The sequence below is a fragment of the Castanea sativa genome, chromosome 10 (assembly GCF_040712315.1).
Source record: "Castanea sativa cultivar Marrone di Chiusa Pesio chromosome 10, ASM4071231v1".
Classification (NCBI taxonomy): domain Eukaryota; kingdom Viridiplantae; phylum Streptophyta; class Magnoliopsida; order Fagales; family Fagaceae; genus Castanea; species Castanea sativa.
In genome coordinates, this window is record NC_134022.1 from 26860304 (window position 1) to 27004482 (window position 144179).

The window sequence follows — 144179 nt, forward strand, 5'->3', positions numbered from 1 at the left end:
TTTTTACCTTTTATGGTGAGTGTGGTGGTCGCAGCCTTCAATTTATAGTAACCTATAAAATTTGGGACCAGTGGGAATAGGTCACATGGCAAGCTTTTTACATTAGATTTGGTTATGTGATAAATTTGATGGTGATTTTATTTGGAAAAATTTATACGGTGTTTGATAGAGTAGTTTAAGATGAGATTTTTGTAGTTTTTTTAAATACGTGTGGGTGAAAATGTGTGTAATGTTATTTAAAATGTAAAAATATGAGTTTGAGTTTGGTGAACAGGCCCTTATGCATTCAAATATCATAATGAGAGGTGGGTTCTAGTAAGTTTAATTGGTAAAATTTTTGATAATTAAATAAGACTATAAGAGATATGGGGCTCTGTGAAACACTAAAATTAACATTCATGAATTTTCCTATTATAATATTATTATACCTTAAATCAAAATAATTTATAAAATAAAATGAGCAAAAAATTATTGCTAAAAATTCACACTTTGTTGTCTTATTTTGTGTGTGTTATTCCTCTACATTGAAAAGTTTCATACCCAAGAAACTTATTAGTAAAAATATCAAAACAATTATAGTAGTAGCGTAATTTGATGGGAAAAATTTTAGGCATAATTCTTTAGGTGTTATATTTAAATTTTCCCAATAAAAATTAACTATGTGGTTGCATTCATAAGTAAATGACATGGTTAGATTTATTTGTTAGTGAAAAACATAATATTGTTCGTATTGGATATGGTCACGTGAATGAATTTAATATATATCGGTCGTTGATTTTTAGGATTCCCAAGAGTCCTCTGATGATTTTTGAGTTTTCAAGTTTTTATATTTTGTTTTGCAAGTAGCCCATGGGATTAATGTACCTATAAGTATGGGTTGTCAAAATCTCTATCTTGGATTTGAAAAACCTAAGATCCAATGATTCTTTCCAATAAAAACGATTCAAATTGGTGTAGAATCTTTTATGGGGTAGGATTTACATGGGATCACGATAACGGATGATAAAATGTAAGATCTTACGATCTTACTCTATAGAATCCTTACAATCCTACCCTGTGAATCAATTTGGATAAGTGTAGGATCATTCATATAGCATACAAGTAACAGAATAGGCATTCATTTCACTTATTATAATTAGTTATAATTATGTATATCTATGGCGAGATTAGGATTATCCAACTTTATCAATTAAACTGTATTGGGTTTTGAAGGGCTTGACATTTTTAGTTATCTTAATATCATTGAAAATTTTGCAAAATCTTTGGAACTTTATCTATACTATTGGTGTTGGAACTCAAGACATGTAAGTTTAAATTTTGAAGGTCATCATTTATTCATGCATTGGTAATTTAGTACTAAGTAATTGTTACATTTTATGAGTAATTTGTGTCACATTTGCTTATTTCTTATGTTTCTTTAACATGTATTATTTGCTAATGTTAATTTTTCATTAAGATTTTTTTTTTCGCAAAAAGTAGAATATTACAATTCTCAATGTAATCTACGAAATCCTCTCAAAAGATTTATGTAGAATCCAGATTCTAAGTAGCTTGCTTAGAGCATCAGCAGTGAGTGTGGTATATGCCAAATGTAAGGTGCATTTGGCATTTAGACTCAAAAACTGCTCAGCAATGAAAATGGCAAATTGGCAAAGGCCAAATTTTTTTTGCCATATAGCTACAGTACCATCGTAAATGTAAAATGGTACTGTAGCTAAATGGGATAAAAAAATATAATTTTTTAATGCTCTCCTCCTGTTTATTTACCCGGGAATTTCTCTCTCCTCTCTCATTCTTTCTCTTTTTTTTTTCTCTCTCTTCCTTCTCTCTTTCTCATTTGCTCTCTACTATCTTCAGACCCAAGACTCTCTCTTATGACCCTCTCTCTTGTCGATGACCCTCTCTCTCTGATAGTGATTCCAACGAGGCATCGGTGCTCCGATCCCTTTACCGATTCACTCAACCGACAAGGCATCGGTGCTCCGATGACCCTCTTCAAACCGACATCCTTCAAGCTTCAACAAAATCGAGCTACGCAGCGGCGGTTGGGTCACGTGGTTTGTGTGGGTCAGGTGGGTTGTGATTTGTGTGGGAGTGGGTTTCTGGCGGCGGTGGGTTTGTGACTGATGTGGGCATGGGTCAGGTGGTGCAGCAGCATCATGGGTTTCTTGTTTTGATTTGGATCGGAGATCAGTGAGTGATTTGGGTTTTTACCGGTGGAGATCGGCGAGTTGTGTGGGTTGTGGGTTTCTGGCGGTGGTGGATTTGTGACTGATTTTGATTTTGATTTTGTGGGTTTCGGTGGTGGGTTATGGGTTTCGGTTTTGATTTTGATTTTTGATTTAGATTTAGAACGATGGTTTTTAGTTTGTGAATGATTTTTGGTTTATGGTTTCTGGGTGGTGTGACTGAGAAGGTGGATGGTGGACGATGGTGGTGTGACTGAGAGAAGGTGGACGGTGGTGGTGGTGTAACTGATAGAAGTTTGACAGTGTAATTGAGAAATATTTTTATATTATTATTTTTATATTATTTTAATGTGTAGTATGGTAAAATAGAAGAATGAATGTTGAGGAATTGTAAAATTGTATTGTATAATTAATAAAGTAACTTTTTGAATGGTAAAATAGGATAGAATTATGATAAATGAATGTAGATGCTCTTACAAGTATATAAATTTTCACAGTCGAATCTCGCTATACAATGAATATACATTTGTGTAAAAAGGTGGGTCCAAATTCCAATGTTTGGGAAATTTATATTTTCTTATAAGTGATTATTATTTTTATACCATGCCAAACTAAAACATAAATTTCAAACCTGCCACAAAGTCACTCACATAGCATTTGCAATCCAATTGAGCCCACCATAACACAAAAACACATGGATGATGGGAAAAAATCGATGAAACTTTAAGTGTCCAGAGATTTTTCCTATAAATTTTTATAATCAAATGCTTACTCTATGTATAAAACATTTTCCTTTTATTTCAATATATGTTCTTTATACCCATCTTTAATTGTTATTGTTAACTTTGGTTTCTTTCGAAATCTTTGTCTTAAATGGTTTAGTATGTGGTCGTGCAAACTTTTTTTTTTTTTTTTGGTAATGCAATTTAATTTTTTTATTTCGATAATGTGTCTAGGATTTATAATGATATAATCACAACTTAGATTTAAATATACTCTCAATAAATTTGTAAAATAATTGTTTATATAATATTCAAGTGGTTTACAAATCATTTAGCACATAACACGAGATTTGAGAATATACATATTTATACGCACAATTATGTAATTTTGTTTTGCATATACAAGAAAAAGTGAAGAGAAAAATAAATTAAAAGAATTGTTCAAATTATTTTATAAATAAATGATGATGACCTTCTCCATTGATCATACTTTTACACAATACACAAAATGAGCTAATGAAAACAAAATCATCCAAAGATACACTGGAAAAAAAAAATTTGACTGACAATACATGATGTTTAAAAATGAAATAAGTCAAATAACTACTATGGTTTTGCATGTGTTATTTGAAATTGGTATACCAGTATGTTAGGAAATTTGACTTGATTCATTGTTCATATATGCATGTATGTATACACATTACTTATTTATTTAAAGAAGCTACATAAAATTTATGGGTAGCATGCTTAACATTTCATTTATAAATCCAAGGATGTTATGAAAGTAATAACAAATTACTTGGGATTTCTAGGAACAAAACAAATATAAGGACATTTCACATTCTCGATAATTATCAAATTTCTTATCAAACTAAATATGAGCATAGTTACATTCCCAGGTATACTTTTGTTTTTGGTAAACGAAAAAAATGGGTAGCTAGGCTACCCAAGTCCTCAAGGTAGGGTGTATAGGTGTGGATGCCCACCAACAATCTTTTATAGAGGTGATTCGAACCCAAGCCTGACAAGCAGAGCCACAAACTCCTTACCGCTGAACCAACCGATGTGTTGGCATATTTATATACATATATGTATATATTTTAAAGTGGAATCAATTATATAGTATTAAATTCCTCAAAGCAAGGATTATCATAGGTTCATAAGAAACGTGGAAAAACTCATAATAAATAAATAATAGAGATAATAAAACACAAACTCTTTTATTATGTCATGTTCTTTATAATAATAATAAAAATTATTTCTGCCATTTTATCCATATATAGTTTTCTCTTCTTATTCAAAAGTTTAATTCCTTATTTGTTTACATTTAGGACAAGTAATAGTTTCAAAACTCAAAAGCAGCTAAAGTACCAATGCCTATAATAAAACAGCAGGGGAGGTAAGTGGGAAAGTAAAAACGTACGCAGACAAAGGTTGAACGTTCTAGGATTGAAATTAGGATGTGATATTGCTAAGGCCATGTAATAAAATATAAGATATTAAGGATTTGTTTGTTTCACAAAGGGTTGGCGTGGTGTTGTGTTGTGATGTTTTGGAAAATACATTGTGCCTGTTGACCCGTATTGTGTTTGATAAATTTGGGGAATGTAGGTGAGAATCATAAGAGTACAATTATTAATTTATTTGTTTCCAACGTTGGCACTTGACATTGGTTGGGTTCATGAATAGTCGATTTTTTTTTTTTGAGAAACCTGAATAGTCGAGTTGAGTACCTGCTCAATATTTATTCATGTATTTTTCTAATTGGATTAGCCTTTGGTTTGCTTGGTTCATATGAATAGAGTTTTGAACCTATCTTGTGTTTGGAGTTGATCCATCATTTTTTTTTAAGTCACCAAAACTGGTTTTAAAGTTCGCCACCAAATGACATGTAATTTTTTGTTCTATAAAATAAATAAAGCAACATGTATTTATTATAATCTGTTAAATTACTAGATGATATCGGGTGGGGTGGATATACAACATTGCTTTTTCAATTTATTATTATTATTATTATTTTGATTACATGTCTTCTTTTTCCTTTTTTCTTTTAGAGAGACTTTTTGATTACACGTCAAATGACTACAATCCATTAAGGTTAAGCAAATATATATATATATATATATATATATTATAGTAAAAATATTATATTGAAGTTTATATCATATACATTTGAGTTGGATTGATTAATATCAGGGACGGAGCCAGGACTTGGAGTTAGGGGGGCGATTTTGCTGCTAGTTGTGTGCGGTGGCTCCGACCCTTGAGTCTATTTTTTTACTACTAAGGATTTTTGTTAAAATTTTTTTAAATGGCCAAGTAGTTTGTTCTGGGTAAAATATATTAATTGGACTTAATTTTTTTAGTTTTATTATATTGGTAATTTTTGTTGTTGAGCTAATTTTTTTGAGTTTTTATATTTTGTTTTAGATTTAATCTATTAATTTTTTATGTCCTTTAAAAGGTGAAAAATACTAAAACTACAAAATTTTTACAAATTGCTAATGTGATAAGTGGTTATTGATATATAAAAAGTTATGCAAGTGTACAAACTAATAAGAATTTGCTACCTTAATAGTTTGTATAAACATTGTAAAAACGTTTTTGGCTATAAGATTACTCTCAAAAGAATTAATGGCATTATTAAGGGGGGAAAAGTGTAATTTTATTGAACAAAATTGTTGAACTTAGTACCTATTAATATAATAATATTTTTATAAAAAAAATTAGGGGGCTCCAATAACAGCTCCGCCCATGATTAATATGTATGCATCCTGTGGGATATATTTGCCCAATACTTATAGAAAGTGAAAATGTCATCTGAGCCAAACAAAAACTAAGAAAAAGGGTTTCAATAGTATACTTTTTTTTTTTTTTTTTAATTTACTTTGCAAGATACCTTCTTCCTTTTATGCTGTAATTCCTTCTTCTTCTTTTTTTTTTATTTTTTATTTTATATGAAATCAAAGTTAGCCTTAGGCCTTGGGAGTTGTTAAGATATTTTGTAGGAGTAAGGTGCAGTTTTGGCACACACCGAGCTAGTGGTTGAATCACCATTAAATATCAATTGATTAAATTCCTTAAAAGATAAAACTTTTTTTTTTTGGTTCTATAATTTGATAGCTACACTACAATGGGTGTAGGGATTTAATTATTGGGTTACAAGACTTTAATAGAAAATCTTTTTTATTTTATTTTTTATATAAGAAATAATTTATACTCTAGCCTAATCTAAGTGTATATGTATGTGAAACTCCCTCCTAGAGACTTAAACTCCGGTCCTTGCCCACACACTCTACAAGCATTTATACCTAATTGTGTTACAAGACTTTTGACTCTTCTATATACCTAATTGTGTTATTCTATTAAAACATAAATATAATGTTATCCAATTCAAATATAATAAATAGGTGGAATACATTGAGTTAATCTATTAAAGTCAAATACGTAATTGTATTGACCAATAAAATACAATGTTATCATTTACAAAGACAATTAAATGCAAGGAGATTTTATGAACTATTTTTATAAATATATTTATTAAAAAATGATAAAGTAATTAATTTTTCTGTCAGCATTTTATATTTCTCATAAAAGTGATGTTAAACTCTTTTAAAATGATTTATTAATAATTGTTCTAAGGACACCAGTTAACATGATTATTAAATGTAATACAATTATACTTTTAAATATAATTGAAAAACCTAATATACTGCTCTTAAATAACCATACTTAAGTTTACTCTTTCCCTAAGACCCACCACCAAATTTGTATAACAATAATCAAATATTGTACATAAACCTTAAATTTTGGCCCGAAAGAAGATGGAACCATACCTATATTGGATTATGACTAATGTCTTATATTATTTGATGCTTGTAGCCTATAGATGAATGTCTCTTTAGAACTAGAAAACAATGACAGAGGTCTATGAAAAATAAAAAAGCCTTCTCTCTCTCCCTCCTTTCACTAGTCACGCCTTGTCCTCTTTGTAGTGCCTTCAAGTCACGTTAGATCTAACTTGAGCTAAAAATAAATAAAAAATCACTTTAGTTCTAAGTTTTTTTTTTTTTTTTTTTTTTAGAGATAATTACAACATGCTGCTAACCCCACAGCTCAAACCCTTTCTCCCCTAAACCCCCACTATTTGCACTGAGGTGCGGCACTCGTATGACTAGAACAACCTTGATACCTCCATCCTTCACCTCTCCATTGCGCATGTATCTAACCCAATATCTGATTCAATTTTATTAGCCCATTAATCCTCACAATTAAAAAGAACAAAATAGTCTCTCTCATTTTCAATGTGGAATTAAATATTTTCACTAACTCCTCATCTTCTATATTCACTCCCACATCTTTACATTTAAGTTGTAATATTTATTCATTTTAATTAATTAATATTAAAATGCTCCAACAAAAAGTATCAAACTCATTTATTTTGAAGCAGTTATTTCGAGGTTGGACTTTAAATTATGTTTAATGAGATTCATTCTCTCCTCTAAGTCTTCAATTTTATTTTAATAATAAAAAAAAAAGGCACTCACTTATCTAAGCATTTGTATTTTGTGTATGCTATTAAAAAAAAATTATCTACATGATAAAATATGTATAACTAAAACAAGTAGAAGGGCTATAACTCTGTTAGTAGAGCACTCTGTTTACCCACACGTCAATGTTTTTCAGAACCAGCGATTCAATTAACTTAGATTCACAAGGTGAAATTTCAAAGTAGCTCATATAATGATAAAGGAAGGCCTATCAAAAAAAAAAAAAAAAAATATATATATATATATATATATATATATTGTGATGAAGGTTGTTGTATACTAAGCGTGCATTTGGAAGAGGCACTGTTCATGGACCAGCCATGAATTGAAAAACGCTATAAGTTTTCAGCAACAGTCTTTTGCCTTTTTAAAATTATTTTGCTACAATGTTTTTAATAATCAATTTTTAATTTTCAGTAAAATAAGCGATATCCAAACAGATTCTAAAGTCCTCTAATTTCACAAGATTGGCTCCATAATTTATTATTTTATGATGTTTAAAACTTTTCTGTTGGGTTGGGATCTTAGAAAAAGCAAAATTGTCAGGTATTCAGTTGTGTCTAGCTTTAAATTAGGGTACTATGGTCCTCTGGAGAATGCACCTGTAATGATGTTTCATTGGAAGTTTCGCTAGGCAATCTACCTACTGTTTGTTAAGGCATAAATACATGGTATATAAATAGTAAAAGTACATCAATGTGAATTAAGTTGCTTTATAGCCTTCCCTATCAAAAAAAAAGAAAAGAAAAAGTTGCTTTTAAGCCAGAAGCGGCTGTGATTGTATAGTTACGGTTCAACATCGCCATTGGTAGACATCGTCACATACAAGAACCCAAACCATCAAAATATCAAAGTATTAATTCTTCAACTCCAACCTTAGGCAAGACAGCCGACCTTGACTAGTCAGTACTATATATTGTTGGAATTTATTTTGCAATGTAAGGAAGCAACTACTAATGTAGTTACAAGGTGAGTTTGGCCGGATAATATGAATGAGAGACCTCAGTTCGAACCCATGGGAAAGAGGTGTAACTTGTTCCCAAAAAAAAAAGAAAAAAAGAAAGTCATTTCTTATATCTATTGTAATTTGTAATTGGCCTCTGAAAATAAGTTGTCATAGTAAGGATGGGTTTGGATTCGGCGTTTACGTTTTGCGTTTGCTCATTTCACGTTTTTAGCTTTTTTTTTTAATTTTTCCCAGCCGCAGTTGTTGATCAAGTCTCTCGTGAACAGTGCACTGTTTACAGACCCACCAATTTCACTTTTCAGCAATTTTTTCATTAAAAATAGGTCTCACGGTACTATTAACACATTTTAAAATTATTTTGTTACAGTATTTTCAATTTTCAATTTTTAACAATAAATTATATCTAAATAGACTCTTAGTTGTTAGTAGTAAAAAATTATTTTAAGTGGCTTTTTCTATTATGTTGTTTATTAGTCTAGAATTCTCATAAATTTTATCCCTTAAAATAGGGGATAACAATCGCTTATGCTGCCACACTTGGCTGCATTAACTACAATTTCACTTTTTGTAGCACTTGCATCAGTCCATACTAAATGACCTTTTTGTCGCCACACTTGCCTGCATGAGCTACAATTTCACTTTTATAGCACTTTCATTGTAGCACTTGCATCAGTTCATGCTAAATGACTTAAATGCACCATTTTTCCAATCAACTTTAAAAATCATCCACATCAATTTCCGTAAAATTATGCATTTTTTGTTCATTTTAGTTATACTAGTAGTGTAAATATATATGGGCATTGAAGCTATGCATATATAATTTTTATTCATTGTTTGCATTTTTCAAGGGTAAAAGAAGAAAGTGGCAGGTGACTGTGATGTGTGAAATTGTGAATAAATAGAAACAATTTAAAAATGATATTTTAATTAAACATACAATAGAATAGATAATCAAACGTGGTATGCTAAAATATGCATAAATTTTTATGAGCTAATGCAAATGCTTTGGATATGAACATTTTCACAGTGGAAAAATATCATTTCAAACTAATTTATGTTAGGTCCCAAATAACTTTATCAATAATATTAACATCCAAAATAACAATCACACACAAGAATGCAAAAGTTACATGAAAAATCCTTTCTCTTTGAGTGAAAAAACCACCGAACAAACTCCGAATTAATTCATTATTATTAAATCAATTACAATAATTATTATGTATATCTCACAGTTAAAGAAAAATCTCTCTTATTTTATTTACTCTTACACACACACTAATCATCTTTTTCAAAGACGGCAACACTTTGCTCTCTCATTTTTATTTTATTCTCCACGCGCAGCTCTCTCTTGGTTGTTTTCTTTTTCTCTAAACAGCTCCCTCTTGGTTGAGGCGGCAGTACTTTACTTTCTCATTACTCTTGCATTCCTCCTAAGCAAAAATATATTTTCTCTATCTTGGTTTCACACTCTATTTTCTCTCTACCCATAGGGAGGAACCTTGGGCGAAAAGACATTAAATTCTTTGTGGCATTGTCTATTTATAAGACTCTTTGGCTATTTTCTTTTGGATTAGGAATACATTACCTCTTTAACAAGGAATAGACTTCCTTCCACACCAAGGAATAGTCTTTCCTCTACAATAAGGAAATCCAAATTAATTTTTCTTTTTTCAACTATGAAACCTAATTGATTTTTCAAGCCACAATTGAAATTTGAGGCAATTTCTCAACAATTTACATACACAATTAATGCGGGAATGTCTACATTTTAACACATAAATGGATGTGAAATAACCAATTAATGTAAAAAAAAAAGAAAAAAAGAAAAGAAAAGGTGAGATGAGAGAATGAAAGCCCATTCTCATATTGCAATTCCAACTTAGGCAATTCCATTTCCATGGCAATTAGCCATCAAACTTGAACAAATTAACTCCCATATAAATGCAAATGAAAACAAGCAGTCCAACTTGACTAACTTCCAGTCTCGGATGGGACTAATTATCGAACTTTGAAAGGAAGTAAGAAACATCATAAGGAAATGTTTTTATTGAACCCATCAATTTTTTCCTAATGTGGTCTATCTAGTGGTCTGCATGCAATTCAATATTCAAACTCTACTTAGTGGACAATGAAAAAGACACTTATCTCTCTCAACCAAAAAAGAAAGAAAGAAAGAAAGGACACTAGGTGTTATATTCGTTTAGTGTTCAGTCCAACTTGTTGGGGATTCAAAGAATATACACAATATAATGCTCCAAAATCTTCTGCAACTACTCAGAAAGTATCATCAAGTTTTTTCATGTCGGTAAAATAAAGATTAAAAATGCCAACTGCAATGGTGTGAGAGTTCTGAGTTAATTATGACCAACTTTTTCTTTTACTGTTATAAATGTTTTTGTGTTGTGAAAAGATGTAGTAGACTCGTCCTTTAAAGCTCAAAGCCGCAAAAAGCTTAGCTATATATATTGAAATTCGGATTAGGTCCTCCTCAGTGTTTACGAAGTAATACTAAACCATAGGTCAAAATGGACTTTTACCCATTTTTTACGAAGTAATACAATTTTTTTAGCAAAATGTCTCATGTTTGAAACTATTTAGGAAAATGTCTTTATTTTGAAACTTGATTTTCTAAAAATTGAGTTTCAAATGTAAAACTCAATTTTTGGAATATCGAGTTATAGTGAACGTGGACTTAATTTTTTTATTTTTTTTCTGGAACTCGAGTTCCATAATTTTTTTAAAAATTTTCAGTTCGCTATAACTCGATTGTCCAAAAATTGAGTTTTAAATTGAAACTCGATTTTTAGAAAGCTCGAGTTTCAAAACAGAAGTGTTTCTCTAAATAGTTTCAAACAAGGGGCATTTTGCTGGATATTAAAAAAAAAAAAAAAAAAAAAAGAAGGGCAAAAGCCCATTTTGGCCTAAACCATATGTATATTATGAGCTTTGGTTTTGGAGAAACTTCAAAGTCACACAAAGTGATACCATAGTTTCCTAAATCTGATTTTCTAATTAAACAGTTCCATTAGCTATACCTACCAAAGCAAATAAACATTGTGGATTAGGGAAATCATATATAGTTTACTTTGTTTTGTATATACTTTTCAAAGTCTTTAAAATAGTAATCACATCACATGCACCTTAGAAAGTGGGGAAGGAATCGCACAGATTTAATTATGCATGGGTTTTGATTAGGTTTAATCATTAGCATGTTTACGTGGATATGAGATTTGAGTTGGCTAAACAATAGTTATAAATTGATGATCAAAGAAGTTTGAAGTTTTGACCAAACGGCGCTATGTATGTTAACCCTGTCAGTAAGTCAATGATTGCTGTAGCATGCTCCGTAAATGGATGCTTGAATATTCAATTCAAACTCAATCCAACTAGATTTATAAATAAATAAATAAATGATCTTTAAATTATTTCAATTAATAGGTGTCAATCAGTATGTTGTAATTTGTAAAGTTATGTTTGAATTAAATTAAAATCATATTAATTTTGTTGCTTTCTCTGTTTCTCTATAATTCTCTAGATAAATTACACTTTTTTACCTTAACTTTTCACTCGATTTACGTTGCCCTCAAAGTTTTAAAAGTGCACTACAAAAAAATGGGGCTATCCCAGCGTTTTCAAAACCGCTGGGATAGCCCCAAAAAGCGCTGGGATAGGGTCAAAATTCCTATCCTGGCGTTTTTTTTCTCAGCGCTTCAAACCGCCGCGCAGTGATAGTCGGTATAGGGTCACTAGACCTATACCAGCGTTTTTCAAAAGCGCCAGGAAAGGCATACGCCCTATCCCAGCGCTTTTGAAAACGCTGATATAGGCCTTTTAAATTATATGCATTCAAGACCTATACCAGCGCTTTTAGGAGCGCTGGAATAGGTACTACCTATGCCAGCGCTTTTGAAAGCGTTGGTATAGGTCATGAATGAATATAATTTAAAAGACCTATACCAGCGCTTTTGAAAGCGCTGGGATAGGCTGTGCCTATTCCAGCGTTCCCAAAAGCGCTGGGATAAGTCTTGAATGACCAAAATTTAAAAGGACCTATGCCAGCGCTTTCAAAAGCGCTGGTATAGGTCATTTTTTTTTAAAAAAAAAAAAATTTAGCACCTGTAGTGTACTTAAAATACATATTTTTCAATACCTATTTTACAGCAACTGTAATGAGCCACAATTCATATTTTTCAATAGAAAATACCATACTACATTAAACCAAGAAACTAAATATATTTAATTACACCATATCAATAATTACATCCCAAATGTCTAGAATATTATACATAAAATAATACATCCCAAATGTCTAGAATGTTATGAGGCGCACCTACACTACGATTTCACCATTGCACATTGAGTTTCAAAAATGTAAGTCACAAAACAAACAACACTCCTAATAGAAAATACTCCACCTTTTCTCTCCATGCAAGCCACCCGCTTGCTCCAAAACAACAACCCACCACGACAGTAATGCAGACACATTATTTTACAATTTAAGGGAATTAAGAAGCAGATCTTACCCTTTAGCAATCCTAGTGTTTGACCACGGAAAGAATAAGGTAAACTTCAAATAAGCTACCACTCTTGCAAAAGCGAACTGACCATTACTCACTACTATGATAGGTGACCATTACATAAAAATGAAATCTTTGGTGATTAAACATCAACAATGGTAGGTGTAGTTTATTATATATCAAAGGTTCAAAAGTGATGAATCATACTTGGGGATGATCAAAACTAATAAACATTTTAGAGATAATTATACTTTGTCCACTTGTAATTTGAGACAATTACACATTACTTATCTATGGTATGAAAACTAGTGCCTTGGATACATGTGGTTCAATCCTCTAACTGCCATTACACATCACCCTTAAAAAAAGGGTAAAAGCAACTAAAAGCTACAACTTGAGCTAAAAGCAACAAAAAGTCAAGAATCAATACCTAAAACAAAATCAAATGGTAATGAAGAGAGGTCTACGTGAGATTGAGAGAGAGACCCTTTTGTTCCTGAAAGAAAACAACAAAATATAAAAACCCCATGAAGCAAAACCCTAAAAACAAAATCCAATTGAACCCAAAATCGAAACCCTAAACCAAAAATCAAAACAAAAAATTTTAAAAACTTACTGTTAGGAGGCCTAGGCTTCATTGGCAGTGGCACAGTGAGGAGGATAAAAAATATGTCATCAATCTTTTGATAGTAGCGTAGATTCTGCAAGGATACTTGCAACATGGGAAAGGAAAGTAAGTTCAAGGACAATAGTTTTAAGTGGGTGTATTTATTATTCCTAGTTCTCTCTATTTTTCTTTTTCTTGGTTGTTTATTCTATATGCAAATTCTTAGTGACTTACCTCAATATGTTTGAAATGGTCTCAATAATATTAGATTTTATGGAGAACTAGAATACCCACAGGAACACACAAGTAGTATACAAAGCCTTAAGAGGCAGAGAATAAGACAGACTGACTTTTTGTCTTTTAGAGATCTCCCAAGTTGATGGGCCTTCATGTATAAGTATTTTACTTATTATGGTCCCCTGGTAAGCCTAACTTTTCGAAAGAAGGAAAGGGCAGTGAATAAGATCTTTTTTTTTTTCTTTTTTACTGACTTCCCTTATAAATCTTACCAAGAGAATCTATAGGGATCTTCATGCAAAAAAATCCCACTTTCAATCAGAATTCTAAACAGCCCAAAAGAGAAAATAACAAGAAAATCAAATGACAAATAAGAAAATGGAAAGAAATATGTGAACAACTCAGGTTAGGTAAGTTGTTGATGCCTTTCTCTAAGTACATTTGAGAATATTGGAACTATCAACTATACTTAAGAAGCAACTTGAACAAATTTGTTGTTACAAATCATGAAAAAATTGTCATGGTTTAGAAAAGAAATCACACATGCTGACATGCATACATACAGATAAACTAGTACATGAACAAAGCTTGCGACGAGAACAAAATAACTTAAAAAGAAAATAATCGGCCCAACTTATAATCCCAAACCATTTTCTCTCTTATAATCGCCAAGCTTCTACATTCTCTCTTAACGAGTTAATCATATATTTTACGATAATGGTCAAAATTACATGAGTGATATTGGCTTGTACTTTAAAACAATCCAATACCAAAAAATGTAAATTAAGCAAGCCGACTAGGTGTACATTCCTCCCTGTGTGTGCATACAAAACATAAGTTTACTAAGCTTAACTTCATATGGGAAAGGAGTAGCTAGAGATTATAAACAAACACAACTCGAAGTACAACAATTTTTTGTTTTTTTTATATAAGGAAAAGTTTTATTAAAATGCAGAAAAAGGAAGATTATCATACAAACAGAATCCGATGCCCCTGGGGACATGCCAACCAAATATCAGTCCAAGACATGCATAACAATTATACCACTCATAGTGTAACTTGTTACATTTGAAATTGTTCTAAGATGCATATTAGCATATTACTATTGCTAAGGATGAACCATATTAGATTTCACCGTCCAGTCCAATTTGATTTCAAGCACAGGGTTTACAATCATATTGGGGATGAAAATGAAAGGGTAATAGAAAAAGATGTAATTTCCTTTTTCTTTTCTTTTCTTTTCTTTTTTGATAAGTTAAAAGAATTGATTTATTTTACAATAATTGTAAACATCTTAGACAATAACAGTACATGTGATAAACTTAGCTACTTCATAGATAAGCATTTGAAGTTTTGAACTGACATTTCTTGCTGTCATTTACTACTTTTAAGTATAAAAACAAAAGAAGTGTCAGTCAATGTTTCTACATGTTTCTTCATCTCATTAACCATCTACAAAATTATTTTATTTTAAGCAAACCAACATTCACCTCTAAACTCAGAAATTACGGACATGCCAACCAGTTGGTCTTGGGGTAATAATTTAGGGACATACAATATCAGAATTAGTAAATTGCAGAGCTTGCGAAGCTAATGCATTAGTAATTCACCTCACATACACGCGCACACACACACACACAAGTACAAATAGCAATCACTGATGAGATAAAATATACACAACCTGCACTACTGCTATGTGATTCACAAATGAATCTCACTACTTGCAAAAAGGAGATACAAATATGTACAAATGATAAAACACAGAGAAAATGAATGAAAGAGCTATTTTTAGTATAGCCAAGCAATTCGAAACATGAACACAAATTAGGGGACCTTAGAAGTCTAACTTCCTATATGGCCACCTATCCAGACCATTTTCAAGACAAAGTTTCTTTAGTTACGAAATTTGTAAACCAAATAATTGGAAATTAGCAACCATATATATCACAATGCGCATTATAAAATTTACAACTGAGCACATCTAATCAATTACAACTTACAACTACACATAATCACATAATTCTAAGAGACCCTCCTGGTAGGAAAATAAAAATAAAAATAGAACCACTATGGCTTTGAATTCTCATATAATACTTTAAGGAAGGCCTCCATTTTAGTTGGAGGTGTAATATAGCTATAAATTTTATGAAAGCTTAGACTTAAACAAGATAAAAAGGTATATAGTTTGAGCATGAACATACACATTCTTATCCCACATTCAAATCCATGTCTCTTGATTCAACCATATGAAAGTCTTATCCAATCCCAAAAAAATATAGACAAACTAATCCCAATCTAACCCAAGAAGAATTTTTAAAGTCATTGTCCTGTTTTTTAAATAATTCAAAAGGTTCGGAAGTTCGAGACCAAGAACTAGAAAAATTTATTATAAGGTCTAAGTGTCAACTTTCATATCTCTTTTTTACTTTTCTTGTTTAATTTCTCGGCAACCAAGCACGAGTTCAATAGAAAATTATTATAAAAAGCGATTGAACACATTGGAAGGAACTGATGAAACCATCAACAAAGATGAAAACCCCATAAAAAATTATCACTTCACTCACACCCATATTTGCCAAAGTCATTTAAAATGCAAAGAATAAATTCCAAAAATCAACTCATATCAACATATGCAACAACAAGACCCATATAGTTGATCTAGCAAACCAACCTTCAAATACCCATTAGCAAACTAATCAACCAAAACTTTTTATCAAAGCAAAAACTCTTTAAATGATATGAAATTTTCGGATTTTAACAAAGCCATTGGTACCCAAATCATCTTAACCCTCTAATCTAACATTATTCACCAAAACCCATCAAGTATTTACTATAATAATCATTGAATAGCAAAACCCAAAGCAAAAACTCTTCAAATGATATGAAATTTTCGGATTTTAACAAAGCCATTGGTACCCAAATCATCTTAACCCTCTAATCTAACATTATTCACCAAAACCCATCAAGTATTTACTATAATAATCATTGAATAGCAAAACCCAAAGCAAAAACTCTTCAAATGATATGAAATTTTCGGATTTTAACAAAGCCATTGGTACCCAAATCATCTTAACCCTCTAATCTAACATTATTCACCAAAACCCATCAAGTATTTACTATAATAATCATTGAATAGCAAAACCCAAAGGATTTCATAAAAGAAATTGAGCAAAAAGCTTAGATTTTTACCTTAAAATCTTGTTGGGAAAAGCCACAAATGAAGGAGTATATGGAGGCTAGAGGGATGATCTAACGGTGGCTGTTCATGAGAGATGAAGAGGGAGTAAGATTTGGGTGAGAGGAAGGGAGAGGCTGCAGCACAAGAAAAACAAGAGAGAGAGAGAGAGAGAGAGAGAGAAAGAGAGACCAACATGAAAATGAGGAAGAAAATGGTGGGTTAGAGGGAAAGGTCTGAAGGAAAGAAGTGGGAGACCAAAAATGAGAGGCCAAAGTGGTGCCAAGCTAAAAAATATAAGAGGGAAGTCTGAAATTTTTTCAGTGGTACGAAGGACCTATTGCAGCGTTTTTTGACCCTATCCCAGCGCTTTTTGAAGTGCTGAAATAGGGTCCCTATTGACTTCAAAAAGCGGCGGGATAAGCCTCTCTCCATTCACATGGAGTGACCCCAATCCCAACGCTTTTTTGAAGCGGAATAGGGTCACTCTATTCCGAGTGCTTCAAAAAGCGCCGGGTTAGACCTATCTCCATTCCCTTATGGAGTGACCCTATCCCAGCGCTTTTTGAAGCGCTGGAATAGGGTCACCCTATTCCAGCGCTTCAAAAAGCGCTGGGATAGGCATTTTCAAATATTAAATTAATTAAAAAAAAAAGATTACCCTAACCTATAGCGGCGGTTATAAAACGCTGCAATAGGGCATCCTATACCAGCGTTTTTAAAAACCGCCGCTATAGGTCTCCTATTGCAGCGATTTATAAAGCTCCGGTTTTGAGCTGCCGTAATAGGGTTTCCTATACCAGCGCTTTTAAAAAGCGCTGGTACAGACTTATCTATTACGGCGTTTTTTAAAAGCGCTGGGAAAAAAATGCTGGGACAGAACGATTTTTTTGTAGTGGTGCATGATTACTATCAAATTTGATATAATTGTTAGTTGTTACAACGTTTACATAAGCATTTGGGTTTTAGTCTCACCAATAGATAGAGTGAGGTATACCTAAGTCCAATGTTTAAAAAACTCTTGAATGTAACTCATGCGTGGAGATGCCTACACAATGTTATATTGTTGTAGGAGATGCTACTCTCTTTTCTTTAACGTTTCCTTTCTACCAAAAGAAAATACATTGGGCTCGATAGGTATTATGCTCCAACTTTGGGTAACACAAATATGAAAGTTTAATTACTAGCCACCATCGACCAATATAACTATTTTCATGGACCTTGTAGTTCAATAAGGAAAGAAAAGAAACAAGAAAGAAGAAACAGTAAACACAAAGTGTTTGAAATTAGCAGCACAAGAAAACACAGTCCGGTTGTGAATCTTCACGCCCAAAAAACTTTAGTGGACGTATCTGATTTTTAAATTTTTTTTTAATTATCTCTTGTTAACGTAGTCTTTATATTTCCCATTTGAACTATTAATCATTAGGGCATTTCATGTTAAATCATGATTAATAAAAAAGAAAGGGCATTTCACGTCGAACAGGGCAACAATAAAAAAAGAACAAGAACAACAAAAGATGAAAGTTGAACGGAAAATGAAATGAATAAAATGACGAACAATGAAGAGGTTTACAGAGGCACAAAAGTACTGCTACAACACATATAAGAGCGACTTAAAGTATGTTCACCTACCAACAACATAATAATAAGAAGAAGGGTTGTCTGTCTACCTCCAAGAAACTTTTGGAACAAAAATATTTACAAAAAGTAAGATAATTTGAAATGATATGTCACATGTGTGGATCTAGTACGAGTTATTTTACGGGCGCAATTAAAATTCACAGCAGTTGAACTGTTAAATCTGTCGATTCACTATAGGTTAAAAAAAAAAGGGCAAAAAAGCCGAATTTGTCGTAATTCAAAACAATAATGTAAAAATATTATAAAATATTATTGTATTCTTGGACTATTTCGGAGGTGTTTAGCAGCTAGTTTAAACATATTTTCTCCCACACCACCCTTTCATCACAGTAAGAGGTTGATTTGAATCATTTGATGAGACTGATTAACGAGATATCACCCTCTCCTAAAGGCTAAAACTAGGCTAAAATCATTAGTCATCAATACACCCTACTCTATTAATTATGATGATAGGCCTACGATCAGAGTGGTATGTCACCGGGCCTGGTAGGCTACTTAGAGCGGACAGTAGCTGGGCCTTTCCTTGAAAAAAGTGATTAGGTTTTTTAATAGGAAACCTAGTGGGCCGGGAATGTGAAGCCCAACCTAATGGCCTACTTTACTTCTTTAAAATCCTAATTAACAAATGGATTGGTGCAAATAAAACAGGTTGTCATTAGCAATTATTGAGATGATATAATGTGGTATTACTAAAAGTGATATTAGTAATGAATTTGTGTAAAATTGATGTTGCTCAATTTACAATTTATCATGTTAACGATTGTGATAAAATTTGTAATTTTTTTTTTTTGGTGTTAGGAAGGACTTTGACAAAAAGAAGAAGAGATATTAGCCTCTTGTTTTTTGCTGTAAAGTCTGTAAATCTTGTGCAATCATAGCATTTTACAAATGGGTACAGTGACCTTTAATCAAAACTTTTAGGTTGTGTTTGAATATTTGAATTTTAATTTGATAGATTTGAGATGTCTTAATTCCAAATCCATAAATATTTAAGTGTATAACGAATTTTTAAAATTCTATGGGTTAAAAAGTTATTTCAAATTTAAGGATTTTACGGTTTAAAATCTTTGGTGGATTTGTCAAATCCAAATTTTTGACCCTTTATAAATTGTCAAAAGTCAAAACAAGGCATTTGGATTTTAATTACCCAAACACAACATTAATTTTATTCCATGAAGTTGTTTTTAATTGTTTTAACTTTAGTCTCTAACTGTATAGGCAATTGTGTATATTTGTTTTGTCTTTGTTTTTAATTATTTTTTTCTTCTAAAAAAAAATGTAGCTGGGGAAGGAGGGTTTTATCAAAAAGTTTCGCATAATAGTCAAATGTGGCAAACGCTATGATTACCAATCAATTACCACATGATTACAAAAGTATATGATATTTTTATTGTGCCTTGCAAAGCAAACAGTGTGGAATTTCGGATATAGAAGATAATTCAAATGTTGGGTTGAGAAGAAGAGCAACAAATAATGGCCATGCATTTGAGATGAGGAATAAGAGGGAGTAGATGGATACACGTTCTGACAAAAAAGATAAACAAAACTGAAAACTCCCAGAAACATACAAAAGTTATAAGAATTCAATCCCATACGTTATCTTTGAAAGTAAAATCAAACAAAGAATTAATTTCAAATAATGGGACAAAACCGATCGAAGAAAACCCTAGCTGGTATTGATTATCAGCAACTTTCAGTCCTTCGATTTTGGAGTAAAATTTGTCTTTTAAAAAAAAATTGTGGGGGTTGTGTTAGTTAACCCACTTTGATAGGAAGATAGAAAATTTTTAAATAAAATTTATAAACTTGGATAGTGACTTTATGCGCTTAACTTATATATTTAAGTTATTTAAGTAATTTCTTCTTCTTCTTTAAAAAAAAAAAAAGTAATTTCTTTAAAGAAAAAAAGTTACTTAGGGTCCGTTTGGAATCCGCTTATTTTACTGAAACTGAAATTTTTTTGCTGAAAGTACTGTAGATAAAGGTAAAAGTTAACTGAAATAATACAGTAAGATCTATGAATAGTATCAAAAAGTACAGCAAAACTCATGAATAGTAGCAAAAATAAGTTGAATAGTAAAATAATTTGGCGAAAATAATCTTTGCCAAATGGACATTTAAGATATTATTCTCACTTTTTTAGATGTAAATTTAATTACAGCAAAAAAAAATCTATTTTATAAAATTATAATCACTAGGATAAAAAAAAATTGAGTGATAGAACCTAATTTATTTAATGCACCATTGCAATTTCATTTAATCGTAAAAATATGAGAAATGCTATGTCTATAACAGATTCTATGTGACAAGTTGTTACAAGTTGTTATTGGTGGAACATAAAAATAATTTCAGTGATAAGTTCAAATTAAAACTAATAACAATTAGCCACCTATAATTTTTTTTTTTGAAGGCATGATTTATTGTTAAAAATACTATAAACATATCACCTCTCTACAAATATCTTATAGCCTCAACTTGCATAAATAAAGTAATAAACAGGTATTCATTACAGTACTCAACAAATCAATAAATTTTGGTTAAGCAACCAATTATTAAAAATTTATAATAATTTATATTTTGATATTTCTAAATAAATTTTGGTTATAAAATTATTTTCTAATCATTAATTACATATTTATTTGATGCTTTTTTGTTTTCACATAACATAAAAGCTACATTATATATATTGTAACAACAAAGAAATTAAATATGTTTTTTTTTTAATATTAAAAAAAGTACAAGGACAATGGTCGTGGATCGTGTAAAGCCACAAAACCAACTTATTAAAATTCTTGTAATCTTGTGACTCTTGTCTTTAGTAGTGTATCGACATGTTGTGCTTGACAGAATAGGGTGAATCTTGTAAAACAAGAAGGCAATGAATTAAGTCAATTAACACAAAGGATAAACACAAACAAGTTAAAGCTTTTAACACAAAAATCCGAACAATTTTTTAAAGCCAGACCTGAAGAAACAGTTTGAATGGAGAAGAAAAGTTCGAGTCTGAAGTGCAGAGAGATAGTGGAATAAATTCCAATGATGTGTTAAAAAAAAAAAAAAAACAAAAAGAAAGAAAAAGGTTTGAGATTGGATATATATATATATATATATATATATATATATATATATATATATATATATATATATATATATATTAATGTTCTTTTGATTTTAGTTTTTCTTTGTTGTGAGGAGACTGGAGAGGGAGAGATAGAGACAGAGAGTGAGTGATTTTTTAGTTTTTGTTGTGGGAGAGAGAGAGAGAGAGAGAGATATTTAAATCTATTGATACTTATTTGGGGCTTAATTAATACTTCTATATACCGATAATGATTGGAATTTTGAAGCCTTAGGCAATTGCTTAAGTGACCAGCCAGCCCTCCAGAACATTGGGATGTTAGACAAATCAAAAGTTACCAATGTTCTTATAAAAAAAAAAAAAAAAAAATGTTACCAATGTTTTTCAATTTCAATACTACTTTCAATTTTTCAAATCTTTACGAGGTAGAACTTTGAGGTTCAATAAAGTTTTTTTTACAGGATTTGTGAGTTAATGAATATTATTTTATTGAACGTAGAGACTAATAAATTTCTTATTTTTTTGTAAGCTCAATTCGATACTCAATATGAGATTGAAAAAAAATTGATGAGATAAAAAAAAATTCGATACTCAATCAAAACAAAAGACTTTAATAATTATTATAAGCTAACTAAAACTCAATATAAACTCTCACTTCATATTTTGTAAACCAACACAATTGATGTATAAAATAATTTGGCAAAAGTGAACTGATGGATAAAAACTTATAAAAATTATGTGTCATAGTATTCTCTAAATAAAGATTCCATCATCGACTACTTGCCTTTATTGTCAAAGATTTTTTCCCCTCATTAAATAGCCTTTATTGTCAATTTTTTCCCTCATTAAATAAGGGATAATTCATATATTCAAACTGTGACTTGTGAGACAAATGAGTTGAGAAGTTGATAAGATAATCTCATTGGTAATCTACAATTGACTTTAGGGAAATTGTGTACAAATTGACTAGTGATTTCATAGCCTAACAATGAAGGTGGAAATATAGGATTTAACTTGCAAATATGTATGAAAAATAAGGAGTATTTCGGCCATAAGAAAGCCCCCAAAAAGGAGGGGAAGAAATAATTTAAAAATGACACCCAATTTGTATTATCATTAGCATATTAACACACTGCATAGTGCAAACAGAGGGAAAAAAGAAAGAAAAAAAAAAAGTACACTATATTTTTATTAAGGTTGAATTCTAAATGTTTGTAGCATTGAAATAGATATTGATGATAAAGCTACTGTCGATATCCTGACAAACCCGAATCAACAGGCAGTTAGTTTCCTAGATTTCTCAAATTTGGATTAATCCTCACTATTGTGAAGTTAATAGGTATGTAGATGCTCTAACAATAATGGGCTCTCACTAAAATTTAGATTTTGTTTTATTTAACCGTTGGCCTGTGGACATAAGAGATGTTTTTGATTTTGATTCTCGTGGTTTGTTCTTAAACATGTGATGCCCTAAGACCTATGTTGCTTTCTAATTTTAATGAATTTCCCTTTTACAAAATTTTATTATTATTATTATTATTATTATTATTATTATTATAGTCAATTGAGCTATCTAACTCTTAGGGTCCGTTTGGATATAGCTGAAAACTGAAAACACTGTAGTAAAATAATTTTTAAATGTGTAAATAGTACCGTGAGACTCACTTTTAATTAAAAAATTGCTAAAAAGTACATGAATAGTGCGTGCACAATTACTACACAATATATGCACAGTGACTACACGGTGATTTGTCCCCTTGAGATGAGACGTGCAGCATGAGAAAAAAAAGAAGAAGGAGGAAAACGCTGAACGCTGGACGCGTTCAGCCCAATCCAAACCAAGCCTTAGACTACGTTTGGATAACGTTTCTTCTTCCTGCATCTGCATTTCGTTTTTTGGATCAACGCCTCTTGCATTGTTCATGGGACATGAACAGTACAAATAGACAAATGAACAATATTTTTATTTACGAACAACAATTGAAAATTATTTTTTTATTATTTTCAGTTTTCAGCAAAATAAACGATATCCAAACACATCCTTAATAATTGAGTATACTTTTAGTAAACTTATTATTATTTTTTTCTCAAATTATACGACAAACTATTATTATTTCATGAGCTTCTTTTCTTGAAACAGTATTCTTATTCATAAAAAGGGAAAAAAAAGAGAGGTAGTATTATTAACTTAAAAATAAAAAGACATTTCCTAAAAAATCTGCTACAGATTCAGTGCCAGAAAAGATAAAATCTAAACACAGAAAGGGCCAAGGGCCACATTGTCATTTCCTCCATCCCATGAAAAACATCGATCAAATTCACACACACCAACCCGTGCGGCTCCGAGACAGACAGAGAGATAGAAGAGTCCTGCTTAAACCTTATCTCTCACTCTTTTATCTCTGTGTACCTCTTCCCAACTTCGTTCTCTGAAGAAAACCCAATCCAAAAAACACATCCCTTACCCCAAAACACAAAACAAAGCCTTCTAAAGCTCATTCCTTTGATACCCTTTTGCTTCTCCTAATCTCTTTTTTTTTGGGTTTTGTTTTGTTTATTGAAGTTGAGAAGCACATTCCAGTTCCATGGACTCCAAGGCCTCTGCCCCAGAAACCACATCACCTTTCTCCAACTCAACATCAGGTTCTTATTTCTCTTCTCCTACTTCTTATTCTGATGGTTCTGGTTTTGATAATTCAATGAATAACTACGGTTTAGAGGCTGAGAGTGATAAGAATAGTAGTGTTGGTGGGGTTAATGGTAGTAATGTTGGGTCTGAAAATGAGGGGTTTGGGAGTGTTGAAGATGGGTTTGAATCAGCTTCTGGAGACCCAGATGGAGGAACCGTAGAGAAAGCCATTGGAAGAGGTGATAATGATGTCCCTTTTGTTGGTTATTCGGAATTTTCGATGTTTGATAAGGTTAGTGTAGCGTCGGTTGCAAAGGCATCGACTGAGGATGATGATGATGATGAAAATGGTGTTGTAGGAAGTGAAAAAGTTGGGGTCTTGGGTGGTGAGGGAGTTGGTGATAAGGGTTTGGAGATTGGTGGGGTTGAGGGTTATGTTGAGAATTTGGGAGTTGGGGGTGGGGTTTTGGAGGAGAAGGAGCTTGTGGTGCAAAAGGGTTGGAGTGAGAATGGGAATTCGGGTGAATTGGGCATTGGAAGTGGTGTTGGTGATGCTCATAAGGGCAGTGTTGAGGTTTTTGTGGGTGGTGGAGAGGATAAGGTGTTTGAGAATAAGAAATTAGATGAGGGTTTGAGCTATGTGGTTGAAGGGGGCTTGAAAACGGATGAGGAGGTGGAAGGGAATGAATTGAAGGGACAGGAGGCTGTGGAAAAGCTGAAAAGTGAGGGTTTTGATGAAAAGGAGTCTGTGGTTGTAACAGATACAGAGGAGGCTGCTGTGGCAGTTGAAGACAGTAAAATTCTGGAGGGTGGAGTTGTAGAACCAGTGGATGAGAAGTTGGTAGGAGTAGATGGTGTGAAGTTTACCAGTGGAGGAGATTTAGTTGTGGAAGCTGTGAATGTCAATTTGTTGGAGTCAGAAGCAGATGTTGCTGGGGATGTGGAAGAAATTAAGTTTGCTGATATTGTAGGGATGGGGGTCCCCGTTGATGGAGGTGTGAGCTTGAATAATGGTTTTGATCAAATTAGAGATGATGCAGAAGAACTGGTTGATTCGAAGTCTGTGGTTATGGATGCTGAGTCTGATCAAAATGTTGAGCCTTTAAAAAAGAATGGTGGTGAAACTGCAGAAGTGAGGAAAGATGAAAGCTCAGACACCCAACCGTTTAATATTGACATGGCAGCAAAGAATAAGCAGAATGATGAGGGACAAAGTGTGGATCTTGTTTATAATGGGAAGCAGTCAGAAGCAGAAAATGAGCTGGAAGATAATTCTGAAGCGGAACAGGAAGGTGAAAATGTGGTCAGTGACAAACTAGATGGAGGGGAAGGAGTTGAAACTCAGGAAGTGTACCATAACCCTGGGTTAGCTCAAAATGAATCAGATGATGTGGCAAAGCCATTGGATAATGGTGTTAATGAAGCACCTCAATCTATGGAATCAAGTTCCATTTTGACCCGAGAAATAAAGCTAGAAGCTGAAGATGAGGAAAAGCAGTATTCAGATGTGGAAGACCAGATCGAAGGTGAAGTTACCGATGGGGAGACTGATGGTATGATCTTTGGAAGTTCTGAAGCTGCCAAACAGTTCTTGGAGGAGTTGGAACGAGGTTCAGGTGCTGTTTCTCACTTCGGTGCAGAGAGTTCTCGTGATCAATCTCAGAGAATTGATGGTCAAATTGTCACAGACTCTGATGAAGAGGTGGACACCGATGAGGAGGGGGATGGGAAGGAGTTATTTGATTCTGCTGCATTAGCTGCTCTATTGAAAGCTGCAGCGGGTGGTGACTCAGATGGTGGTAGTATCACGATAACTTCTCAAGATGGATCCAGGCTTTTTTCAGTTGAGCGTCCTGCTGGTTTGGGATCCTCTATCAGGTCTGTGAAACCTACTCCTCGACAAAACCGTCCTAACCTTTTTACTCCTTCTGATCTCACAACGGGGGCGGACTCTGAGAATAACTTGAGTGATGAGGAGAAAAAGAAACTGGAGAAGATACAGCAGTTAAGGGTAAAATTCTTGAGGCTTGTTCAGAGACTAAGTGTTTCTCCAGAAGAGTCAGTAGCAGCACAGGTTCTGTACAGGATGGCACTTCTTGCAGGGAGGCAAACTGGTCAACTTTTTAGCCTTGAAACGGCAAAAAGGACAGCACACCTGCTTGAAGCTGAGGGGAAAGATGATCTGGACTTTTCCTTGAACATACTGGTTCTTGGGAAATCTGGTGTGGGCAAGAGTGCTACCATAAATTCTATTTTTGGTGAAGAGAAGACCCTGATTGATGCGTTTGGACCTGCCACGACTACTGTGAAAGAAATTGTTGGGATGGTGGATGGAGTTACAATAAGGGTTTTTGATACCCCTGGTCTGAAGTCTTCTGCATTGGAACAAGGTATCAATCGCAGAATCTTATCTTCAGTGAAGAAGTTAACAAAAAAATGCCCCCCAGATATTGTCCTCTATGTGGATCGGTTGGATGCTCAAACTCGGGATCTTAATGATCTGCCGTTATTAAGATCAATCAGTAGTTCTCTTGGCTCTTCAATCTGGAGAAGTGCCATAATCACTCTAACTCATGCTGCCTCTGCTCCTCCAGATGGACCATCAGGTTCCCCTCTGCGTTATGATGCATTTGTTGCCCAACGATCTCATGTTGTTCAGCAAACCATTGGACAAGCTGTTGGTGATCTGCGTCTAATGAATCCCAGTTTAATGATGACTCCCGTCTCTCTTGTTGAGAACCATCCCTCCTGTCGAAAGAATAGAGAAGGTCAAAAGGTACTCCCTAATGGTTTAACTTGGAGACCCCAGTTGTTGCTCCTATGCTACTCCATGAGGATCCTTTCTGAAGTGAGTAATCTGTCAAAACCTCAAGATTTGTTTGACCACCGAAGGCTCTTTGGTTTACGTACCCGTTCGCCCCCACTTCCATACCTTTTGTCATGGTTGTTACAGTCTCGTACACACCCAAAACTGCCTGCTGATAATGGTGGTGACAATGGTGATTCTGATATTGACGTGGATGACTTATCCGATTCTGATCAAGAGGAAGAGGAGGATGAGTATGACCAACTACCACCCTTCAAGCCTCTCAGGAAATCTCAAATTGCTAAGCTCAGCAAAGAGCAGAAAAAGGCATATTTTGAGGAGTATGAGTATCGGGTGAAGCTCCTCCAGAAGAAGCAGTGGAGAGAGGAGTTGAAAAGGATGAGAGAGATCAAGAAGAAAGGTAAAGTTAATGCAGAAGATTATAGTTACATAGGGGAAGATGACCCAGAAAATGGAAGCCCTGCTGCTGTTCCAGTTGCATTACCTGATATGGTTTTGCCACCCACCTTTGATGGTGATAATCCAGCTTACAGATACCGGTTCTTGGAGCCAACTTCTCAATTTGTGACCAGACCTGTATTAGACACCCATGGTTGGGACCATGATTATGGATATGATGGTGTCAATCTTGAACACAGTCTAGCCATTGCTAGTCGGTTTCCAGGTGCTGTTGCTGTCCAAATAACAAAGGATAAGAAGGAGTTCAATATCCATTTGGATTCTGCAATTTCTGCTAAGCATGGGGAGAATGGATCGAGCATGGCAGGCTTTGATATCCAAAATATTGGAAAGCAACTTGCATACATTGTTAGAGGGGAGACAAAATTCAAAAATTTCAAAAAGAACAAGACGACTGCTGGGGTATCTGTGACATTTTTAGGTGAAAATGTTTCCACTGGAATTAAAGTTGAGGATCAGATTGCACTTGGAAAGCGCCTGGTATTGGTAGGCAGCACTGGAACTGTTCGATCTCAGGGTGATTCAGCATATGGAGCAAATTTGGAAGTGCGTCTCAGGGAAGCAGATTTTCCAATTGGCCAGGATCAATCTTCATTGGGTCTATCTCTTGTAAAGTGGAGGGGTGACCTGGCACTAGGGGCCAATTTTCAGTCCCAGATTTCAATTGGAAGGAATTACAAGGTAGCTGTTCGTGCAGGACTGAACAACAAGCTCAGTGGACAGATATCTGTTAGAACAAGCAGCTCAGAGCAACTTCAGCTTGCACTGGTGGCTATTCTTCCTATCGTTAGGTCTATCTATAAGACCATCTGGCCTGGGGCAAGTGAGAATTACTCCATCTACTAGTTATTTGCATTTTTTTGTCACCCCGAAGTTGGTATAGATTAAGCATAATCTGCTTATTGTCTTAATCACTTTCCTGAATAATGCTTATTTTATTCACTCCAGAATCTCTATTTATCAGATACATTTTTCATTGCATAATTGATTGTATTGAATATGAGATGGAACCAAGAGGGAATCTAATATATCATTGTTTATTAGCTTTATTAATTTACTATGTATGATGTTGATACCATGTTCTCTTATTTGCTTATATGTAAAAGTTATCCACTTGCTAGCATTCAAGTCCTTTATAGCTAGGTAGAGAATAAGTAGGCCGAAGGTTCTTTGTCACATTCTGTCCCCCTTGATAAGCTGTAATGGGGTGTAGCTTGTTGAGACAACATATCTGAATATTCATGACTTGTATTGTTTATTCATTTTGATATTTTCTGTGAATCAACCCATTAAAGTAACTCTTCTTTTTCCTTTTTTATTTTTTCTTTAAAATTAAAAATTAAAACCATATCTTCATGGGTTTTTCTTTTTGTGGACTTTGAAACACAACTTGGAACAGACCTGGATCAGTGGATCCATGGACTGATAATTTGTTTTTGGAAGACCGATGGTCACTACAGCTGCCTATCCTGCCCTAGGGTAGTTCCTCTAGTTGCTCTCTCTCTCTCTCTCTCTCTCTCTCTCTCCAACCCACGTGCACGAGACACTTGTGTGTGCAGGCTCACAGACATACACCATACAACTAGAGTTTTTCATCAATTTGTTATATCATTTGTCCTTTAGCGTTCTTCTTTTTCTTGAGATTGCAAGCACCAATTGAAGAGCACAATATATCACTTACACTATGATTGTTTCCCCCATTAAGATTAAATTAAATAAATCAACACATTATTTTTTGATAACCTGTTCTTGTTTGTGGTATCGTCCAACTGGAAGTGTTCAGTATATGAATCTATTTTTTAGGTGAATGAACAAATTTATTATCACAGACAGAAAATTTTGAATGCAAAAGGTTCAAATAATCCAAATACACTAAGCTTCAACCAAGCCAGCTCAAAAACTCATTCCCAACTAAATATCTGGGAGTCAACTTCCTAAGCTACAAAAGATAGGACTAGTGAATGCTAATTAGAACAGAAGAAGAAATATTAACAGACAGCAAATAGGTCTAACAATAAAGAATTACAGAATCTTCCTTTACACTCCAGCCTTTTCTTGATCTGCCATCTAATCACCTTCATAATACCATACTCAGAACAAACTCTGCCTCGATGAATTTTCCATTCCTCTGTTGCCAATCATGGTAATAACAGACCAAGGATCCATTCTGAAGATTACTGATCTTAAACTTAGGCATTTTAACTCATTCCCTCCCAAGCCATGATCTCATCCCATTGAATCCTCTGGTGACAGACTAAACACCAATTCATAATACTTTCCCAGGTCCTTCTTGAGAAAGGAAGCACGGTACTTGTTACATGAACTCTGTCTCGGCTAATAGCAAGGGTGTCTGCGTTTGTCTATTCAAATTGGCTCTACTTGTGTTTGTATGAAAGATTAACAATTGCCACCCTCATCCTTTTTCTCTTGTCTGAGACTTTTGAACGCCATTTTTTGAGAAATAAGATGTGTATATAATCTCCACAGTGATTTCACCAAGATCATGCCACTGTAATAATGAAATCCTCCATGATATTGCCTCAAAATCTTGCCCTCTGTATTCTCACTTTCCCTGAATTTCATTTCCCCGAAAGCAAAAGAAGATAAAGTTTCTTTCATTCCCCAAGAAGATAAGCAGAACAGCAGCTGAACACCCAATGAATTACAACATCACAAGGGCGACCCAACAAAATTTACACAGAATAGGTGTAAGAGTCTTCCTTGTGGCTAGGAGATGCTATATGCTTTGATAAAGATGGAGCATAGAGCTATTGCAATCTAAGGGAAGTAAAGCAGTATGGCTGGAGAAATACCTGAAAACTGAAACTGACTCCAGAAAAATGATGGTCGTCACTTGCCCAACAATGGTTAAGATGAACTTTGATGCTATTGTGAAGGGACATAGATACATGTTGGGTGTAGTTTGCAGGAATGAAGCTGGTTCCTATTTAATTACTCTTTCTTTTTCCCCCCTCCCTGATTTAGCCTTAGGAACTAGCAAATATATTCACCAAACCAAAAGTACAACCGCATACAACAAAATAACTAAAGTTGCAACTTGCAACACAAACAAGCAGCAAAAATGCAACTAACAGCAAACAATAGCTCACTTTATCAACAATCAAAAACAGTATGAGTCTTACCAAAGCTACATAAATTGCTATTTTGAATAAAATTTCTTATGTTTTTACACAGATTATATCTGCAGGATAACTTGAATAATTTTAGCTTCAGCTTCAGCTGCAGTTAAATTCTTTCCATCATAAAGTCTAGCATTTGAATCAATCCAAATGTTATAATTTACCCTTGCAATGCTACCTCACACGAGTCATAAGCCATGACATGCTGAAATCCTTTCCCCTTTACCTTTTTGACTCGCCATTCAAACTTTTCATGTCAATATCCTACTTACCAATTGATCAAACATTCCTGAGGATCACTATGTAGATTGTAGATCCTGTTAAATGACCCCAAAGGTACAAAACATATCCCTGCATACCCTCAATCTGCCAATCTTTGGTAGTAAGCTTGTTTTTCTTCACTACCAACCAGCTCGCAAAAGCATTTTAAGGCAATACTTTAGGAAACCAAACAAGCTTTACACACCAATTAACTCCTGATATCCCTTATCATCCTTCGACTCCAAGTCCTCACAATTAAACTGCTTTACTAGCAGCCCTCCATTCCACACGATCTTCACCACTAATGACAATGAGAACATCAGCCAGCTTTCCTTAAATCATAACTAGAGGCCATCTAACCTAGCCGGACGCCAATTTTATTGGTCATTTAAAATTGCACTCAACAACTTTGCTGAAGTGACAGTTGCAGTATTATGCGCTACTCTAAAGTCCCATATTTCTGAATATCTGGGTGCCAATCATCATGCCGCAAAAAGAAACCTCCGCTCATTTCCCACTTTATGCTTTAGTAAGGGCAAAGCTTCACTTCTAAGCCGCAAAATCATCCAATAGCTCCAAGAACAGTCTCAATTTGTTCACTTTATCTTTGTACAGCTGTGCTTCAAATAATTCTTTAATGCTACAGTTAGTTTAGAAGAACGCTACAAGTCATTTAACCAGCTAAAGTAGAAGTCGTTTGGTTCAATTAGGCTAGTAATTTGTACACACACACAGATGGCTAATCATATGCACAAAACGCAATTTTTTGTTTTTTGTTTTTTTTTTTCGGTTGAAAGGATATTTCATTAAACAAAACTAACCGGCTTCTATAACAGAGGAAACAAACCAGTCATACATAGTTCCAGCCGCATCAAGGCTGAGGAGGAGAGCAACATCAAAAGGGGGTTCAAGAAAAATGGAAAAATTCTGTCTTAGGAGTGCACCCCGTCTAGCGAGGGCATCCGCACACTTATTTCCCTCTCTATAACAATGCTGAATCTTAACTATGGGAATATTTCTTAGGCTATTCCTACAGTCAGCCACCAATACACAGCATTGAACATGTACATGTCTTTATATTTTATATAGTTTTAAATATATGCCTTTCATGCGGAGGAAACCAGCGACGAGACTCCACAACAGAATTTCAAGCATAACAAACACCAGGGTACCTTACTTTTCTGAATGAATCATGGCCTGCACTAACAATTCCGTGCCACCAACCGGCACATCAGATTTGGCCCAGAATTGTCTATCATATAATGTGCCAAGTCAACCAATACATCAATTGTGTTCAACAGTCCCATAAATCTATTAAAAAATAGTACAAAATAACATCAATACATTCTAGCCAAGTCCAAACTAAGTTGCATGGACACATGCTTATTGTAAAGAGAAGCATAATGACTCACAGGTAATACCCTAGTACAAAAGAAAGAGAATTACCAAGTTATTTTCAGGTGAATGCCAATATAAACCTTTCATAGCTGCTGGAAAGAGTTCACAAGCAGCCAAAGCATATACAACGAGTGCGTTCATCCCCATCCATTCTAGTAACATTGTGGGCTTTCTGAAATGTTTGATATCAACCTGCATTTACAGAGGGTTTAATTTTTGTTTTTAAAAGATGATTTAACTAAACAGGCAATGTTTTTGTAATTTCAGTCTCATTATTCCAATTAAACATTATGTATCACATTGCAGAGATGTTAAGACAAGCTAATGTATGTTACGCATAATATAGGTCCTTGTCATAAAACCAAAGAGTAGATTTACTGGTGTTATATATCGTAGTCACCATTTGTTTTTGTGGATTCTGGAGGAAAAGGCTGAAAGCAAGTTTGAAGAACCAGAGAGAATAGCAAGACCTTAATATCTTAAAGGGTTGGAAATATATGGAAGAGGATGGTTTCCCATCATTGGGCATTCCACCTTTTAATAAATTTTCGAGACAGTAGATTTTGCAAATCATCCATGATATCAGCTAAAAAATTGTCCAAAACCTATATGTCTAGTAGCAAACAAATTAATTGTTTTCTTCCACTTCCCTTCTTGGTTGGCTGTGTATCTATTTGTTCATTCTGCTGCATCCGCTGCACAATGAGAAAGCAGAAAAGGTTTTAGTTAGTACTTGTACAACTTCGTTGACCATGATGCTAACAGAGAGGATTAATATAGTTGTAATTTTTACTGAATAGATCAATGCTTTGTGAAAATGGAAAAGAGAGGTTGGTAAACAGTGTAAATCAAGCCCCCCCCCCCAAAAAAAAAGGATATTAACACAATTTTCTTGATATGGTTGTCCTATTTCTGTTGTTGTTTTGTCTTGTTGAATGGATAGTGAAGTTGATTCCATTTATTTCTAGGACTTGTAAGCTTTGCCTTTGTATCTTTACTTTGATTGGTTTACTGTTATTCTAAACTGATCTCATATTTATGCGAGGAATGCCTATTGATCATCAATATATATATTTTTTTGAGAAGGCAATTGATCATAAATATAAAGCAAGCAACTGGTTGTATGCATTCAGAGTACACGTATGGTGCATGCAAGCATGCCTAGAGTATAGAATTGATACTGAGTGTGTGGGAAAGTGTTTCCAAAAGTCCTGTATCTCCTTGTATTTTATAAGTACAACTCCTTTGGAGTCAGTCCCCAAGAGTTGGATGCTAGGTTCTAATTTTTTTTTTAAACTAGCCTATTACAACAATTTTAAAACCGCCGCTATAGATTTTGCCATCGTTAAGACTTATTATGGCGGTTTTAAAACGACCACTATAGGTCTTTACATTGAAAAGACCTATTACAGCAGTCTGAAACTGCTGCAATAGGTCATTAAATTATGAGCTATATTAAAACTTATAGTGACGGTTTTAAAACCACCTTAATAGCTCATTTTTTTTAATTTTAATTTTTTTTTATACCTAGCGGTTTAAAACCGCCGTAATAGGTTATTTTAAAGAAGAAAATGAATTTCTAATGTTAAAACCTATAATGACGGTTTTAAGGTCTTCAATATGAGCAAACTTATAGTGGTAGTTCTAAAATTGCTGTAGTTGGTAATCTAAAATTGTGTTTTTGGGTATTATTACCTTTTTTTGTTATGAAAGGAAAGGATTTGATTCTTTTATCAATGGATTGGTGATAATATGGACTTCTATGGGAATTTGTTTCTAGTCATTTAGTGTAAATTGTGCTGAATCTCAAAACTTTAGTCAACCACAAGTTTCAATAACTTTTTAAATAGTAGAAAGAGTTGTTTTTAAAGTTGGAATAAGTCTTGTGCCACATAAAGTGGCACAACAAATGCAACAACTCGCCCATGTGGCGAGTTGTGGTTGGTGGAGAGGTGGTGGTGGGTCCATGTGGGGATACCCCTCCACCAACCATAACTCGCCACATCGGCGAGTTATGGCATTTGTTGTGCCACTTTATGTGGCACTAGAAGGACTCTTAAAGTTGTAGTCAATAACAAGTTTCAATGAGCATAACTGCTTATATGGTAAAGCCTATTGGTAGCATTGCGGTTCCACATGCACAAATTTTTACAGCTCTAAATTTGGTACTATACACGTATAACCTTTAGATAAGATTCTTACATGACTTGATAATGAATATTTTTTTCCATAATTTGAATATACCAATCAATTGTTGTTTTAAGAGGGAAAATGAGGTGCTTGATATCCTAGTAACTTGATTTCTTTTCGGTTGCAATAGAAACTTTAATATATAATTATAATTTGCAAAAATAATTTTGATGTTTGCACATTCAAATAAGTTGCAATAAAAATTATCATTGCAATAATTTGATAGTAATTCATTTACAATTTATTGTAACGACAAATACGAAATTTCAACAAATATATTATTGCAATAATCTAATATCAATTATTTCATAATTTATTGTAATGACAAAATGAAGTAATTATCTATTACAATGAAAATAACATTACAATAATTTAATTTGACTTATTTTGGTCAATTATTTGCAATTTATTGCAATTAGATTCATGAAATAATAGCCTATACTTACAAGATATTCGAAATAGTAAATTGTTTATTACAACAACATATATATATATATATGGAAAGAGCTAACCCGAGAGGAGGGAGATCTAAGCTTGGGCCTGTAGAGAGCGATCTGAGAGCTGAAGGAGGAGAGGTGGATACTGCTATGGCGGGGAGACTGTTAGAGAGCGGGTTCTTGGAATTTTGATGCCGATGGCATATCTAAAAAATGAAAAATGAAATTTGAAAGTTTGACTGAGACTGCAATTCTAGTGAAGCCTAATCAATTCACTTCTAAATTTTGAATTCTACTTAAACGGGGTTAACAAACGTTAAGATGGGTAGGGGTTATTGAGCTGATGTGGCATAAAAGCCTATGTAAGCATTTTTTAATGAGGTGTCTTGTATTTATTGGTTGGGACTACACAATAATTTCTCATAATATGCTTAGACATGTTGGTAGTCTACATCCTTTAAATTCTTTAAGTGCTTCTTAGAAAAAATTGTTGCAATAACTTAAAATGAAAAGAATCGTTACAATAAATTGATATTAATTATTTTTGCAATATATTGCAACGAAAATTTTGAACTAATAGTTTATTGCAACAAAATTATCATTGCAATAATTTGAAAGTAATTCTTTTACAATTTATTGTAATGACAAATACGAAATTGCAACGAATATATTATTGCAATAACCCAATATCAATTATTTCATAATTTATCGCAATGACAAAATGAAATTGTAGGGATGACAGGCCCAGAAATGTATATTGGGCCATGGGCCCTGTCCGAGTACACTTAATAGTCCGAAGACGGGTAAAAGTTATTGTGGAAATGCACATTAGTGAATGAAGAAAAGGGGTTTGGTCATAAGGTTCCAAGAAGGAGGTTTGAGGACAAATACCACCTCGGCTTAACAGAGCAAAGGTCAGAATGGTGGACTTGCCATCAAGAGTAACGTTATGGGCAGTTCTATTGTTAAGGATAAGCATCAAGAAGGGATAAGGCAATGGGAAAGTAAGAAATATTTAAGGGAAAGCTACTGCCACTGCATTGAATGCTCTATATCTAACTCTCTAGCTGCATTAATGTGGAAGTGATACCTGAACAGTGATGTTCAGCCTTACAGTTGCCTCTAAAAATTTCAGGAAGGTGCTGATGGGACAAGGGTAAAAGCTAGGCATCTAATCAACATGTGGATGGCTGAGATGGAGTGAAGAAGGGTAATATAAGGAGAAAAAATCTCATTGTAGGGGGGATCAGAGAATTTGTAAAGAAAACACTGTAGCATTGAGAACTGTAATTGTATTTAAGTCCAAGAATAATATAATCAAGAACTACTCTCCTCGGACTTAGTCGAGGAAGACTTTCTTTGCATAAAACTTGTTTTTCTTGGCTTTCCTACCATCTTCAATTCCTTGTGAGTATTGTGTAGTTCATTGAAGCCTAGTTTTAGCCTACTCTCTACAAATTCATTGTATTAGGCTACTTGGGCCTTAATCCATTTACCTTCTGGGCCTAGGGTACAAAATCCGCCCCTACAATTGGCGCCTTCTGTGGGAAAGCTTGAGCTATGGTGAGTTCAACGTCCAACTATGGTAGATTCATGGCCAAACTAGGAGGAGTCTGTTGGTTCTCAATGTCAAGATCAGTTTCTCAATCTTGAGCGCAGGAGGGACCGGGAGATTAGTGTGCATACCATGCATACTAGTAGGAGTCAATCTTGAAGTGTGAGTCACCTCTCTTGTGAAGAGAATACTAGAAGTATGCAGCTAGAGATTGACCGCTTGCGAAGGAGGCTGCGCCACGAGCGACGGAGAAGGACTTCTTCAAATTTTGACCTTTCTTCTAATGATGATAGAGATGACAGTTACAGGCCCAAGTCGAGGACTCCCCCTAGTGAGTCTTTCTTGTGTGATAAGGATCACCATCATGGGCATAGAAATAAGAACCCATCTCACAAAGGTCTAGAAAACGACGCTATGAGTAGGGCGTTGAACTAAATTTTTAAATCACCTTTCACACGCAGAATTGAGGGAGGAAAACTCCCTCGGAGGTTTACTCAGCCAACATTTACCATTTACAATGGTCAAACAAACCTTGTGGAGCATGTGAGCCACTTTAACTAGAGAATGACTGTTCACGCCAAGAATGAGGCCTTGATGTGCAAGGTGTTCTCATCCAGTTTGGGGCCTGTGGTGATGAGATGATTTGATGGCCTGGGAGAAGGTTCTATTTATTCTTTTAAAGAGCTTACTTAGGCGTTCGAATCTCGTTTTGTTAGCAGAGTCCCTTGGCCCTTGGACTTTTTGTTGTCCATGACTATGTGAGAGGGAGATACCCTGAAAACATACTCTGATAGATATTGCTAGATGTTCAATGAAATTGATGGGAATTTTGATGATGTGGCCATAAGGACTTTCAAGGTCAACTTTCCTGCTGAGCATGATTTGAGAAAGTCTTTGACAAGGAAGCTTATTAGGAGTGTGCGTCAGCTCATAGATCATATTGACAAGTATAAGCGGGTCGAGGAGGATCAACAACAAGGAAAGGGAAAAGCTAGGGTGATCCCCCAAGATCGGAGGGATTTCAGGTCAGATACGTATAATAACAACTGACCTCGGAAGGATTTTGCTGGGCATTCTGGCTCAACTGCTACTCAAGCGGTTAGCACTATATTCCGAGAACCCGTGCACTAGATTTTAGGGAAAATTAAGAACGAGCCATACTTTAGGTGACCAAATAAGATGGGGGGAGACCCCACGAAACACAACCAGAGCTTTCATTGCCAATACCACCAGGAACAAGGGCACACTACCGAGGATTGCAGGACTTTGTGGAGTCATTTGGAGCAATTGGTTAAGATGGGAAAGTTGAAACAATTCCTGTATCAGCCCAATGGGTAAGGCAGTCAAGCGGGGGCGGGAACGTAGAGAGATGCTCATTCAAGGCCCCTATTGGGCACAATCAGTGTTATTCTTGCTGCCCCAGGGAGAACCAGTTCCTTTCTATCCCAAGAGATGTCCATAGATCGCCCATTTGTCGGGGACTTAACTCTTGATTTGAAGAGGAGCAAAATTGGTGTTCGACCAGCTTTGAGCTTCTCTGATGAAGACAAGGTTGGGACCTCACAACCACATGATGATGCCTTGGTGGTTACCCTTAGAATATGGGGATATGATGTGAAGAGGGTACTAGTTGATCAAGGCAGCGGGGCAGAGTGTTAGGAACCTAGAGGTTCCCAATGGAGATGGGTATGAATTGTAGGGGGATTGATTTGAATTGTAAGGAAATTGACTTAATTCGAGGTAGTCACCCTCCATAGAGAAAGAGAGAGATTAAGAGAGAGAGAGAGAGATGCACTAATGCACCAAGAAGTTGGTTTATTCTTCAATTGATATCTCATATTGGATTACAATCATGTATTTATAGGAGATTAGCTCTAATCTCATTGGCCCACATGGCCTCACCCTATTGGTTCTATTATTCCCCATGTGCATTAATAATTTCAACATGTGCTAAATGTGATTAACATTGGTTCTATTATTCCCCATGTGTATTAATAATTCCAACATGTGCTAAATGTGATTAACATGCTTGGAACTGTAACTAATTAACTAACTAACTAAATCTCAATACAACAATTATTATTCATATGCTTATAACATTCCTAACACAGAGATAATGTACCTTGATTTGTATAAAGGGCTTAGGTTGAGGCCCAAAGACCTGACCTGCTATGATTCCCCTTTGGTGGGTTTTGATGGGAAGACCGTTATCCCAAAAGGCCAGATCAGGCTACCTGTACAGTCAGGATCAAAGGTGGTAAAGGTAGATTTCATTGTAGTGGATGCTTACTCCTTTTACACTGCCATAGTAGCCAGACCCTGGCTTCATGCCATGAGGGCCGTTTCTTCCACCCTACACTTGAAGGTGAAGTATCCGTTTAGGGATCAACTTGAGGAGCTGGTAGGGAGCCAATCTATGGTCAGACAGTGCTTGGTGGCTGCAATTAGACATTAGAATGGAGGTGAGTCCTCGGCCTGTGTTGTGCAGGGTTTGTAGCAATCAAGAGTGCCGGTGTTGTCTACGGACACGGTAATAGAGGGGGCAAAGTGTGAGGAAATAGAAATTTTTTTTATTAGTGATGATGAAGAGAAGTTTTTCCAGGTCGGAGTTCAGTTTCCTCCTTGGGAGAGAGAAGCGTTGATAATTTTTCTTAGAAAAAATATTGATGTGTTTGCATGAAATGCTTACGAGGCTCCTGGAGTGGATCTAAGTTTAATATGCCATCACTTAAACGTTAATCCATTTGTCATCCCCAAAAAGCAACCTCCTCGATGCTTATTTAAGGAACACTCTGATGCTGTCAAGGAGGAAGTGCTCAAGCTTAAGCAGACTGGGGCCATAAAAGAGGTGTTTTATCCCGAGTGGTTGGCTAACACCGTAGTGATGAAGAAGAAAAATGGGAAGTGGAGAGTATGTTTGAACTTTACGAATATAAATAAAGCTTGCCCAAAAGATTATTTCCACATGGCTCGGATAGACCAATTAGTGGATGCAACTGTAGACCATTCTCGAATAAGCTTTTTAGACGCCTTTCAAGGCTATCATCAGATGCCGTTGGCATTACACGATCAGGAAAAGACTGCTTTTGTTACACCCACTGGGAATTACCACTACAGAGTGATGCCCTTTGGATTGAAAAATGCAGGGTCTACTTACCAGAGAATGATGACTAGGATGTTTGAGCCTCAGTTAGGAAAAAACATGGAGATTTATATAGATGACATGGTGGTGAAAAGTAAAGTAAGGTTTGAGCATACAAATGATCTCGGGAGTATTTTTGTGATAATAAGGAAACATAAGTTGCACCTTAATGCTTTTAATTGTTCTTTTGGCATTAGCTCTGGCAAATTTTTGGGTTATATGGTTGCCCATCACAGAATTGAAGTTGACCCTAATCAAATTAGAGCAATTAACAATCTACAGCCCCCTTGGAATCCCAAAGAAGTCCAGAGGTTGATTGGAATGACTGTTGCTATGAAGCGATTCATCTCTCGGTCCGCGGACAGATGTAGACCCTTCTTCTAGTTGTTGCATAAGTGGAAGGGATTTGAATGAACTGAAGAATGCACCTTGGCCTTCCAGTAGTTAAAAGAATATCTTTCTTGGCCACCAATTATGTCCAAACTCGAGGAGGTTCTATTTGTCTACATTGCTGTAGCCTTTCATGCAGTAAGTTTAGTACTGATACGGGTTGATGATGGGGTGTAGAGACCAGTTTATTACGTAATCAAATCATTGCATGAGGTAGAGGTTCGTTCTTTACCATTGGAAAAGGCTATCCTGGCAGTGGTACATGCTACATGGAAGCTCCCTCATTACTTCCAGGTTTACATCGTTGTGGTTCTAGCCCAACTCCCTCTTCAATTACTGCTTCGAAAAGCTAATTACACAAGGAGGATTGTAAAATGGGGAACAATCCTAGGACCTTTTGATATTAAGTACATGCCTCGCACCTTTATAAAGGGCCAGGTCCTTGCAGATTTGGTGGCTGAGTTTGCTGAGCCTTTGTTAGAAGAAAATGGTGAAAGACAGAATATTGATGAAAAATCAGTTGGGATGGTCTCTATACAGGAACCTCTAGCTTGGAAGTTATATGTTGATGGTGCATCAAATCAAAGAGGAACTGGAGTGGGGCTAGTTGTAGTGTCCCTTGAGAAAATCATCATTGAAAAATCCTTAAGGTTAGGCTTCTCGATCATGAACAATGAGGTTGAGTATGATGCCTTGTTGGTGGGAATGGCTATGGTTCAAAAGATGGGAGGAAAAAACATTGGACGTAGATTGGTTGTAGGCCAAGTAAAGGGAGAACTAAAAGCCAGGGATTTGAGAATGTAAGAATACCTGAACCAGGTTAAGCACTTGCAACCAGGTTTTAACTCTTTTTTCCTTATAGCAAATCCCTAGAAGCAGAAATACGAATGCTGATTTTCTTGCCACCCTCGCGACCTCCTCGGCATAGAGTTTGCCTCGAGTTATCTTGGTTGATGATCTATGTAGACCCACTGAGATGAAAGAGGAGAAGGTCCATATTCATCAGATTAGAGTCAGACCTAGTTGGATGGATCCTATTGTGTTGTTTCTTAAGGATGGCATCTTACCTGAGGAGAAAGGGGAAGCTGATAAAGTGAGGAGAAAAGCTCCTTGTTTCTGGTTGTTTGAGGATCAAAAGTTATACAACTGCTCTTTTTCTGGGCTCTATTTGCTATGCGTCCATCCTAAGACAATGGAACCATTCTTAGAAGAGTTACACGAAGAGATTTGTGGAAGTCATATAGGGGGCAAATCACTGTCTCACAGGGCCCTTATTCAAGGGTATTGGTGGCAAGATATGCAAAGGGAAGCACAAGAATACGTGAAGAAGTGTGACCAATGTCAGAGATTTACTCCGAATATTCATCAACTAGGGGGTGTCCTCAATCCTCTATCTAATCCTTGGCCTTTTGCTCAATGGGGCTTGGATATTGTGGGGCCCTTCCCTAGGGCAGTTGGAAATAAGATATGGTTGTTGGTCGACACTGATTACTTTACCAAGTGAGTTGAAGCTGAGCCACTAGCAAATATCAGGGATGTGGATACCAAGAAATTTGTCTGGAAAAATATTGTCACTCAGTTTGGGATCCCACATACACTTATCCCGAACAATGGGCTTCAGTTTGACAGCAAAACTTTCAGGAGGTACTGTTGTGAATTGGTCATTAAGAATAGGTACTTCTCTCCGACTTATTCACAGGGGAATAGACAGGCCGAGACTGTCAATAAGTTCAGAGTAAATGGACTCAAGAAGAGACTATATGATACAAAGAGTAAATGGGTGGAAGAGATGCCATACGTTCTTTGGACATATCAAACTACCCATCGTAGATCAATAGGGGAGACACCATTTTCAATGACTTATGGGGCCGAGGCTGTGATTCCTTTAGAGACTGGATTCACAATGTTGAGGACAAGTTTGTTCACTCTAGATAGCAATGACAACCTACTAGAAAGGAGCCTAGACTTAACTATAGAACGGAGGAAAATCGCTATGGTTCAATTAGCATACTATCAGCAAAAACTCAAACAGGGGTATGACTCAAGTGTGAGGTTAAGACTGTTAGCCCCTGGAGATCTGGTATTAAGGAAGGTTGTGGGTGCTGCAAAAAACCCAGCATAGGGAAAGTTAGGGCCCAATTGGGAAGGGTCATACTGTATCACCTCGGTAACTGGTATATGGGCTTATTTCCTAGAAAATTTAGATGAAAATGCAATACCACGTCATTGGAATGTAAAAAATTTGCGAAGGTATTATTATTAATGAAACGTAACTTTGATGTTATGTGTTGTGTTTATTATTTGTTTAAGTACCAAACAGAACTTTGGTCATACCTAGCTCTTCGGACCACATACATTAGGTAAATTGATATTCCTTATTATTTATTTGAGTATCAACCAGAACCTTGGTCATTCCGGGCTCCTCGGACCACATACCTTGGGTAAATTGATATCCCTTATTATTTGTTTAAGTATCAAACAGAATTTTGGTCATGCTTGGCTTCTCGGACCACATAACTTGGGTAAACTGATATTCCTTATTACCTGTTTCAGTATCAAACAAAACCTTGGTCTTGCCTGGCTCCTTGGACCATATACCTTGGGTAAATTGATATTATTTATTATTCATTTGAATATCAAACAGAACCTTGGTCATGTCTGGCTCCTCGAACCACATACCTTGGGAAAATTGATATACCTTATTATTTGTTTAAATATCAAACAGAATATTGGTCATGCCTGGCTCCCCGGACCACGTACCTTGAGTGAATTGATATTCCTTATTATCTATTTAAGTATTAAACAGAACCATGGTCATGTCTGGTTCTTTGGACCACATACCTTGGGTAAATTAATGCTCTTTAAGCAATCATTTAGATGTTAAACAAAACCTCGGTCATGTTGGGTTCCTTGGGCCATATGCCTTGGGTAAATTAACACTATTCAGTAGCTCCCTAGGTGTTAAACAGAACCATGGGCACGATTGATTCTTCGGACTGTATGCTATGGGTAAACTAACATCTATCACTGTTGTAATATTCTGTCAAATAGATGAGCAAGGAAAACTGCAAGCAACTGCATGGTCTACTATCATCCAAGGTTAAAAGGAAAGGCCTAAAACACCTATTGTCAGGTTAATAACTTAGTCCGAGCATATGAAGGTATGTCTTTTAAGTTAAAATCATATTTTATTGAAGATTGCAGCTTTGGAAAGCTTGGCTTGATCTGTGGTTGATTATGTAAATTGATGCAGTTATACCATCACTTGAACAGATGATTGCTGAAGTCAAGGATATACGCAGATTTTAAGTCAGATGCCGTTATATCCCATTCTTATGTCAATAAAGTGTAAAACAAAGTATAGGTTATGTTAGGATTTGCACAAGTACCACATGTATAATAGAAAATTCCGAACTGTCATTAAGGTAAAGCCTTGAAGAAGGGGCAAAGTAAGTACAACTTTAAAAATAAAAACTACATTTTCATAAAAACAAAGGACCTATACACTTTAACCTAAGCCTTATTTGATCTTCAGGGGAGGGTTGTCATTTCCTAGGGCCTTGGTGGGCTTGGCAGTTTCAGCTACTGTGGAGGCTAGACCTTTGCCTTGGAGTCCTCCTTGGCAGGTATGGGAAGAGTATCTAGAACAATCTCAAGCTTCTGAGAGGCTTCTTCACCCTTAGAAGGGTCCTTGGGTGCAACTAGGGGTTTAGTAGCTTTAAGGACTGCTCCTTTGGTTGTATATTTTTCCTTTTTAGCCACCTTAGCTTATTCTGCTTCCTTTGGAGGGCTGTTGGAAAAGGGGAGGACCTTGGCGGGGCTGTCCTTATCATCATCTGCCCCTTTAGCAACAATGTCAGCCTGGGGATCCGAGGAGCTTGAAGCACAGATCGTTGGAGGATAGTACACATTCTCTGCTCTCTTAAGGGTAGAGGAGACCTCAACCCTGGCCTGATTGAGGGCCTCATTCCACACTTGGAGTCAGTATGTTCTACACACCCCCGAGACCTCAGCCCTGAGTGCTTCCTTGGTCTCTGCGACCCCCACTTCATAGCCATCCTGTTCGGCATGGTCCCTAGCCTTCTCAGCCTCCTCCAACTTCTTCTTCAGGACCACAATCTGCTCCCTGGCTGCAGACAACTGGTCCTCGGTTTGGCGGAGCTATTTGTGTTGACTCTTCGCCTACCTCTTAGCTCCTTCCAGGACAGCCTCGGCGCTCTTTTTGTCTCAGGTTAGCCTTTGTTAGTTTGTTGTTTAACTCTTGAATCCTTTTTTTTTGCTACATTGAAGGCGTCTACAGTAGGGATGCGCCTACTCTCCTCCTCCTTTATCTGCTTGTATGAGCTGTTCACCAGCTTCTTAGCCCTACGTGCAGCTTGGATAGCCTTTCAAGGATAAAATACAATAGTTAGAAAAACCAATTACAAATTTAAGTAAAAGATAGCCATGTGAAAGACTTATCAGGGCAAGGTCCCTCTTAAGACTAAGAAACATCTCGTTTTCTTCATTAACCTAAGGTCGACCATGTCTCCGAGCAAAAGAAGGGTTTGCTCCATAACATTGGCCACATATTCAGCCTTCCTATGTTGGAAGTCCCTTATGGAGGCACTTGTTGGAAGGGGAGCTCCGTCCAGCACTAGAGGGGGGGTTCCAAGTTAGTACCTTGACTTGGTGATCAAGCCCCTTTTCCACCATGGACCGTTCGCTTGAGGATCGGGTATGGGCAGTTTTGGCTGACTTGCCTCCCCTCTGGAGCTCAGCCTCCTTGGAGGGAAGGGCCCTTCCTTCCTCCGCCATCTCTTTTCCCTTTTGGTATCTCTTCCTCTTATTATTAGCAGGATTAGGTTGGGAAGCCTGAGTAGAGGGAAGGGTGGGGGCCTTGGTTTGAATGGCCTTTTCAGGCACATTACCCCCAACATGGGACTTAAGCAGGTCCAATAAACTTGATCTACTTTTATGTTGTATCACCATGGCATCAGGGACGGTGAAATCTTCTTGAGTATGGCCTACTTGAGCTGGAGGAAGATGATTGAGGTCAGCAATAGAAGGTTCTGAAGGCAGAGGTTGGTTAAAAATCTCGAAATCATCCTCGGGATCCTGAGATTTCAACTACTTTTTCTTCTTCTTCTTCCTTAATAGTTTCTTGGGAAGAAGCTGCTTCTTCCTTGGCTGTACGCAGAAAAGGCAGCTCTACCTGTTGTGCACCCTCTGGAACGGGGCTGGTGATGAGGAAACCAGGGACTGCAATATTAATTTGGTGCAAGAGCAGGTCTCTCGCCTTGATCACGCACTTGGGTGCCTAGAAACTAGACGAGAGTGGGTTGTAGTCAAGGATAAGGTGGGTTGCTCTTAATTGCCCTTCGGTGTGGACAAAGATTTCGGCTTTGAGTATCTTCGTCAGGTTAGGCTCGTTGACAAGGTTCAGGTTTGGAATAGTAGCACGTTTATATGAAAATTCACCAAAACCAAAAGTGTTGTTAGGAAATGGTGCAGATAAAGTAATTAAAGAGACCACTTGTAAATAAAAATAAAGGAAATAAACATGGAAACATTAGTAATGAAGGGGTTATTGTTAGAACAATGAACCTAAACCTAAGTACCCCACCTGGTGTACCTTCTCGTGTTGGACAATGAAGTCCATCATGCCATTCCCCTGAGATGATTAAGTAATCCTTGTCCATACCCTTGTTGGGCTTAGGGAGGGAGACACAATATCAACCTAACCTTGGGAACTCTGGTTTTCAGATAATACCCCTGCCCTGTTAGTTTGTGAAGGTTGTAAATCCAGTTGACATCATGATGGGATAGGTTTACATTCATTCTCTCATTAAGGGTGTCTACACTACCTAAAATCCTAAACATGTTGGGGGCGCACTGGGCGGGGGAAAGCCTATGAGCTATTAGGTAATCCATAATTACTCTACCCATAGGGATTCTCATCTCTCCCTTTATAAAAGCAATCATAGGGATTACAACTTCTCCCTCCTGCCTTTGGGCATGCCATTCCCCCTGTTTACAGTACCTAATCGAAACCCCTGGTGGGATTCGATATTGAGCTTTGAAGCTTTCTATACCCTTTGGGGGTGTCTACTAGGTAAGCAAATCTACCCATGTTTAAGAGAAGTTGGAAGTGGAAGGAAGGCGAGAAGAAATTAAGGGAGCCGAGGAGGAAAGGACTTTAGATATAGAAAATAGAAGAGAAAATAAATGAGAATACTGAAAAGACTTATGAAAGAGGAGAAGGTTTCCTCGGACTGGTTCTTGATATATAAGAGTGCAAAAGGTGAAGCGAACGAGGTCTTCAAGCAATATATGTATTAGAGGGAAAGGCAGGCGGGAGAACTCCCACCCAAGTTCCAACAAAATCCTTGGCCGTTGGATCTTCATCGTACCATAGAACGTGGGGGACATGGATCCGTAGAAATTTAATACAGGTGCTTCCTGGATGCCGAAGCGTCAGAAGCGTGCTTTGGGCAGTCGAAAAGACACCTGCATAAACAAAGGTAGCATATGAGAAGAGTAGAATAATTATTGTAATATCGAAATCCTCTTTTTTTTTTCGAGGAGCAAAAGAGGAGAATTTCGAGGGGCTATTGTAGGGATGACAGACCCAGAAATGTATATTGGGCCGTGGACCCTGTCCGAGTACACTTAATAGTCCGAAGACGGGTAAATGTTATCGTGGAAATGCACATTAGTGAATGAAGAAAGTTGTTTGGTCATAAAGTTCCAGGAAGGAGGTCCGAGGACAAATGCCACCTCGACTTAACGGAGCAGAGGTCAGAAGGGTGGACATGCCATCAAGAGCAACGTTCTGGGCAGTTCTTCTAGTAAGGATAAGCATCAAGAAATGATAAGACAATGGGAAAGCAAGAAATATCTAAGGGAAAGTTGCTGCCACCGCATTGAATGCTCTGTATTTAACTCTCTGGCCGCAACAATGTGGAAGTGATACCTAAACGATGTGTATATTGTGTAGCCGAGGAAGACTTCCTTTGCATAAAACTTGTTTTTCTTGGCTTTCCTACCATCTTCAATTCCTTGTGAATATTGTGTAGTTCATTGAAGCCTAGTTTTTAGCCCACTCTTTACAAATTCATTGTATTGGACTTCTTGGGCCTTAATCCATTTACCTTTTTGGCCCAGGGTACAAATCCGCCCCTACAGAAATAATTATCTATTACAATGAAGATAACATTGCAATAATTTAATTTGACTTATTTTGGTCAATTGTTTGCAATTTATTGTAATAAGATTCATGAAGTAATACGCTATACTTACAAAATTATTTGTTGCAAAAATCTATTACCTCAAATTTTATTGCAACATCTTATATGACGGTATCAACTATTGCAATGACTTTAATGTTATTTCAATGATTTTTTTCGTTGCAATAAACATTTATAACTAATATGCTTAGACATGATTTTGTTATTATTTCGTATACCATATATGAATTGCACATTCATGACAAGGGTTCCAATGGTGATACGTTACACATTCATAACTAATATGGTTAGACACGATTTTATGAAATAAAAATCACAAAAAATGATAATTTTTGCATGATTACATGTTAATTATAATTATAAAAAAATGGTTGCAATTAATATCATTCTTTACAGAAAATTAAAAATACATTGTTTGTTATACGTAGTTTTGTACACTATTGAATTCCAAAAAAGTGGATTGCTCTGTGCACATATTTTGATTTGGCTTTACCATGACAAAAAAATATCCTTCACCAGCTGACATTGATAAAGACATATCGGCAAAAATTCCAAACAAAAACACATACTCTATTGCATATGAAGCCATAACTCAATTCATGATGCATGGACCGTGTGGTGTAGCAAATAAAGCTCAGCATTTACAATAAATGACTCTTGCCCTAAAATAATTCCAAAGAATTTTTACAAAAAGGAGACAATTGATGTTAATGGATATCCAAGTTATAGAAGAAGAGATGATGGAAGATTTGTACAAAAAAGAGTTGTCAAGCTAGACAACTGTTATGTTGTTCTTCACAATATCAATCTATTGGTAAAATATCAAGCTTATATAAATGTTGAGTGGTGCAATCAATCTAAAGCAATTAATGTTGGTACAAGAAAACGTAACAAGAAATGATATATCCAAATTGAAACAAATCACTTATCTTGATGAAATCAATAGTTATTTAGATAGGTTCGAAAATTGGATCAAAGGTTCTTATTTCTTGAATAGTTCTATCTCCTACAAAATCAAAGTGGCTATTTGTCCTAAGAGGAAGACAATTTCCTTTAAAGATCTGTTATGCTAACAATCAACAAAAGTCAAGGACAAACTCTAAACAATGTTGGCCTCTACTTGCTAAGTCTAGTGTTCCACCATAGCCAATTGTATGTTACTTTGTCTCAAGTAACAAGCCCCGAAGAATCAAATATTTTAATAAAGAACAATGACAAACAATAAGAAGGATACACTAAGAATATAGTGTACAAAAAAGTACTCAACAATCTCTCAAAGGTAAAAAAACAACTTCTAACATTTTTTTTCTCTTTAATGTTATCGTAAATACAAAATCTGATGAAAAAAATTCGATACATGCATGTAACTACAAGTCTCATAAAGCACAAATGGTATGTTAAAAGATAATAATTTTCTATTGAGATATTATCATTTTATATTTGATGGTTGTTATACCAATACAATTTATTATGTTATTATAATAATTTTTTATTTGGTTATTGTTTTCCTTATAATATATATATATATATATATATATATATATATATATATATATATATATATATATATTATAAGTTTATAATAAAACCGTGTAAGGTATGAGCCTTTAACTAGTATAAGAGTAAGTTTTGAAACCATATTTTTTCCATATTTCTATTTTTTCACTTCCCTAACCAAATACAAATGATAGAAAATAAAATATTTTTTATCCTCTCACTTTTCTATTTTCTTTTATTCCTAGATAATGGTCCACAGCTTTCTACAATGTGCTTTTATTGTATTTCAACTGGGCATGTCCCCTCTCCATCATTCTTGACTTTGTTTCAGTAGTCGAAGAAAGAGATAGGTATGGCACTATGGCAATAAGGCGATAGCCAATTTCTTTTGCTTTATTTTGGTAGTAAAAAACCATAATTATCCTGATCCAAAAGAAAAAAAAACCATATTTATCCATTGGAGGGTAAAAAAAAAAAAAAAACAGTCAAGAAACCTCCCCATACCACTATTCTCTTTTTAGTTGATAGTCTACATCCTTTAGATTCTCTAAGGGTCCGTTTGTTTGGAGGGGTGGAAAAGTGAGAGGATGATAAAGTGGAAGGATAGATAATATTTTATTTTATTTCCTTTTTGTTTGGTTGGGAGTGGAAAAGTGGAAGGATGGAAAAAAATGAGTTTGAATAAATTTACTTATATACAATTGTTAAAGAATGATGCCCAATTAAAAAAAAAAGTGACAAATAACCACAAAACAAAAAAAAGAGCAATCACCCAAATTTATTAAAAAAATAAAAATCATGTCCCAAAATAAAAAATCAAGTCTTTTTAAAAAATATACAACTATCAGCCCTAGAAAATCAAAAGAAAAAAAAGGGGAAGAGGCAAGTTATTGCCCAGAAGGAAGAAAAAATAAAGAAGAGGAACGCCCACTCCCAGCCCTAGAAAAGGAAAAAAAGAAGAAGAGAAGAGGCAACATCGCCCAAAAAAAAGAAAAAAAGAAAAAAGAGGCAACGTTATCGCCAACTGCCAAGATAGAAGAAAATAAATAAATAAAGGCGTGTGCATATTGATAGTTTTGTCAATTAAGAAAAAAATAATCCCTACTCAGTTTTCTCTCTATTTTGGAGAGAAAACATTTTGGTGGGCCCGAAGAGAAAACATCTGAGCCTCACTATTTATTTTCCTTCCTCCTCATCCAACCAAACGCACTTTAAAAAAAATTTCCTCTCTATTTTCTTTCCAAAATTTTCCATCCACTCTATTTCACCTCCAAACAAACACACCATATTTCACCTCCAAACAAACACACCGTAAGTGCTTCTTTTAAAACTTATTAATACAATCAGCCATTTCATTCCCCACCTTTATAACATCTTCATTAGATTACACCCTCCTGGTCGATGTTGGTGTTTTAGTGAGGCGAGTAGCATATTGTGGGCGTTTTAGCTAGGGAGATAATGAGTGTGTGCTAATCAATGTTATGATGTGGCTTATATTCTAGGAGGGAAATATGTCGCAATGCCACATTCGTAATATAATAAGAATTAATCTTTTAGAAAATGTGATATTATAGAGAAAAAAAAATTATTATGTTGGTAACATTTTTTCAATACTTTTACAATAAATTTTATGTTGTAAAAATGTTGTGCATGTAATATTTCTCTTTCTAAAATATTTTTAACGGAATATAAGAAAACATTTTAAAAAAAAAAATTGGAACCAAACGTAGAATTTTTTTCTTCTATAATAAATTTCATGCTGCACATGACCTTTCTCTTTCTAAAGTATTTTGAACCAAATATAAGAAAACAATTTTTTTAAAAAAAATTTGGAACCAAATGTAAAAAATAATTGAAAGAAAAAAAGAAAAAAGAAAACAGAAGAAGACCAAAATCACATATGCCATAGCTACATTCCACAGTTCAGACCAAAATCACATAGCTGATAGCTCAAAGGAATCTGCAAGTCCCCAAAATTACAACAGTTCAGGAAAAAAGGTTTAGCAGACGTAAAAAAGAGTAACTACAATTAATCTACCAGACAATACAAAACCTTATGCAACCCTTTTTCAGAATTTTATGATCATGATGCCATTGATTGACCCAAGACCAATCAACGGAAGTCACTGTGACATGGCAACAGCTTCACCATTGGTTGTAACAGCGGGCCCACTATCAGCCTCTTTAAAAACCTTAGCTATCTTCTCCTTGGGAATCAACGGCAGATATGTTGCCACGGCACACCCCCTCTGTGCCGAATGGCAAACCACCTGGTTGTACTTGTCGGACCAGTAAGAAGCCGTGGGGATAACTATGTGAGCCACTTGAGGGAACAGTGGGAGCCGATTCAACGAGTGCCAGGCCAATACAGCGTAATGCTCAGCCACTGGCTCGTATCTTGTGTATAGTTCCTTAGCTGTTGGCTCGTACTTGGTGTAAACGGTCCTTGAGACGCTCTTCGCTGTGTCAACCACACCGGCTCTCTGCACCTCCGAAGCCACGGCTAGAGCCACCTCTGGCGCCTTGTGAACCACTACCAAGGCCTTGCTCGATGCTTGCTTCACCAGTGACGGTACGTGCTTGTCCAATTCGCCCATGGACTCGTCTACCTGTAAACACATGTCAACATCAAAATATACTAAATTTTTATTAGGTGGATTTTGCAATAAAATATTCTTCACAAGAGCACCTTAGATGCTCGTTAACATTTCCTTTATTTTTAAGCAACAAATTTTATTAAAAAAGTTTATCCAAGTACACGGAAAATGTGCTATAGTGGTAAAATTAAAAGCCCGGGTTATAATGATCACTTAAAACAGGGAAGGAAAAACAAAAAGAAGATAACAAAACTAGACTCTATTCAAGGAGAGTAGGAAAGAAAAAAAACTTTAATCTCAAGAATTAACCTTCAAAGAATCAAGTGTTTTGTTTCTGCCAAATAAAATGGTGCAGCACAAATCTCTAAAATCAAGATAGCTACATAATTTTGAAAGAAAAGTATGTCCTACAAACAGGCTACACATCCGTTTGTTCTTGCAATTTCGGAGGAAACTAACAATTTTGGATGATTACACAACAACAACAACAACAACAACAACAAAAGTTAACAAACAAAGACAAAAAGTGCAAATAAAAAAGTTGGAAGAAAAAAGCAATACAAAATTTGCATTTTCATATTACAGTTCCTTGAATTCTGCAATAAGAGAGCTCGTTTCTAAAAAATATAATGCTGTACGTACAACAATATTTATAATTTTTTCCGCAATTCCTGACCTTACAATTTAATTGAAGCAACATATCATTGTAAAAGCAACGAAAAATTTTATAAACTCGTTCGTTATTAACAATTCCATTTTTAAATAATTGTGAAAAATACTATTAAGTGTAATTGGGCTTATTCTTTTCATACAAAACTACACCTTTTCAAATTAAAAGAAAAGGTTTAACGAAATGCTCAAAGTTTCAATAAAGTTTCTTTTAGCTTCAGCTTTAAGCAACAAGTAATCAATAATAACTAATGGACGTGGCATATTTGCAAAGCTTCTCCTATGTGCTTCCATAGTTTTTTACGCCTCGCTTTTTTTTCTATTCAATACTTTAAAAAATAAACATATATAATATTGAATAGGAATTAAAGCAGGGTGTTAAAATTGTAAATAGTGGTGATTTAGGTACCTTGCGATCGACGAACTTGAGGAGCTCGAAGGGAACGTCATGGAACTTCTCGTAGACGGGTCCGATAACGGTTCTGACGGTGTCTTCTACGGTCTGAACCCCCGGTTTAAGCGGACCGGCGTTCTCTTTCGCGTACTCGTAGAGACTCGAGAAGCATACCACGATGTAGATCGCCGCCACTTGTACGAAATCCAGATACTTCAGCCCCTTCTTATTTTCCTCAACCTTCAAATAATATCCAAATCAAAAATCCACATTACAATATAATATTACTAAAATTTTCAATGTATGTTCTGTTTGGCTGGAAAGAAAATAAAGCAACGAGCCAAGAATGGATCAGTGATGAGTGATCGTACTTGTACCCGTACCGACGTCTCTGATGGCTGTTTGGGTTCTGAAGAGTCTGCCATTTTTGGAAAAGAGCTAATGCGATTTCTTGTAGAAAGTACGAAACCCTAGAATGAGAGAGAGTTTGAAATAGCACAATACAAAATCGGTGAAGACCAAGCGTTGCAACGATTCCCTTTTAATAGGGATCCAAGTCGATCTCCGTGGGGGAATCCAACGGCTACGGTGCGAGGAGATTGCCACGTGGCGTGTTTTAGATGAGGTGAGGTCACATGGGTCAAGTCGTTTGACTCTATGCTTCGACTTGGGAAATCAAAACCGGCCAATCCAATGTGAAGCGCGGAAGGGCGAGAGGACACGTGGACGGTGGGTGATGAGTGACGAGGATGTGTGGGATGTGGACACGTGAAAATGTCAAGTGGCACTGTTATTGATACGGTACGTGTCGAGGATATATATATTCTCTCAATTTGCATGGCACGGAAGGCAATGTGGCACTACAATCGAGGTTTGGTTTTGTGTCTTGAGTCTTGACTCTTGCGTGCAGCCGTGCACCCATCAATTTTTTCTTTTGCATCATCGGGGGATTTTTTTTTTTTTTCTTTTTAAAAATCGGCTGCCTGCACTTTTTGATTTTTCTCTACTCCAAATTTCCAATAGTGCACTTGGACGTTGAAGGCAAACAAGAGAGACAAACTTTTTCAAAGAAAAATTTCACGTGATGACGTGACAACTATAAAAGCTAAAGAGAATAAGGGTGAGTTTGGTTGAGCTTTTTAAAAAAGTGCATAATAAAAAAGTTGAGTTTTGAAAAAGTGCATAATGAAAAAGTGATTTTTCAAAAAGTTGAGTGTTTGGTAAAAGCTGTTAAAAAGTCCTTTTTGAAAAAGCTGAGTGTTTGGCTAAAACTATAAAAGTTGCAGTTTGAGGGACAAATTACCAAAAAAGACAATGTATATATAAGGGAGTTTATTTCATACTTATAATTCAACTACTTCATATACTTACTAAATACTAATAATAATAATAAATTTATATTATTGGCATTATTTTAATAATGTTTGGGCAATTATTCTTTTTTAGTGGCATAATTATTTGTTATTACCATTAATGACTTCTTATTAATATTAATTAAATATAAACAATTTTCATCATCATGAAGCACAAAATGAAAATGTAAAAAGATGATAAAATATACACCAATAATCCAAGTTTAAATTGTGCTATATAAAAATGTAAAAAGATATAAAATACATACCAATAATCCAAATATAAATTGTACTACATGATATTATACAAAAAAAAAAAATACAACTACTAATTATTACCCCCCCCAAATAGAATTTGCAATGGAATCACGAAGAAACACCATTGCAGGATCTGTTAAAGTTCCTGAGTTTTGCTCATAACTGCTACATGCTTCACTATTACGTTCTCTTCTAGAAATTGAATCTTCATTGGCATTTACGAACTCCCTATCATCCCTATCATTTAGTCTAACAAAATTATGAAGAGCCATAGTAGCAGATACAATAAGTATTTGGATATGGAATGGAAAAGATGCCATGTTTCTAATAATTCTCCATTTATTCTTCCACACACCAAAAGTGCGCTCAATCACACATCGAAGAGATGAGTGAGCATGATTAAATTTTTCATGTCTAGTTCTAGGGCCTCCACCTCTCCTTCGAAAGTCTTGAAGATGGTATGATATCCCTTTGTATGGTGCCAAATAGCCTTGCATCATTAGGTATCCAGAATCAACTACATAATATTTCCCTAAACAAAGAAATTCAATTGTATTAAACACATACACAATATGTCATTATAATGAACAATTGATTAACCAATTACAAACCTGGTGGTGGGTGCGGAAAGTTGTTACTTTGTGTACGAATAGTATCAAGAAAAATGTGGGTGTCGTGTGCTGCACCTTCCCATCCAGGCAAAACAAATGTGAATAACATATCAAAGTCACATGCAGCCATCACATTTTGGGTTGGATATCCCTTTCTTCCAAAGTATGGAATGGACTTCTCAGTAGGTACAATCGCTATCACATGTGTGCCATCAATCGCACCGATGCAATCCTAATAAAAACATTAATAGTTTTCAGTTCCACATGCATTGTATTATCTTATAGACAATAACACTTATTCAAATATACAATAGTACACATACTTTGAAATGTGGCCAATAAATTGGATGGTCTTGTATTTTGGTTGGAACTTCACTAAAAGTTGGATTCGAAGGCTTTACATATGCTTCTGCAAAGCGAGCACCTAACAGAGTGATCATCTTCTCAAAATGTCTACTTATGGTTTCACCCGAATGCTGAAATAATTCTTGAACCATTCGGTTACATGTTCCATGACCAAGTATCAGTAAACAGATTGCCACTAACTCTTCTAACCTTATATTCCTTGAATGTTGAAGTCCAAAGTCACGTTGTAAAACTTGACACAAATTATGAAACACCTCCTTTCTCATTCTAAACATATTGTAACACAAAGTCTCATTACCTTCCATACAGCGTCTCAGCCAATCCCACCCCGTTTGTTCAGAATCATGACAAGGAGTCTTATTAATGTACTTATTGAAATATGTCACAACTACTTCACAGGTAACTGTCACAAGCTGGTAAAACTCCTCGTTAGAATTGTCATTACTATCATCACTGTCAGAATCACTATCACTGTCATCATCACTGTCACTACTTTCATCATCATCATCACCATCACCATCATTGTTATCACCATCATTGTTATCACCATCATTATTATTGTCAACATTGTTATAATCACTACCATCATGATCATCACAATAATTTCTGTAATCCCCATCCATTAATAGTTCCATAAAATGGCCACTCTCATGAGTACCATTATAATCATCCATATTGGTTTCAGCTACACAACAAAATAACAAATATTCAATCAAGACAATTCACAACATACCAAGACAATTCACAACATCAAGTACAAAACACTGTAATGAAAATTTCAAATATGTTTGCATTACACATATATTAGTCCAAAGCTAATACTAAATATCACATAACTTAGTTTAAAGTTAATACAACATAGCAAATACAACATAGTTCATACAACATAGCTAACTTAGTTTAAAGCTAATACAACATAGTTAATACCACATCAGGTTAGTCACTTCTGCTGCCTATAAATTATTGCTTGTAGCCACTTCAGCTGTGACTCTGGGTCCTTAAAAGTTAGGAACATCTCCCTACGTGACTTTTTTAGAAAGAGAATGGAAGCTTCAACCACAAACGCAAAATCCACTCCAGGAAGTGCTTTCACAATCGCCATTACATTATCAATTGAACTTGGTGACTCTCGAGAAGTACCTTCAGACCTATTCTGACATACAGTTATTAACTCACTAATACGATTGTCCAACATTGCAGCTCCTCCTATCTTCTTCTTTTTCTTCTGTGAGGGTATTGATTCACTAGCTCGCTTTTGTCCTGAACTATGTGATTGACTAGTATTTCCTTGCTGCAAACTACCAATGTCTAAACTCATGTCACATTGGTTATCCTTAAATTCGGAGCTACCATCTGAATCACCAGCACCCTCTTTTGGCATTGTTGGAGGTAATGTACCTAAAAGAAGGGGTCCATGCAGCTACCCCAGTTGCTGCAACATCCCTAAACATTATCTCAAGTTGTTCTAGATTCTGTGGACCTTTCTCTCGGAATTTTTTAGCTTTGGGTAATTCCTACAAAATGTAATTGTAATTTCACTCATATAAGAATAATATATAAAAAAATAAAAAAAAAACTATCTCCAACTAACTACATATTAATAAAATACTCAACTCACCTTCAACTTCAGGTCCCACCAACAATCAGGAGCGGCAATCGTTCCCTTCACTGCATCCCAACCTAAACCTGTGTCAAGATTCCTCAATTTTTCCCACACTCTCCAATCACCTTTTAATACATCCCACCTACTTTTTTATTGGTCCTTATCATAGTTTTGACCGGTCTCCTCACAAAATTTGGTCACCAAATTGAACCAACCTTCGGGTCTAAAGGCAGCACCTTTTGTTCTATTCCCGGCTTGAATTTGTTCCACACAAAGGTTACAAAAAGTAGTTGTCCACGATGGATTAATATCCCAATCTGCTCTAGCCTTTTTTACCTCAGGGTTGGAAGTGGTATTTTTTCCCATCTATAAAGTTAACCAACCATAAGAAATGCAAAAAATAGAAGATTGTAAAAAATGCAAAAAACACACAATCAATAACATAAAAAATAAGTTTACACATAAATGAGTGAAAATAATTAAATATGTGTCAATTTGCTCAAGTAACTAGTTCATATTTTTTATTATGCAGTGCATTCCTAGAGTATATATGAAGTATTTTTTATTTAGCAGCAGGCTGCTGCTGCTGCTGCTGTTGATGGGTCATGCCCAGCAGCAGCAGCTGATGCTGCATCAGCTGCTGGGCATGACCCATCAGCATCAGCAGCATCAGCTGCTGCTGCTGGGTGATGATGCTGCTGCTGGGCATGCCCAGCTGCTGCTGGGCAGAGGCTAGAACCAAGGCTAATAAGATTCCTCAATTTTTTTTCCCACACAACGTAACTTCACAATGATAATTCCCCTAAATGCAATACAAACCAACAAATCAGAATATGGTTTCATAATATTATAACAAACTCAAATATTATAACAAATCATAATATGCAGCATCACTTCTTCTTGGGCATGACCCATCGGCGGGCGATGCAGCTCTTCTTGGGCATGCCAATTGTAGCTTCTTATTCTTCTTCTTGGGCGTAGGCCGGAACCAAGGCTAATCAGATCTAAAATTTTTTTTCCCACACAACGTAACTTCACAATGATAATTCCCCTAAATGCAATACAAACCAACAAATCATAATATGGTTTCATAATATTATAACAAACTCAAATATTATAACAAATCATAATATGCAGCATCACTGCCGTCGTTATCATGAGGCCAGCTGAAGAAGAATGATGGGGCATGCGTGTGCAGCTGCACACGCATGCCCCAGCTGCTGCTGCTGCTGCTGCTGGGCAGAGGCTGGAACCAAGGCTAATCAGTTCTAAAATTTTTTTTCCCACACAACGTAACTTCACAATGATAATTCCCCTAAATGCAATACAAACCAACAAATCATAATATGGTTTCATAATATTATAACAAACTCAAATATTATAACAAATCATAATATGGTTTCATTTTGGCCAAACAAACAAAGTTAGATCAAATACACCCAATCAACAAACAAATTTCAAAACCCAATCAACTAAAGAACCAAATGGGTCATCATTAAATCTCCAAACCCTCAAAAACTCAAAAAGGTACAAATAAATTAGATCAAATACACCCTGTTTCAGATCTTAAAAAGAAAAGAAAAAAAAATTCGGATCACTGTTGGTACCTGGTGGATTTTGGTAGCAGATCAGTCTTTCTTGGTGCCTTTTTGATCAAATGCGTACCTTCAAGATTCCTATCTCAGATTAGAAAAAAACAATTAAAACAAAAAAAATTAGAGATCAGAGAAAACGAAGAAAGCAGAAGAGGAAGAAGAAGAAGAGGACGAAGAAGAAGAGGAAGAAGAAGAAGAGGACGAAGAAGAAGAGGAAGAAGAAAGTAGAAGAGGAAGAAGAAGAAGAAGTCACAGATGACTTACCACAGGGAGATCGGTAGCAGCACGGAGAAGGCAGAGCAGAGAAGAGATGAGAGGAATTATTACACAGAAATTTCAGCGAAGCAGAGAGATGAGATCAGGGTGATTCGGTAATTTTAGGTCTCAGCTATCCGTTGAGCTGAAAACGTTGATGCGCGTTTGAGATATGGACCTTCAGACCACCATTTCAGAAATCAGCGTTTTTGCCTTTGCCTTAAAACGCAACTTTTATCTAAAATTTGCGTTTAGGCTTCACCAAACGCCCAGCCACTGCCAACTTTATGAAAAAGCTACGTTTTGGGTCCTAAAAGCCCAACCAAACGGGCACTAAGAGATGAGATAAAAGAAATGGGCCTGTTTCAAGTTTGAACCCTCACTGGTCAACAAAAACTTCCACCGTTTAGAGATGGTTTATTTTCTCATTTTAAATTCATATTTTTATATTTTAAATAATATTTTTACATATTTTTTAACCCACACATATTTCAAAAAACCTACAAAATTCTCATCTCAAAACATCACCTTATAGCATTGCTAGACAAACAATGGTTCATTACAAAATAAATTCAGTTTTTTATGTTTCATATAGTTTGGACAAGATGAATTATAAATGTGAGGAACTTGCAAGTTAAAAAATTGGATTGTAATCCGGTTCTTAAACTATGGATTATTTGTATTCAGGTAAAAGTGGGGTCAAGTGTATATACTTCATAAGAGCACTTATAGTGAGGTTGCTAAAATGACTAAATAGTCATTTTAGCAACCCAAACACTAAAAACAGGTCCTACAATAAAGTTGTTATAAGTAAAATTCTTTGCTATATTTTGCCTTCATAGTACAGCGAGCTGTTTTCGATAACAACTTATTGTAGCATGAAGGTAAACACAAAATTTTTTTTTTATTGACCAATGACTCTCTTTTTCCCCTTCAGGCTCTTCTCTCTTCGCTCACTAGTCACTTATGTGCCTTTGTTTGTGCTTGGTGGTTCGATGATTATGGTCCGGTGATTATGGTCAAGAGGCACGGTGTTGGTTCGGCGATTGTGGTCATAAGGCACGGTGGTGATGTGGGTCTGATTTGGTGGGTTTCGTGGGCTGATTTGGTGGGTCTCGGTGGCGATTGTGGTCCAGCGGTTCATAGGTTTGGTTTGGTGGGTGAGTGGGTCGGTGCTAGTGGGTCTTGGTTGTTTGTATCGGAGGTGCCTTGGCGATGGCGGTATGGCTAGATTGGGCCAGGTTTGGTTTGAGTTTGGGCTCGGAGGTGGGCATTGCCGGTTGTAGCAGAGAGAAAGATGGGCAGAACGTGCACAGTGTTGGGGTTTTGTTTTTGTTTTTTGTTGTTTAACTTGATTTCTTACCTGGGTTGTTGGGTAAAGTAGTTAATGATGGTGGGTTTTTTTGCTTGGGTTGCTAGGTAACGATGGTGGGTTTGGTGGTTGGTTGTGTCGTGGGTAACGATGGCGGCTCATGGTGATTGTGGTTGAGCTCCTTCAACTTCAGTCATGGACTTTTAGAGAGAGTGCTTGAAGAGACAGTTTCGATCCGAGTGATAGAAAGACATTTTTGGTGAGATTAAGGACCTGATGGTAGTGGATTGTGGATGTTTGGGATTTATGTAGGCTTGTGGTGGTTGGTTATGGGTTTGTGGAGGCAGTGAGCGTTTGGTTGAGGGTTTGTGGATGTGGTGGGGGACACTGTGATAGAAGGGAGAGAGAGAGAAATGAATTAAAAAAATGAAAATTTTATAGCTAAAGGGAAAAATAGATGTTTTGATGTTTGGGTGTATAATAAAGTAAGTTGTTAAAATAGATAAAGTAGGTTTTTGAGTTGTTAAATGCTAAAAATTTTAAGTTCTTTACTGTGAATGCTCTAAATAGAGTGGAATTCATATGTTAAACATTCAAGTTCATTTTAGAGAGTAAAAAAATTATATATATGCGGTTGTTTTGATTTTGAAAGATCCATATTTGATTGGGAGGAAAAGGAAAAGGTGAAACCCATATGTTCAACTAATTTTGTTGATTAGGACACCACTTTTACTTGTAAGTATTGAATTTTGATCTATTTGTGAAGGTGGTGACAGTAGAGAGAAGAATGTAGCATTAGAATAACATAGGTGGGTTTCTTCTAAACAAAATTCGGCAGCTTTTTTCATACTAAAATATCCTTACGTGTGTTAGTTGAGAGTATGTTTATTTTGTCGTTATGATAGTACTAATGGGTGTATAGGGTTTTGAGACTCTGAGTGCCAAGTTCTTGAGTTAGCTAGTATTTAGAACTTGTTATCTAGGTTGGGATTTTGGATAATTTTTGTTTGTGAACAGGTTCTAGTGTGTTTATCTTTGTAAGTGTTGTTGTTGTTTTTTTAATTTTTTGAGAGGGTTTCAACTTTTGACATTTGCTTATGATGATAGTTATGATGATAGCTTTTATCACTAGACTAATATACTAATTAGTTTTCGGTGTAAGCGGGAATTGAATCCTAAATCTCTTATTCATCAAAGACTTTACTAAGACACTAATCGATTTTTAATAGTGAATTTTTTATTTTTAGCATTATTTGAAAGCGTGGACACACAATGTATTGGATTATGTTAAATTTGTTGTCTTAATCAACCGCTAAAGTTTGATTAATCAGTTCTTGTTGCTAAAGTGTGTGCCTTATGTTGCTCACAATTTCTTATTTTGTTTCACTAAAAAACAAATATTTTGTCTTTTTTATTCTTAACAAATTGGTATAAGATATTTTGTTATTACAAAAACAATTTTTTTTTTGAGAAAGTTATTACAAAAACATAAATGAGAGTTGAATTATATATTTTGTTATTACAACAACATCAATGAGGAGATGGGCTTCTCCACTTGTTAATGACTCAATGATTACTTAAAAAAAAAAAGATGGGCTTCTCATATTCACTACTTCCAAAACATGCTAATCCAATATTGGATCCATGTTGTGCAAGATATAATTCATGTGCCAATGCCAAACACACATGAATATGGGATAAGATTTTTGCTTGAATAATTCTATTTAGACGTAGAATAATATATATGTGATGACATTTAAAAATCAAATAAATATTGATGATGCGAAGAGAATTAGTAGGTTGGATGCTTCGGATTTCAAAGGACTAGCGAACTCCTTGATGGCCTGAAACAGAAAGAACGGTTGATCAAAGGTGACCGGGGTTGCCGGCCAAGAACCCTCCGATGCTAAAATTAGTTTTCTCCCTTAAATTTTGGAGTTCCAACTTTTCAGGAATTGTAAAAACGTACTTTTGTCTGGTCTGAATGAGCGTTTATATAGTGCGCCCTAGAAATGGTTATTAGACTTGTAACTTCTCCTATATTTGAGGAGGTTTGAGGGTTCAGGGATAACTTCCACAACTGTTTAGGAGTTACATTTTTTCATATAACTATCACTGGAAATTATGCATGTGATAAGAAGTTGTAGTACTGAACCTAGATTCTATTCATGTCTTGGAACACTAGCATGTAGGCAAGTTCTTGCTTGGGAATTTTCTTAAGTGTTAGGGGCTCGTCCAGGAGTCTTCCTGACGAGCGTACCTTACTCTCATGGAAGGTCGTTCTTCTATGGACGACCCTCTTACGGACGGTTATCCTTACATAGACGACCTTCCTATGTGGGATGCATCTTCTATTCTGGACGGCTCCTTTGGACGAGATGGAGCGGTTTTGTCGTGATAAACTTTAATTTTTACTTATGCTCCGAAATAAGGACGTGGGGTTCATCTAGGGTCTGTGCAGAGCAACTTGCTCGGAACATGTGGAGGTTGTCCAAGCATCTTCCTGCATGGACGAGCTTATAACGGACGAGCTTTTTACAAAGTTTGCTTTCCCGACGGTCGTCAAGTCGTAGACGATATTGGAGTTGGTGTATTTTATCATACCCCATCAAATATATTGGAAAAAAAGAAGAAGAAGCAAATTTGAGCCTCATTATTCTTCAAGTAAAACATAGAAAGAAGGCGTAAATGCACTTTTAGTCCCTACATTTTGACGTTTTTTCATTTTAGACCCTACATTTTATTTTTACCACTTTTAGTCCCTAAACCAATTTACGTATTTTATTTTCGTCATTTCCTTCAATCAACCGATGGAAATAGCTGAGGTGGCAGCTGGAGATATTAAAATATTATTAAAAATGCCACGTCAACATCTATATTTTTTTTTATATATAAATAATTTGTCAATTTTAACTATAAAAAAAAAAACAGAATTAAAAACAATAAAATCAAATGCCTATGAACACAATAACACAAACCCAGAAAATCAAAGAACACAAATCCAAAAAATCAAACCCAAGAACACGAATCAAATGCCGAGGAAATTAAAAGACCTTCAAAGATTCAAAACACAAAGAACACAAACCCAAACCCAAACCCAACCCTTAATCTTTAGCAAACCCAGAACACCACATGAAAAATCAAACCCTCCATACAAACATCAAACCCAGAAACAAACCCAGAAACCATCACAGCCGCCACAACCCACCATCCCATCCGCCACAACCAAACCCAACTCAGTCTCAACCCCAGCCACCCTGATCTCTACCCACCCCAACCCAACCTCAACCCCAGCCACCCCGACTCAAGTCACCCCAGCCTGTCTCAACCCACCCACCCCAGCCTGACCTAAACCCAAGCTGACCTCTACCCATCCCAGCCGACTCACAATCCACCCACCTCAACCCAACCTCCAACCCAGCCACCCCAAGCTCAACCCCAGCCACCCCTATCGGTCTCAACCCCCACCCCAAACCAACCTCAACCCACCCCACCTTGATCTCAACCCATCCCACCCCGATCTCAACCCACCCAACCCAGACAAACCTCAACCCACCCTAGCCAATCTCAACCCATCCACCCCACCCCGATCTCAACCCATCCAACCCAGACGAACCTCAACCCACCCCAACCGATCTCAACCCATCCACCTCACCCCGATCTCAACCCACCCACCCCAGACCAACCTCAACCCACCCCACCCCACCCCACCCCAATCTCAACCCATCCACCCAACCCCGATCTCAACCCACCACAGCCACCATGAGCCACTGCACCACCAGGTACCACGAGTGAGAAACACAAATATGAGAGAGAGAGAGAGAGAGAGAGAGAGAGAGAGAGAAGAGAATGAGAAAATTTGAGAGAGTGAGACACGGATGAGAGAGAGAGAGAGAAGAAAAACTAATTTAAGAAAATGAGATTGAAGAGAAAACACTAGAGAGAGTTTTTTTATCTTAATTTTAGTGATTTTTTTATTTTATTTCTGTTTTCTATTTAATTAAAATTGATAAATTATTTTAAAAATATATATAGATGCTGACGTGGCATTTTTAATAATATTTTAATGTCTTCGGCTGTCACCTTAGCTATTTCAGTCGGTTGACTGAGAGAAAGGACGAAAATAAAACGCGTAAATTGGTTTAGGGACTAAAAGTGGTAAAAATAAAATGTGAGGACTAAAATAAAAAAATATCAAAATGTAAGAACTAAAAGTGTATTTACGCCTTGGAAGAAACCTCGAAGAAAAGGACTTTGGAAGATAAACGGCAGAATTTTTTTTTTTTTTTTTTTGTTTTGAGAAACGATAAACGGTAGAAATTGATGATGCACTTCGATGGCAAACGAAAAGAAATGAATTAATTGGAAAGGAAAAAATGATAAAAGGAAACGACGTCGTCTCAACGATACGATATCCTCCTCCACTCTTTATATGTCTCTCTCAAGTCTCAGCCTTGTCAGAATCATTTTTAATCAAATCAAATGGAAATGGATGATCACAACAACAAGAACAAGAACAAGAACAAGAAGGCACTTTTCAAAGAAGTGTTCGGCGATTCATCGGACAGTGAAGACAACGAACAACAAACACAACAACCTCAATTGGAATTGGAATTGGAAGAAGAAGGGCATCATCAAAACCCGAGTTGGGAACAAATCAAAGAGATCAAAGGTCTTTGGTTGTGCAGAGACTTCCTCTCTCCTCCACAACAATCTTCCCTCGTCTCCGCTATTCTAAACGGTGCGTGCGTTTCACTTTTGTTATGTACGACGTTTTTGCTCAACTGGGTCTCACCCACATTGACACACTGTGTGTGTTTTGTATTGTTAACGCTTGTGTTTGCACTTTGCACTTGCAGAAGGATGGTTCACTGAACCCTCACACAACCAGGTCCGTACCATATCCATATCTTAATGTTAATGTTAAAAATAATGAGACCATCTAGCAGATCCTATGATAGTTCCTATGTTAATTTGCATTAGCTCCCACCATTTAAATTTTCTTAAATTTCAGGTTGTTATTTTCCTTAACCTTGAATTAGGCTACTGGAAATGCTGTGACAGGTTACAATGTTTCTTTTTAGTATGGTCTAAGGCTCTCGTGGGATTATTATTATTATTATTTTCATTAAAGTTTTAGGATTGCCCAGTTTGTAATTATCGTACAATTTGATATTTCAATTCTTGTAGTTTTTTTTTTTTTGATAAATATATTTCAATTCTTGTAGTTGTAGTGTAGAATGTGTAAAGTATGTCAGGGACCTGACTGAGAAGTACAACTCCGCTTACACTTCATGTCATATGTTGTCTTGCCAAGTTGGTTGATTATTGTTCTTTCACTCTTGAATCAAATGCCTAAGATAGTTACCTGTAGGAGTTTGATCCATTGGACATTTTGGGTGCTAGGAATATTGCAAACTATACGCTGTTTACTCCTCAGGAATGGGTCTGAAAGGCCCTACCTTGGTGAGGTTTCACGTCATTAAAAAAAAAAAAATCACAAACTATATGTGGGTATTCTTTAAGGGTGATCAATTCCTTTTAAGGTTGATGGGGTAGTAGTCTACTCTTTCACTAATCGAGCGAGAGTACTCAACAAATTTAATCTAGAACGCTAGGAATTAGTTTGGTGGTTCTTGATGATCTGTTATAGTTAGAGGTGTTTGATGTATCTACTGTTTGCACCTTGTAATGGTTTCTAGCGTTTGATATTTGAAGGCAGATTGGCTCACTAGCAACAGAGCACACTACTTGGACTTTTTTGAAGAACATGTCATGTCGTGTCGTGATGTTTATGTTATGGTTTTTCTTAAATTTCTTCATGGTATAAATTTTGAGCTTGCCTGGAATTTTCATTATGGATTCATCTTTATTGTGTAGTCTTACCTTTCTTAAATGTTTCTTAATTTACTAAAATTAAATGAAAAACATTGAGATGGATGAAGAGGAGGCAGATCTGTCAATGCAAGGAGTCAAGCTAAAACCCTGCAAGGGAGGAGTTACCTTATGCTTGGTTTTATGTGTTTGGACAAAGTTCATTAATCTTGTTCCTCTCCTAGTCTCCTTTCTTGTAGTTCAAGATCTTATAATCTTTCTTCCATTCGAGGGATTTTTTTGGTCCTTTTGTTTTTCTTCCTTTTATGCGTTGTCTTTCTTGGAAATTTCTTGCATCACTTTACTTTCTCTTGGCATATTTGCTTACTTATCAGAGAAAAAGAAAAGGCAAAAGGAAAAGAAAGAAATAAGATAGATAATGAAGAATATATATATAAAGAGATAGATGATGAAGAATGTTGATTATGGTTTCTAGTTTGGATATTGTAGAATTTTGTTGCAAACTGGGGATCATAATTACAGTCATGAAGACAATTGCATGTCAAACTTGTGCCTTTAGGTTGCTTCAGATAAGCTTATGCATTCCTTTCTCCACAGGCTATGAGGTTTGGAGATCTTCCAGCTTGGTCAAGTGAAATTTCAAACTCTATCCGTGAGCTGGTGCTTTTATGTGATCCTGTGGACTTGGGAACTTATGATGAAGCTAAAGAAGCCTGTCCATTCCCATCAGATTTATTGCGGAGAGAGCCACTCTTTGACCAACTCATTGTAAATGTATACCAACCAGGTGAGGTGCGATGTGACTTCTTCTATGTAGGCCATGCTGTACAGAGTTAGTATTCATGAAGTTGTTGAACTTAGCGAGTTGGTACCTTCAGCTTATCTGTTTATTTTTTTTACTGTGTTCAATTTCACCCTTTGTGCCATGGGATTTTCTAGAATTTGCTTTGATGATTGTATTTGTTATTGGTATTTCTGTTCTGTTTTGTTTTTGTTTTTAAGGGGAGTATAACCAGAATCACACGACGTTGATTTAATGAAGATTTCTGATCTCAAATATATATTAATATATGAATAAAAGTCAGCATTGTTTCAGTAGAACCTTCAAAATGCTTGTTATTAATTCACATATAAAATAATACTTTAGTTCTCTCTCCCCCACTTTTGCTTAGTTTGGAATTTGAATCCCAGCAAGGGTGTAGAAAAAGGTTTTTTTCAAAATTAAAATTAAAATGCAGCCTTAGCATTTGTCATGTTGGTAGTCTGGTGTATTCAGCGTTTTTTTTTTTTTTTTTTTTAAATTATTTTTTTATTATTATTTTTTTGGTATTAGGTAATAAATAATTTAATGAAACCAAAAAAGAAACATGCAAAGATCACCAATGGAGAATGCTGGTTGTATACATTTGGTTTATTCAATTTTGATGCAGCAAAGAGAAAGAAAATGCTGCAATCAAGTTTGGTTGCAGCATACATTTAAAATTCCATGGAATTTTGTAGGTTCCCAACTAAGACATCAATAATATATCTCCATTTCTTATGAATCCCTGCAGATAAGTTTCATCTTAATGCAATTTAGAATTTTGCAGTGTATTACTTGTCTGATCATAATAACACAAGGTTGGAATGGTTATGAAAATGTTGTTAACGATCTCTAATTCAAATGACACATCCTCCTATCGTAAGAGTAAGGCGAAGGGTGAGATAATGGGTGAGATATCCCTTGTGAGTGTGTAATTACTAATTAAAGAAAATGTCTCTGCATCTTTGGGTAGTATAAATTTCTTTCAGTTTATATTTTCTTTTGGTCTTTGTTCATTTTGTAGTTCAAAAGAATGTTTCTTGTTAGTTACTATCTGTTACTAGTGTATGGGACAATACAATCAGTTGGGAACCACAGCTCATAAACACACACACACACACACACTCACTGCAAAATACAAATATAAAATTGAGATGACAACTTCAGCATGTATGTGCAGGGGATCAGTGCACATATTGATCTTATGCGCTTTGAAGATGGAATTGCCATTGTCTCCTTAGAGTCATCATGTGTGATGCATTTCACCCAAGTTGACCGAACAGATTGTGACATCAAAATGGATCCACCCATGACAAAGATCCCTGTTTATCTGACACCAGGATCTCTAGTTCTCATGTCTGAAGAAGCACGTTACTGTTGGAAACATGAAATAAATCGCAAGCCAGGGTTTCAAATATGGGAAGGTCAGGAGCTAAATCAGAAGAGGAGAATCTCAGTAACACTGAGGAAGCTCTGCAAGGTTGAGTAGCATGTTAATCATCACATTAGAGCTGCAAAATACATCTGCTCTATTGTTTTTGAGCAGTTCTCATCGTTCTTGATTATTTGTTCTTGTACTTTAAATGCGGGTTGACTTGAGAATAATATACAATTGAGAATGTTGAAGAGTGTAGTTACAACTGAGATCCTAAATTTGAAATTCTATTCCAAATGTTGTACGTTTATTTTTGCAGTATTTTTTTACAGAACTTCCAGAGCTTCACAATTTTTTCACCGTGATCATTGCAAAACTAAACATGCGAAGATGGCCTTCGGTGGACTAGGAAGTTTGGTGATTCTGAGCATAACGTATTGCGTTTTATCCCATGTCGCTTGTTATGTAGATTATTAGACACAGGAGTATCTTGAGCTTCGGTTTTCTTGATGGTTGGCTTAGCTAGAGATTCTTTTACCTTCATTAAACAATGATAGATTCATAGTAATGTTGCAGCTCCTCACAGTTAAGAGTGCTTGCCACCACCCCACCACCTTTGTCGTTGCATTGTGGTTCTCCCATTTGCAGCGCCCTTGCATGAATATAGACACACACACGCACACCTTCCTATGTCTCAGTCATGTCAACAATGGCTGCTGTTACCATTGGAAGCACATCTCTCTCTTTCATGCCTAATCTGTGTTTTGCAGCTTGTTTTGATGATTTTGTTGGCAGGAGCCATCCTTTGATGTGTGCTGATGAGTTTGAAGGGGAAAGACTACCATAAATTGTTGAGGAGTGGATGCGAAATATTTTGAAGTGTGAAGAGGGTAATAGGTTCCATGCAGGTAAGTTTCAGTGCCACACTAATCTGTATGTGTTGGATGAGTCTACAGCCCCCATAAGAATGACTTATTGCGGACGGGTGATTCCTAAGAAGACTTGTGGAACTTGAGAATGAATAATGAATGAGTTAGACTAGTCCCCCTTACTTGTTTTATTTTTGGGGCTTTAATCTTTGTTTGTTTAGGATTTCCCTTTTTCTTTTGTTTTGGTGGAAGCATGGTAGGTTAATGGCTCATTAACAACATAATTGGTTCAAAATTTTTATGCAATAATGGGAACTTTCTACCCTCATATCATGATATTTGAGTACACAGCTATTTACACTTTACACTGTTATCATAATTTCTGTACAGACAAAAAAAATGACCAAAGAGGAGAGGAAAAACTGATTGAATGCAATTTCATTATAAAATGGGTATCAAGTTGCAGTTACAATGCCTTCCCAATTCAAAATATAATATAATACATCCCCATTTCCCTTGCTATCGTAATTGATGTAAACAAATGCAAAATAGCCATTACGAGGTCGGGTTTGCAGAAGAATTTCATCCATGTTATTCTGTTAGATCTGAATCGGAAATTTCATTTGAGAGATATATACCTGAAAGTCAAGGAGTTTCCCATGTCTCCCAATTCCAATTCTGGTTCTCTCTATGTCAGAAAATTAGTCCTGTGACTCTAAAAAATCTCTATACATGCAGAAAGGAACCAAACCTTTTCATCGTTTGTGGTAAGAACTAACTTTTTTGTTTCTTCTCTCCTGATGAATGAAAATCATAATACATGCTTTGTATGTGTGAAGAAAATATTTTCTTTTGCCTTCTTCCTATCACATTTTAGGCATAACAGTTTTTAAGAGTGGAAATAGGACGATAAAGATGAGCACTGCACCACCAACAATGGCTATGACTGTCCACTTCCGAGAGCTCTTCTGTTGCACCCTGGCCTCCTGAAGCTGCTCAGTGCCTCGTCTCACAAATGAATTAGCATGCGCTACATGACTCTCTATGTCATTGAGTTGATGACCCTGTGCCTCTACCAGAGCAGCCATGTCCAAAAATACCTGATGAAGCTCAATCAAGTTCTTCTCTATCTCCTTCACAGCATCATGTCTTTCTTGAATTTCTGATATGGTATCCAATATTTGACCTCTCCCTTGTTCCTGAATTGCCTTCTGCAGAAAACTTTCACTTTCTCCACTTGATATTAAGTTCTCAATAGTTTCTTCATTTGCCTTCTCTCCTGTGATTGTGAAATACCTTCTTTCCACTGTTTCTTTATACTCAGCTGTCATTCTGTTTCTTAATCCTTGAAAATCATCCATCATGTCCTTGAGTTTCTTTCCCAAGCCACTAACCACTGAGGTCCTTGTTCTATCTGCAGAAGAACCTGGACCACAACCAGGAACGTTCCTGTTAGCTGCATTGGAACGTTCTAAGCCTTCAAGCTTTCCCTTTACAACTTTAACACGTTTGAGGACTTGACCAACATTTGCGTCCATCCGGGCTCGAAGCTCCTTCATTGTTTTAGCATTGTGGACAGTTTTGCATTCTTCATTGGCTTCTTGCAATTGCTTATACAGCTTCTCAACTTGCCTCATGTCTTCCTTGACATTCTCAACATCTCCAAAGAACCTATCAAGGTTGACACTCTCTTTGCCAGCTTCCATGTCATCCAGAAAAACCTGCTGCTTCAGGTCTGTGTATTTCTTGAATGAGCTTGAGAACAAGTCGTTCATCTTGGCTGAGTTTTTTTTTTTTTGGGCTCTTCTTAACAAATTGTATAGTTTTGCAAAATGGGGTTCTATCAAAAAGTTCAGCAATGAATGCAAATGCATGAATAGTGTAACATGGTGGTTTTTGGTTCCTTGCTGCATAGAAGTTTATGATGGTGGTTTTTCATCCTTACAATATGTGCTGCCAAATGAGGAGGAAGAGAGAGAAGGTGACGAATGCAAAAAACTGTCACAAAGAATGAACGTGAGGCGAAGTTTCCTTAGTTTTGGTGGCGTTGGAGGTATTAGAGGCTTGAGTTGATTTGAGATTAGGACCAGCCATTAAAAGCTGGTTTTACCAAAAGTTGCTCACTAATCAACAAGTGGCATTTTGTACTTCAATGGTACTACTTTGCTTGACCAGGTCTTCCTTCATTGTGTCCATGTCACATTTGCTGGATGGTTGGGCTTTATCTTCCTCTTCTTTAGGTTGTATTCCACTGAATGAATTTCCTAATTCCTAGACACTTTGTATTTACTCTCGATCAAAAGAAGTAAATCTTGGTATTATTTACGCACAAAATATATTGAAAGCAGTAACCCTTATCCCACTTAAACTTTAAACTTTTATTTTTTAAAAGGAAAAAAGTTAACAGTTTAAACTTTTATTTTTTAAAATAAAAATATTGTTTAAAAGAAAAAAGTAATGGATACTATAAGAGTATTAGTTTAGAAACTATTTCTTGAAATAAAAAAGTAGCTCATTTTTTTTTATAACTTTTTATTTTATCCATGCAAGTGATCTTAAAACTTTCCCAAAATAGTTTATTAACAGTTTCAAAAAATAGTTAATTAACAAATTAATATCTTATCCTAATAAGGGTTAACAGTCTTTTTTAACCATCATACACTCTTGATGCGATGGTCACTCCATAAGTATAAGTGCTTGTTGAGGTGTGGAGGGCCGGGGTTCGAGTCTTCAGGAGGGAATTTCACACATATATACACTTAGATCAGGTTAGAGTAGAAATTTTATCTTGTGTCAAAAAAAAAAAAAAAAAACCTTTCTTAAAAAGCCGTATGACTAATGACTATCTAATTTATGCATTAACCCAGCCAATGTTACATCATCATTATTCTTTTTTTTTTTTTTTTTTGAGGAAAAATTATCATTTTTCTTTTGTCTATGACTTATTACATAATATTTATCCTAAAAAAGGATAATATTAAAAACTTTAAACCATGTGTTACTCTTTCTTTTTTACTTTAGCTTGTATTTCAAGCTGGACTTCTAAAACGTTTGTCTTGGGATGACCCAAATAGATCAATCCAAGATCAAAACCTGAAGTAATGACACTAATAATTCAAGAAATAGAAGTCACATATTTTATCCTCAATTCCTTAACCTATGACTTAAAAAAAAAAAACACTTTTCAGTCCACAAATCGCTACACAGTTAAGTAAATCATTATTAATCAATTACTTGAACATGATGTATTGAAATGCACACTAACCCTTACCTTATATTTCCTAAAAACTTATATGGCAAATCCAATTTTCACTTGAAGAAAACTAATGTTATATGCTTGCATTACCTTTTTTTAAATTTCCTACTTCAAAATTTTCACTTATTTATTTTTTACACCTTTTATTATTATTTCGGTCGATACCAACATCCTTTTGTTATAATTATTCATTAGATTATATTCCAATGTGTCATGTCGCTGCCAATTACTCTGTCTCATCTGTTTTATTTTGCTGGTGTTTTGATTTGGGCACCTAACACTTTTGTTGGGATGATCCAAATAGATTAATAATCCAAGATCAAAACATGAGTATTGAGATTGAAAATAAAAAAATAAAAATCATTGAATATATGTGTGTGAGTTAACCATGGTCTTGCAAGTACCACACGGGATGTGGCTTGATGGTAGGAGTCCTCGTTTTGCATCTAGAGAGGAGTTGTTCGAGCAATAGTCCTAGCAAGGCCTGTGTGGTACACGTGGTATTATCCATTGCTGTCACATGGCGTGAGGTCGATGAACCCACCCCAGAGACCCCTTTTTTCATTCAGAAAAAAAAAAAAAAAACCATGGTCTTGCAAGCGAAGGGGTGTGATATATATGTGTGTGTGTGTAGCTGTAGGTGCTGAGTTGTGCTGTGGCTTGTGCCAATCTTGCAAGGGTATTTAGCTTAAGTTTTTATAAAAACTTTTTCTCAGTTGGGATCTCATTTAGAGATTTGATGCTAATTTCACCTCCAAATGGATGAAATTACTTTAATCGGCTGGTTGGCTGATTGAATATGTTACGTATATATCATAGGACAAGAACCATAGTTAGCTAAATCCAAAGTTTAACTTAAGAATATCGAAACAACTTTGATCTTTTATTTATTATCCTCCTTTTCAATACACACAAAGTACATATCAACGTAAACCATGAAACCAGTTGTAACCTATTAATATTCAGGAATAAAAAGAGAGAGTAACCTATCATTAAATGTTTACAAACAACCATACACTATACCTAAAAACACAAAAAAGATATATAATAACATCAAAGTATGTACTCTTATTTATACTTTAAAGAGAGAAAAAAAAAAAAAAACTACTGATTTGCTTCAAAGAAAAATAAGTGTAAAATTTACAATAGCCAAAAACGCAGTCCAAGCTAAACAAGGTGCAATTATATCACCAGCAGTCGGATTCACCTCCTTACAGATCCGAAAACATCCAACCAAAGCCCCAAATGTAGCCAAACACAAAGCCAACCCGACCCAACTAGCCCCGGATCCAAGAAGAATCGGATGCCAAACCAAACTCAACCCGAGCTGGGCCAAATAAAGGGCCAAAGCCGTTGGGTTCTGATGAAACCCACCTACAGCCCATACAAGCCAAGCTGATAGACCCAACAAGAAGCTCGAAGCCAAGCTTGTGATATGTATGGCCCACAAGGGTGGGAACCAAGAGGGCTTTGATACCATAACGTAGCTGTGAGTCGTGGTGAGGTAAATGGTTAAAAGGGTAAGAGAAAGCGGGATTGAAACTGTGATGGCTAGGGACCTAAGGCCACGATTGGCCATGGCCATGTTGTTTTCACGTCTGTTTTTAGTGCTCTTGTTGTTGCGAGTGGTGGTGGTGGTGGTGATGTTGGGGTCATCCCTAGAACGATGTTTGAGGGTTTGGGAAGCCATGGAAGCAGTGTTTGTGGTATCAAGGTTATTGTTCTGGGAAGCCATATATGAATGTGTGTGCGTGCGTGCGAGCGTCTGTCTATACAAGGAAGGAAGGTATGCATGTGTCTTGGGAGGAATTGTAGGTGAGGTAATATATATAGATAAGACCGTGTTTTTTTCGATGGAAAATATTACAAGTGAGTGACATGTGGGAGAAGGAGGTGATAAGAAGTGGACAGAAATGTCCCACGTGGGTGTGCATGGCTGAGTGTATGTGTTCAGTTTTGATGCATTGCAGCAAATTAAGAGAGATAAAAATGGTGCATTCAAGTATTGGCGCGTTGCATTGCACTATATGGTATATACATCCAAATTCATTTGCCATTTTGTTATTTGATTTTGAAAGCCCTCCCCTGCAGATTAGAACTACGTGGGACATTTTACAATTGCCTCATAATGATAATATAGTAATCATATGTTAGCATAGCTAGGTGGCAGTGGTCGGATAAGAAAGGACATTAATTAATGGATGAGTTGGATGTATCATTTATATATACGTGTAAAGCATAGGTATTTCTTCAATTACTGACTGGACTTTTAGTTTTAGCTAGGTTTTGTTCAGTGTAGCAAGTGGGTTCACCAGCTTACATGAGAAAAAAAAAGAATAACTTCCACACGTCAATTGATTGGGTATTGGTAATTTGGTATATGATCACACTATGCATGGCAGCTGTCTTTTATATATAGTACTTTTTATTTATTTTTTAATAAATTGTATTATTGCACTTGCATGTTTAAGGATTTGGATATTCTGAAAATTATATATTATGAATATGTGATCATTCAAATGAAATGGATTTTTGAGGATTTTTTTCTTATATATAAAAAAGGGAAAATGGACAAATTTATTTGATTGTTTTCATGTACTACGTCATCAGTAACATAACCATGCAAGGATTTAGGGGTTCCTCTATCCATACACAAATATACATATATTCTTTATGGTTTTGAGATCGTCACCCCTTTATACAATACCAACACTAATTGATTCCAAATGCAGAGCAATATTTATTGTACAATTCTTCAAATCCTTCTAGTTTTTCCTTACTTCATCAAGACCATAATTATATACTGAGAAGTGAGAAGTGAGAATAGATAAATCGGTTAGAAAATAATGTTAGTGCTTTAGGTGTTAATAATATTTATCCCTAGAGATCGACCCTAGTCTAGAATTCAATTGCCACACATGTTTTAACATAACGCAATGGTGATTATTATATGATGAATACAATATGTTGGTAAGGCCTCATTATCTCCTCTTTTGCTCCTAATTCTAATGTTTTTATTTTTCTCTAATACTTAGGCTTCCTTAAAAATTTAGTCAAGCTTGTGCGAATGCTCCCTTAGATTTTATAAATGGATAAAAAGGCGACACCCTAATAATGTACTCTTATGTTTAATCCCAAAAAAAAAAAAACAATTACTTAAAATTTTGTTTGAAAATTGATTTTAGTCATGAGATCAATACATTGATAATTGTCTTTAGAATTTGAACTTAGGGTGCATTTAGATACCATCTATTTTGCTGAAAACTGAAAACTGAAAACACTATAGCAAAATAATTTTTAAATGTGTGAATAGTGCTATGAAACTTATTTTTAATGAAAAAGTTGCTAAAAAAAGAGATTTGTGGGTCCCGTAAACAGTGCACGGGACCCATTGATAGACACATTTTAATGAAAATTTTGCTAGTCAAAGAGGTAGTGGGTCTCGGCAGAACCCACTAACAGACAAACACATTTCCACGTGAAATGCGCTTCTCAATAAAATAAAATAAAAGGAAAAAGCAAACACAACATGCCAAAAACGCAAACGCATACTTTGTATGCATTTGGATCACGTTGGCTTTTGCGTTTTTGCCTCTTTTTTTTTTTTTTTTTTTAAACTAGCGCTTCTTGCACTGTTCATAGGATATGGATAGTGCATTAAGACAAATAAACAGTATTTTCATATGTGACTAATAACCTAGAAACTATTATTTTTATTATTTCCAGTAATAAATTTTTAATTTTTAATAAAATAAGCCGTATTTAAATACATACTTTATTTGATGATAAAATGTTTTCCAAATAAGACCTAGGCCCGGATTTCAAAAGCCCTAAATCAATTAAGATTTTGGGCTTGAAATTGAATCCAAACTCTATACAATTCGAAGCCCTACCAGAAAAAAAAAACGACGCCGTATGACTTTTAACGACATTGTTTGCTCTTTGATTACAACGAACGAACCAGACTCACAACTGAGATCGGTCAAAGGTCAACAACCACCATGGCGCTCCGATCAGTACCACCTCGTGCTGCCAAACCCAAACCCAAACCCAAAACCTCGGGGCTGACCTCCGAACTTTTCAGAGACCCAAAAGTACCCTTCGCTCTCGCTTTGATTTTCGTCGATGCCATCCTCGTCGCTCTCATCATCGCCTATGTCCCTTGTAAATTCCATTTCTTTTGAATAAGTTTGTCTCTGTTTGTTGTTTGGGGCTATGTTTTAAAACGACGGCGTTTTGTTTACAATGTGATCGTTTTGGTTTTCAGATACGAAGATTGACTGGGACGCTTACATGTCTCAGGTATGTATGTGTTTATAAAGAAAACGAAACAAAAAAGTCTTATTCTTTGAATGAAATAAATGAATATTCTATATTAAATTTTCAATTTTTATTCAGTTTGGATTGGTTTAAATGAAGAGCATAAAAAGCAAAATGTTGGGTTGAATTTTCAGTGTTTCCTTTGTCTTTGGATTCTCTAAGATGTCAAATGAGTTTATTGAGTGTTTTTGCTATCTGGGTTGGTGTAATTTTTAGTTTAGATAAATGGGTTGTTGGTACAATTTGGTTTGATAATTGTGAAACAGGTAAGTGGTTTTGTTGGAGGAGAAAGAGATTACAGTAACTTGAAAGGGGACACAGGGCCTTTGGTCTATCCAGCTGGCTTTCTTTATGTTTATTCTGCAATTCAGTATGTTACAGGAGGAGAGGTCTATCCAGCTCAGGTAATTTACTTCACTCTTGTTTCTATTTTTTTTTGGGGGGGTTTCTTATAATATTTGATAAGTAACTGGTATATATGATTGATGGGTTTAGTTAGAAGATTATTTTGATTTAACTTGGTTGGAATTATCTTAGTGGAACAAGTTATTGTTAGTGATTTTGAATTGGGAACAAGTTATTGGTATTTGCTTAATTGAATGAATGTTGACTGCCTAGTTGGTTCAGTTGGAACTGGGCACAAACAACTAGTGCTGATGTTTACTAAAGTAAAATGAATGGTCTTGCAGGGGATTTAGTTTGGTTGTAATTATGTTGTTGTAAGCCAATATCCTAAATCAACCCCCCCCCCCCCCCCCAAAAAAAAGAAAAGAAAAGGAAAAAAAGAGGCCAAAGGCCCTTTTATTGATGGCTACTGAACTCTATATATGCTTACACTAATACGTGATTCCAGATTGCCTCATGGTTTATATTCTGGTTTGTTGATGCAGATTTTGTTCGGCCTTTTGTACATCATAAATCTGGGAATCGTATTATTTATCTACATGAAGACTGATGCGGTATGAAATGTGCTTTAGTTTGTTGAAGATGAATTGCTAATTTTGGCTTTAAGAGATGTGTATGTCACAGATGTGTGCATGGTTGTATTTTTACATAAATGTGTGGTACATAGTAGTTGATATATGGAGTATTATTGAAAGATTCAGTAGTTGGATCTCGTATTCATTGTCAAACTAGTGAATGTGTTGTAGGTCGACTATGAGTTGCCACCAACTATATGCTTTGCTGATTGGGCTATCAATTCGCTAGAAATGGCAACATTTCTGGTCTAGGATATTAAGTTCTAGGTAGTATAATGAGCCCTAGCTGTGGACTTACTGGGAATTCATTATATCTGTAAATTAGAAGGGAGGTGGACTAGGAGTGAAAGGGTGAGAAATCTAAATGGAGTTGAGAGGCACTGAAGAAATACAAGAGGTGCACTGTAGAGAAAAATGAGATTGACTTCATTAAAGCCTATTCAATTGTTAGCAGTGGTATTGCTTTTATTAGTCCGTTGAATGGAGCTTCTGGAGCATGGAAAGAAACTGATAGAATTTTAAAGTCCTTCCATAGTTCTGGTTTTTCACAGATTTTCCAGAAATCCTTTAGATAAAGACTAAAGTTTTTGTGGGACATGGCTTGGTTTAGTATATGAGAGTTTCTTGCATGCATATATACAGGCAACCTTTTAATTGCAGGATAGGTGGTCTTTTGTCAGGACATTGCCATGGACCTTAAGCTTACCTGCTCCCCTCCTAGCCCTAGGTTGATTTCGCAAGAGGCTTGTACTGGTAAAGCTTTCGGGATAATTAGATTCTTCCTCATTTGTCCTCAATGAAGCTTTTATAGGATGACCAAGTAATTCAATGTCGATGATATTCTCAGGTTTCTTTAGGCACTGCTGCTATGAAGCCTAAACTCAGTTTCTATTTTAACTTCTGTTAATCAGTTTTTGGCTTTCATGTTGATGGTTCTGCATAGATGTGTGTGGTGAACTTTATTATTCTTGACTTGAATCGACTTCTAGTGGTCTGTTTGCATGTCAGTGTGGGCAATGATGCTCGGACATAGCAGTGGTAAAGTTTGTGTTCTGCTTGAGCCTATGCATGAACATGTGCTTATTTCCATTGTTGATACGAAAGTTGCTTTGTTCACTGAATTGGGCATTTATTTTTTTGTTTTTTCTTTTGCTGAATTTCTTTCTTTATCTTTGTTGACATTTAGTTTAAGGCCTCTAGGTGGGTCCAATGATACGATCAAATTGCATCATGAGCTTTATTCACCTTCAGCAGTAAATCTACTAATATTCTGTTACTGAGGTGTTATAGCTGTCAGCATTTATAAGTTTAGACCCTGGATATTGCTATTGCTGCCGCTTAGAAAGTTAGTTGATTTTCAAGATCAACTATTGTGCCATGTGCTTGCTCCACTGGCCTTGATCTTTGATGATATGTGTGTAGCATTAACTTTGAAATAAAGTCAAGTGTCTGATATGTGAATTTTGAAACCGATTTCACTTAATTTAAGATCATGTTATATATTATATTGAAAGTGTTCTCTGGGAATTAATGAGAAAGTAAATTTTCTAAGAAGTATAGTCTTTAGAATTATCCCCCACTGTTAACATATCTCTTAACTTTGTTTCAATCTGGGCTTCTTACTCGCTCCTTTCTCCTTTTGTCCATGCTTTAATAAGCTTCTGTTCTTGAAATGTGTTGTAGCTTCCATGGTGGGCTCTTAGCTTGCTTTGTCTGTCAAAAAGAGTGCACTCTATTTTTGTGCTCCGTCTCTTTAATGACTGTTTTGCCACGATGCTCCTTCATGCTGCAATGGCTTCACTTCTTTACCAAAGGTGGCATCTAGGGTTGATCATATTCAGGTAGCATCTTGGCTTTCTTACTGCACTTCTGTTCTTCCTTCTTTATTTTTATTTTTATTTTTTTTAATGGTAAAAGAAATTGGTTGATGATACCTTTTTTATCTGTACAGTGGTGCCGTTTCAATAAAGATGAATGTGCTACTATATGCTCCATCTCTATTTCTTCTCATGCTAAAAGTATGTTAATCTCTGTTTGAGTATATTTCTTCAATTTTATTCTCAATTCTTCATTAAATTTGCTCAAGTAACCATTTTTGTTCCTGAAACACTTCTTGTATAGGGTATGGATATTATTGGGGTGATATCGGCTTTAGCTGGTGCAGCATTGGTGCAGGTGCTTGCTCTGTCTTCTTCATTCTTAGGGTTGTCAGCATAGGGTTGTCAGCATAGGCTTGAAGTTTTTCTTTGATTAATAAGAAATGCTTTACTATTTTTTTTTCATGTTAAATTCTTTGCAGAGGATACAAGTCTTTTAAATCTGGAAGTTTTGTGTTATTCTTTTGATTATTTTTCCAATGTGCATAGGTGAGTTGGAGTTCAACTATCATTATGTTGTAAGAGAGGGCATTGTGTACAGTGTTCATTTGTTGCACCTACTTGGTGAATGGTTCTACAGATCGTGTTGGGGATACCTTTTCTCATATCACATCCAATTGCTTACATATCCAGAGCCTTCAATCTTGGGCGTGTCTTCATCCACTTTTGGTACTTTGTTTTTGATTTCATGTGTTTCGGATTCCTGACAACTTTTCTCCATGCAAACTTATTAGCTTGTTCTGCAATAAATGGATGAAGGAAAATAAATTTTTTGTTATATATATATATATATAAAGAAAGTCCATTTGTGTACTTTTGTATATTTGAGTATATCTGTGCCCCAAATAGGCTGTTAGAAATCATTCTAGGGCCCAGTAGAGGTCAATTTTATTGAAATTGGTACCAGATACACTCTCAAGGATCATGGGCCAGTGTGACAATTACTCAATCTAAGAATTCTGGATCATAAAACAATACATATCGAATTAGTAACTGGATGAGTTGCAGTGCATCAAAAAAGGGCGGACACCATGCCTATTGGTCTATTTGCTGAAGTCTTTTTGAAGTGAAATTGTCCTACATTGTAACATGGTTTTATTAACATTGTTTTGCGTCGGGTTATCTCTTCAAAATATGGCGAGGATCAAAGGGGGTGGAGGACTAGAGATTGCAGGAGGTCCCATGGGTGCGGCCTTTGGAGAAGCATTAACGAAGGTTGGGAGGACTTTTCTAAGCATCTTTCTTTTGTAGTGGGGCAAGGAACTCATATCTGTTTTTGGCATGATAGGTGGATTGGTGACGAGATCCTAAAAGTTCTCTATCCTGAGCTTTATGTGTGTTCAGCGGTCAAGGATGCCTGTATCTCTGAGGTTTTGTGGATTCCAGAAGGGGGTACTGTTAGAGTATGGAATTTAACGTTTTATAGAGCGTTTGAAGATTGGGAGTTGGCTGCTTCGTATTCTCTTCTCCGACTTATCCAATCCTGCATTCCACAGGGTAGTAGGAGAGATACTCTTTACTGGCGGCCTAAAGGAGATGGTATGTTTGACACTCGGTCTTACTACCTCGCGATCCGAGGTGCTTCGAATTCTTGGCTTCCTTGGAAGGGGGTTTGGAAACCGAAGATCCCCAAGCGTGTGGCTTTCTTTCTGTGGTCTGCTGCTCATGGTCGGATCCTCACCTTGGACAACCTTATGCTTAAGGGTCGGCCTTTGGTTAATAGGTGTTGCTTGTGTTGCAAGGATGGGGAGTCGGTTAACCATCTTCTTTTGCATTGTCCTGTTACCCATTCTCTTTGGTCTTGTATGCTTCAAACCTTTGGGATTCTTTGGGTTATGCCAGGTTCGGTGGCGGAGTTGATACCTTGTTGGCATCAGTGGCATGGAAAGGATAAGTCGGACATATGGAACTTGGTTCCAGGGTGCTTAATGTGGATTGTGTGGTTGGAACGAAATCGTCGTTCCTTTGAAGACAAAGAGAAGACCTTGGTTGAGTTGAATTTATTATGCCAGCGTAGTCTCTTAGAGTGGTCTCGTTGTTGGGGGTTTACTAATTGCTCTTCTCTCGCTGAGTTTTTGCCCTCCCTTAACTTTGTTTCCTAGTAGTTTTTTCTTTTTTTCTTATTGTTCATCATTATGAACTCCTTGTATGACTTTCTTTCCTTTATTTATAAAAGCTTTCGGATTACTTATCAAAAAAAATTATGATTACATGACCATTATTCTATTTTTGTTGTTATAGTTGTTATATGAATTAGCAAAGATAAATTTGTCATTCTGTTGAAGAATAACCTGCACTCAATTTTTCCAGGTCTGTTAACTTCAAGTTCATTCCTGAACCACTTTTTGTTTCAAAGGAACTTGCAGTCTCTTTGCTGATTGCTCACCTCGTACTACTTGCAGCTTTCACTCACTATGGATGGTGCAAGTAAGTACAAGGGCTTACATTTTCAATTTCAATTAATAAATTGGAAGTTGCAATGATAATGTGGATATGAAATTTGTGGAAAAACTTTGTTTCTTTCAACTTGGTAAAAGTTCAGTGAGAAGTTATAAATCTGAGGTTCTGAACACCCTCTTGTCAAGCAATAGTAATATGTAGGCGGTTTTTTTTTCCCAATAGAAGATTGGTATCTGGATTATTGTGTTTGGTTAATGATTGATTGTAGGCATGAAGGGGGGCTTCTCAACTTTTTGCATTCTAGATTTCTCTCTTTGAAGAAGTCTGACAATAGCGGTTCATCCTTCAAGATACTCAATAAAGAACGTAAGTGGTGGACTCTCCCAAATGAAACTTGGAGGATGTCTGACTCTGCATCTTTGATTATTCTCTCTTTATATTAGATTTCAGTCTCTGTATATTGATCTCTGTTGCCCAGACACAAACCCATTGCCCTTTTCTTCTCTCTTTCTTCTTTTCCTCCAATTGGATACTAAATTTCTTCCTGATTGGATCAGATATTGTGACAACTATGTTTGTTGGGAACTTCATTGGCATTGTATGTGCCCGTTCATTGCATTATCAGTTCTACTCATGGTAAGTTTTGCTGGAGGAAAACCTTTTCTATTATCACTGATTTGGTAGCTAAGCAGCAGTGCTAGTTGCTTGCTTTTTAATCTTTTTTTTTTTTTTTAATTTTAATTTTTTTATTTTATAGCAAGATGTATCAAGTTGTAATCTCAAATTAGAGGGTAACTGATTATGAAGCTTTGTGTGAATGATTTTGTTTATATTCTTTGATTCTGACATGATATATGTTCTGGAATTTTCTCATATCCTACTCTAGACTAATTTGCTTGGTCCCACCATTACTCTTGATTCTTGAATGGGTGGTTACTTTTTATCTGGGCTGTGAACCATCTATTTGACCAAGTGGCCATCTCGTCTTTTATGGCTATTATGTTTAGTTTTTACAACATCAAGATTTTTTTTTCCTTTGAACATCTGGTCTTTCTTCCTCTGCATTTCTTCACATAATATTTTCCATCCTTAAATAATATATACTTATTTGAGTAAGGGGCCGTGATGAAGGGAAGTCATAATCTATACTGTGTTTTAGGATATCGATGCTGCTGGTGTGTATCCATTTAAATTTGCCAAGATTGGTTGTGGTGCCACTGCCAGGACGTTTGAGTTAATGGGCCCTCAAAACCATTCTGTATAGGATGGAGAGGTCAAGAGATATGAAGTTGATGATTTCTGGGGAACTCTTTCTACTAACAACCTGTTTTATATAAATGTCTTCTGCACATGTAGCTTTATACCATGTAGAGGTTACTATTTTAATTTATGTTCAACAAGCTTCTTTGAGATCCTCTGTGAGAAAATTACCTAGGATCACTCCCTTAGGATAAAACCTCCCTCAAAGGTCCTCACCCTAAGTATTAAGCAAAGGTCCAAATTATAACTGTCTTATTAGGCAGCATGATGCTGGACAAACCAGAACAATTCAACAGGAAAATTAAAAACAGGAAAAAGAAAGATAGAACCTAAGACTAGGAGTCAACACCAAATGATGAAAAACCACTTGAAATTAGCACTTAGGGTTGGTTGGAGTCAGCACCAGACTATAGAGACAAATTCAACAGAAACTTAATTCTTCAAAATAGTTTCCCTTTGATAGGAGTACAATACTTTGCTTATAAAGGAACACTAAACCCTAATTCTAATTGGTGTAGGAAACCCTAATTGCCTTATTACAAAAATAACCTTTCTTATAGAAATTATAATATTAATAACCTAATAAACTACCATGACCTTGACTTGTAAAATAAAATAAGACTAAATTAAAATAGTTTTCTTTTTGAGAAAACTACTAGGAACTTGACTTGCATCATCCTGCCCTATTTGGAGAAAATTCAACCTCCAGTTTTAAAGTGCTCAAGGATCAGAATTATAGCATAGAACACTTGCTTCATGTCAGTTGCACTAAAAACAGGAACCTTGTATTCCACATCTATCCTTGCATTAAGATGAGGTTTTTCATTTATAGAATAACACTTTTATCAATGAAAGTATGTTTTCGGGATGTGAGGCCCTAAGAGGAGATTGCTCTCTGTGTGAAAAAGAAAATAGTTAAAAGGTGCTGTCATCTATCTTGACCAATTTCCCGAGGAATTGGAAATCTAGTCTGGTTCAGAATCACTAGTGCCTTTTAACCTTTTGTCTACTGACGAAGAAGTCAACCTTGACAATTTAATTTCTTCCTTGCTGAGCTGCCTCTTTTGCCACTTGAAGCAGCTGTCTGCCTTCTATTTTAGATTTTACTGAGGTTCGTTGAGCCTTTTATTTAATGGAGGAAGTAATCTATAATTCTATATACTTTCACTTTTGTGTTGAAACTGCTAGGATAAGTCCCAGTAAAAGCCCATATAATTAGTGCATACTGATATCATGGTCTACAATTATGCTTTTAAAATATAGTGTTCATAAAATTAACTATTGATAGTCAAAACATATCATTTTATTAGAAGTGAAGAAGTGCTCAACTCCCATTTTATCTGTCTGCTGCAGGTATTTCTATAGTTTACCTTACCTATTGTGGCGAACACCCTTTCCCACATTGCTACGGTAGGTTGCTCACATTATCCATGCCTTACTGCTATAGTTATTTATTGATTATTTCTTCAATCATATTCATTTAATGTCCATCTTTGTGTTGTGCAGTATATTTTTGTTTATAGGGGTTGAAATTTGCTGGAATATCTATCCTTCAAATGCTTATTCATCTGCACTGCTTCTCTGTCTCCATCTGGTTATACTATGGGGTCTTTGGTCTGCCCCATCTGAATATCCTTATGTGGACCATAAAGCACACAAAGAGAAACGAAAGGAAAAGTAGATTTATAACCCCCTTAGCTGAATTTTGATTGTGTCTTTAAACTCTTACACAATTTTTCCATGACTGTAAAACAGCTGGTTGAGTTTTCTTTTCTGGCCGTAACTGGTTTCTTGTTCTAAGATTGAAGAATGTTCAATCAGCCATCTATACTATGAATGCTAAATACAATTTTTTAGGTTGCAACTATTTTATTTTATATATTTCAACAAATTTTTATGAAATTGTTTATACTTCACTTTCCCTACTTCATTTTACTCTGAATCCCATCCTTGTGTTTCTTGACTTAGATTATATTATTTGCACACTTAGGGGTGTGTATAGCAAGTTTACACTGTTGGGTTTAGAGTTGCTCAAGGACTGAACATTGGTGGAGTCTACAAGTAAAAAAAAAAAAAAAAAACCTATAAAGCACAGGTCCCATATGGTAAACTTGTTAAAAATGATTTAGGAATGGTTGAGGGTCCTTTTATTTTCAAGTTAGACTATCTTGGATGGAAAGTCTTAGGATACTTGGTATAAAGAAGACTAGATTGGGATTATTATAGATTTATTTCTAGTTATATGTTTCATTATGAATTTTGAAGTACTTAGCTTGGAGTGACATTATTAATCTGAGTTGGTTGTTTTTTGTTTAGTATCTTTTGCTTTTAATTCTTTCTCTTTGTGGCTAAAGTTGAGGCTTTCATATGGGCTGGGTTTATGTATTATTATTCATACCAATAAACAATGGGCATTTTGACTCTCTTCGGGGTCCACTTTGCCTATGACCCCATTATTATAGTCATCTCTCCCCAGTCCCCAGTCCCCTTTACTGTTCCCGTATCGTTCATTGCTTTTAAAGGCCTAAAGATTTGAAATTTGAACACCATGGCGCTCCTACCATTGCTTTCAAAGTTTCAATTATCTAGGTGGATTACCTCATATACTAATATATATGCCTATATGGGTTCAAATTTGATTAAGTAATGAAAAAGTGCTAAGGCTAAAAAGACAAAATTGACCATGGAGTTTAGTATTACTATGTAATTATATTAGTTAAACTTATAGATGTTCAAAGAAGCCTTTCAAAAAAAAAGAAAAGAAAAAAGAAGAAGAAGAGATCAATGAAAGTTCCAATAATTTTAATACGAGGAGCTTCTAAAGTTGTGTTTTGAATTGAGGTCTAATGCTTAACAAGAAGGGAAGCTTTGTGATGTACACATTTTCGTTGTATGGTTGTAATTATTTATTGGAGGAATTATTAATAAGTTGTTCATGTTCTTGATTTGGCCATTGGTCCTCAAGAACAATGTGATGTAAGAAGGTCCTTCAAGATTGGTAGTCGACAAAATTGATGTTTTGACTTGCCTGCTTTTAATTCATATCCTTCATATACTAGATATGACACCTATTGTCGTCGTAATCTTTTTTTTTTTTTTTGGTGTGAAATTAGAGAACCTATTAGCACGGGAAGTTGAGGTTGGATTGAGAGTGGGGAGGATTTTGTTTAACAAGTTATGTAATATTTATGCATAGAATGGAGCAAATTTAGTTGATATCTGATGTTAAAGGGAACATATCAAAATTTTGAAATTTTAAAGGAAAAAATCAAAATTACTCCAAATTTGAAGAGTGTAATTTTCATTTTAGTCAAAAATAAAATTAACCCTAAGCCACATAAAGGGTTAATTTTACAAAATCAAACTTATCCCAAATTTTGACAAGATTCCCTCAATCAAACCTAAACATGATTAGAAATTTTTTTAGGTGAAATATTATTTGTTTGTCACCAAACCATGATTAGGGTTTGGTTAAAAGATTTTTTTTCCCAAAATTTAGAATATTATGCTTCTATTATTATTGGAAAAATCTAATTTTTTAATTTTCTCAAAACTCAAAACGAGGGTTATTCTATAGGAAGTATGTGTAAGAGCATTCACATTAGTTCGTGCAAAAAATTTCATCTATTTTAGCATAAAACTTACTTTTTCTATTTTATATACTCATTGTTCAAAATATCCTACATTAGATTTTCTATTTTACACTACATAACATTAAAATATTATTTTTTCTTAAATTTTAAATTATTTCTTTTTTTTCACACACAATATCATTTATTCTCTTCTTTTAACCCCGAGATACATAAAGAAAAAAAAAAAAAAACTATATGCAAAGTGAATAGTATCGATGTAAATTTACACAATAACTATAGCAAATTTACAAATTTACACATTTTTATCTTGGGTGATTTTAAGAGTTAATTGTGTAAAAGTGAATACTTTTTCCATGCAAATGTTTGATGCAACTGCTCTAATTTAGGGCTCATTTGATTAGAGATTTTTAATATTGTTATTTAAATATTGTGAAAATACGCTTAGGCTTAAAAAAATGTTATAAAAATACGTGTTTTAGCGTTTAAATACATAAAACTGTTATTTAAAAGGGTAAATTCTAGAAACCTCCCTTGAAGTTTGGACTAATACCAATAAAGTTCACAACATTAAAAAAGTGACCATTTTGGTCCTTATTGCCAAACGGTTTGTAACACCGTTACTTTTTTTTTTTCTTCATTCTTCTGGTTCTTTCCTCTCTCCTGAATCACCTCTCTCTTCCTCTTGAGTCTATAATCTCTGACCAAACCGAGCAACCCAGCCACTCGACCTGACCCTCCGCTCAAATTCGGCGAAGATCAACCCTCCTTCGCTCAGCTCCGACGACAATTTTTCTCAGATCTACTTAGATTCAATGATTTTGGCTCAGATCCGAAGATATTTTCAAAAACCCACTTAGATCCGGCGATGTTTAAGCTTAGACCGGTAATGTTTCACTCTCCTCCATTCAGATTCGGCGACGTCCGACGACGTTTCAATCTCCCCTGCTCAAATCTGGCGCTGTGGTGGTGTGTTTGTAATTTCTCTTCTATCTTCCTCTTTGCTGTGGCGCTGTGGTTGTGGGTTTTGTAGTGGATTGGTGATAGAGAATTTGGTTTTTTGTGGTTGTGTTGGAATTTTGTGGGTTTTGGGGTGGTCGGTATTGCTGATGGGTTTGTGGGTTTTGTTGATGCCATTGCTTTGCTGGTGGTCGGTGGTTGGTGGTCACTGGCTTTTTGTGGGTTTTTGCTGGGTTGGGTCACTAGCTTTTTGTGGAGTTTTGTTTTTCTTCTTCTCTGAATTAGAGAAAGGGAAGAGAGGATAGAGGGTATGTAACGGTGTTGTTACAAACCGTTTAGCAATAAGGACCAAAATGGTCACTTTTTAAATGTTGGTAGGACTTTATTGGTATTAGTCCAAACCTCAAGGAAGGTTTCTGGAATTTACCCTATTTAAAATATAGGGTCTAGACCATACAGTCCTTTAATTACGATTCTGAAACAATGGCATTTGATGTAATTGTAGCAAAAGAAGGGGGACCAAATTGAGAATGAGCGCGCACACACACAGCATTTAACGCGAGCCATTTTCATTCTTCTTTCCTATCATCCCACTCCCACTCCCACTCCCACGCTGCGCTTTTAAATTTTGAATTGAATTGTAGCCAGCCACTGTACGGACCACGCACCCACACAGCTTTACCTTCACGCTTCACCAAAACAAAAAAAAATGGTATGCCCTTCTTCTTTTTCTTCTGTATGTTAATTTTTTTGGTGCATTTAGGTATAGTTAGGGTTTCAACAATTTCAACACTATTATTTTGTACCAAAATGTTATTTCACAAAAGCTTTTAGATCTATTCTCCACGAACAATCAATTTTCACTACTATACAACACACACAAATATATACAGAATTTAGGGCTAATTCGTTTGTGTAATGTAGTTGTGTATGTGCAATTTTTCTATTATATGTTAGGGGACATGCTTTGAAATCTTGGAATTGTTTTTAAATTTTTAAATTTTTATTTATTATTGGTTTTGGATTAATCTCTATGCAAGTGCTTGAAGAAATTGGTGATGGGTTGAATTTTGTTTTGGGGTATGTGTGTTTTTATCCAAGCTATTGTGAAGGAGATGATTCTGTTTCATTCATATAGGGTTTTTTTTTTTTGGCAGGATGGGCATGATGGGGAAGATCCTAAGCAAAGCACTGCTGATATGACTGTTTTTGTAAGTTCCTCTACATTCTCTGAATGATGCAAAAGGTTACTAAATCTGTCGTATTAGATATAGGATAGTGTGCTTATCGAATTTTAGATAGAATGGAATGGCGGAGAAGAACAAATGTGAACAAACCCAATTAGTTTTTTTCACATGTGAGGATCAATAACTGTTCGATCCTGCAGTTTTGGAACTAGTGCTTTGTTGTTGTGATTTATGGATTCTTACATGTGATTTGCGTGTTTGAGATGAAAACATGGATTTAAGTTTTTTTTTTTTTTTTTTTTTTGAGTTTTTGCAAAATTGGCTGCATGTTGGTGTTTAATACTAGATTTTAGGCTTCTGTTCATCGTGTGCAAGAGTCCATCAATTAGGATAGAAAATATGACAATTTCAATTTTCTCCAAATTACCAGAGGGTTTAGTGATGGTTTCCAAATGGGAGTTAATTCATAATTTGCCCAAAAATAAATGCAGTCATTTTAATACTTACTTGCTATTTGATGCCCAAGGACTCTATCAGGCCTTAAGAATGGATCAAAATGAATTTTTTTGCTTATTAGTTGTGTGACGATGAAGTAGGATGTCTGAGCTATTTGAATTGTATAAAATTGTTTGGCCGTGCATATTCTTTGAGGTTGAACCTATGAAGTTATTAGTTATTACTGATGATTTTGAGTGTTCGCTTCTTAAATCTATGGTGATTCATTTGCATGTCAATGATAATTAGATAAATATTGGTGTAGCTTGTGCATGGATGAGGAATTTCTTAAATCACTGTTGTCATTGTTTTTTGTAGTTTTCTTGTTAAGGTGTTATTGATATGCTTTTTTAATTAACTTTTCAGGTGCAAAATCTTCTGCAGCAGATGGTAAGTTACAATATAGAGCTTATGTTCAGCTAATGTCTTGCTGTAACTAACAAAATTTTGTTTGCAGCAAACAAGGTTCCAACAAATGTCTGACTCGATTGTTACAAAGAATATCCTTGACCTTATTTGTTAAATATTTTGTTGTTGTTGATAAGCCATTTTTGTTAACTTGATGGTGAATAACTTCTCTAGGCTAGGAACACTACGAATGAACTAAGTTCCCTAATGTATTTAAATCTGCTGTGAGACTAAATTTAATGGTTATTGGTTCTCATATAGGAATCTTATGTAAAGGAAAGTAGCCTATCATTTCTACTTTGAACAGTTCATTATTGGCTCAGGGTCAGAGCTGGGAATTTAGCATTGGGTGAAAAAGCTAAAAGAAAAAGAAGGGTTGGGGGTGGGGGGGTAGGGAGGGGATTGTGTGTGATTTAAGCTTGGGTTGCTGTATGAGAAGTAGGTTCACTGAATGTGGGGAAGCATTTCAAAAATGAGCTCAAATGGCACCTCCTCATCTTATAAGAATGAGATGGAGGGTGATTTTATGTCATAGGTTCAATATCTATTAGATGTGTGTTACCTTACCAATAAACCAGAAAGGGAAAAAAAAAAGGGGGGGGGGGGAGTTTGATGGTCTCCAAAGCTTGAACTTAGTTCTGCCCCTGATTTCTGGCCGTTCATATTCTGGATATTTGATATATGAACAGGTCATATGGGAAGAATAATCAGTAGGGAACAAGGGATTAGTGTAAGTAAACCTTCACTCTCGCGCAGATGATGCTCTTGGACCATGCATGCATGGATATTTATTTATATAAAAAAAGGACCCACCCTACCACCCAAGCAGGAAGCTTGACTGGGAGAATAAGTTGCAACCTGTCTCTCTCTGTTCCTGGTTTTGTCTACCAGTTTGCTAAAGCAACAGATTTAAATACATTTGGTAATTTGTTTTGTGTGCCATGTTACTGTACTTATTTGCTTTTCTGCAAAACTAGTAAAAGATGAGGTTTTATGTCTCCTTAACTGCTACTCACTTGATGAGATGGGAGGCCGCATAAATGAATTGGAGCAAAGCATCAATGATCTCCGAGCAGAGATGGGTGTGGAGAGCTCTCCATCTCCGGTTCCCCCAACCAAGCCACAGTTAGATGATGTGAAGAAAGAGGAAGGTTCTGCATAGACTTAATGCTGTGCATGTTTTACAAGGAGTGACGAGTTTGGTTTGATGCCCACTTTCTTTGTCTGCGATTAGTCTGGAGAATGAAAACACTGCTGTTACGGAATATTATTTAGTGCCTCATGTTTTTGTAGTTAATGTAATGCTGTTTTTCTTTCAGAAATACAGTGCTGGGAGTAGTTATTTTCTCCCCCATTGAAATGTGTTGGTCGTTTGACATTAATAGGGAAGTTATGAAATGAATATCTGTTTCAATTATTATTATATTTTTATCGACCATGCAGTGCAAGTGGCCCTGTTCCTCAACATTACCCAACTCGGCTTTATAAGTTTTCAAGTTTCAAATATACCCGTCTCAAATTCCATCTAAAGTGTGGGGGATATTGGGGTTTTGCCCTTATTTTGTAAAAAATATAGTATAATTCCTTGTTTTGAAATTCTTTAGGTTTGTGTCCCTGTTTTAGTATCCTTGTTTTAGTATTTGACATTAGCAATGTCGAGTTTTATGCATATTTTGCTACTTAATTTTTAAATTTTTTTAAAGTGAAACTCGACTTTGCTAAAGTCGAGTTTCAATTTAAAATTTACATATAACTCGATTTTGAGGATATCGAGTTATATATTGAAACTGATTTTGTTGAAATTAAATTTCAAAAATAAGGGCACGGACTTAAATAGTTTCAAAACCGTTATTTTTGCAAAATAAGGACAAAAGCCTAAAATCCACCTCAAGTGTGTCTGCTCAGCTTTTGACAATAGTTGTATTTGATGGTGAAAAGCACATTCAGGGACTGGCCGTAGGGAATCATAAATTTTAGGATTTTTGTAAGTTGGAGTGTTCGACTATTTTTTTTTTTTTTTTGGAAGATCAGATAACTTCCATTCCCATTAAAACACTTGAGCTACATTATTTTTCAATTGTTCCGGTAGAAATTCAGGAAGGTCCTCTATACAAGCTACAAATTTCTTAATATTCTGAGCATACCTAGCTAAAGTGTTTGCTGATTGGTTTGCTTCCCCTTGGATGCTGAAACCGGTTCAATCCAAGCTCTCTCTCTCTCTTTCTCTGTGATAATTTGATAGCAGGGCAATTTGAACCTTGGATGTCTTAATCAGGGCAGTTTGATACAAGCCTTGCTTCTTTTACCACCAAAGCACCCAGTAACAAACCCTCTTCTATTGTAGAAAGCAACTTCTCTCTGACAGCAACTGAGTTAACTTCTAAGAGCATGAGTTAAGGCACATCTAATATTTTATATTAAATAATGCATGTTTCTCTTTTTCGTTTTTAAATGAAGTCAAATCGTAAAAAGTAAACAAAAACACACGCACACGCACACGCACACGCAAACAGTTATGATATTCCTGAACCCGTTGAATTCTCTTTATTTTCTGGTGGCAAATTTATAAGAAATCTTGAACCTTTATATAGCCAAAATTTTCTCCATACTGCAAATTGTGCTGTTCAGCTCACGTTTCTTGCTTCGGAAAACTCATGGATCCATGACCATCATCAAAATATCTAGTAAAAAGATATATCACCTGCTTACCTAGACTGAGTTCCTTGTACATACACATATAGTTTGGATTAACCTATTATCTGAAAGTCGTAGGCAAAGAAATTTAGACTTGGGATCTTAAATCAGTTGATTCCTGAAAGATTTCCTGTGTTTATTTGATTCTCCATCTTTCTTGGCAATCAAATGGAACTTCAGAGCTGATTTTGAAAGAACAGGGCAAAGTTAAAAATTTTCAAATAAATCACAACAAAATTAAAAAAAAAAGTTAATCAAAGTATATATGAAACTATTAAACGAAAAGAGTGAAAGAACATAAAAGTAACAGTAATATATAATCATCCATCTTTATAGTTCTGTTAAAAAGTAAAACTTATATAAGACATGAATATGACATCCTACAATAACAGAGAGGAACTAGAACCCTTCTAACTAAATCCTCCATTTTATTACAACCTTATATTACAAATAAGCAGAAACCAAACCTGCAGAAAATTAAAGAACAAAAACAAACAATCAAACAAAAGCTTCAACTACGGCATCGAGTGATGGCACTGCAACCACGGTTGTAGGGGTTAGCCTCAGCACCAGCCTTGCAGTTGTAGTAGGAGGCACCTCTTAGAGAGCATGGCACAGTGTTCCTTTGCAGTGCTGCATAGCTTATGTACTGAGTGGTTGCCAAGATGCGCCTGTTGATCTCAGAGTCCATGTCAAATTCATTGCCATCGGCCATGCACTCAGCAATGGAACCTTGGCAGTGGTTTGAGTTTTTCCTCGGCACCCAGCTCAAGCTGTGATCCAAACTTGCGTTGGTGAAGGAGATCATCATCAGGGCTGTGATCAGTAACATGTAGAAGGCCATGATAAAAGAGGTTGAGTTAGCCATTGTTGTAGCTAGATGATGCTCTTGTTTTTATTCTCTTTTTGCTATATATTCTGACTATTTTTCTCTATTGTGATTTGTTAACACCCCTATATTTTTTTTTTGAGAAAAGTTAACACTCCTATGTAAGTATGATACTAGGGACAAGAGCGGGTGGCAACTTCTTGTTAAGTAGAGTTGGTTCTCAAAGAATGGCATTGCATTTGTGGACATTTACGATAATGCCATGCTTGTGTAATTAATTAGTGATCAATAATGATGTGTATATTTTTACCAAGGAAGTCAATACCGCACCGGAGGCTATACCGGTTTGGTTAGCGGTACGATATATTTCGGATACCGGTCAATACCAGTGTACTGTTTCGAGTTTACCGCTATTTTTTATATATATTAGCAAAAAAAATTTATTAGTTTAAAGTTTTTTTTTGAGAAGGTATAAGTTTAAAGTTAAAAAAAAAAAAAGATTATCTAGCAAAGATATAAATTATAAATTATATATATATTAGCAAAGATAATCTATAAATTATCTTTGATATATATTAGCCGAAATCTATACATTAGCCAAAGTCTATATATATATTAGCCGAAGTCTATACATTAGCCAAAGTCTATATATATTAGCATTTAGCAAAGAATCTGCTCAAAATCTGCTGGAGAGCAAAGAATACCAATAACCTCGCCTATTCGTGTAACCAAACACAATTAATAAAAAATAGATCCAATGGTGTAGAAGCTTTAAAACCCTTGAACCAATCTTAACCATCCATTATTAGGTCAACCTCCTTATAAAAGCCTACAATATACATTTTCATCTCATACTCTCATTGTCGTCTCTGTCTCATGCTCTCATTGCTGCCTCATACTTTTATTGCCGTCTCATACTCTCATTGCCGCCTCTGTCTATGGTTTTCACTCTCTCAGCTTTTTTTTTTCATTTTTCTCATCTGGGTTTTCGAATTGGTAGCTTGTTTTTCATTTTTTTCATTTGGGTTTTCGAATTGGTAGCTTGTTTTTCATTTTTCTCATCTGGGTTTTCGAATGGGTAGCCTTCTTTTTCATTTTTCTCATCTGGTTTTCGTTGTTTTCATTTACCGGCCGAAACAACCGGATTGCGCCGGTACGGCCGGTTTTCGCCGGTACGTAGCCAGTACGACCGGTAATTTTTTCGGTACGAAACAGGGGTGTAACTGTACCGGTTCACCGACCGGTACGGTATGGTATCACCCACATTGATTTTTACTCTACATTCTTAAAGAAAAAAAAAAAAATCATTTGTCCCATTTTGAGTGTTGTATTTATGCTTTACTTAAACACATAACATATTATAATTAGTTGAATACAAAGTGATTAAAATACTTCTAAAAAAATAATAATTAGAATACTAAAAATAAGACAGTTGATTTCTTTACTGTTTCTACTTAATTCTAATTAAATATTTTTGAGGTCAACGACCTTTTGATGTTTAGGACATTTTACCCTTGTGGTGGGTATATATCTAGGGTTCCATCCCAAAGTTTCTCTATTAACAAGTTGTATAATTTGGAATTGAATAATATTTGTATATAATAAGCTTAGATTTCCATGTAAGTTGTCATTAAGAACCTTCTAGCAAATTTATCAAGGAAATAGACAGGGCTAAATAAAGAAATAACTATTTTCAATCATAATTTTGTTGTGAAAATATTGCATGATTGTCCAAATGGAATTAGCCAATATTGGCAAGAAAACTTATAATGCATTATTATTAACCATTATGATACAATATTAAATGAAAGATAGCAAAATTGTACAAAATAATTATTTCCTGGTTTAATGTAAGATGGAATATGTCTATTTAATTACAAAATAAATGAATCAATTGAGAGTTCAAGAAAATTTCAGGTCCCCTTTTGATTCTCATATCACCCACTCACAAAGTATACTTAATTAACAATAATGAATTGGTAGTTCTGTAATTTAGTGGATGATAGTGGGTTAATTTATAAGAAGACTCTAGAGGCATTAGTTGACTACTCAAGGATTAGCAAGTATGCTATGAACCATTCAACCACCCTCAGCAGCAGGGCTGTCCTAGTTTTTTAAAAAAAAAAAAAAAATAATACTCTAATATTAACCAACATATAATAATAAAAGAAAGAATTGAAGGAAAAAAAAAGAAGGTGACATGGGTGTTTATTTCTTCTACAAAGCTCATAATCAATTTTTATATGATTCTTCTAAGTGTTCAAACTTGTTGAGATTGATGTAAAGAAAGCTGGATCTTTGAATGCCAGGCATCTTCAAAACCTACCAAGAAAATGATATTGACTATTACATATAATAGATTGATTAGCTCTAATTCAATGCATTTAAGGTCTTCGCATTAATTAAAAAAATAGGTGCAATTTTTATTGATTACGCAATCCTTACCATCAAACCGAGTTTTTTTTTTTAGTCACAAAAATACCATCAAACCGAGTCATACCCTTCATAGAATACTCTTAAATTGAATTGGTTTCAAGCTCAATAGTCAATAACTCAATATTTATCTGCTGCAACGAGTACTATAAAAACTTTTGGTGTCATTTAAAGTTAAAGCACAGTAATATATATATATATATATGTGTGTGTGTGTGTGTGTGTGTGTGTGAGAAAACGTGTTCACACAATCACACGTTGAATCTGAAAACCTTGAATGCAGCACCGTCTTCTGGAAGCATCATGCCATAGTGTTTCTATAATGCTATTAAACAAATAATTGAAGCCTATACAAATGGTTCATAAATTTGACTTATGCAAATTTGAAAGAGAGTGCAAGTTTGATATAAAAAAGAAAGTTTGTTTTAAGTTTTTATGAACAATAATTCGAGTGATATAGAAAATTTCATAAGTGTTGAGATGATAAATTATGATATATAATAAAAGTGGTATCAACGGTAGACCACGTAAAAATAATGTACCAATTACGATTTATAAGTTGTGAATTATTTTGTCTTATAACATTGGTCAAATGTGAGCAAATTGAAGTAGTAGGATTGTGACAATATATTTATAAGCATGTGCCTTAAAGTTGCGTCTTGATCTATTCTAGGCTCTCCCAATTTTGGATGTCTATGTTCTTTTTTACCTAAGTTCTAAACATCTATCGTTTACTATCTTGACTATCTTAAGATCCGATAGTTTGGAAGAACTATTTTGGGATGAAAAGTAGGTGGTCAAATTAGTACTCATTGGGAAGCAAGATTCATGAACAAGGAGGGCTTACTTTGTTCTTGTTGAACAACCAGTTCATTTTTAAAATATTAGGTGTCAATAGAATTAGATCAATTTTAACTATTTGGATAAGTTTATATATATTGATGAATCACTATTTGGATAAGTTTATATATTTTGATAATTTGATAGTTGAGATAAGGGAAATTTGAACATAAGATGTCTTCATTGTAAACACCAGAAGGTAGCAACTAATTGAGCTACAACCTGCAAGACTCTTGGTGAATAAGTTTATATTCAAGTCAAGAAGAAAGTATCTTTTGTAACAAAATCAGCAAAAGTCAATGAATACTATGCAGAAGGTTGGTGAAACCAACACTAACAAAGAAATATAAAATTGAATTACACGATATTCAATTCATCGGCTTGTTATATAACTAACTTAGTATGCTTGTGACAAAATTTAATTTTGTCTCCAGGGGAGTGTCAGGAGGACTGTTTAACGAGATTAATCCGTATTTTTCTCACCCCAAGAACCTAGAGGTTACAAGCAGCAAGCTTTTCTCGAAAACCAACACTTGGAGATCATATTTTTTAAGGAAAAAGTTTTTCTCCAAACTAGTTTGGAGAGAAACCCTTCAAACTTATCAAATATTTTTATATTGACTGTGAAATTTGAAAATCTAACCGTTGGATTGCATATTTTTATTATATTATTCATACTTGCAAAATTTCAAGAAAATCAAAAAACAATTGCTATGTCATCAAACATATGTTAAAATTTCAAATTTTTGTAATCTAAAATTGTGTATAAAAAATAAGTTCATTGATCAAATAGTAAATAAAATCCGATTTGAACGAAATTTGATTTGCATGTTAAGAACATAAGGAACATGAAATTCAACGGTTAGATTTTTAAAATTCACACCTAAAAAAAAGATATATGATAAGTTTGAAGGGTTTCTCTCCAAACTAGTTTGGAGAGAAACTTTGTTAATTTTTTAGTTTGGAGAGAAACTTTGTTAATTTTTTAATCAATAGATTGTCGAGTAAATTATTTTAGAACAAAAATATTCAATCCCAAAATAAGAAATTCTTTGAGAATCCAAACATGGGGAAGAGGAACAGCGTGGCGGTGTGGGACATGATGATGTTGAAGGAAAATAGATATATGGAACCAACAAGACCCATAGCTCAAGTATGCAATTTTTTTAATCACCCCTAGATATGGACCACATATCACTTCCAAATACCAATATCTACTTCTCCTTTTTCAAAAATAGCTATGAAAAGTTATAATACATTGATGTTTAGGACAAATGAAAGAATGTAAAAGATTTTTGAGCAGTGTTAAAGGACCAACTATAGGGTCCTGGGTGTAGAAAATTATACAATAGAAATAGTCTCATGGGTATCATCAAGGATGGGATGGAAATTATAATAACAATTATAGAGTTAAAAATGGCATGTGTCTTGGCTCAAAATTCTGTTATGTAAGACTCGGATGATGCAAGGAACTCTTCCTATCTTTCTAGCTTGCTTAGTATTGCCTCCAATGGTGGCAGCTCCTGCAATATTTGTTGCCAGTCAGGCATGCCCTGAAAAGACAATTCAGAACTGAGAACATCATAGCCACCAAAACATACAAGTTTCGCCATTCCAACAGTAAGTAAGCCCCAATTTCCATGTTGATACACACTGAGCGTGCTAATAGAAAATGAAGTAAATTTCACCTCGACCATTAATAGGTTTCGCTAGGGCATTTATAACACGACCTAAATAAGCCTCACTTACGGGTATCTGAATTGGAATTTTATCCAATATAATTATTGCAAAGTAGCGTCTAGAATAATTAGCCTTGGGCAGTTTATTTGTAAAAATTTATGTATAGCCAAAAACGGACAGCACTTAAAATCAGGTCAAGTTCCATCCAGGGATAAGCAACAAAATTTTTCCTCCCAAAGTACTTACCTTCCCTGATCTTCGGACCCGACCATCTAGGCGCAGTATAATGTAGACATCCTCACCAGGAGCAACTCCTTCAGACTTCTGCTGATCCCTTATCCACCTAGATTAGTTTTGAAAAATTCATCAGTCTATATATATTAAAATCATTAGATGGGAAAAAAAAAAAACATAAGTTATGCTTATTTTTAGCTTATAATGATCAAAGGTAGATGCAATACAACATTTAAGGATGTACACTGGCCTCCTAGGAAATGCTATAAAAGAAAAACTTCTTAAATATAAACATACAAATTATTAAGTGTTCTTTTCTCTTAAATGAAGAAATGCACAGAATTTTTGTCATTTGGAACATTAAATGATGGCAAAACGAGCATGGAGACAAGATAGAGTGGCAGGTGACCTTTCCCATTCTGCAGGCGATACAACCTCAGCCTTAAATCGAATTTCAGCTTTCAACTTTGATCTTGAAGTTATAGACTGAGCCCGTTTCTCGAAATCTTCCTACCATATTGCCATTAGATATAAGGTCAAGAATGGAACAAAACCTTAATATGTGAAAGCAAGCTTGAAATATGCATGGTTCTACAGCCCAGTATCTAACCTACACTTTACATTTATTTTTGCAAGACATTAAATAAACATAACTATACACATGACAGATGATATGAGAACTCAGGAATAAAAGATTTTAAGGATGCTTGCAGCCAACAATTTTATATATGAGCCTTCGCATCTTACCCCAATAGAAGGAAGAGCATCAGCTGCCTTTTGAGGGACACCAAAACCTTTCTTCTCAACTTGTGGAGCCGTACCTTGACCCCAGATTACAGGGACTAAAAGAACACCTCGTCTAAGGAGATCAGTCCGGAACCTCTCCGCCTTCTGGATAGCCAAAGAAACAGCCTCCTTTTCCCCTGCTAAAATAACCTATATCCAACCCTTACAACATTGACATTTTCAGATATAAACAGCATAGACACAGAAAAGAAAAGGAAGTATGCGCACGTGCGCACACACACATATATATGAGTTACATTAGCATATATTTAAATTATGCTTAACAGATACACTAAGAATCTATTCAATGCAAGAAAAATTAATAATAATAATAATAATAATATATAAACAAAAAAGAGAGGGAAAGCAATAGAACATAAAGAGATGGACATACACGAAACTCTAGTTGCAAGTATTAGATGAAATCTTTTACTGGAAAAGCCCACTAGGTTTTGCAATTTTTGAGCACATCTACTTATTCCTTTTATTTTCTCCATATGTATGACTTGCTGCCTATATGCCCCATTTGATGTTAATTCATCAGAAAGTTTGGAAAAGTAAAAAGAATGTAAAATAAATATCATTGGCAGAAATAGTCTAGGTGCTTCCAACATGCGTGATCATACAATGACATGCAGTCTTAATTTACATGTAACCTATTAGTTTTTGTTGCAATGATACCACTTTGGGAAGTTAGACAAAATATTCATGAATATACAGAATAATAGATTTTCAGAAAATTGAAATTGTTCAATGTTTATATTGCATAAAAAATTGTCCCTCACTTAACAAGTAGATGTGTTGCAAGATGCAACCAACATTTCAGGAAATACTTTGATGACCAGTGCATGAATAATAATTTAGAATAGGGCACAAAAATTTTGACATGAACAATTTGAGCAACATTAAGAATTGATGCTTACTGGCTTAGGTGAAGGAATTGACAAAAACAAAGGCAAGAAAGAGGATTTTATATCCTCTCTCGTGTGGTCATTCCTTGATTCTTATGTGTTGGAGTTATATGTGCAGTGTGCTAAGTTCAATTATATGTCTTCTTTCTACATTTTCTTGATTCAATAAGCATCCCTTATTTGCATTCATTCAATCTAAATAACATCTTCTAGTGAATTTCCAAACTCTCAACTTGGATTGGATTTCAACTTTTTTATGCCTTCATTTCCATTAGGTGCATGAAAATCAGTCCATTCAACTGCTTGTTCCTGGATAACTTTCTTATTATCCTACTTAAGATATATATATTTCTTATATCAATGAAAATATAAAATAAAAGAAATTTTCAGACAAAAACTGAAACTGTTCAATTTGTATATCACATAAAAGTTCTTTCTATGTTTAAAAGTAGAGGTGAAGCAAAATGCAACCAATATTTTGATATGAACAAAATGAGCAAAATTAGGTATTGATACTAACTGGCCTAACAGTGTCTCGCAGCTGCACGAGTTCAACAACTCGATTAGTGGAAAGGCGCAAAGGCAACCTTGATAGAGTTTCATCTCGGGATATCTGTGCAAGTTGTTCCTCCTCTTTCTTGTTGTCCCAGATAAACAATGCCACAAGAACAATGATACCTGTAGAATGCTGATTCATAAGCTTAGTCATTTTAAGAAGCAAGTTGTAACATATTTGCTCAACACTAATGACTATTCTAAACAAAATATCCTGGGTTAACTCACCAAAGACAATACACACATACACACACACATCTCAATCAAATATCAATCTCTTTGTATGAAGGTAAAGGTTTAATGTTTACCTCCGATATTAATGGCAGCATTTCCAGCAGTTTCCCATAAATCAGGGGCATCATCACCACCTTTAATTGCACGAAATATCCTGGGAATTGTAAAGAACAATGATATTCCGGCGGCTGCAGAGAATGCCACATAAAAGAATCTCCTAACCCCCCGGAATGGTGCTTGGACTTCACTAATGAGTTTGAGATCTCTTCGAAAACCATAGCCTATATCTTCCCCACCCAGCCTAGCCTGTAAATATAAAAAATAATTATGTGATATAATGTCTAAGAATTTGAATCCATAGATGGAAGAATTATGGCGAGGGTTCAATCATAGGTAAAATCCATTCAAGAAATTCTATCACTTCCTAATTTTAGCCGGTTAGGAAAAACTGAGTATGCATACAAATACCACACCTTAGTCCTAAAAATTTATGTTAACCTTCAACCTACTGCAACCCTCCTTATTTCTGAGCTTGGGACTGGCTATGAACAAATTATACAACACTAAGCACAGACACACGTACGGTTAAAGGTGGCTAGAAATGCTCTCTTTGTGTGCAAGAGAAAAGGGGGGGGGGGGGGGGGGGCAGTAGAAATAAAGTAGCAAAAGTTCATTAAAAAAAAACCTCTTCTTGCAATTCCTTGAATTCAGGCAAAGCTCTGAAGGAGGCCAAGTCAGGATCATTCAGAATTGTACCAAATTTGAGGTTATACTCTCTCAATGCAGTTCGTAGACAATCAGCAGCTTTTTTTCCTTCCCCTCTTCCAAAAAAAAAAAGAAAAAAAGATCCATCAGCTTTGCTAAGCAATGTGCAATATACTTAAAATTGAGTTTTAAAACGTTAACCTTATAGAAAGATACAAACCAAAACCTTTTAGTAGCTTTTTATCTTGGTAATTTCTTTTTAAGAAGAATACATGGAATTGAGAAAACTGAATATGATCAATGTGATTGACTAATAACCGTATGCAAGTACCTGTGACTAAATCAAGGCCTTCCTTTGAAAGAAGATTCTTACTTTGGAGTCTGATAGACAAGCTACACTACTTCTGTGAAAGTAACTCCAAGGAAGCATTAAACCTAATGTCTTTAGCTATAGTTCATATTATTTCATTTAAATTATGCTGATCATCTGTTTCACCTTTTTTTATTTTTTTTATTTTATAAAATTGGTAAGTTACACATTCAGCAGTGGGTTTTGAACCAATGGTCTCTCCCTTCCTCCATTCTTGTGTGAGGAGGATGTGCCATTTGAACTAGAGATCACTAGTGACCATTCATTTAACCCCTTAGAAGCAACTTCAACATAGTTGAATAATGTTGAGACTAAAAGTAAACAAAAATGAAATTTCACCGGTAGGCATGACAGCAAGCTTTGTTATAAAGTGCAGCTTGGGCCTCCAATGGGTTAGGATCCAAATTAAGTGCTGTGTCAAACTGGACAAGAGCATCTTTTACCTGAAATCCATTGCCATGGGTGCAAAATTAAATTCATTTACAGAATTACATAAAGAGTTAACTGACTAACTCTCCACTACAAAGAGATAGTCATAACAACAAATATACCTACTTAATGTACAAAAGCAAAGAATACATCATGCAAAGGCATGTTGTTACTAGTCCTGTAGGGGAAAAAAAATTGGACAATACAGCCCCTTGATACATGTAGCTTGAACATCTATTAAGTTATACTGATTGTTTAGGCAAGTAATTAACCATGATATGAGCACAAGTATCTAAAAAAGCATTCAAAAGGTTTACTTAGCAAAGCATTTAAACTTTTTTGATAAGTACAAAGCATTTAAACTTTTAATCTCTATGTCAGATAAAATCCATAGGTGGAAGAATCACTCCCAAAAATTGAGCAGCGGTAACAGGAGAATGATGATATAGAAGTGGCAGGACAACAAAAGATCAATTTATAAAATGGATACAATTAGATGCTTATCGTTGTTTAGGTTGGAAAATAGAGGTGCTATGATTCTCCATATATTCCAGTTGAAAATATAGCGAGCCAATTCTATAAGAAATGGAAAAAAATCTCCAATAATTTTATATATGAAAAACAGTGAAAGGATCATTGTAGCAACCCTAAGCAGTAGAAATATTTTGTGCATTGCATTAAATTGTTCAATATATCATAAGAGAATACAGGAACTCAGGAAGTATTTAATTATTTATAAACTAATAACACCAAATCCATGTAAGGATTAATAGAAACACAAAAATTCAAAGTCAATCACATAGCACCAAAATTTGGATTCTTTCACAAACATAATTCTCAAAAAACATATCAAAAACAAAATTTTAAGCTCCCAACAAAGGGCAAAACTAAGTCACTCCTCTCGTCTCTCCAACTCAAAGTCTCAAACTTTTCAAGTGTGAGAAACACAATTCAAGATAAATAATTGAAATACTACAGACCCCATAGGAAAATTTGTCATCAAAATCAGAACCCAGATTGCAGAACATGAGTTTGACAGACTATGATTAACAAAAAATAATTTGTACATAAATCAGAAAAATCCAACATACCCATTTCGTAAAAACAATAAAGAAGAAAACGGTTGACATACCCGTCCTTTGGAGAAGAGCTGGAGACCCGAGTTGACATAGAACTCAGCAGTCTCTACATTGGCTTCTGGGGACTCTGAAGTAGAAGTAGAAGAGCATGAAATGGAATAAAAATGGGTTCTTGTTTGAGAATTCAAAAGGTTTGGTTTGTGTGGAAGCCATGGTTTTTGTCTTGGTCTTGTTTTTGAGAAACTTAGCAATTGACTGTGAAGAGCAAGAGTAGCCACAGCCATTGAGAGAGAGTGAGTGAGAGAGAGAGAGAGAGAGACGCATGGTCACAGATTACCGTTGACAATCTATCCAAACAGCTTTGGCAGTGGGGCCCTTATCTCCTGCAGATAAAATCTGGGCCGTGAGTGTATGCGTAGCTGTATGAAGTGACGGTTCAGATCTCGGTCTTATAAACGGCATGTCGTTTCAACAGTTATCAAGCACACTGTTGAAGTTGTTTCATATACCAATCTTCCTCTTCCTCTTCCTACTAGGGTGTTTCTTTCAATCCACCAACCCAACGAACTTGGTCCAAGTGTCCAACCCAACTCGACCCAATCTCACATCTCAGGTTGATTTTTTTTCATGGGATTAATAGGTGTTATAGGGTCAATTTTTCTTTTAAATTTTATGCCTGTGATGACACTAAGTTCCTCACTTAGTCTCAGCCAATACACCATTCACACACACTGCAGTAACACTCTAAACAGAATTATTAAGAGAATTCACACACACACAGCACAACACACACAGTATTTACAGGGCACCAACCCCAACCTTTATTACTCAATATTCAAGTACAAAGAAAGCGTGGAGAATACACACGCAATTCTCTAAGGCAAAATACACTTCCTTCTATTGACAACTCCAATAGCCTAGGCTATATGCACAGAAATTACTGTCACGGCAATTACTGCAAAGTAACTGCCACTTGTCCAGGACTTGCAACCACATGTAGTCTAACTTAGGACATCTGCAACTGATGCTGTCTTGGCATGCTCTCTACGTTTCCAGTCCCTACACAGCAGGTCTGAACATCTAGCAAGTTAGGCACTGCTTAATAACTGCTGGTAACTACTACTGCACACTTTGCACATGCCAGCCCATCACTCAGCACATCACGAGGCCTCTGCCCATGCTCCAACAGCCCACACATGATTATCCCATCACGTTTTAAAAGCTTAGCCATTGCTTAAGCCCTTCTCATCAGCATCACAGCCCACACAGCATGTCCATATGTAGCTCAACAAGCAACTGCTATCAGCCCACTCACACAGGTCCATGCATTCTGCTAGCACCAACCAGCCTAATGCCTTGCATAGCCTAATATCATCACAGCAGCCCAGCACTGCCTTGCACACAAGCCACCAAGCCCACACACAAAGCAACCTAGCCAAGCCACCATGCTATACACCATCACCTAAGGTCAGCACCACCTGTTGCTGCCCATCATCATCGAATCATCTTTGCCCACCATGGCTCACCACTGCCATGGCCTTGAGGCATCATGTAGAGCAACGTACCTATACATGCTGCCCCTCATTATACTCGTCAATCTGAATGCAGTAGGGAGACCGGGCTTGGCTCCCTTAAAGAGCACTTAGGAGCTTCACTAGATAGGTATGAGGATCTATTAGTGTCTTGAGAAAACATTAAGCCAAGTGACTGGCCTGATGTCGTCCAAGCACTCCAATTCCTCATGCCATCATCTGTAACTTGCAAAGCTCCTAACTATAGGTTAGGTTGGGTTTTATTTTTTAATTTAGGCCGTGTCTAGGTTATAATTATTATTCTTTTTCATCAGATAAAACACCAATTCATTTTTGGTGTAAGTGGGATTTGAACTCAGTTCATTTTACGATGACAAGGGATTTTACTAGTTTGGATTAACGAGAACCCACAAAAAATATATGTATTTTAAGTTTGTAAGTATGATTTATTTTGACTTTTGAGAGTTAGCTTAAATTTGTTAGTTTGATTATTTTGGTATTTTGAAACTTTGTTTTTATGAAATTGTAATATTACACCCAATTGTTTAATTTGTAATTATTTATTAAACAATAGGCTTAAATATTTGAATGAAAATCCAAAATTTTAATTTAGGCACGACAATTCAATCCAATTTTATTCTTACATGTTGGGTTGGTTTTTAAATTACCATTTACTTGGGTTGAATTAAAAATTTCTCAACCATATAGGTTAGTTTGGGTTGAAAATAGTCAAAATGCTCCAAACCTAACCCATACACATCCTTACTTCTTCTATTCTTCTCTCTCTCTCTCTCTCTTGAACCAAAACGATAGATTCTCCTCTCTCTCTTAATATCCATTGTTTTAAATATATTTAGAGATAGAAAAAAAATAATATGTAGGTGTCACCCAATTTAGTTAGTAAAGTATTTTTCATTTTAGAACATTTACTCAAGGTGGAATATAAATTTGTTGCCTAAAGAGTTGAATCTTAATATTGATAAATTAGTCAAGACAAATTCAAATACACACATATGCACATGCACACGAATATCTATTTATTTATTTATTTTGAAAAATTTTAATATTATGATTCTATACTTAGTTATAACTTATAAACATGGATGAACCCAAGTGTGACCCACAAATTTTGAACAAAAATTATAATCATAATGTCCCAAAAAAAGAAAAAGAAAGTTCTCTCAAATCAATATATTATGCTAGTTAAAAATGTCCTCACTTGAAACATCATGATCATGGTTATACTTGGTGAACCATTGTTGGGGGAGTTTTTGTGTTGGAACATATTTAGGAGTTTAGCCCGGAACTCAATGTTGGCCCAAGTAAAGGAATCAAGGGCTTCCAATGTGTTTCTTGCTTCAAAATAAAGAACCAGCCTAAGGCCCAAATTGGAGATATAGTTACTCTTGACAAGGCCCTTAACCTAATTTTTAAATTGGCCAAAAATAACCGCTTGCAATAATTAGTCAGGGCAAAAGAATTTCAACTGAAAATCAACATATATGACTTATTTAGCAGCTAATCAGTACAATAAAAATATAGTGGTAAACAACTCAAAATTTTTTTTTGATAGCTATTGCATCTCATCTTCTAAGAGCACCCACAGCAGTGGAGCTAAAAATTTAACTTTTTAGCTCCACAAAAAGTTATTTTATCTATTTTACCTACTCACTTTACAAAACATGCTGCAGCAGTAGATCTATTTTAGCATTTAATACAATAAAATAATATAAATATAACAATAAAATAATATATCTACTACAATAAAATAATATATACAATACAATAAAATAATATATCCACTACAATAAACAACAATCACAACCACCCACAACCGCTACCGCTGCCACTACCGCTGCCACCACCGCAATCCTTGTCGCCACCATTACTGCCGCCGCCGCCACCGCCACCACAACCACAATAATCTTTATTTTTTCTTCCTCTATTCATTCTCAACAATTATATTTTTCAACAAAAAGTGTTACATTCACAATATTTTTTGCAATACTTTCACAAGAATCATAATAAAATCTTATGTAGAAAGTTGTTACTAGTTCTAATTTGAACCCACCACTGAAATCATATTTTTACTCACTAATATTAGCTAATTACTTAAAATTTATTGTGAAAATATTACGAAAATATTGTGGTAGTATTTTTAAATAGTATTTTCTTATTCTTTGTCTTTCTTTCATCCATCCGTTTTCTTTTATTCATATGTTTTTTTTTTCTCTTGCATTTTGTCCACCACACACCTATACCCATTCCAACCTCTCCTTTTTTCTTTTTCTTTACTTTCCCCTTCCTCCGGAACCTCCCTCACTCTTCCTTTCTGCAGATCTCTCACTTTCTACTCTCTTCTTCTTCTTCTTCTTCTTCTTTTTTTCTTTTTCCTACTTGATTCCATAAATTCTCTAGCTCTCACACACTCACCTCTCTCTCATCCTCAAACTCTCACCGATTCATCCATCATCCTCACCAATCATCCTCCTCATCCATCATCCTCACCCGATTCATCATCCTCCTCACCCAACTTCGAAGCTCAGTTCCGTTCATCCATCATCCTTTGCCAAACTATTGATTTTGCATTTGGGTTTGTGTGTGTTTGCATATGGGTCTCAATTTTCTTTCTTTACTGATGTGTGTGTGTTTGCATATGATTATGTAAATCAAAATTATAATTAATTGTTCAACTGTTTTGTGATACTTTGGTTTGAGTGTTGTGAAATGTCTGTTTGAGAGAGTGGGTCGGTGATGTTGAGAGAGTTTGAGAGCTTGGGACGGCGTGGGTCTGAGGCTGAGAGAGTTGATCGGCTGGTGGATCGGTGACGTCGAGCTTTGGTGGCGGCGACGTTGACGACGAGTCAGTCCGCGGCGGTAAACAGAGTGAGGAGATCGGAGTTGAGAGAGTGAGCTTGAGCTTCAGATGATGAGATGAGAGTGAATGAGAGAGAAGGCACGGTGATAAAAGAATGAAAAAAAAGGGAGCAAGTGGTATTATTTTAATCAGGAGCTGAATAAAAAATTAATTTTTTTTTTAGCTTTGAGCTACAGTGCTCATGTATCTATACATGAGCACTGTAGCAATTAAGCTAAAAATTTTAGCTATGCCTCCATTGCTGCAAGGGTATTTTTTGTGTTTTGGTGGAGCTAAAATAGCTATATAGCTATTTAGCTCCACTGCTGCAAGTGCTCTAATAGTAAATCCATATAAGGACCAGGGTGTGGGACTAGGGCAAAAGTTAAGGTTCAAGTCTCCAGAAGAGAGCCTTACACACATATATTCTAAGATTCGGATAAAGTAGAATTTCTATCTTATATATAAAAAAATTAAATTAAACAGAAAAGAAATAATACAAAGGAGTTGTTACATAATAATTATGAGGTAAAAGAGGGAAAACTCAGTGTAGTTGAAAGGAGAGAAAAAGTGTGCAATTAATTATGTGCATTTGTATGTCAATTAAGCAAGTGTTCTTCTCATCAATACATGCTTAAGAAGTGGTAGTGTTAGTAAGGAATACTATGATTCTAAGTGGGTGAGTTGGGTCTTATGAGGTTTAGAAAGTGAAAATTCTCAAGGAATAGAGATGAAGAGAAAAGTGTCTAGCGATGTATTTCAGTTGTTATATATACTCTTAGTTGTCTAGTTTTATCTCCTGTTGTTTTTGGTTTGCCTTAAATTGATGCTCTCTCTTTTATAGAATGTTTGGGATGTGCAAGGACGGGGTTTGGCAGAGATGGAAAGGGTATCAGAAAACTGTAATTCTCATTAATTAGCAATCAAAGTACAAAGCTTGTATGTGTGTGTATATATATATATATATATATATAGAAGAGAAAGAAAACTAACAAAAACAAACAAACTAACTTCCACATGTGCTGTACAGTGTCAATAACTAACCTATACACGTGCTAACTACTTAATAGAAAAACTAATACACTAACTACAGGTCGTTTTGCTGCTTTTTAAACTACATCCTCTGTCATTTAGCTTCAACTCTATTTTACAGTTGACCTTGCAACCTTGATCTTCTTCTATCAAGCTCATCTGCTCTTGCTTATGTTTATTGCCTTCATTCTGATACTCTCCCTCAAGGGAAATTGCTGAATGTATATTGATCATTCCCATTTTGCAAATGAGACTTGAAAATTGATTGAAATTCAATGCTTTGGTCAACAAATCCGTAAGTTGACAATGAGTTCTAACATGATTCAATTTAATAACCTTCTCCAACACTTTGTCTCTAACTACATGACATTCTATCTCAATATGTTTGGTTCTTTCATGGGACACTGGATTTGAACCAATGTGCAAGGCTGCCTTACTATCACAGAACAATAGGGCTTCCCTTTTGTGTTCAACACCAATGTCTTTGAGAAAGTACAATATCCATACTATTTCACAAGTAGCCATTGCCATTGCCCTATACTCTGCTTCTGCTGAGGATCTAGAGACTGTGGACTATTTCATTGACTTCCACGAGACTAAGGAATCCCAAATGAAGATTCTATAACCTGTGATAGACCTCCTAGCGTCTGGACAAGCAGCCCAGTCAGAATCTGTGAAGCCCTTAACATGTAATTCAGTCCTTGCTAAAAACATTATTCCTTTCCCTGGTTCATTCTTCAAATACTGTAAAACCCTATGCATTACATCTAAATGTGGCTTCCTTAGTTTGGCCATGTACTGACTCAACCTATGAACAACAAAAGTGATGTCTGGCCTAGTGATGTCTAGCCTAATGATGGTCAAGTATAACAGCCTCCCAATAAGCATTCTGTATGCACTTAGATCTTTAAGCTCTTCTCCTTCATACTTACTTAATTTGACATTTTGTTTCATTGGTGTTTTAGATGGTTTACATCCTAACATACTAGCATCATTCAAAACTTCAAGAGTATATTTTCTTTGACAAAGTGATATGCCCTTATCTGATCTTGCAATCTCCAAACCAAGAAAATACCTCAAGTCACCTAAGTCTTTCAACTTAAACTTATGATCCAACAACACCTTAAACTAATCCACCTCTCTTTTGTCATTACACGCTATCAAAACATCATCTAGATAGATCAATAAAATCATAAAACAATGACCCTTTTGCCTAGTAAACAGGGAATAGTTTGCCTTGGATTGTTTAAAACCCAATTGTACCAAGGTGTGAGAAAATTTGGCAAACCATTGCCTAGAAGCCTGCTTTAGGCCATAAAGTGACTTATTCAACCTACAAACCATCTCCGCCTGGCTCTGAAACCATGATGGAAGAGATATATAAACCTCTTTAGACAACTCCCCATGAAGGAAAGCATTATTGACATCAAGCTGACCAAGGTACCAACCCTTCATTGCAGCCACAGCCAAAAGGCATTTAATAGAAACAATTTTGGCAACAGGTGAGAAATTTTCATTATAATCAACCCCTTCCTTTTGTGTGAAACCTTTAGCAACCAATCGAGCCTTATACCTCTCTATGGAACCATCAGACTTGTACTTGATCCTATAGACCCATTTACAACCAATGGGCTTCTTATTGGCAAGTAAGGGTGTTAAAGTCCAAGTGTGATTGGCCTCTAGAGCTGTAATCTCAGCAGCCATTGCTTCTTGCCACTTAGGATCAGAAACAACTTGGTAGTAATAAGTAGGTTCAACAACAGAAGGGATGGAGCAACAAAAATTCTTATATGAAAGAGAGAGAGAGTGATAAGAAAGATGAGAAGATGAAGGATTGGAAGTACCTGAATGGAGAGCAAAAGAACAATGATAAGCTTGGAGGTAGGAAGGTTGTTTATGAACCCTAGTAGACCTTCTAAGAGGGATAGGATCAGTCATTGGGTCAGGGGGTTCAGCAGGAACATCTTGTAGAAATTCATCATCAAGATCAGTGTGCACTTGGATGATAGGATCAATAATAGGATCAGATGACAGTGGAACAGAAGATAAAGTGGAAGAAGGAGGTATTGGATCAACAAGATCGGAAGAAACAGAAGGAAAACAAGGCAAAGGGATGGACTGAGCAGGTAAAGAATCAGTTTGATAAGGAAAAATAGATTCATGAAAAACAACATCTCTAGAGATGAAAACAAAATGAGAATGAAGATCAAACAACTTGTAACCCTTCACATTAAAGGGATAACCAAGGAAAACACATCTTCTTGCTCTGGGAGAAAACTTAGTCCTAGTTTGAGCAACAGTAGAAACATAACATTCACAACCAAACACCCTCAAATGGTCATAACAAGGAGGCTGTTTGAAAAGTAACTCATAAGGTGTTTTATTCTGCGATAAGAGGGAAGATAATCTGTTAATAAAATAGGCAGTAGTAAGGATGCAATCACCCCAAAACTGAATGGGAATGTTAGACTGAAATTGTAAAGCTCTTGCTATGGACAAAAGATGTTGATGTTTTCTCTCCACAACATAATTTTGTTGTGGAGTGTAAACACAACTATGTTGATGCACAATGCTATTAGAACTAAAAAAATCTGGCATGTTGAATTTCACAGCATTATCAGTTCTAACAGATTTGATGCTGCATCCAAACTGAGTAAGAGTCATAGAGTAGAAAATAGAGATGAGGGGTCTAACTTCAGATTTGAATTTCATGAAGTACACCCAAGTAGCTCTGGTTGAATCATCAACCACAGTTAGAAAATACTTAAAACCATCCAAAGTGGGAGTAGCATAAGGTCCCCAAACATCCAAGTGTATCAAATCAAAAGCACAAGAACTGAGTTTATTATTGAAAGGAAAAGGCAAACGTTTATGTTTAGCCAATGGATAGACCTTACAAAAATCATTACAAGAATTTTGTAAAAAAGGAAAAGAATGGCCTAAGACTTGAAGCTTAGCATCTGAAGGATGGCCTAATCTTGCATGCCAAAGTGAAGAAATTGAAGTTGTTGACATTGTAAACAAGAAAGGATGGAAAACATCACCCAACTTATGACTAGCTAAGAAATCTGAAAAGGAAGTAGCAGAAGGTTGTTGGGAAGTGCCACATTGTACCAGGTACAATCCTTCAACTGCATGTCCCACTCCAATCGTTCTCCCAAAGGTAAGGTCCTGGATGAAGCAGAAATCAGACAAAAGGACAAGGCAATATGGTTCAGATTTGGTAAAAGAATTGACAGAGAAAAGATTGAAGGTAAAGGAAAGTACACAAAGGACATTATAAAGGATAAGAGAAGATGATAAAGTCACAGTCCCAACATTAGTTACTATTGCTGTTTCTCCATTAGACAATTGAACAATGGGCTAAGTATTGGTAGTAACAGTGGTCAAAAGATGCACAGAACACACTATGTGATCAGTGGCACTAGTGTCAATGACCCAAGTATTGGAGTCATATGCTCTTCTATTAACCACTTGTGCAGAAAAAACTAAGTGAGTAAAATCCATACCTGCCATTGATGAACCATTAGGAGACACCACATTAGCCATGGTAGTAGTAAGTGTATCTATCCCTTGAATAGATGAAGCTAATGGAGAACAACGAGCGCCAATAAGAGCAAGTAACTGCTGATACTGCTCTGGAGTAAAGCTAGGTGTCACAGATCCTGGAGAAGCTAGAAAAGAGGAATCTTGGGGCTGTGAAAGAGTCAGTTGATGTGCCATTGCAGTTTTACCTTTGAACTTGTAATCAGGAGGGAACCCATGCAACTTATAGCACTTATCTATGGTGTGACCAGATTTACCACAATGAGTACACAGTGGTTTATCCTTGCCTTTATTTCCATTATTCCCAACATAATTGACTCAAAAATTGGTCTATGATTTAGAAATCAAGGCAGTTGATTCAACCTTTGGATTGAAAGAATGACTAACAAACCTTTGGGTTTCTTCTTGAATCAGCAAAGAATACACCTTATTGACAAATGGAAAAGGATCCATAAGTAGAATTTGTGTCCTAACTTGTGAAAAAGATTCATTTATCCCCATCAAAAACTTCATAACAGATTCCCTAGATTGCAATTCAGTAATATTCATATTGCATGTACATTTCCCACAAGTACAAGAAGGAAAAGGGCTATTGTTTTGCAATTGATCCTAAAGAACTTTCAATTGAGTGAAAAGTCAGTAATGGAAGTCTCACCTTGATGAAGGTCTACAATCTCTTTCTGAAGATTGTAAATCTTAGGACCATTCTTTTGAGCAAAACTATCCCTCAAATCATTCTGGATTCCCAAGGCAGTTTTTTCATAGATGATAATAGCTTGAAGCTTAGGAGAAACTAAATTTGTCAACCATGTTCCCACCATATTATCACACCTGATTTAAGCTTGAATAGCTGAAGGTGTGGATACCAATGGAGATGACAAGGTGAGTGTGCCATCAATGAATCCTAGCTTGTTTTTGGTGAGCAGAACTTTCCTTACTACTCGTGCCCAAGTTGAGTTATTCTCACTCCCTGTCAAAGGTTGAGTCACAAGCATAGTGCTTGGACTCTCTCCATGGTGCAAAAACAGAAGATCATCCATTGGAGAATCTTGAGCAGAAGGAGGAGCATTCTTTGACGTGGGAGCAGAGGAAGAAGCCGTGGAAGCCATTGATGATAAGAAAAACTTCAACAAGTTGAAGAGAAAAGAAAATCTGAAAGAAAATCAAAGAGAAAATTGAAGAAGAAAGCCAAACCCTAGATTGGAATTTGGGAAAATATCTAGAAGTTTAGAGAGAGCTCAGATACCATATCAGAAAACTGTAATTCTCATTAATTAGCAATCAAAGCACAAAGCTTGTATATATATGTATAGAAGAGAAAGAAAACTAATAAAAACAAACTAACTAAATTCCACACGTGTTGTACAGTGTCAATAACTAATCTATACACGTGCTAACTATTTAACAGAAAAACTAATACACTAACTACAGGTTGTTTTGCTGCTCTTTAAACTATAGCCTTCGTCGTTTAGCTTTAACTATGTTCTACAGTTGACTTTGTGTTGAGGACAAATTTTTCACACCACATGACTTTATTTTATTGGCAACCTGCACCATATTAATATTATCATGGATTTTGGGAAAATCTCTTTTAAAGCCCAAAAGAGCCCATATTTAAACAAAAAGGCGTCAAAGCTCATGGTCCAAAACCTATGGCGATATTATCTTATCAAATCCCATGGTTCAAGCTCGTGGCATAATATCTCATTTTTAGCTCATGATCCAAGCTCATGAGTCTCATCGGGGGAATTTTGGGAGTCGTGGTTTGGAGGGCCAAGAAATATGTTCAGTAAAGCTCCAGTGGTTCAAAGTTGATAAAGGAAAGCATGTTGCTTGACATGTCTTCCCCAATTTCCTGAACATTGACGGGTCAATGTGCAATAGGTAACACTTGGTAAGCCTCTCATATCACATAACACTTAAAATGATAAAATTTCCCATGCTCTTTACATAAAAATTAATGTTCATCATAGAATATAAGTTTAAAAATGTAATTATATTATTTCATATAAATTATATTATTATTTTCATTAAAATCAATTCCAAGCACATGGCTAAATATATATTAATATCTCATATCGGGCATTAAATGCTCTCCTTACTCTCCAAGATTTGGTTAAAATACAAAGAGACCATAATTACATCTCTAAAACTTCATCAAATATCAACCAACTAGTCTATTACTTACCAAAATTATATATGGATTAAACATATAATTTTTCAAAAGAAGAAACTTAGCCAAAAATACCAACAATGGCTCCAGAAGAAGTTGCAACAGCTCTAGCAGGAGCTGCAACAACTCTAGCAAAAACAATAATAGTTCCAGTAGAAGTCGCAACAGCTCTAGCAGAAACAACAACAACTCTAGTTGCAAGTGCAGTAGCTTAGGCAACTGAAACATGTCCAAAAGGAACATCACCAACCCATTTATGCCCAATTCCAGCAGCTTGCTGCCATACCTAAAGAGCAAGGGCCCTATAAAAGAAATCATACAATTTTAAGTTAAAATCCTTAGCCTCCAGCTGCAATACCAAAAATAGAAGGATCCCATAAAGGTTATATTACCATTTTCACCCAAACCATGAATTTAATACTAAATATTTTCCTCCAGCAGAAGATGTCATTCAAATGACATCATTGAGCAGCTACTGCTATAGAGCTGATAGCTGTGACTGATAGCTGTAATTAGGGATGGCAATTTAGATCTGCCCCGTGGATACCCGGCCCGGCCCGATAAAGAATAGGGTCGGGTATGGGTTTTAAAAAAAAACCGAAGCGGGTTCGGGTTGGGTCCGGGTTTTATAAAAAAAATCCGAAACCCGACCTGAAACTCGCCCCGGATAAAAACCCAGTTGTGTTAAATTACTAAACCCCCCCCTTATATATATATCATTGAGCATTTGAGATTTGTAACCCTAACTCCCTAAATGGCTTGAATGAGCTTGAATCTAGGAAAAAAATTTAATGGGCTTCAAAATTTTTTTTTTGTTGGTCTAGATTTGGGCCCAATAAGATAAATGGGGCCCGTGGGGCCCAGCGCGGCGGGTATGGGCCCCGGAAAAAAACCCGATTAATAATCGGGCCGGGTCCGGGTTTTGGATCTTGGCCTGCGGGTCGGGCCCAGGTATGCAAAAACCCGGCCCAAACTCGACCTGTTGCCATTCCTAGCTGTAATAGTAGCTCCAGCAGCATTAAAGTCTCGAACTTTCTTCTTTTGGCTAAAAAACAAAAGCTCACTAATAAAACCACTTACTTTGTCAAAGATTTTTCCTTGCTAAATTTCCCTTCAACTAGTTCTAATCTAGTTATATACTTGGCTCTATGTAAAGAGGACCAAGCCACACATTAACACACACTATCCATCCCTCTCTCATCTTTAATATTCTGAAATTTCATCATTTTTCTGAACAAAAACACATCTCCATCTCCTTCTTTATTTCTCATACAAAATCTCCCTTCTTAGAAAGTAACGTAACCCATGACATAACAAAAAACCACTCCAGTAGCAACTATAATCTCATGTATATACTATATTTAACCTTCATATTATCTATCTCATACTTCTATATATTTTACCAATACATTTCTCACAAACTATCCATACGTACTTCTCACATATATATATATTTCTAATCTATCATACAAACACCATATCTCACAAAACACACACACACACACACACACACACACACACACACACACACACACACACACACACATATATATATATATATATATATATATATATATATATTTCTTACTATCTCCATACATCTTAAAAAAATACCAAACACTCTTTCAAGAGCATATTACAAAAACCTTTCTCATGAAAGACATATGAACATCAATACTAAGGCCCTTCTCCTAAAAGGCACAAAGACTTCATATTAAAGTCATTCTCAATGAAGACATACATTTCTAATACTTAAAATGATTCTTATGAAAGACACAAACTTATAAAATTAAAGCCCTTCTTATGGAAGACAATATCACTCGTACTTGACTAAAAACTAAAAGAGCATTACATGGGGAAAATCATTTAAGTGTATGATAAAGGGGATAAACTTAACCAATCTAAGCATACAGCTAGACATATTCTCTCTCCATCCAGTTGCACCCATTTTTCTTTTTCAATTATGAAGTCACCATGAAAGGGCTCATAATATCATACCGCACCGCTGGACTTATTTTCCCATGCTGCTAAAATATTATAAGTCCATTGATATTATATGGTTGGAGGTACGAACTATGAAGATAAGTCATTATATTTTTATTTACAAAATTATACTATTGAGTATATTTTAATTTATTATCATTGTACTGTTGTATTCATATTATTCTGTCGCTGGAATGTTATCAACTCACTAATGTTATATGGTTGGAGCCACCAATCATATAAAGAATAAAATAATGCTGTACAGCTGGAGTAAAAAACACACAAGATAAGTCAATATTTCTCTATTTCCAAGATTACATTATTAAGTACATATTAATTCATTATTATTATACTGCTGGATGCAAGTTACTTTAATATCATCTCATTATTTAATGAAACATGGTCAAACTAATACTTCATTAATGAACATATATATTAACAAATTGATCTAGCATAGTTGGACATATTATTCGGACATAAATCACCAATGGACATATATTATTTGGACATATACCACCAATGGTCATATATTACTTGGAAATAAACCACTGCTGGATGTGTATTATTTGGACATAAACCATTGCTGGACATACATTATTTGGACATAAACCACTATTGGACATACATTATTTGGACATAGACCATTATTGGACATACATTATTTGGACATAGACCATTACTGGACATACCTTAATATATTGAACATGTACTATACCACAGCTGGATATGAACTATTGGACTCATCCCATTACTGGACGTATGACACTTAATTAATTGTATTCTAATGAATATCACTTAACACAAATAATAATAATGTTCAACTCACCATTTAATCAAAACTATTATGTTAAGCATATTATTTATATATTTTAACCATCATCATGATTCTAAGACTTTGGGCTTTATCTATTTTGTAGGCTTAAAATGCACTGGAAGCCATTGGTCTATGCGGCCCAATGTCTAGTTCTGGATTGGACTCTCCAAAACAAATCTGGGTCTAGCAAAGTCACACTTCCAGTAGAAGACACGTGGCTACACGCAAAAAACCGCCTTCGGCATTCTGGCGACTCTGCTAGGGAGTCATAAAGTATAGCCTTATCATGCCTCCAAAAGTCTAGAATCACATATCATGAAGGAGATCTTAACTCTGACATATCACACGCTTAATATCTCGATCTAGCAGCTCACAGAGCTGAGTCATGACATTATTATGTTAAAGATGTTTTGTGAAATGCCAAGCCACCTTTCTCTCAACTATTTAAGCTACCCCAAGGCTTGCAAGTTGCAACCTGCTTATTCTAAACTTATAGACCCATGAGGTGAAGAAAAAAAAAGGAAGCTCTTATCCCTAAAAAAAGAAAAGTCTATCCAGTGGTAGCAGAAAAAAAGAAAAGAAAAAGGGTTCAAAGTTCCCTAATAAAGGGTCTCATCAATGAAAGCCTCTCTTTTTACTGGAACAAATTATTATTATCCATCATCCCAGCCACAGGGGGCTCCAGCGGTAGAAACCCCTCTTACCACTGGACATATTCATTTTTCCAGCCACAGAGGGCATCGATAGGAGAAAGCCAGAAACCCCTCTTTCTGTTGGAATAATTTATTATTACCCGTTATCCCAAACACTGGGGACTCTAGCAGTAGAAACCTCTCTTATTGCTGGACATATTTATCTCTTCAGCAGCAGATGACCTCATCAGCAGTAAGCCATTATGTTGCCAGACAAACACATTGTTATCCATCACTTTAGTATAAAAAGGGGGACCTCATCAAAGCAAACCATTCATATCGCTGGACAATCAATTTTCTTCTCCAGCGGTTCAATCAGATAAGTTTCCAACAAAAACACTTAATCCCCTTGCAAATTATTCCTATCCAATAGCATAATATATACACATACCTATTTGATTCTATTTATCAACTCACCAAAATACTTGAATAACCCCCATAAATATTTCTCATCCCATCACCAAATTAGTCCACAAATATTTATTTTCTCATTAATAAGTTGGGTCTATATAAACCATTACCCTAAAGCCCAAACACAACATATCTTGCCATATATTTTCTTCAATGCTTGGCAAAGCCCAAAATTGGCCCTATGAGCCCAATGCACAAATCTCATCCCTTCAAAGCCCAAGACAACATATACTTGGCAATACTTAAAAAGCCCATGAGTTAAGTCCATGGCAAAACTATTTTATCAATGAGATCCAACCTCATAATCAAAGCCCATGGTTCAAACTCATGACAAATCATTTATCAAAAGCCCAAGCCAGCTACTTGGCAACATCAAAGCCCATTACTAAATGGCACCATCAAAGCCCAATTATCATTGGCAACATCAAAAGCCTAGTTCTCGCTGATAACATCAAAAAGCTCAATTTTTATTGGTAACATAAAAAGCCCAATTCTCATTGGCAACATCAAAAGCTCAGTTCTCGCTGGCAATATCAAAAGCCTAATTTTTATTGGCAACATCAAAATTATTTTATCAAAAGCCCAAGGCATCTACTTGGCGTTATTTTATCAAAAACCTAAGCTAATTACTTAGCACTATTTTATCAGAAGCCTAAGGTTATTAATACTTGACAAATATTATAGTATACAAAGAGCCCAAGTACTATTTTTGGCAAACCATCATTTCAAAAAAAATCCAAAATCACTTTACAAAAAATGTTATATCTTACTCAAAGCCCAAAGTTAATAATCTTAGGCAAAATATTTTTTTTTCAACAAATGCATTATACTTAAAGCCCAAAGCTAATAACCTTCGGCAAATTAAATTTCCTAACAAGTATATAAGCTAATGAATCATGGAAAATATTTATACCATGTTATCTATCTTATGTAGTAACACCATTCATCTTTCCAAAACCCATGTCAAACATTTATCAAGCCCATGGAAAAATGTGAATGTGTGTCATTAATATTTAAGCCTATAGAAATTATATTAAAAACCTATGGCAATTTTATTTATTTTACAAACCCATGGAAAATATTTATAAAAATCCATGGAAAATTAAATTATCAAAGTAATTACTTATTTAATGATTATAATTGTAAGGACAAAAGGTCCAGGGCATGTTCTTGGGCCTTGGGCCTGATCTGAGGGTAATTACTTGTCCGAGGAGGGTTTAGTGGTAATAATGATATCAAACTTAAAAGCCTACGAGCAAACTGTTGCGAGAGAGGTTGGTGGAAATAGTCTGAGAAGGGGTATCTCCTCGGCTAAGTGAAGTGAAGGTTAGATGGTAAGCCATGGTGATTAGAATGATATTCTAGAAGGTCTTGTGGATGAAGATATGTTTCATAAGGGCACAGGGAGGAAGAATGGATGGGAAATATCTTAGAGAAAGCTGCTACCACTGCATTGAATGCTTTGTACCTAAATCTTTGACCGCATTAATGAGGAAGTGAAATCTGAACAGTGGTGATCAGCCTTACAGCTATTGTCTGAAGATTTCAGGAAGGGGCTGATGGGACAAGTATCTTGATCGACGATCAGATCCATACGTGGGAGGTGGGGAAAATGAGGAGGATGATATAAAAGGAAAAGAAAGGCATTCAGAAAGGGGGATCGGAGAAGAAAGAGAGAAAACATTGTACACACCACCATCCATAATTGTAATCTATCTTTGGAAGAGGGAAGGATAATAAAAATTATCCTTGGCTTGTGTCCGAGGAGAAATTCTGTTACATAAACAGTTCATTGTATGTGATGTGGTAATCTAGCCTATCATTTTTGTTATCCAACATCACTAGAACCTAGATTTCAAGCCAACTCTCTACAAATTTCATTGTTTTGGGCTTTTTGGGCCTATCCCCTTCCTATTGTTGGGTTTGGGTGCAAATTGTGACCTTACAATTGGCGCCGTCTGTGGGAAATCTTGTGTTTTAGGAAGTGTAGCATTATGGTAGGCTCAAGTCTACACCATGCAGAGTCTATGGGGTCTCAACGTTAAGATCACTTCTTGCATCTTGAGTAGAAAAAAGATCGGGAAGGCAATGTGCATACAGCGCCCACCAGTAGGAGTCATTCACGAGGTGGAAGTAGAATTCCTCATAAGGAAAATGCTAAGGCCATGCAACAGGAGATTGATCACCTGAAGAAGAAATTGCGTCGCGAGAGGTGAAGGCGAGCTCCTTCTTCTTCTGAGGACACCCAAGGTAGTCGTTACAGGCCTAGGTCAAGAACTCCTCCTAGTGAGTCTTTTTCCTACGAAGAGGATAATCTTCATGGTCGTGGTCGAGAGGGTAGGAGGCCTTCCTTCAGAGGTTTGGAAAATGATGCTATGAGTAAGGCGTTGCACCAAATTTCCAAGTCACCTTTCACACGCAGGGTGGAGAAAGGGAAGCTCCCTCGGCACTTCACCTAACCAACATTCATCATTTATAACGGTCGAACGGACCCCGTAGAGCATGCGATTCACTTCAATCAGAGGATGGCGGTGCATTCTAAGAATGAGACTTTAATGTGCAAAGTCTTCCCCTCTAGCCTAGGACTTGCGGCGATGAGGTGGTTTAATGGCTTGAGGGCAGGTTTTATCAATTCTTTCATGGAGCTTACTTGGGCATTTGGGTCTCGCTTCATTACATGCAGTAGAGTTCCTCGGCCCCTGGATTCGTTATTGTCCATGGCCATGAGAGAAGGAGAGACCCTGAAAACATACTCTGACAGGTACTGAGAGATGTTCAATGAGATTGATGGTGATTTTGACGATGTAGCAATAAGGACTTTCAAGGTTAGCCTTCCTACTGAGCACGACTTGAGGAAGTCTCTGACCAAAAAGCCTGTAAGGTGTGTATGTCGGCTCATGGATTGCATTGATGAGTACAAACGGGTTGGGGAAGATCAACAACAAGGTAAGGGAAAGGCGAAGGTTATCCCTCAAGAGAGGAGGGATTTCAGGTTGGACAGATACAACAACAACAACAACAGGCCCCAAAGAGATTTTGCCGGATAATCTGGTACTACCATTCCTTAGGTGGTTAATACTGTGTTTTGGGAACCTGTGCATCAGGTGTTGGAGAATATCTAGAATGAACCATATTTCAAATGGTTGAACAAGATGGCTGGGGACCTCATGAGATGTAATCAGAACCTCCATTGCCACTATCATCGAGAAAGGGGTCATACCACTAAGGATTGTATGACTCTATAGAATCATTTGGATCAGTTGGTTAAGGAGGGAAGGTTAAAGCAGTTTTTGTATCAGCCCAATGGGCAGGGAGATCATTCATGTTTGATAAATCAGGGTAACAATGCTTTAAGGCCTTTTTTGGGTATGATCAATGTTATCTTTGCTGCTCCGGATAGGACTGGTTCTCGTCCTTCCAGGGTGATGTTTGTGGCATGAACCCTTGCCGAGGAGTTTAGCTCTGAACCGAAGAGGATTAAGGGGAATTTCCCACCCATTTTAGGTTTCTAGGAAGAAGATAAGATTGGAACTATCCAACCCTATGATGATGCTTTGGTGGTTACGCTGAGGATATGGGGCTACGATGTGAAGAGGGTGATGGTTGACCAGGGTAGTGGTACGGATATTATGTACCCTGACTTGTTCAAGGGGCTAAACTTAAAGCTTTAGGATCTTAAGGCTTATGATTCGCCACTAATAAGTTTTGAGGGGAAAGCTGTGATACCAAAGGGGCAAATTAGGTTGCTTGTGCAATCAGGCCCATAAGTGGTAGACGTGGATTTCATTATGGTAGATGCCTATTCTCCCTACACAGCCATTGTGGCAAGACCTTGGTTGCATGCTCTGGGTGCCGTGTCCTCAACTCTACATGTCAAAGTCATGTTTCCATTTAGGGATCAGATCGAAGAACTAATTGGGAATCAATTTGTGGCTAGACAGTGCATGGCGGTTGCAATTCTGCATTAGCCTAGGTTAGAGTCTTTGGCCTCAGCTGAGGGGGGCTCATAGCAATCAATGTCTCTGGCCACGCCCATGGTAGCAGCGGTGGAAGAACCTGCGTGTGAAGAATTAGAGAAGGTTCTTATAGATGATGACCCTGAAAAATTCTTTCAGGTGGGAATTCAGTTGCCACCTCAGGAGAAGGCAGAGCTGGTTATGTTTTTGAAGAAGAATGTGGATGTATTTGCATGGGATGCTTATGAGGCCCCTAGGGTTGATCTGAGTTTCATTTGTCATTATTTGAATGTCAATCCAACTGTAGTGCTAAGGAAGCAACCACCTCGGCGCTCATCTAAAGAGCATTTCGAGGTCGTCAAGGAAGAGGTACTCAAGCTCAAAAAGGCCGATGCTATCAAAGAGGTGTTTTATCCTAAATAGTTGATTCACACAGTGGTGGTTAAGAAGAAGAATGGGAAGTGGAGAGTATGCGTAGATTTCACAGATTTGAACAAGGCTTGTCTTAAAGATTCTTTCCCGATGCCTCGTATAGATCAGTTGGTGTATGCCACTGTTGAGCATCTTCAGATGAGTTTTTTGGATGCTTTTCAAGGTTACTACCAAATACCTTTGGCTTTGGATGATCAGGAGAAGACTGCCTTTATCACTATAAGGTAATGCCTTTTAGTTTGAAGAATGCAGGGGCTACCTATCAAAGGATGATGACTAGGATGTTTGAGCCACATCTGGGAAAGTCTATTAAAGTGTATATGGATGACATGGTGGTAAAAAGTAAAATGGTTTCCATGCATGTGGAAGACCTAAATGACACTTTTCAGATGCTAAGGAGGTACAAGTTGCGTCTAAATGCTTCTAAGTGTTCTTTTGGTGTGGGATCTGGTAAATTTCTGGGTTATATGGTAACTCATCGAGGAATTGAAGTTAACCCATCGCAAGACAAGGCAATTAATAGCTTACAGCCACCTCAGAATCCTAAAGAAGTTTAGAGGTTGACAGGGATGACTGCTGCCCTCAGCCGATTTATTTCTCGGTCCGTAGATAGGTGCAGGCCTTTCTACCAGTTGCTGAATAAGTGGAAGGGATTTGAATGGACCGAAGAATGTGCTTTAGCTTTTCAACAGCTTAGGGAGTATCTTTTGCGACCACCCATTATGTCACGGCCAGAAGTGGATGAAGTTCTGTTTATGTATATCGCTGTGGCTTATCATGCCGTTAGTTTGGTTCTGGTACGGATTGATAATGATGTACAGAGGCCAGTCTATTATGTGAGAAAATCTTTACATGAGGCCGAGGTGCATTATTTACTATTGGAAAAAGCGATCCTAACAGTGGTGCATGCTACGTGTAAGCTTCCTCATTACTTCCAATCTCATATAGTTGTTGTTTTGACTCAACTTCCTCTTAAGTCTATACTTCGGAGTACTAACTACACGGGAAGGATTGCTAAATGGGGTACCATCTTGGGGGCTTTTGATATCAAGTATATGCCTCGCACCTCCATAAAGGGCCAAGTCCTTGCTGATTTGGTGGTAGAATTTGTTGAGCCTTCATTAGAAGAGAACGCTAAGAGGTTGGACATGGATGAAAAATTAGTTGGCATAATTTCGTGCAAGGAACTTTTGACATGGAAAGTGTATGTTGACGGGGCCGTGAATCAAAGAGGATCTGGGGTAGGGCTAGTCTTGGTGTATCCTGAGGGAATTACTTTCGAGAAATCCTTGAGACTGGGGTTCTCGGCTACCAACAATGAGGCAGAATATGAAGCTTTACTGGTAGGAATGGATATGGTTCAGAAAATGGGTGGAAAAACAGTGCAAATATTCTCTAATTCACAATTAGTGGTGGGCTAGGTGGAAGGAAAGTTAGAGGCTAGAGATCCGAGAATGCAAGAATATCTAACCCGGGTCAGGTGTTTACAATCAAAATTTGAATCTTTTATCTTGTTACATATCTCTAGGAGTATGAATACCCTTGCTGACTCCCTAGCCACCCTTGCAACGTCCTCGGCACAAAGCCTACCCCGGTTCATCCTTATTAAAGATTTGTGTAAACCCGCTGGAACGAATAGTGACACCATTCAGATTCATCAAATTAGAGTGGGACCTAGTTGGATGGATCCTATAGTGTCCTTCCTTAAAAATGATATCTTGTCTGAGGAGAAGTCTGAAGCAGATAAGGTACGCAGAAAAACACCTCGGTTCTGGCTGTCCGAAGACCAGAAGTTGTACAAATGCTCTTTTTTAGGACCATATTTGCTGTGTATACACCCTGAAGCAATGAAATTACTTTTGAAAGAGTTATATGAAGGAATTTGTGGAAGTTACACAGGAGGAAGATCTTTATCTCATAGAGCTCTTACACAGGGGTATTGGTGGCCTAATATGTAGAGGAAGGCACAAGATTATGCAAAGAAGTGTGACTAATGTCAAAGATTTTCTCCCAACATCCATCAACCAGGGGGTGTCCTTAATCCTCTGTCTAGTCCTTGGCCTTTTGCTTAATGGGGCTTGGACATTGTAGGGCCTTTCCCAAAAGCAGTAAGGAATATGAGGTGGTTACTCGTTGGAACAGATTACTTCACTAAATGGGTTGAAGCTGAGCCATTGTCAAACATTAGGGATGTGGATGTGAAGAAGTTTATCTAAAAAAATATTATCACCAGGTTTGGAATCCCTCATACTCTTATTTCAGATAATGGTCTGCAATTTGATAGTAAAGCCTTCAGAAGATATTGTTGTGATCTAGGCATCACGAATAGATTTTCCATTCCAGCTTATCCACAAGGGAATGGGCAAGTCGAGGCAGTCAATAAAGTTATAGTCAATGGGCTCAAGAAAAGGCTAGATGATGCTAAGGGAAGGTGTGTGGAAGAATTGCCGCATGTTTTGTGGACGTATCGAACTACGCCTAGAAGATCTACTGGAGAAACACCCTTCTCTATGAGTTATGGGGCCGAGGTCGTAATCCCTCTTGAAACTGGGTTTCCGACACTGAGGACGAGCTCTTTCATCCCAAGCAGTAATGACAATTTACTGAAAATAAGCCTTGACCTAGTTGAGGAACGGCGGGAGAATGCCATGGTTCAGCTAGCTTATTATCAACATAAACTCAAGCAGGGATATGATTCCCATGTGAAGCTATGACCACTTGCACCTGGAGATTTGGTATTGAGAATGGTTTTGGGTACTGCCAAGAACCCAGCATGGGGAAAACTGGGGCCTAATTGGGAAGGACCTTATCATATCACTTCGGTTGCTGGCATAGAGGCATATTATCTTGAAGATCTGGATGGACATGTTGTACCACGTCTTTGGAATGTAAATAACCTGCGAAGGTATTATTATTAATGAAAGGCATTTTCGCCATCTTATTTCTGTTGATATTGTATTATGTTGATTTGCTATTTTTTCTAAAGTATCAAATTGAAACTTGGTCATGCCTGGCTCCTCAGACCATATAACTTGAATAAATTAATATTTCTATCAAGTGTTAAACAGAACTTTAGTTACGTCTGGTCCTCGGACCATCTACTTTGGAAAAATTAATACTTCAGTTCATTTTTCTAAGTATCAAACTGAAACTTGGTCATGCCTGGCTCCTCGGACCACATACCTTGAATAAATTGATATTTCTATCAAGTATTAAGCAGAACCTTAGTTACGTCTGGTCCTCGAACCATCTACTTTGGGAAAATTAACACTTCAGTTCATTTTTCTAAGTATAAAGCTGAAACTCGGTCATGCCTGACTCCTCGGACCACATACCTTGAATAAATTGATATTTCTATTAAGTGTTAAACGGAACCTTAGTTACGTCTGGTTCTTGGACCATCTACTTTGGGAAAATTAACACTTCAGTTCATTTTTCTAAGTATCAAGCTGAAACTTGGTCATGCCTAGCTCCTCGGACCACATACCTTGAATAAATTGATATTTCTATCAAGTGTTAAACAGAACCTTAGTTATGTCTGGTCCTTGGACCATCTATTTTGGAAAAATTAACACTTCAGTTCATTTTTCTAAGAATCAAACAGAACCTTGTTTATGCTTGGATCTTCGGATCACATACTTTGGCGAAATTGATAGCTTTCTTTGTTTGCTTAAGTATTACATAAAGCCTAGTCTTAGGCCACATTTCTCTCACTTTGGGTTTATACGCATTCTTTGGTATTTATTTGTTTGCTATTGCTTGTTAAAGAATATAATCCCAACACACAAGTTATCAAATGAGGATATGGGTTTTAAGTGTTCATTCATCCATTCTTGACATGAGATTATTTTCTTGTTAGATTACAGATATTACCAAAGTCAGTGTTAAGACCTACCCTATTCAATTGAACACCAAATCATTCATATTGTGTATGTAGTTTGCATTAAGATGGGTATATAAGTTGCATTAAGATAAAGAGTTAGACATCCCCGTTAAAAGAAATTTGTATGGAATGAAAGATAAAAATCTTGAACTTGTCATTATGAATTTGCGTAATTACATTGTGAAAACAAAATGTAGACAAAATAGCAAAAATAAGCCTATGGTAAGCTGGAGCTGTCACAAATGAGGGCATGGAGGAGAAGAAGTCCTGGTCTACGCCTTGGACTTGGCTGCAGTCTCCTTTGTTTGATCTTTAGACCCCTTTTGTTTGACCTCAGTCTCTTTGGGTGGGGAGCCACTTCTTTGATTGTAAGGGGAGCATTTGAAGATTTGGTCTTGGACAGGGTCATAATTTTTTTCCTTTGTCTTTCACCCCTAGTTGAGTATCATCTTGGCTAGCTTTCTCGCTTAGACCCTTATCTTGGTCAGAACCTGTAGATGCTTTAGTAGGTGGAAGAGAGCCCTAGACGGTGGATGGTTGTGTAGGGGGCACAATCTCGGAGGCAGTTGGAAGAGGAGGGATGGCTTCAATTGCACGAATATTTGGGGGATACCATACATTTTTGGCCTTTCTTCATTCAGAAGTAGCAGGGACACCTGCCACATTAACGGCTTCTGCCCATACTTGCTGGCAGTAGTCCCTACATACTTCAACAAGTTCTTCAGCCAACCGAATCTCTGTTTCTTCGACCCCTTTGTTGAAGGCAACCAGTGATGCGGCCTCCAAGGTCTCTTTGATGGTGTGAGCCGCTTCCTTTGCCTGAGCTAACTCACCTTTCAAGCCCAGAATTTCTTGTTGGGCAGTGGCTAGCTGTTGTCCTTTGTTGTGAAGCTGCTTGCATTGCTCTACTGCCTGAGTCTCGGCCATCTTAAGTCCAGCCTTAGCGCTCCTCCTTTCTTTTCCCTCTTCTACTAGCTTGTCTGCAAGTTCTTTTTTCTCCTACTCGGCCAAGCCAAGGGCTTTTTTAGTCTCGATCCTGAGCTTAGCTTTGGCTTTAGCCTCATTCCGAGCATTATCTACCCATTCCTCGGCAATGAATACCTCCTGGATAGTCTGCATAAAGGCAATGAACCAGTGCATTATAACAAAGTATATGATAGCAAAACAATGTAAAAGAAAATGTTGGCAATAATAATCAATTGTACCAAAGCTAAGTCCCTCTTTAGGGACAAGAAGAGCTCTTGCTGCCTCATTTTCTTTATGGCGGCCATATCCTTGGGTAGAAGGATGGGCTGCTCTAAGGCCTCCGCTAGATAATGAGCATGCCCTTTTTGGAATTCCCTTATAGTTGAATGGCGGGGAATGGGAACTCCATCCAATTCCAACCGAGGTGCCCAATTGGACTGAGTTTGGCGTATCTCGACCATATCATGGCTCTCCTTACTCTCTACAGAAGAGGCTTGAGTTTGACCCTTGGCCACCTTTTGTCGTTTCTGATTTTTTTGCTATGCCAACTCCCCTTCCTCGCCCTTATCTGTTCTTTTCTTTTTGAGGTCAGGTATGGAAGAAGAGTGCCTGGAGGGGGAGGAGGAGGTGGGAGATTGGTAGGATGTTGAGATCCTGAAGCGCCCTTTGTAGTGGTCTACTTGCCTCTTTCAGCAAGTAGATTCCTCAAACTTTTCCCTTTTTGAAGAGATATATCTTCTTCCTCTTCTTCGGCACTGCTATCTACACGCGCAACTACGAAGCCTCTGATACCAGAGCTCTCAGCAGATTCATTTTCTTCGTCCGAGAGGTTAACAATGTGGCCCTCTGAAGGTTTCTCTACTTCCTCAAGTCGGAATTGGTCTATTTCTTCCTCAAGGGACAGGTGTGAGGATGTGGATTCTTCTTGGATAGCTACTGCTTCAGGTTGTACAGGCAGAGGGACTACTGTTATTGGGCGTAGGTAGAGGATGGCAGAAGGGTCGTCCGGCAGATCACGTGAAGCGAGGAATCCCGTTTTTGAGACGTCTCTTCTTTTACGTCTCTTGTCACCCACGACGATTGCGTTGCTGATGTCTTGGAAGGTAGTCGATAGAGGTTCGTATCCTAGGATGATGGGCTGCCCTCACTTGCCCGTCTTCACTCACGAATTGGATAGGCTCAAACGAGGTGATACGTGTTGTTTATCTGCAAAGACATCTGAGAAGCCAAGCATGGTTAGAACAACAATAGACGTTAAACAAAAAAACAGTAAAGTGCAATGTAAATCTAAATGATAAAATTAAAAGAACGAAACCCCATACCAGGGGACCTAAATTCTATGGAATCACACCTGGTGTTCCCTCTTTGACTGGACAATGAGGACCATCGTACCACTTCCCGGAGGCGATTAAGTAGTCATCCTTCATGCCTTTGTTAGATTTGGGAAGACATGATATGAGTCTAACAATGTTAGACCTAGACTTGAGGTAATACCCTGCGTCTTTAAGTGAGTAACACTCATACATATGGACAACGTTGTGCCATGTGAGTCTCAAACCCATTTGCTCGTTGAGAGCATCGACATAACCTAAGATTCTAAACATGTTAGGTGTACATTGATCTGGGCATAAGCTATGATTATACAAGTAGTCACGGGTTACATTCTTCATGGGAAGTGTCATTTCGCCCTCTAAAAATGCGATTATGGGAATGACAACTTCTCCTTCATTCCTATCGTCGGCTATGGCATCTGGGCCACAGTACCTCAAACCCACTTCTTGGAGAATGTGGTATTTGGCCCGGAAACCCTCCATACTGGCGTCAGTATCTACTAAACATTTGAATCTACCCATTTGGTTGAAATAAAAGTGAAGATTTAGAAAGGAATAATGGAGCAATTAATGGCCGAGGACTATAGCTGAGGAGAAAAAGAATTTAGAAGTGTGAAAACTTATGAGAGAAGGAGTAGACGACTCTTCAGGAACTTCTTGGGAGTTAAGAAGATGAGGAATTCTTTAGAGCTGGTCGATTTTTGGAGTAAATGAAAAAAAATTACAACTTCCCAAGCTTTTTATATGAGAGGCGAAATTGAATGATAGTTATCCCGCTCAAAATTCAAGGAAAAATCCAGACCGTTAAATGTATATCTCACTGTTGGATGTGGGAGACAGTGCGTTGCTTGGAGCAATTAATAGGGGCGTTGTGGACTTCCAGGCATCAGAAATAGTTTTAAAGGAGGGAAATGATGTTTTTACGTGTAGCAGTTTAAGAAGCGTGCGAAAGCTGGGGCATGGGGTCAAAACCTTAATTTTCTCCTCGGATGGAGAAGAAAAATAAAGTTTTAAGGGGCTATCGTGAGGACAAAAGGTCCAAGGCATGTTCTTGGGCATTAGGCCTGATTCGAGGGTATTTACTTGTCTGAGGAGGGTTTAGTGGCAATAATGATATCAAACTTAAAAGCCCACGAGCAAACTGTTGCGAGAAAGGCTGGTGGAAATAGCCCGAGGAGGGGTATCTCCTCCGCTAAGTGAAGTGAAGGTTAGATGGTAAGCCATGGTGATTAGAATAATATTCTAGAAGGCTTTGTGGATGAAGATATGTTTCACAAGGGCACAGGATGGAAGAATGGATGAGAAATATCTTAGAGAAAACTGGTACCACTGCATTGAATGCTCTATACCTAAATCTTTGGCCGCATTAATGAGAAAGTGACATCTGAACGGTGGTGATCAGCCTTACAGCTATTGTCTGAAGACTTCAGGAAGGGGTTGATGGGACAAATATCTTGATCGACGATTAGATCCATACGTGGAAGGTGGGGAAAATGAGGAGGATGATATAAAAGGAAAAGAAAGGCATTCGGAAAGGGGGATTGGAGAAGAAAGAGAGAAAACACTGTACACACCACCATCCATAATTGTAATCTATCTTTGGAAGAGGGAAGGATAATAAAAATCATCCTCAGCTTGTGTCTGAGGAGAAATTCTATTATATAAACAGTTCATTGTATGTGACGTGGTAATCTAGACTATCATTTTTGTTATCCAACATCACTAGAACCTAGATTTGAAGCCCACTCTCTACAAATTTAATTGTTTTGGGCTTTTTGGGCCTATCCCCTTCCTACTGTTGGGTTTGGGTGCAAATTGTGACCTTACAATAATAATAAAAAACCCATGGTAATTATCTTAAGCCCCATGGCAATTATTATTTACCTTGCTATTTCACAAAAACACATAAAAGTCTCAAATAAAATTATATTATTTCATTATGATAATTATTTATCTTATATAACTAACATTTAAAGCCCAAGACTAATAATACTTGGCAATATCTTATCAAAATCCCAAGGTTAATAACACTTGGCAAGTACTATATTATAATTATTTGAAACCCAGTAAAGAACAATTTTTTTTTACAAATTATATTACTAAGCTCTTAAACTCATAGCTATAATTAATACCATATTATAAACCCATCGAAACTATTTTATAAAACCCATGGTAACTCTTTATGTTACGTAAAACTATTCATTTTTTCAAAATCCATGACAAACATACATCAAACCCATGGAAAATTATGAATTTGTGTTACTAATATTTAAGCCCATGGAAATTATATTTAAAACCTATGAGAATTATATTTAATTATTTATTTTATGTAACACTATTCATCTTTCCAAAACCCATGGCAAACATATATCAAGCCCATGGAGAATTATGAATATGTGTTACTAATATCTAAGACCATAATTAAAAAAAAAAAAATAGCAATTATATTCAAAACTTACAGCACTTACTTACTTCATATTTTATTATAAATCCATGGAACTTACTTCAACAAAACCCATGGTAATCATTTATTTTATGTTACATTATTCATCTCACTAACATTTAAATCCCAAATACTACTTGGCACCATCTTGTCATAAGCCCAGTACTACTTGGCAATATTTTAAAAGCACAATATCATTTGGCAAACATTATCGTAAAAGCTTAAAAGTCCAAGACTAATAATACTTGGCAAATAAATTATTTCAGATATCTTACTAAAAGCCCAAAGCTAATAATATTTGGCAACATAAATTTCCTGACAAATATATGTACTTATCTATACCACAAGATTTATAAAAAAACATAGTAACTATTTATCTTATGTAACACTATTCATTTTTCCAAAACCCATGGCTAACATACATCAAGCCCATGGAAAATATGAACTTGTGTTACTAATATTCAAAACTCATAAAAGTCATATTTGAAACCTACAACAATTACATTCATGGCAAACATTTATCAAAAGCCCATGGAAAACTATATTACTAAAGTAATTATTTATTCTACAATTATACTAAATAATAAAAGCCCATGATTCAAGTCCATGGCGAAACTATTTTATCAATGGAATTCAATCCCATAATCAAAGCCCATGGTTCAAGCCCGTGTCAAATTATTTATCAAAGCCCAAGCCCAATAATGCTTGGCAACATCTTATAAAAAGCCCAATACAACTTGGAAATATTTTTAAAAAGCCCATGGAAAAGTTTATCAATGGAATTCAATCCTATAATTAAAGCCCATGGTTCAAGCTCATGTCAAATTATTTAACAAAGCTCATGCAGCTAAGAAGAAATAGCCAGCAGTTCAGCAGTGATACTTGTAGCAAATCTAGCTCATACTATTTTACTGCTGGAACTCATACCAGCCATACCTTCCTAGAAGTTTTCAACAAAAAAGATGGAGATCCAATGCTCTCAACTATCATCATCTACTCAACAACCATTAATACATTTAGCAAGTCACAAAGCTACCAAGGAATGAGAAATCATTTATTCAAATCAAGATAAGATTACTCCAATGGTAAATGAACACATATCCAGCAGCCTGCCTGGACAAACAAAACAAGCTCCTTATGGCTGGAAGATCTTAACTATCTCTCTGCTACCAAAAATTGATCATCTCAACTGCTGGATATGCCATGTTCTCTTCCCACCTTCCAAATCTATGCTCATCCATCGCCTCCTACACTCGGGGGCTCGATTTATCGATCCAGAGGATTCCAATTCTGGGGGCTACAATTTGGTATTAATAATTAAAAAAAGTATCAAATATGTCAATGGAGACACTTCCACTACATGATTCTATTAGTCCAGCAGCGGCCAATCTCTTTCAAGAGCATTTTATTTGGCATACATCACAAAATTACAAGCAACAAATGAAGCCCTATTTATTAACAAAAGATCTAATTGGAGTTCTATGATATCCAGTTATGGCAGCCACATGCTCCGTCAAGTCGTCGTAGTCCCAATTTGAAGTCATGATAATCATATCCATCGCAACCCTAGAATCCTTACAAATCTCATACATCACCAAAGTTGCGGTGATATTACACTGGGGGGCTTGGTCTTTCACTATTACAACAACTAATTCAAGAAAGCTACACATGGATCTAGATAAAGATCAATCAATCAACCCAAAAAAAAATGAAGCCTTTTAAGTTCAACAAAGCCACTACTCCATCTATGGAAGTTCCAGCTACTTCAGTCTATTACCGTTGTACCCTATAAGACAACCAATGCAGCACACATGTCTAGCATCACTTATTTTATTACTCCAGCAGTACTCTCAGCATGTTCCTATCAAATTTAGCACATCATTTCCAGCGGCCAACAACCTTAGATTCGCTCATTTACAAAGTCTTCAAGTAATGTCTTCACTCGTGCATGCCATTGCAAAACAAGCCCTTACAAAGCAAGCCCATGCACTTGGGGGGCTGAATGTTGAGGACTTTTTTTTTACACCACTTGGCTTTATTTCATTGGCAACTCGCACCACATCAACATTATCATGGATTTTGGAAAAATCTCTTTTAAAGCCAAAAAGAGCCCATATTTACACAAAAAGGCGTCAATACCCATGGTCCAAAACCCATGGCGATATTATCTTATCAAAGCCCATGGTTCAAGCTCGTGGCATAACATCTCATTTTCAGCTCATGATCCAAGCTCATGAGTCTCATCGGGGGAATTTTGGGAGTCGTGGTTTGGAGGGCCAAGAAGTATGTTTAGTAAAGCTCCAGTGGTTCAAAGTTGATAAAGGAAAGCATGTTGCTTGACATGTCTTCCCCAATTCCTTGAACTTTGATGAGTCAGTGTGCAATAGGTAACACTTGGTAAGCCTCTCATATCACATGACACTTAAAATGATAAAATTCCCCATGCTCTTTACATAAAAATTAATGTTCATCATAGAATATAAGTTTAAAAATGTAATTATATTATTTCATATAAATTATATTATTATTTTCATTTAAATCAATTCCAAGCACATGGCTAAATATATATTAATATCTCATATCCAACATTAAATGCTCTCCTTACTCTCCAAGATTTGGTTAAAATACAAAGAGACCATATTTACATCTCTAAAACTTCATCAAATATCAACCAACTAGTTTATTACTTACCAAAATTATATATGGACTAAACATATAATTTTTCAAAAGAGGAAACTTAGCCAAAAATACCAACAATGGCTCTAGCAGAAGCTGCAACAACTCCAGCAGAAACAGTAACAGCTCCAGTAGAAGCTGCAACAGCTCCAACAGAAACAACAACAGCTCCAGTAGCAAGTGCAGTAGCTTAGGCAATTGACTTATGTCCAAAAGTAACATCATCAACCCATTAATGCCCAATCCCAACAGCTTGCTGCCATACCCAAAGAAGCAAGGGTCCTATTAAAGAAATTATACCATTTTAAGTTAGGATCCTTAGCCTCCATGATTGCAATACCAAAAATAGAAGGATCCTATAATGTTATATAACCGTTTTCAGCCAAACCATGAATTTAATGCTAAATATTTTCCTCTAGCAGAAGATGTCATTTAGATGACATTATCCAGCAGCTATTGCTGTAGAGCTGATAGTTGTGACTGACAGCTGTAACAGCAGCTCCAGTAGCATTAAAGTCTCAAACTTTCTTCTTTTGGCTAAAATACAAAAATTCATTAATGAAACCATTTATTTTGTAAAAGACTTTTCCTTATTTACTAAATTTCCCTTCAATTAGTTCTAATCTAGTTACATACTTGGTTCTATATAAAGAGGACCAAGCCACACATTATCCATCACTCTCTCATCTTTAATATTCTGAAACTTCATCATTTTGCTGAACAAAAACACATCTCTATCTCCTTCTTTATTTCTCATACAAAATCTCCCTTTTAGAAAGTAATGTAACCCATGACATAACACAAAAACCACTCCAATAGCAACTATATTCTCATGTATTTACTATATTTAACCTTCATATTATCTATCTCATACTTTCATATATTTTACAAATACATTTCTCACAAACTATCCATACATACTTCTCACATATATATTTCTTATCTATCTTACAGACACCATATCTCACAAAACATATATATTTCTTATTATCTCCATACATCTTAAAAGATACCAAACACTCTTTCAAGAACATATTACAAAAGCCCTTCTCATGAAAGACATATGAACATCAATGTTAAGGACATATTTTATATAATTGGCTAATCCTTTGACAAAACGCACTTTACTTGTAATTGGGTAGATCTAGGATGTGTTTAATACTTCAAAGAACATGTTGTTCAAGTCTAGTATTAAAGCCATGAAGATTGGACCAAGAAATAAGTGAAGAAAAGGTGCTCACTAAAGCTGGACAGATAGCTGGACACCTGCGGACAGATAGCTCGACAGCAACTCGATAGCTACTTAACAGATAGCTATCTATTGAGATTTAATGAATGAAGCTCGACAGCTTCTCGATCGATCGAGGTATCTATCGAGGTTACGGGAATTCAGATTTCTAGATCTGATTTTCGGCCCATGTTTATGTATTTGTGTAGGGTTTTTTTTCTCACAACTCTAGACATATATAAGGCTTATTTTAGAGGCTGTCATATAAGAGAATACAAGGAGAACATATGCAAAAGGTGACCGAAGCCTTATTCTTATTCTCTTTGGAAGAAGCTACTGCGTCTTTGCGCCTTAGGGTTTTGTAACCAAGTGCTTCTTGATCTTCATTGTTGATGAAGTGAAGAACTTTGCAGCCAACATTCTTCTTTCTTAAGTTGGTGAGTGAGTCACGTACTGGGATTTGTGCAAAGGAGTTAGTCACGTACTAGGATCCGTGCATCAAAGAGTGGCGTTCATATATTGAAGAGCTTAGAGGTTCTAAAGCGGTAGAAGGTTTCTGCTGTGAGTTCATTTACGGGGATTGTAGAGTCTAGGGACAAAGGTTTTGTACTAGATCTGAAACTTCTCTTTACTATAGTGAATTCATTTTCGAGAAGGTTTTCTCCCAGGTTTTTTACTGTGAAATTAGTTCGTTTCATTGGTTTTTCTGGGTCATCATGTCTTATTTATTTTCCGCTGCACTTAGTTTTGACATGGTATTGATGTTTGTTTGTTTTAACAAGTTTTATGCATAATAAATCTAATTAACAACTTGAGTTTAAAACTTGTTAATTCTATCAATCGGGGTCTAAATTTTCCAACAAGTGGTATTAGAGTAGGTACACTCTAATTGAATAAATTTCCTGAGTGTGATCCTTGACCCCCGTTGTCATGGATTGTGGACAATCTCTTTTGATTCCTTCTTTATTTGATGGAGCTAATTATGCGTACTGGAAAGTTCGTATGAATGTTTTTTTGCAGACTCTAGGTGAACAAGTATGGCAAGCTATTGAAGTTGGCTGGATTAAGCCAAAGGAATCGTCGGTGGATTGGGATGATGCAACAATCATAGTAGCAAATTCAACAGTAGGGCCTTGAATGCTTTATTTTGTGGGGTGATCAATGAGAAATTCAAGAAAATATCATCCACGGAAGTTGCCAAGGAAGCATGGACCATTCTTGAGACCACCTATGAAGGTACCATGGTTGTAAAGACTGTGAAGCTTCAATGACTCACTAGTAGTTTTGAAGAAATAAGGATGGAGGAGGATGAGACATTTGATGAGTTTTATGCTAAACTCAAGGATATTATGAATTCTGCGTTCAACCTTGGAGAGTCTATAGCAAAATCTAAAATTGTTAGGAAAATCCTTAGGTCCTTACCTGAAAGATTCCATGCCAAGATCACTGCCATTGAAGAAGCAAAGGACATTGATCAAATTCCTTTGACTAAGCTTGTAGGGAACCTTCAAACCTATGAGATGAGATTAGGTTCAATGGGAAAAAGTGGAAAGAGTAAAAACTTGGCTCTTAAGGGTATAGAGGAAGAGATTGAGGACTTTGAAGATGAAGATGAAAGTGAAGATGAAGATGAAAGTGAAGATGAAGATGATGAGGATCTAACTTTCATAACTGATGAGATTATCAAGCTTCTTCAATTTAGGAAAAAGGATAAGGGCAAACCTTCTAAGAAATCTAAGAAGCCCCTCATCCAATGCCATGAGTGCAAGGGTTTTGGTCATATGAGGATAGAGTGCCCAAACTACCTTATGAGGGAAAAGGCCAAGAAGTCAGAAGATAAAGGGTTGGTTGCTACTTGGAGTGACACTGAGAATGACTCTTTTGATGAGTATATGGATGAATGTAGTCACGTTATGGCCTTTGCTGCCTCAACCGATAAGGAGATTGTGGAGAGTGCTAGTGACAGTGAGGATTCTTCTAATGAAGAAGTACCCAAGAAGTTGACCCTTCAAGAAGCCTATGATAAGCTATGCACTGAATTCATAAAATCTGAAAAGACTTCTCATCTTTGTAGAAAAGAGCTTAATGAGGTAAAAATTGAAAAAGTTGACCTGTTAGTCAAACTGGATGAGACTACAAGGTTAGTTGAGACTCTCATTGTGGAGAACACCTCATTAGAAGAGAAGGTAAAGAATCTCGAGGTTGAGTTTAGTCAAGCTAGAACTCAAATAGAGAGGATGTCTAGTGCAAAGCTTGGAGAAGTCTTGAGTGCTCAAAAGCCTAATTCTGATAAGACTGGCTTAGGATATGCTGTCTCCTCTGGCCCCTCCTCTTCCACGGCTTCTAGATCAAGGATTGTCATTGTGCCCCAATCTAAGAAAGGTAATAAAGGTATGAAATCCAAAACTGATTTGGCTAATTCTAAATCCTTTGTTAGACCTCATGTTTGTCACCATTGTGGTGTTTCTGGACACATTCATCCTAATTGCTTTAAGTTGTATTCTTAAAAGCAAGTGTCCAAACGGTCACAGGTTTCCTCTCAAAGACCTACACCTTTGTTTGAAGAGTTATTAAAAGTTGTGAGCTTTTTAACTCAATTTCAGAAGAATTTTAATTTTCCATGTCCTTTAGTAGACATACTAAGACACGTGCCTTTTCATCTTCACGACCAAAGACTTATGCTATGTGGGTGATAAAGGAGCCTAAGACTTAATTGTCTTTTCTGTTTGTCCTTTGCTTTATTTCTTTCTTTCCAAAGTAGGACTTTCTTTGTTTGATTTCTTATCTGCTTTTGAAATCATGCTTTCATGCATCTGCACCTTTCTATTATGCCTTTATGCATTTGCATCTTCCTTTCATGCTTTCATGTTGTTTGTCTGTTTTGTTTGGTTGTTTAGTTTTTATTTTGTGTTGTTTTCAAAATAAAAAAAGGGAAAAATCAGAAAAATACAGAAACAGTGTGTTTGTGTACGTCGGTTCTTGTGAACCTTAAAATGACCACTGAAACAGAGTTTTCTAAACTTTGTATCTTTTGTAGCTTTGATGAGCATCTCTATGCACAACTAAGCAAGTGAGCTTTGTGGCTCTTTGTTTGTGATGAGTAAGGTTAAGTGATCTCTTGTACTTAACACTTGTATAACTCTTTTTGACGGGAAGGACTAGAAAATCCTAAGAGAAAGGCATAAGTAACCATCTCACCACTGTTACCCGCCAATCATAATATGAGATCTGTATGCTTCGGCATAGCAAAAGTGCAATGTCAAAAAGCTTAACATAATTAGGTATTTCTTTTCTCTCCTTTGTATACCTATGCATGGTTTGCTTAATAAAAAGAAAATATGCAAAGAAATAAAAGCAAAAAGAACAAAATGCTTTAAATATGATTGCAAGCGTGTTTTCTAGGAGATGTGGGAGTTATAGGATGTACCTTAAAGATGATAGTCCCCATCAAACAATTATGATTGTGTGTGAGTTAAAGTGATTTTCTCATATCTCAAATCGTCATAACATTGAGACACTTATGTAATCTTGCAATATTTTTCACACACAACACGCAATATTCTTTACTACTCTTGATACATGTGTAGGTACAATGTGATTTGGCCATCACAAGGTTAACATGTGTTGATGTATGCTCACAAAACTGTCTTAACTTGTTTTTGAAATATAAAATTAATTAGACTTGTTTAATGTGTGTGTGTGTGTGTGTGTTTTTGGAGCTATATGCTTAACTCTTTGTTGTTTGAGAGATGTTTTTGAGAGGTTAAAATGTTGTTTGGATCTTTGGCTGAGTTGCATGTTTGATTGCATTCATATCTATGTTTTTCCCTTCTTGAAAAACTGTTTTTAAGCCATCTCGACACCTTCTCGACACCTCTTGATACCTGGCTTATCTGTCGAGATCTTCAGTTGATTTTTTTATCGCAATCTCGACACCTCTCGATAGCTAGGTGGATCGATTGAGAAAGTTCTTGTCCCCTCGATAGCTTCTCAATAGCTGTTTGATCCATCGAGGTATGCTCGATAGCTTCTTGACACCTCTCGATCCATCGAGATCCTCTGCATGCATTGTTTTTCACATGTTTTGCATGTTTCTCTTATCTTGTCATCCATAGCATATTGTTTCATTACATTCATGCATTTTTATGGATTCTTTGTACCCCCTTGATCATCTTGATCATCTTTATGTTTCTCGAGTAAAGCTTTATAGCTTGCTGTACCCTCTGTCAATCATGACAAAAAGGAGGAGAAATTGGAAAATTTGTGGTTTTTGTTTAAGATTCTACAAGTTAGGGGGAGAAATACATGCTTTTGTAAGGGGGAGATGTGTTTCATCTTGTTAGGGGGAGTGCTTACCTCCTTATTGTTGTAGGAGCTTCTTTTAGCTTCTTCTTCTTGTACCTTAGGTCTTGTGACCATGTTTACATACATTGTGCTTATCTTTGATATATATGTGATGATGTATGTTTTCTTCACCTACTTCTACATGTGTTGTTTCTTTTCTATCTTTATACACATGTTTCTTTATTGTATGCAATCTTTTTAATTTCTGTTTCATACTAAGATACCTTGATGAGTTTTGTTTAAGTGTTTCAGAAATACAGATTGTCAAAGTCTACTTGCCATAAACTCTCTTCTTGCAAAGTTTTTCAAGAGTTTGTGTTAGGGTAGATTTTATTGTATTCAACAAGTGAGTATGAGTTGAGTGATTTATGACTTCTCATATGTTCATTTGTTTGTTGTGGTTTTGTCATGGATTGCCAAAGGGGGAGATTGTTAATGACATATTTTATATAACTGGCTAATCTTTTGACAAAACGCACTTTACTTGTAATTAGGTAGATCTAGGATGTGTTTAATACTTCAAAGAATATGTTGTTCAAGTCTAGTATTAAAACCATGAAGATTGTACCAAGAAACAAGTGAAGAAAAGGTGCTCACTAAAGCTGGACAGATAGCTGGACAGCTGCGGATAGATAGCTCGACAGATAGCTATCTATTGAGATTTAATGAATGAAGCTTGACAGCTTCTTGATCGATCGAGGTATCCATCGAGGTTACGAGAATTCAGATTTCTAGATCTAATTTTCGGCCCATGTTTATGTATTTGTGTAGGGTTTCTTTTCTCACAACCCTAGACATATATAAGGCTTATTTTAGAGGCCGTTACATAGGATAATACAAGGAGAACATATGCAAAAGGTGACAGAAGCCTTATTCGCTCTAAAAGAAGCTACTGTGTCTTTGTGCCTTAAGATTTTGTAACCAAGTGCTTCTTGATCTTCATTGTTGATGAAGTGAAAAACTTTGCAGCCAACATTCTTCTTTCTTAAGTTGGTGAGTGAGTCACGTACTGGGATTTGTGCAAAAGAGTTAGTAACGTACTGGGATCCATGCATCAAAGAGTGGCGTTCATATATTGAAGAGTTCAGAGCAAGGAAGTCAATACCGTACCAGAGGCTATACCGGTTTGGTTAGTGGTATGATATATTTCGGGTACCGGTCAATACCGGTGTACCGTTTCGGGTTTACCGCTATTTTATATATATATATATATATATATATATATATATATATATATATATATATATTAGCAAAAAAAATTTATTAGTTTAAAGTTTTTTTTTGAGAAGGTATAAGTTTAAAGTTAAAAAAAAAAAAAAAAGATTATCTAGCAAAGATATAAATTATAAATTATATATATATATATATATATATATATATATATATATATATATATATATATATATATATATATATTAGCAAAGATAATCTATAAATTATCTTTGATATATATATATATATTAGCCGAAGTCTATACATTAGCCAAAGTCTATATATATTAGCATTTAGCAAAGAATCTGCTCAAAATCTGCTGGAGAGCAAAGAATACCAACAACCTCGCCTATTCGTGTAACCAAACACACTTAATAAAAAATAGATCCAATGGTGTAGAAGCTTTAAAACCCTTGAACCAATCTTAACCATCCATTATTAGGTCAACCTCCTTATAAAAGCCTACAATACACATTTTCATCTCATACTCTCATTGCCGTCTTTGTCTCATGCTCTCATTGCTGCCTCATACTCTCATTGCCGCCTCTGTCTATGGTTTTCACTCTCTCAGCGCAGCATAGCTTTTTTTTTTTTTTTTTTTTTTTTTTTTTTTCCAATCTGGGTTTTCGAATTGGTAGCTTGTTTTTCATTTTTCTCATTTGGGTTTTCGAATTGGTAGCTTGTTTTTCATTTTTCTCATCTGGGTTTTTGAATGGGTAGCCTTGTTTTTCATTTTTCTCATTTGGTTTTTGTTGTTTTCATTTACCGGCCGAAACAACCGGATTGCGTCGGTACGGCTAGTTTTCGCCGGTACGGCCGGTACGTAGCCGGTACAACCGGTAATTTTTCCAGTACAAAACAGGGGTGTAACTGTACTGGTTCATCGGCGGTACGGTATATACCGACTGTACCGGCCAGTACGGTACGGTATCACCCACATTGGTTCAGAGGTTCTAAAGCAGTAGAAGGTTTCTGCTGTGAGTTCATCTAAGAGGATTGTAGAGTCTAGGGATAAATGCTTTGTACTAGATCTGAAACTTCTCTTTACTATAGTGAATTTCTTTTCAGGAAGGTTTCCCCCTAGGTTTTTTACTGTGAAATTGGTTGGTTTCATTGGTTTTCCTGGGTCATCATATCTTGCCTTATTTATTTTTCTGCTGCACTTAGTTTTGACATGGTATTGATGTTTGTTTGTTTTAACAAGTTTTATGCATAATAAATCTAATCAACAATTTGGGTTTAAAATTTGTTAATTCTATCAACCGGAGTCTAAATTTCCCAACAATTAATACTAAGGCCTTTCTCCTAAAAGGCACAAAGACTTTATATTAAAGTCATTTTCAATGAAGACATACATTTCTAGTACTTAAAACAATTCTTATGAAAGACACAAACTTACAAAATTAAAAGCCCTTCTTACGGAAGGTAATATCACTCGTACTTGACTATAAACTAAAAGAGCATTACATGAGGAAAATCATTTAAGTGCATGATAAATGGAATAAACTTAACCAACGTATGCACACGGCTGGACATATTCTCTCTCCCTCCATTTGCACCCATTTTTCCATTTCAATTATGAAGTCACCATGAAAGGACTCATAATATCATACCACACCGTTGGACTCATTTTCCCATGCTGTTGAAATATTATAAGTCCACTGATATTATACGGCTGGAGCTACGAACTATGAAGATAAAAATCATTATATTTTTATCTTCAAAATTATACTATTGAGTATATTTTAATTTATTATCATTGTATTGTTGTATTCATATTATTTTGTTGCTGGAATGTTATCAGCTCACTAATGCTATACGGCTGTAGCCACAAATCATATAAAGAATAAAGTGATGTTGTACAGCTGGAGTCAGAAACACACAAGATAAGTCAATATTTCTCTATTTTCAAGATTACATTATTAAATACATGTTAATTCATTATTATTGTACCGCTGGATGCAAGTTACTTTAATTTTATCTCATTATTTAATGAAATATGATCACACTAATACTTTATTAATGAACATATATATTAACAAATTGATTTACTATAGTTGGACATATTATTCGGACATAAACCACCGATGGACATATGTTATTCGGACATATACCACTGTTGGATGTGTATTATTTGGATAGAAACCATTGTTGGACATACATTATTTGGACATAGACCATTACTGTACATATCTTATTATATTAAACATGAACTATACTATAACTGGATATGGACTATTGGACTCATCCCATTATTGGACGTATGACATTTGATTAATTATATTCTAATGAACATCACTTAACACATATAATAATAACGTTCAACTCACCATTTAATCAAAGTTATTATGCTAAGCATATTATTTATATATTTCAACCATTATCATGATTCTAAAACTTTGGGCTTTATCTATTTTGTAGGCTTAAAATGCACCGGAAGCCATTGGTTTATGTGGTCCAATGTGGAGTTCTGGATTGGACTCTCCAAAACAAATCCGGGTCTAGCAAAGTCACACTTCCAGCGGCAGACACCTTGCAATCTTGATCTTCTTCTTTCAAGCTCATTTGCTCTTGCTTATGTTTATTGCCTTCATTTTGATAAAGGGCCAGAAACAATTTTCATTTAACTTTAAAATACAAAAAAAGTTAATATTTATAATTGAGATAATTATTAATCTTTAATTATCTTGATATTTGTATGCATGAATGATATAAAGATAAAATATAATCCAATAGAGATAAACATAATTGGTTGAAGTAACATGACCGAAATACCAATTATATTATTTAATCTCAACCTTGTATATGTACATATTAAATTGTGAATTTATGATAGGAGGCAGCTTTTTTTTTTTTTTGTTGCAAAAGCCCTATAAATTTAATTATATGATTATAATTTTTTTCTTAAAAACTAGGACCCCCTCTGCTCCTTAACGTGGGTCCGGCCCTGCATATATACCTTGTTCATTGATATAATCAAGCTTCGCTCTAGGCTTCAAGTTATTTTTTTGCTAGCTGTTCCTGACTTAATTTTACTACTTGTTATGTCATATTTGGGTGGTTTCGCTTTCACATAGAAGTCACTGAAATTAATGCTTCGGAATGGTTCTCATGGTTGTACATATCCAATTGGACCAATTCATTGAAAATCTTCATGGCCGGCCTTTGCTTTTTGTGATTTGGGACTTCATAGATGATAGATGTTCCCCACTGATCCTCTTTCAAGTTTCAACCATGCATATATTACTCAAGAAAGCTCATGGTTTTAAGTTTTCTTATCCGATTGATATGGTATGGTTTGATGCTGAAAATCATGCCCATATGCATGATATGCTGATAAGTAAAAAACATTTATAGGAATGTAACTGTGCTTGTAGAGTGTGGAGGTAAGGGCCGGGGTTCAAGTCTCCAAGAGAGAGCTT

The 144179-nt window shown here is 36.0% G+C and overlaps 10 protein-coding genes and 1 pseudogene across 13 annotated transcripts; 5 read left to right on the forward strand and 6 right to left on the reverse strand.

Annotated features, from left to right (window-relative positions):
• Positions 1-23991: 23991 nt before the first annotated feature.
• On the forward strand, positions 23992-28725 carry LOC142612591 (translocase of chloroplast 159, chloroplastic). Its single transcript, XM_075784696.1, has one exon. It carries the CDS (start codon positions 24273-24275, stop codon positions 28446-28448), a length of 4176 nt encoding a protein of 1391 aa, XP_075640811.1. The 5' UTR covers positions 23992-24272; the 3' UTR covers positions 28449-28725.
• Positions 28726-38699: 9974 nt separating this feature from the next.
• On the forward strand, positions 38700-40919 carry LOC142612320 (uncharacterized). The gene is made up of 4 exons (XM_075784427.1): positions 38700-39002; positions 39345-39829; positions 39923-40052; positions 40293-40919. The coding sequence occupies exons 1-4, from the start codon at positions 38700-38702 to the stop codon at positions 40917-40919; spliced, it is 1545 nt and encodes a 514-aa protein (XP_075640542.1).
• A 9806-nt stretch (positions 40920-50725) lies between these two features.
• LOC142612821 (stress-related protein-like) lies at positions 50726-53023 on the reverse strand. 2 transcript variants are annotated; one of them, XM_075784983.1, is made up of 3 exons: positions 52879-53023; positions 52517-52741; positions 50726-51450 (listed from the first exon to the last, which is right to left on the reverse strand). In XM_075784983.1, exons 1-3 carry the CDS (start codon positions 52924-52926, stop codon positions 50965-50967), a joined length of 759 nt encoding a protein of 252 aa, XP_075641098.1. In that variant the 5' UTR covers positions 52927-53023; the 3' UTR covers positions 50726-50964. The 2 variants fall into 2 exon arrangements, with proteins under 2 accessions (XP_075641098.1, XP_075641097.1); XM_075784982.1 differs by having other exon boundaries at positions 52873-53021.
• A 2833-nt stretch (positions 53024-55856) lies between these two features.
• LOC142614176 (uncharacterized) lies at positions 55857-57057 on the reverse strand (annotated as a pseudogene).
• A 7214-nt stretch (positions 57058-64271) lies between these two features.
• LOC142611709 (alkylated DNA repair protein ALKBH8 homolog) lies at positions 64272-68173 on the forward strand. Of its 2 annotated transcripts, none has more exons than XM_075783821.1 (4): positions 64272-64594; positions 64713-64744; positions 66286-66475; positions 67671-68173. In XM_075783821.1, exons 1-4 carry the CDS (start codon positions 64336-64338, stop codon positions 67688-67690), a joined length of 501 nt encoding a protein of 166 aa, XP_075639936.1. In that variant the 5' UTR covers positions 64272-64335; the 3' UTR covers positions 67691-68173. The 2 variants fall into 2 exon arrangements, with proteins under 2 accessions (XP_075639936.1, XP_075639935.1); XM_075783820.1 differs by having other exon boundaries at positions 64275-64594; positions 66286-66480.
• Positions 68174-69462: 1289 nt separating this feature from the next.
• On the reverse strand, positions 69463-70782 carry LOC142611708 (syntaxin-124-like). The gene has a single exon (XM_075783819.1). It carries the CDS (start codon positions 70645-70647, stop codon positions 69601-69603), a length of 1047 nt encoding a protein of 348 aa, XP_075639934.1. The 5' UTR covers positions 70648-70782; the 3' UTR covers positions 69463-69600.
• Positions 70783-73038: 2256 nt separating this feature from the next.
• On the reverse strand, positions 73039-73801 carry LOC142611545 (translocator protein homolog). Its single transcript, XM_075783609.1, has one exon. It carries the CDS (start codon positions 73723-73725, stop codon positions 73108-73110), a length of 618 nt encoding a protein of 205 aa, XP_075639724.1. The 5' UTR covers positions 73726-73801; the 3' UTR covers positions 73039-73107.
• Positions 73802-75889: 2088 nt separating this feature from the next.
• LOC142611699 (dol-P-Man:Man(5)GlcNAc(2)-PP-Dol alpha-1,3-mannosyltransferase) lies at positions 75890-84729 on the forward strand. The gene is made up of 13 exons (XM_075783804.1): positions 75890-76154; positions 76258-76292; positions 76577-76714; positions 77201-77269; positions 78974-79131; positions 79242-79308; positions 79412-79465; positions 79748-79836; positions 81478-81594; positions 81836-81933; positions 82125-82203; positions 84181-84237; positions 84334-84729. The coding sequence occupies exons 1-13, from the start codon at positions 75992-75994 to the stop codon at positions 84506-84508; spliced, it is 1299 nt and encodes a 432-aa protein (XP_075639919.1). The 5' UTR covers positions 75890-75991; the 3' UTR covers positions 84509-84729.
• Positions 84730-87914: 3185 nt separating this feature from the next.
• LOC142611767 (heat shock factor-binding protein) lies at positions 87915-90902 on the forward strand. The gene is made up of 5 exons (XM_075783898.1): positions 87915-88089; positions 88535-88588; positions 89426-89449; positions 89517-89559; positions 90484-90902. The coding sequence occupies exons 1-5, from the start codon at positions 88087-88089 to the stop codon at positions 90627-90629; spliced, it is 270 nt and encodes an 89-aa protein (XP_075640013.1). The 5' UTR covers positions 87915-88086; the 3' UTR covers positions 90630-90902.
• A 1547-nt stretch (positions 90903-92449) lies between these two features.
• LOC142613908 (rapid alkalinization factor-like) lies at positions 92450-93168 on the reverse strand. Its single transcript, XM_075786426.1, has one exon. It carries the CDS (start codon positions 93027-93029, stop codon positions 92673-92675), a length of 357 nt encoding a protein of 118 aa, XP_075642541.1. The 5' UTR covers positions 93030-93168; the 3' UTR covers positions 92450-92672.
• A 4289-nt stretch (positions 93169-97457) lies between these two features.
• LOC142611639 (protein LOW PSII ACCUMULATION 1, chloroplastic) lies at positions 97458-103564 on the reverse strand. Of its 2 annotated transcripts, none has more exons than XR_012840081.1 (9): positions 103300-103552; positions 102078-102181; positions 101349-101484; positions 100738-100969; positions 100395-100552; positions 98925-99113; positions 98587-98683; positions 98190-98286; positions 97458-97816 (listed from the first exon to the last, which is right to left on the reverse strand). XR_012840081.1 is itself a non-coding variant. In XM_075783732.1 (9 exons), the coding sequence occupies exons 1-9, from the start codon at positions 103528-103530 to the stop codon at positions 97742-97744; spliced, it is 1323 nt and encodes a 440-aa protein (XP_075639847.1). In that variant the 5' UTR covers positions 103531-103564; the 3' UTR covers positions 97458-97741. The 2 variants fall into 2 exon arrangements, 1 of the variants encoding a protein (XP_075639847.1); XM_075783732.1 differs by having other exon boundaries at positions 98587-98687; positions 103300-103564.
• Between the last annotated feature and the right edge of the window lie 40615 nt (positions 103565-144179).

Bases quoted from the DNA above. Each gene is read 5' to 3' on its own strand.
- LOC142611545 (XM_075783609.1), bottom strand. From the start codon at position 73,725: ATGGCTTCCCAGAACAATAACCTTGATACCACAAACACTGCTTCCATG.
- LOC142611767 (XM_075783898.1), top strand. The intron at 89,450-89,516 runs GTAAGTTACAAT...TTTTGTTTGCAG, and splicing joins AAAATCTTCTGCAGCAGATG to CAAACAAGGTTCCAACAAAT. The intron at 89,560-90,483 runs ATATCCTTGACC...ACTGCTACTCAC, and splicing joins TGACTCGATTGTTACAAAGA to TTGATGAGATGGGAGGCCGC.
- LOC142611709 (XM_075783820.1), top strand. From the start codon at position 64,336: ATGGAAATGGATGATCACAACAACAAGAACAAGAACAAGAACAAGAAG. The intron at 64,595-64,712 runs GTGCGTGCGTTT...TTGCACTTGCAG, and splicing joins CGTCTCCGCTATTCTAAACG to AAGGATGGTTCACTGAACCC. The intron at 64,745-66,285 runs GTCCGTACCATA...CTTTCTCCACAG, and splicing joins CTGAACCCTCACACAACCAG to GCTATGAGGTTTGGAGATCT.
- LOC142611639 (XM_075783732.1), bottom strand. From the start codon at position 103,530: ATGGCTGTGGCTACTCTTGCTCTTCACAGTCAATTGCTAAGTTTCTCA. The intron at 101,485-102,077 runs GTGAAATTTCAT...TTTTTTTGGAAG, and splicing joins GCTTGCTGTCATGCCTACCG to AGGGGAAGGAAAAAAAGCTG. The intron at 98,287-98,586 runs GTCACCTGCCAC...AAACTAATCTAG, and splicing joins TCGCCTGCAGAATGGGAAAG to GTGGATAAGGGATCAGCAGA.
- LOC142613908 (XM_075786426.1), bottom strand. From the start codon at position 93,029: ATGGCTAACTCAACCTCTTTTATCATGGCCTTCTACATGTTACTGATC.
- LOC142612591 (XM_075784696.1), top strand. From the start codon at position 24,273: ATGGACTCCAAGGCCTCTGCCCCAGAAACCACATCACCTTTCTCCAAC.
- LOC142611708 (XM_075783819.1), bottom strand. From the start codon at position 70,647: ATGCAGCAAGGAACCAAAAACCACCATGTTACACTATTCATGCATTTG.
- LOC142611699 (XM_075783804.1), top strand. From the start codon at position 75,992: ATGGCGCTCCGATCAGTACCACCTCGTGCTGCCAAACCCAAACCCAAA. The intron at 82,204-84,180 runs GTAAGTTTTGCT...TGTCTGCTGCAG, and splicing joins CATTATCAGTTCTACTCATG to GTATTTCTATAGTTTACCTT. The intron at 84,238-84,333 runs GTAGGTTGCTCA...TGTGTTGTGCAG, and splicing joins CCCTTTCCCACATTGCTACG to TATATTTTTGTTTATAGGGG.
- LOC142612320 (XM_075784427.1), top strand. From the start codon at position 38,700: ATGTACCTTGATTTGTATAAAGGGCTTAGGTTGAGGCCCAAAGACCTG. The intron at 39,830-39,922 runs GTTTGAGCATAC...TTTTGGCATTAG, and splicing joins GTGGTGAAAAGTAAAGTAAG to CTCTGGCAAATTTTTGGGTT. The intron at 40,053-40,292 runs GTTGCTATGAAG...GATGGGGTGTAG, and splicing joins AGAGGTTGATTGGAATGACT to AGACCAGTTTATTACGTAAT.
- LOC142612821 (XM_075784982.1), bottom strand. From the start codon at position 52,926: ATGGCAGACTCTTCAGAACCCAAACAGCCATCAGAGACGTCGGTACGG. The intron at 52,742-52,872 runs GTACGATCACTC...TATTATTTGAAG, and splicing joins AGACGTCGGTACGGGTACAA to GTTGAGGAAAATAAGAAGGG. The intron at 51,451-52,516 runs GTACCTAAATCA...ATGTGTTTACAG, and splicing joins TCAAGTTCGTCGATCGCAAG to GTAGACGAGTCCATGGGCGA.